We start from the raw sequence: 144,179 nt of genomic DNA, 5'->3' as shown, positions 1-144,179 counted from the left end.
GTTTCTACCCTGCCATCTGACTGTGCCTCTGACTAGCACCCTTAACAGTAGAGAGGAGATGAAGGCTCAAGTTCTATGTGCCATCACGTTGAGACTTGATACCATCTCAAAGGAAAAGGGTGTGGGGGTCACGGACCTCCCTTTGCGTGCTCCTCTTCTCAACAGCAAGGAGACCTCACCCAGAAGCCACTCAGCAGGCTCCCCCTCATCTGATGGGGCAGATTTATACAGCATGTTCACTTTGAAGCCAGTCATTTGGACTTTTTGGATACTGGTAAATGACTCATTGAAGACTCTGATGCTGGGAGGGATTGGGGGCAGGAGGAGAAGGGGATGACAGAGGATGAGATGGCTGGATGGCATCACTGACTCGATGGACGTGTCTGAGTGAACTCTGGGAGTTGGTGATGGGCAGGGAGGCCTGGCGTGCTGCAATTCATGGGGTTGCAAAGAGTCGGACGTGACTGAGTGAATGAACTGAACTGAAATGTCATTAGGACTTAACTCAAAGTCATGTAAGAAGCAGGGAAAAAAAAAGTAGACCTTCATGAAATGAAAAAGGAAGAGGTGATTGAGAAGGCAAGATCTGCAACATGTGGAATAATTCCTTCTTGTAAGTGTGAATATCTTTAAGAGCGTCTTTATTTGACCATTTATCGCATATTCTCCCTTATTCCCAGCTCTCTTCCCCCCCACCCCCCCCGCCTTTTTTTTCGGTTGATTTGTCTTTGCAGCTGTATTCCCACTCACCGAGAGTCTGCAGTTAATACCCCAACATCTTGAATTAGGGGAAGGAAGCTACAGCTTTAATGAGCATTTCTAGCTTTGATAGTTAACCTAGAGTCACTTCAGGCTCCCCGATGCATTCTCTTCTCAGTGCATGCTGTTTATCATGTTAAATCTGAGATGAACTCGTCAGGGAATATTCCTGATTTGAGAACGCAGAGCCCGAAGAAAAAAGATCTGCTAGGGCGCCGTACTTACTGAAACCATCCCTCAAAAGGTTGCTGTCAGGCCATTTGCTGCCCTTTCCTGTCCAGCTAGAATCTCACTCAAAAACAAGTGCTTGACATTTTTCAAAAATGTTTGATTTCAAGCGATCACGTCCAACTTATTTCTCTCCTCCTGGCTAGTCTTAAGATGAAAGAAATTGCTGGGTGTTTTAAAAGCAGACTAGAGAGTCCGTGTCAGAGGATAAGGGCACCATTCACTAAATATTTACTTCTCCAGCATCTTTAGAGAAAAACAAGTAGCTACTGTATAAGTTAAGAATCTGGTTGTGTTTTTTTTTTGGAAATAAAAGGAAACGAAGGAAACTTTTTGCAGATTATAGAATTGAATTTTAAAAGCTTAGGCTTATTTAATGCAGAAAAGCAGCAAATCTAGATGGCAGGGGTTCAGGATCATTTAAAAGGTATGGTCAGGGAAATACAAGTAGATTTAATTTATACATTTAAAACTTTAAAACTTTCATTTTATGCAAACCAATTCAGAGCTAGTGATGAGAAGACATAAATAACGTTTGAAAAAGTCTAAATATACTATGAATTGTATCTTAACATTCATATCTTGTAGAAGGTTGTCTTTTTTAAATGCGTCATTAAACTTCCCATCATCATTTATTTCCTCTCTGCTGTGGAATCATTCTTCCTTTGTCCGTACCCCCATCCCACTCCACTAACACACACAACACAGACACACATGTACAAACCCAGTTTCCTTCTGTGATACATCCCACTCCACTAACGCACACCACACAGGCGCACACACACAAACCCGCTTCCCTTCTGTGATACCCAGCTTCGTTAACGGTGTCATCATTCTCCTAAATTCCAAGTCTTGAAAATGTGTTTTTTATTTCTTCCTCTTTCAGTTCTCACAACCAATTACTGACAAGCCCTATTGATTCTGCTCCGAAATACTTCTTGCTTCCATTTCTTTCCTTTATTGCTTCCCTCCTTTCCACTACTGTTACACTCAGAATTTGGCCATAACCTCTCAGTGGGATTCCTTGCCTCTGGCTTGTTTCCGCCAGTCTACGTTTTACACTGTTACTGCCAGAACATTCTTTTCATTGGACAGCTTGAGCCACCCTGCACAGCCTACGACACTGAGATACCTGAAGACCTGCTGCAAGTGTCCCTCTTGCCTGAAGAATTTTAGCCACACCCCACAGGATAACATCCATACTCTAGTCACCAACTACATTATAAACTCATCTCCTTTTATAGTGTTTTACTCGCAAACCCCTAGACACTCGTTTTACCCTCTTTGCTTTGTTCGCCTTCCATTAACACAGTTCCCGTGATCTCTCAGGTCAAGATGCCTCCATATTTCAAGGCCTTCTTCCATGGTGTCTTCCCCTGTGACTTCCTGCCCCTCTTCAATAACCTCTCTAGATTCTGCCCATCAAAGAGCTTTATCAGCATTCTGTTACAGTTCTTATCATAGTCTATTCTGAGTTGTAATAGGTTCCATGCCTGTCTTTCTAATCAGTCAGTTAACATCAACATAGGGCTTCAAAAACAGTTTTGGTTGTTGGATTCGATTGAATTTGGGAGCTGATGGTACATTCTATTAGCTTATTTAATGCAGATCCCAATCAAATATATTCTTTGGCTTTCAGGAACATCCAGGAATGAGAGCAAAGCCCAATGCCAGATTTCTCTTAAACCCCACTGTGATTTTAATATTCATTAATGATAAGAACATCCCTTATATGGTACTCTAATTTTTCTTTTCTCTTCTGTATGCTTTTTGTGCCATCTCAAACTGACTTTTTTACTGGAGTTCCTTCACCAGGATTTTATGATTTCTTTCTCCCTTTGCTTATTTGTACTCCCGTTTCTATGCTCCCGTTTCTTTCAGCTTTGAGGTTTGCTTTTCTGGTATCATTCTCCCTTCATCCAGTGACACAAACTCATCTTTCTTTGGAGGATGATGGAATGGGCATGGCAGAGTTCTGGTGAATCATATTCTAGCTCCACGCCCACGGGCCTGGGCCCAGTTTGATAGGCATGTGTTCAGTCAGACTCCAACTTAGTCCTACGACTTTGATGAGTGAAACTAAAAAGTTCTCTTCAAGGTGTCATTCCTAAAGCAATGAGACCTAAGCCTGGAGTTGGGCCTGAATCTCTCTAGCCCTCCAGCAAGAACCACCACAAAGGCAAGCAGACGCAAAATACAGAGGCTAAATGCTGAGGGCACCATTTTCACTAAGCTGATTGGAGCTGAATGTCCTTCCCACATAGCCAAGAGTCCCTATTATTCATATACAAAAGAGAGGTTTCCTTGCCAAAACTACCCCTTGTACCCCTTGGAGCATTTCTCTTGTACATTGATCTTAAAAAATGCCCCCTTCCCCACCTACCCACACGCAGCCAAGCCGTTTATGAAGATGTTTTTTTACAAAAGATTATAATGATACTTGTATGACTTGGCTTTTCTGAGGGCTGAGTGAATGTAAAATGCTTGAAAATGTGCTTGCATATTGTACCACGTTAATGTTCATTTTTGTCATCGCCATCAGCATGCTTTCCCTGTCACTCATTACAGTAATCGGGTCACACACTTAAAGACTTAAATCTACTGAAACTTCTATTTCCAGAAATGCCTATTTGTGAATTGACTTTTATTTGGTTGGGATATCACTTCTTGACAGGTTATACATTGCTCTTTGTATGAACGACTTTCTATGTTTCGCAGTGCATTCCATTTAAAAAATGTAATATAGATTGTGTTTATCAACTCTACTCTTGGGAGATGCATACCAAAGAACATAATACTTGTACTGTGAATTTCTCTATCCCTTTAAGGTGGCTGAAAAGACTGTTTATTTCATTTTGCAGATAAAAGAAAGAGAGCAAAAGAACATACTTCTCAGTGGAAACCTATTAATGGGGATGATGAAACATTGGTCTCTAGATTTCTAATCTAGGAAATGAGTGTCTCTTAAAACATGAGATTCAAAATTTTCAATATGACCCTCTTCTTAATTTAATGTTGTTTTGATTGGGAATTAAGTTCCCTGAGTTCTGAATTTTGCTCTGACATTAATTAACCGAATAATTCTGAGCAGACCGTAGAATCTCTACTGACCAGTTTCCTCCATTATAAAATGAGGAACTTCACATGCATGCCAACTTGAACATTCTCTAAATTCCTTTCAAGGAAAGATTTATCATGAACACACTTTAGAATCACTGTTATCTGCAAGACAGAAGAACTTCCGAGAGAGGCCCTGAAAATCCTTCCTTTAAGTATGCAGATAATATTGTTTGTAAGATTCGTTTGAAGAAATACAGAGAAATAGCATGCATAATGCAAAAAGGTTTAGATCAATTTAAAATGAGAGCTTAAAGGTCACAAGTTCAGTTCATTCTAGTAAAACAAAAACTAATTAAAGTGAGAACTAAGACTCAAATTGGGGAAAAGGTGGTGAACTGTACAATCACACTGCATAGCAATGGAGAACAGGGTTTGGTGGTTAGGACAGAGGTCACCGAAATTATCATCTTCTGCTGAAGGAAGATGAGGAGACAAACATTTACTTTTACCAGTAATAAATGCTAGTGCATCGATTAGGCGCCACATACTTGTCTAGAACTGAAAGGGCTCTGAGATGAAGCTTTTGCCCGAAACTCTCTGCTGAAGTGCAGTCAGGCTATATAACTTGGCAGACATTCTGAGTCAGAGCTCTTTTCCCAAAATTAGCTCTTGGACAAGCACACACACAAGATTTATTTCTTTTGGGTTTGTGTTAATTAAAAGCAGTCAAAGTGAAATCAATTCCCTCTCGAAGTGACAGGTTTGCTACCTATCAGAAGAGCTGCAACAACTAGCTTAGACCTAGCAGTTCAAAGCACTTATTCCCTAGTGGATTACCTGTATCTAGCAATTCAGTAGACAGGTTTATAGATACAGAGGGGTATATAAACGTTAAAAGATGTATCTTGTTATCGACCGTACTGTGTCCCCCTCAAAATTCATCTGTTGAATAGTATTCAGAGGGAAGGACTTTGGTGGGGTCATTAAGGTTAAGTGAGGTCACAGGATGGGGTTCTGATCTGAAAAACTGGTGTCCTTCTAAGAAGAGGAAGAGATATTAAGAGATATCTCTGTCCTCACACATACAGAGAGGATGCTGTGTGAGGACCCAGTGAGAAGACAGCTGTGTGGAAGCCAAGGAAGAGAGGTCTCCCCAGAAACCAGCCCTGAAGTCACCCCCATCCTAGACTTCTGGCCTCCAGAACGGTGAGAAAATAAGTGTTGCATAAGCCACTCAGTTTGTGGCAACTTGTTGTGGCCTGACTAGTACATAGACATCATCTGCCTAGACCTGCAGCCTATGAATCACCTACCTACCATCCATCTATCTACCCATCCATAACCTGTTTCTCTATCTGGTTACGTTTTCTTATACAGTTGAGATTTTTACCCAACCCACTTTATTTGTCACTTTATTATTTATTTGCCCCCAGTTTTTCCATATTTAATACTTCACAGTGAGGTATAACTATACACTGATTTTTAATTCTGAAGTGAGGAACACAAGGCCCCCAAAGAATATCCTGTAATTCAGTACGTTATCACTGTGTTGAGTGGGTCTCAAGCTAAGGGCTGATATTGGAATTGCCCAGGAAGATTTCTTTAAGCCTTTAAAACTAGACACACTTTCTCTGGGGGTTTTATCAGAAGCTTCAGAAGAGAAACAGTATAAGAGTTGTTTGAGACAGTTCATCTGCCTAAGCCTGTCTAGAATGTCCTTTCTCCTGCCTCCTCTAACTTTAGGAGGAGAATATCAGGCTGCGAGTGTTCTCAAATCCTAATCTTTGGGGGTTCAGTGTGTGTTATTTAAATATATGTTCCATCTCTCCAGTCAAAATTCTCGAGTTTAGGTGTATGGCTTTAATCATTCTAGTTCTAGCGCCCAGCCCAGTGGTATAGAAGGTAAGTGGGGGTCTCTTGGGTATGGAACAAGCTCAGGATGATGCCTCATCCTGACGTCACCTATTCTAGACACCCGACAGAATTATCCTGCATCAAGAGAATTTAACGTTGCCACGAGTGCTAAAACAGTGGCCCCAAACGTGCTTATTTCCTCACGTCACCTGAATTGTCACCTGCTGTCTGCTTTCACTCCTGCTCCACTGCAGTCTGTCCTTAACGTAGCAACAAGGACAGTCCTTTAAAAACATCTTCAGTGGCTCTCCGTTTTACTCACGGTAAAAGCCAAAGTCCTTACACTGCCCTATAAGTAGACTAAACCTACGTTCTAGTTTGCCTTGGATAGACCTCCTTTAAGCATGCTGGTTTGGTGTGATTTATTTTTTAAATTTACTTCACTGAAGTATAGTTGACTTGCAATGTGTTAATTTCTGCTGTACAGCAAAGTGATTCCAGTATACACACATGTATGTTTTTTCATACTCCGTTCCATTATGTTTTATCACAGGATATTGAATATAGCTCCCTGTGCTATACAATAAGACCTTGTTGTTTATCCTTTCTGTATATAATACTTTGCATTTACTAATCCCAAACTCCCAATGCAGCTCTCCCCCATGTCCCTCCCCTTTGGCAACCACAGGTCAGTTCTCTATGTCTGTGAGTCTTTTTTTGCTTTCTACATAAATTCATTCGTGTCCTATTTTAGATTCTGCATATAAGTGATATGATATGGTATTTGTCTTTCTCCTCCTGACTTACTGCACTTGGTATGATAATCTCTAATCCATCCATGTTGCTGAAAATAGCGTTATTTCATCCTTTTTTATGGCTGAGCAGTGTTCCACGGTGTATGCATGTTCTATGTCTTCATCCATTCATCTTTCTGTGTATATTTAGGTTGCTTCCTCGTTTTGGCTGCTATGAACACAGGGTGCATGTATTGTTTTCAATTATAGTTTTGCCTGGGTATATGCCCAGGAGTGAGACTGCTGGCTCATATGGTGGTTCCACTTTTAGTTTTCTGAGGAACCTCCATACTGTTTTAGGGCATGGCAACCCACTCCAGTACTCTTGCCTGGAGAATCCCATGGACAGAGGAGCCTGGCAGGCTACAGCCCATGGGGTCACCAAGAGAGTCGGACACAACTGAAGTGACTTAGCACGCACGACACACATGATTATCAAAGAAATGTGTCCTCTTTCACTCCAATCAGGGTCCCAGATTGTATGTTAGATTTCAGTCACCGCCTCTCTGATCTGGCCCCATGTAATCTCTTTGGCTTCCTTTCTTAGCTCCAGCTATACGGCCTCTGTATTGGTCCTCACATACACTGGGCTCTCCTAATTTAGGGATTCTTTTTTAACTCTTCCCACTACATGGAACACTGTTTCCCAGATATGCATACAGTTCACTCCCTCACCTTCTCCAAGTCTCCTCAGATCTCACCTTCCCTAAGAGGTCAGCTCTGACCATCTCCTTGTAGAATGAACAATTGAACATGAAATATTTTTCTCTGAATTCCTTTTATCTTACCTTAAATATCTTCTTCACTCTTAGTCCTAACAAATTACGTGGGTGTGATAAATTCTACATTTTCCCTAATATACAATCCTATTGTTTGTATTAGAATAAATGTATAGAAAATGAGTAATGGTAGAGAAAAATGTTCAGTGCACCACCTAAAATTATCACATGACCACTGTGTGTGCTGAGTCGCTTCAGTCGTGTCCAACTCTTTGCGACCCTATGGACTGTAGCCCACCAGGCTCCTCTGTCCGTGGGCTCCTCCAGGCAAAAATACTGGAGTGGGTTGCATGCCCTTCTCCAGGGAATCTTCCCAACTTAGGGACTGAACCTGTATCTCTTATGCCTTGTGTGTTGGCAAGCAGGTTCCTTACCCCTGATGCCACCAGGGAGGTTCTAGCAGTGTGCATGCTGAATTTGAGGGAACGATACGTGAAGGTTTCTTGAAAAGGGCAGCGCAGAATTCTGAGACCCAGGAGCTCCGTGGCTATGCTGAAATGTCCTATAGTCGCTCGGTCAATCTGGAGTAAGTTGATTATTTGTAGTTGAACACACCTCCCAGGATCTTGCTAGCTAGTGTATTATATCTTACTGGGCCCGAAGAGAGCACATTGCCGTATCTTAATAGATGTTGACATCCCACTTGTGAGTTTATTGAATCACCAGTCTTAGTTTTCCAAATTCAAGGGTTTCATTCCAACTACTAGGTAATTTGATTTCTTTCTTACTTGCTTGGCACAACCACTAAATCCCTTATCTGGCTTGTTTTTGCTGTTGAATCGGCCAATCAAGCTTAATTACATTCAGCTGTCTGACCCCTTCTAGATTTTTATGCTACAAGGTTCAAATTTAAGAATCTAATCTAGACTTTCCGAAATTAAAAATAGCAGATATGGGAAATAGAAACTATGGATATGAATATACTTGAAATAAAATAGAGGATGAATAACTCATGGCATTAAACAAATGGCAGGACATTGTAGGAAAGGAAACTAATGGAACTAATTTTCACTCATTTGAACCAATTCCAATTTGATCCTGAATAGAAACTGCCATTAGAAAGCTCAAATTATCTACAATTTCTCCCCTTAAATCATAGTAGTAAGTGTAGTTTGAGCAAGACATTTTGATTGCAACAATATATAGAGAAATTGCTGGAGATGGCAATGGCACCCCACTCCAGTACTCTTGCCTGGAAAATCCCATAGATGGAGGAGCCTGGTGGGCTGCAGTCCATGGGGTCACTAAGAGTCGGACACAACTGAGTGACTTCACTTTCCCTTTTCACTTTCATGCATTGGAGAAGGAAATGGCAACCCACTCCAGTGTTCTTGCCTGGAGAATCCCAGGGACGGCGGAGCCTGGCAGGCTGCCGTCTATGGGGTCGCACAGAGTTGGACACGACTGAAGCGACTTAGCAGCAGCAGCAGCAGCAGAGAGAAATTGCATTGTAAGACTAGGTCTGTCTGAATTTATTAGAATCACTTTAAAAAAAATTAAGTTCACTGTAGCTGTTTAAAGAAACAGACTCTATTAGATATGGCCGAAATCTCTAATATGTTTCTTTTAATTACTGGTATTTACAAGCAGTTTTTTTTTTTAAGCAATTATATCACTGCAATAACTGAATATAGTGCTGTTGTTGTTGTTTAGACTCTTGGTCGTGTCTGGCTCTTTGAGACCCCATGGCCTGCAGCACGCAAGGCTTCCCTGTCCTTCACCATTTCCTGACTCATGTCCATTGAGTCAGTGATGCCATCTAACCATCTCATCCTCTGTCGTCCCCGTCTCCTCTCGCCTTCAATCTTCCCCAGCATCAGGGTCTTTTCCAGTGAGTCAGTTCTTTGCATCAGGTGGCCAAAGTATTGGAGTTTCAGCTTCAGCATCAGTCCTTCCAATGAATATTCAGGATTGATTTCCTTTATTTTGACTGGTTGGATCTCCTTGCAGGCCAAGGGACTCTCAAGAGTCTTCTCCAACACCACAGTTCAAAAGCATCAATTCTTCGGTGCTCAGCTTTCTTTATAGTCCAACTCTCACATCCATGCATGACTGCTGGAAAAACTACAGCTTTGACTAGATGGACCTTTGTCAGCAAAGTAATGTCTCCGCTTTTAATATGCTGTATAGGTCGGTCATAAATTTTCTTTCAAGAAGTAAGCATCTTTTAATTTCATGGCTGCAGTCACCATCTGCAGTGATTTTGGAGCCCCCCAAAATAAAGTCTCTCACTGTTTCCATTATTTCCCCATCTATTTGCCATGAAGTGATGGGACTGGATGCCATGATCTTTATTTTTTGAGTGTTGAGTTTTCAGTAAAATTTTCACTTTCCTCCTTCAACTTCATCAAGAGGCTCCTTAGTTCTTCACTTTCTGCCATAAGGGTGGTGTCATCTGCATATCTGAGGTTATTGATAATTCTCCCAGCAATCTTGATTCCAGCTTGTGCTTCATCCAGCCTGGCATTTCTCATGATGTACTCTGCAAATAAGTTAAATAAGTAGGGTGAAAACATACAGCCTTGACGTATTCCTTTCCCTATTTGGACCCAGTCTGTTGTTCCATGTCCAGTTTTAACCGTTGCTTCCTGATCTGCATACAGATTTCACAGGAAGCAGTTAAGGTGGTCTGGTCTTCCCATCTCTTTAAGAATTTTCTACAGTTTGTTGCTATTCACACAGTCAAAGGCTTCGGCCTAGTTCATGAGGCAGAAGTGGATGTTTTTTCTGGAACTCTTTGGCTTTTTTGATGATCCAATGGATGTTGGCAGTTTGCTCCCTGGTTCCTCTGCCTTTTCTAAATCCAGCTTGAACATCTGGAAGTTCTCAGTTCACATACTGTTGGAGCTTAGCTTGGAGAATTTTGAGCATTACTTTGCTAGCATGTGAAATGAGTGCAGTTGTGTGGTAATTTGGACATTCTTTGGCATTGTTTTTGTTTGGGTTTGGAATAAAAACTGACCTTTTCCAGTCCTGTAGCCATTGCTGAGTTTTCCAAATTTGTTGGCATATTGAGTGCAGCACTTTCACAGAATCATCTTTTAGGATTTGAAATAGCTCAACTGGAATTCTATCACCTCCACTGGCATTGTTTGCAATGATACTTTCTAAGGCCCACTTGACTTCATATTCCATAATGTCTGGGTCTAGGTGAGTGATCACACCCTCATGATTATCTGGGTCATGAAGATCTTTTTTGCACAGTTCTTCTGTGGATCCTTGCCATTTCTTCGTAATATCTTCTGCTTCTTCTAGGTCCATACTACTTCTGTCCTTTATTGTGCTTATATTTGCCTGAAATGTTCCCTTGGTATCTCTAATTTTCTTGAAGTGATCTCTAGTCTTTCCCATTTTATTGTTTTCTTCTATTTCTTTGCATTCAATACTTAGGAAGGCTTTCTCATCTCTCCTTGCTATTCTTTGGAACTCTGCATTCAGATGGATATATCTTTCCTTTTCTTCTTTGCCTTTCACTGAAATGTTATAATATATAAAGAATCATACAAACCCCAGGCAGAATTCCATTATTTCCCATCACAAGTAATGTACTTTGTGCCAGAACAGAAAAACAAAGGGAAATTAGAGCTCTTTTGTCAATTATAAATGAACACATACCGTGTACAGATAATATGAAGCCCAGAGAAATGCAATCACAATAGCATAAAATGTATTAAGATATCTAGTCATACCTGGAGTCATTTTAACTACTTGTCTGTCCATCATCCCTTTTCGGAAGACCAGTTCCTCCTGCTTTTGTAGAATTCCTCTTCTTCTTCCCCCGATCCCATCCCCAATCCCAGTTCACCACGTGGTTTGAACGGAGGCTTCCTTTCTTCCCCTGGTGGCTCAGACAGTAAAGCATCTGCCTGCAATGAGGGAGACCTGGGTTCGATTCCTGGGTCAGGAAGATCCCCTGGAGAAGGAAATGGCAATCCACTCCAGCACTCTTGCTGGAAAAACCCATGGACGGAGGAGCCTGATAGGCCACAATCTATGGGGTCGCAAAGAGTTGGACATGACTGAGCGACTTCACTTTCACTTTCTTTCACTTTTCTTCACAACACTGTCTTACAGACTTTAGTAATGAGCTGGAGGTTAATACTTCAACTTGGAAAAGTTTCAGGCTAAGGTTAGGGTGAGAAAGAGTCAAGAATGGTGGAAAAGAGTGTATTCTTTTCGATGGTGAATCTGGGCTAATCTGAACTCAGAGCTTGCTGCCAATATTCAAGTCTCCTACAGCCATGGAAATATCATCCTGCCCTAGGAGAAATTAGCAGTGGCTGACAAAGAAAGATGCAGAGATCAGACAGCAAAGGAGTCCTGAAGACGTTTGTGAGTCCTTTGGTCCAGCCATTCCTGCTTTTTACTTTGTCATGAGTTAATAATTCCTCTATTTCTGCTCCAGTTAGTTCAAGTTTCTTCACTTGAAATTAAGAGCCATAAGACACACCCTGAACTTCTATCTAGAAACTGTATGAACGTGTGCAAATAAGTTCCCACAATGACTGATTAGTGAAAGTCAGATCTTTTCACTTACCTACAATTTCCATTAAGATTTTAGGCAATTGAGAAAAAGTGGCTTTAAAAATCTGTTACACAAAGATATCCAGTATAACATGTGTGAAAATGAAGTGCTTTTTTTTTTTTTTTACAAAAATAAAATTCGGAACTTTAGTCAATGACCTGTTTACCCAACGTCTAAAACACAAAATAATTTGGAAGATAACTATGTTCTTTGTAATGGAATCTAATCTCTCTCTCTTTCCTTGGAATTACTGGTAGAAAGTTTCCCCTTATTTCCTGTGCTGGTGCCTGAAAATATTCCTCTCAGTTTACATAAATAAAAGTCTCAAAAATAAGATCAGCAGCAGGTCTTGACCCCTGACTTGCAGATTTTTAAAATAGCTCTTTGAGTTCATGCCTTTTCTTGCATAAGAGAAAGATTGGCTATTTTAATCTGTGTGGCTCGTCGTAGGACCTAAAGTGCTCTGCTATGTACTATGATCTATGCACTGCGTACTTTCTCTGTTGTTCAGTCACCAAGTTGTGTCCGACTCTTTGTGACCCTATGGACCTCAGCACGCCAGGCTTCCCTGTCCTTCACCATGCTCCTAGAATTTGCCCAAGTTCATGTCCATTGAATCAGTGGTGCCATCCAACCATCTCATCCTCTGTTGCCTTCTTCTTCTGCCTTCAGTCTTTCCCAGCATCACGGTCTTTTCCAATGAGTCAGTTGTTCACATCAGATGGCCAGAATATTGGAACTTCAGCTTCAGCATCAGTCCTTCCAATGAATATTCAGGACTGATTTCCTTTAGGATGGACTGGTTGGGTCTCCTTGCTGTCCAAGGGACTCTCAAGAGTCTTCTCCAACACCGCAGTTCAAAAGCATCAATTCTTCAATGCTCTGCCTTATTTATAGCCCAACTCTCACATCCATACATGACTACTGGAAAAACCATAGCCTTGACTAGATGGACCTTTGTTGGCAAAGTGATGTCTGCTTTTTGGTTAGTTAAAAAATACTTGTTGAATGAATAAATGAATGATGGAAGATTGGCCAATGAAAGACAACTCATTTTCTCTAAAAAGAATTTAAATTATCTCATCTTACTTCCTCTAACTGCATTTATAATTCCTTCTTCACAAGGGACATTTTCTTTATAGTTTATGAATGGTACAAATAGATTACTTCTGTCTTCTGGGCTGCTTTCATCTTACTATAGACACAAACCAGAAAGAAAAGCAAGAAGAAAAAGAGGGAAAGAAGGAGAAAAAAAATAAAATTCATGCTGTATCCTGTGGGTTATTTACAGTCTCTTTGTAAGCTGAAAGGAGACACAGTGAGGTGGGATTGATGGATTTGCAAGAGCTGGTGCCAGATGTTGACCATAACAGGTGCATAATAAAAACATCCATTGAGATTTTCCCTCAGAATTCTAAATATATTTGAAAATGAGGGAAAACATCTACTTGATACTCCTTTCATTGAAAGATTGCTATAGCTTTTTGAACTGTGTCTTTTCTTTTTTTTTAATTGGAGGGATTACTTTTGTGACCTTGTAAGTGCTTCTTCTAAATGTTCTTCACAAGCAAAATTCTAGCCCATGTTTTGATATCATTTCCCTTACTAAATGGCTACATTGTTTCTTACGTTCCTACACATCTGGTTCAGAGCAGAGTCAGGAATGCTTAATAAAAATGGAACAATCTTATTTATTATAATTTCAAGATTGCAAAAATTGTGGTATACCCAGAGTATTCTTTTTCCTGTAACTTGGCCTGTAGTTACCATGGTTATGACAGCACTTGACACATCTCTCTGTGGTTAGGTTAAGGAAATGTATGAAAGCCAGAGAAAAGTAGTGTCTTATATTTGAATCAGTGGTAAACCATAACTGTCAATGATTCTTCCTAGATAGCATCTGACTTTCAAAGGGCTGAATGGCTTCTATCTTAACCTATTCAGTTTTGATGTCTCTGAGCAACACAGAATGAAAAGAAGTTAGCAGTAAGTCTGATGGCATATTTGCTCAGTTTGTCCAGTGGAATGAATGGATAAACAGAGATGTTTCTCACAGTGAGTCACTGGGCCCTCGATGGCAATACCGTAGCAAGTGCAGTATTTCGAGCTGGAACGGGAGAGAAGGGGCAAAGGAATTAACTGGAGGGAAGGAACTGTCTCCACCTAACAGAAGAAACCCAGATGCTTCTCTCTTCCTCAGTTCAGTTCAGTTCGGTTCATTCACTCAGTCGTGTCCGACTCTTTGCGACTCCGTGGACTGCAGCATGCCAGGCCTCCCTGTCCATCACCAACTCTCAGAGTTTACTCAAACTCATGTCCATTGAGTTGGTTGATGCCACCCAACCATCTCATTCTTTGTCGTCCCCTTCTCCTCTCACTTTCAATCTTTCCCAGCATCAGGGTCTTTTCCAATGAGTCAACTCTTCGCATGAGGTGGCCAAAGTATTGGAGTTTCAGCTTCAGCATCATCCCTTCCAGAGAATACCCAGGACTGATCTCCTTTAGGATGGACTGGCTGGATCTCCTTGCAGTCCAAGGGACTCTCAAGAGTCTTCTCCCACACCACAGTTCAAAAGCATCAATTCTTTGGTGCTCAGCTGGAAAAACTATAACCTTGACTAGATGGACCTTTGTTGGCAAAGTTAACATCTCTGCTTTCTAATATGCTGTCTAGGTTGGTCATAACTTTCCTGCCAAGAAATAAATGTCTTTTAATTACATGGCTGCAGTCACCATCTGCAGTGATTTTGGAGCCCCCCAAAATAAAGTCTGCCTAGACAATTAATATTCACATAATCCCCAAAGTCCAACACTATACTTCCATTTCTTATTTTTTTTAGCTTCAGCAGAATGTTACATATGACCAAGAAAGCCTTGTTTAAAATAAATTTTATCCCACATTTTGGAGAATAATAAATAAGTTTTAAGAGTTGTGGGAGGTGGATATAGTTTAATGTTTTGGGTCATTAGTTTTTACCCTGATGATAAACATGGAAACGTATGGGTCATTTCAAAATTAGTGAAGAGTCTGTAACGTTGGTAGCAAGTCTGTGAGCTATAGGGACAGCTTGAATTTGAGTCCTTAAGATATTTTTAATCTTTCCTTTCCCCATATTGTTTCTCTGGTGCAAAATCCTTATGTTGACCTCATTGGCCCCACAGCTAGGGACCCTTGGGCTAAAACCTAGGTTTGGGCTTTATGAGTTGTGAATCCTCTGACAAGGTATTCGGAAGCTGGGATGAGTGAATATGTGTGCTGTTGAGCATATTTATGAAAAGGTTTTCATAGCTTTAAGCAAATCATCAGAGATAGTAAAAAAGGTTAAAAACGAGCTACTAAAATTGATTTTCATTTTTTCCTGCCTTCAGCAGTAAATTTGTATACTTCCTTTTTTCTTTTGATATTTTCTAGTAACATTGATTTCAGGACAATGATCTTCATATTTGTCATTTACAGTAGAGGTGAGCATTAATGTGGTGCTTCTCAGGAATAGTTGCTCTTTTTTGTTTAATTTCTGATGGTGGGACTATAAATGTCATTGCCTGTTAAAGGACTATCAAACTTTAGGATGTGAAAAAGGTGGTACTTCGGGTGGAAAATTTTTCTAGATTGGTTGAAATCATACAGATACACTCCAGGAGACTATGAGTCAGTTCAGTCGCTCAGTCGTGTCTGACTCTTTGCGACCCCGTGGACTGGAGCATGCCAGGCCTCCCTGTCTGTCACCAACTCCTGGAGTTTACTCTAACTTATATCCATCGAGTCGGTGATGCCATCCAACCATCTCATCCTCTGTTGTCCCCTTCTCCTCTGCCTTCAATCTTTCCCAGCATCAGGGTCTTCTCCAATGAGTCAGTTCTTCACATCAGGTGGCCAAAGTATTGGAGCATCAGTCCTTCCAATGGACATTCAGGACTGATTTCCTTTAGGATGGACTGTTTGGATCTCCTTGCAGTCCAAGGGACTCTCAAGAGTCTTCTCCAACACCACAGGAGACTATAGAATTCATAAAATCAACACAGTTCTATTTTTCATGATGCTGAGAAAGCACCTTTTTGTTATGAAAAAGTGCTGTACTTGGCTTTGGCTTGTTTTGGCTTTAGTTCCTGGATCTACCGATCACTAGTCGTGAGACTGTGTATATTATATTTAATCTGAGTTTCTCTGTCATCATCTATAAAATGGAAGCTAACAATACTTCCGTTGCAGGGTTGTGAGGATTAGCAGTAATTTATGCATTCACCATTCAATATTTTTACCATTTGTTACCATTCAATATTTGGTCATTGCAACAGATGGAACTAGATTGGGAAGGGAATATAAAGACTACCACAGTGGTAGTGATAAGCTATAATAATGTTTTACATACATTGTTTTGTTTAAATCTCATGATAACACAATTATTGCTCCCGTTTCACAGAGGTAAAACGGAGACATAAGTGTCTCAGCAGTTTGCTAAAGGATATTCAGCTGGCAGTGGTGGAGCAGGTGAAGTCAATGAGCAGTCTCTAGAGCTCACCTTAACCTCCAGTCCAGACCACCTACTCTGGTTATGAGACACGGGTGTGGGGGGTATACATTTGAGAATCGTGAGCTTTGATGTTATTTGGTTTTGTATTTTTGTGTTATTTAGAAATGAAAATCCATAGAATTTCATTAATGTGCTCAACATTATCTTATCCACAAGTTTTGCCCAGATATTAAAACAGGATTTTTCCCTTGATGTTTGTTTCTCAGTTTAGTGAACAAAAGACCAAACCACCAACGTATTTGAAGTCTATTATGCCCAGGCATTGTACTTAGCTTTTTAGCCTTAAAGAGCTCACAGTACAGATGAAGAAACACATGCAGAAACAGATCATTTAAATGTACATAAAGTAGGGAAAAAACATAAATGATTCTGGGTTGCTATGGAATATGAGAAAGAGGGGGCTTCCCAGAGGAGATGATCATAATAAGTCGTGATGAGTAGGTTAGAATCAGCCAGACAAGGAAAAGTGAAGAGTGGGAACCACACTCAGCAGAAGGGATGGCAAGAATGAAAGCCTGGGGACAGAAAACGGCATGGAACCTGCACGCTCAGTGGTGGGCAGAATGGCAACAATTGGGCTCTTCCAGACACAAACGGACACGGGTCAGAGCAGGCAGGCGGGACACAGGGCCTGAACTGTTATGCACTCTCGTAGAATGGTTTGGCTGGCTGGCTTTTCTACAGAGATGGGACCTACAGAAGAATTCAGAAGGAATGAAACACGGACGTCCCTGGTGGTCCAGTGGTTAAGACTTCATCTTCCAGTGCTGGGGGGTATGGTTGCTAAGATCCCACATGCCTCGAGGCCAAAAAAATATATATATATAAAACAGAAGCCATATTGTAAAAAAAAAAATCAGTAAAGACTTTAAAAATGGTCCAGATTTTAAAAAATCTTGAAAAGGAGTGAAATGGTCAGATCTGCTGGCTTCACTGTGGAGAATGGAGACGTGATGGAGACACGGTTTATTTCTTGAATTCCGCGTTATCAACCAGTATCCTCTGTGGGAGCTTTTCATTCCCTTGTTATTTTTTTCCCTTTCGTTTCCCTGCCTTTGCTTCTACAATCCAATGGGGAGCTCAGAATTTAATAACTAGGTATAGTAACTTGTGGCATCTTCTGCCCCTTGCTTTCTTTTCTCAGGCCTGCTGTGGGTTCAATCTGATCTATTCAAGCTTCTATTTGGTAGTGATGTCTGAGTGAGTCTCATTCTCTGACTAACCCTGGAGATCTGGGGTTTACCAGATATTCTCATGGCATTCTCTCAGAAGCAGAATAAGAATCCCCACATCCCATACCTGAAAATTGTCTGTGTTGTTTGCCATGGAGCCTCGAAAAATACTGAAGCCAAGAGCTTAGGAGAGGGATGTGAGAAGGTAAAAGAGAAAATCTGCCCTTCGTAAACAGAAAGCTTGTGTTCCCTAGTGAACAGAAAGTGAAGTTGGCCAGTTTATACATAAAGCTCCTCGTAAAGCTCACGAATGGCCTCTGAGTTGTCTTTCTCGGTTACACAAGGGCACACATGGAAACTCACCCACCTTGCACTATTCAATTCTGCACAGTGGAACAGTGATTCTCAAGGAGGTGGAAGGCTATAATCAAAACCAGCTCTGGGCCTTTTCCAAACAGAATTTTGTAAACACTCTCCCACTGCCCGCATCTCCTACACACGCATAACAATCCCTACTGAGTTACTGCCAAAGTGAATTACGACTGGGGATAGGAGTGTGTCACACCGCTCAGGTGCATCTGGGTGAGTAAAGAGTTGAGGACAACCAGAGATATCCTCAGAGGGTGTATGCCGTGGTTTGCAGGGAAACCTGCCAGAAACCAGGCGTGATTACACAAAGCTGGCAGCTGTGGTTCTCCTTGTTCCCACTGTCAACTGAGCTGTGCGTGTGCCTGTGCGCGTGTGTGTGATAAAGAAGTAGTGACTTACAGCGGATCAGAAATCAAAGCCTGTTCTCTTGCTAGTGTTCAGAAGACAAAGACTATGTCTTAGTTACGTTTCTAGCCCTGCTGCCTTGCCCAGTGCCGAACAGGGAACAATGGCCCAGCGAATGACTGCAAAATGAATGAGCAATGATCTTGAGAGGGGAGTGAGGAGGAAGGCAAAGGTTTTTATAAACTTCTAATTGTTCAAAACACTGCACTTTCCTACCTGAATGTTTGAATCGGGACTTTTATATGTTAAGAATTTGGCTTATTTGGTAATTATTGTTCTGCTACCTCACATTTAGAAGACCTAGCATTATGAATAAAACTAATTTGAGGTCTCTCAGCAACTGTTGATTTTCAAGACTTCTCTTCCCTACAACAAATAATACTCTTTAGGGGATACTTTCCCCCCTATGGTTTTTTAAAATTTGTCTTCATGAACTGAATAGCAATAATTTGACAGCGAAGACATTTAAATCATGCATTTCAGTGCAGTTCCCAGAGCTAGAGGAGGCTACTGTGGCTGAAGCAATGGCTTGAATCTCGACTGCCAGATGGCAGTTGAAATACAACGGGCTTACAGCCGTCAGCCACAGCTAGAGGTTTGCAGGAAAGGGTAAGCGTTTCAGTAATTTAAATGGGAAGATGGGGCTGGGTACTTGAAATTCTTGCATTGTTCCTAGCGGCTTATAAAGGCTAAGGGAAAACTCTATCCACACAAATTCTGTTTAGTATAGTGTTTGAAATGGAGCTGTGTAAATGTATTGCTTGCATCCTGGGTACTATTGCTATTTTCATATGTGCTGTGTTTGGCTTTTAAACACATGCCTCTGAAATCAGAACCAGCATTATATTTCTCCATCTATGATGCTTACATGATTTTGTTCAAATCATTCTTAAAAAACACAAGATCGGTGAGAAATGGTTTCCCACATCCCAAAAGATTTTGTGTATGAGTTTTCAAAATTTTCTCTAATGACTGATTTGACTTTTCTTCTTGTGCTGTATGCTACAACTGGTTCAGGGCAAAAGTATTTTGAGTTTCTTGCTCCGTGTCAGAATAGCCCTGAAATAATCTAATACTTGATAGAATGAAGCTGTTCTCCATGTTTCCACAACTTCTGTTAGAGAATGCATCTGGATCCATTCAACCATGTTCAGTGTTTTTAACATGCCAAATGAGAGCTTGAGAAGAGCCCCTTGAGAACGGAGAGATGACATTTGCCGAGCTCTGCTAATATCAACTCAGGAAGAAGAATATATCTGGCAACACATTTATCCTGATAAACATGATGATAGGAAAATTTTTGTTTAAGCAGTGGCAGAATGTATTTACTGCTACATCTATGTACGGGCTGTCAGCTCGCATAAAACAGGCCATAACAGAAGACAGTTGCAGGGAGTAGGTTATGTAATGAGATCAAGCCAATGGTCTGGCATCCAACTGTAATTCTACTAACAGTGAGGGCAGTCTGCTTATCCGTCCATCAGGGATATATATATATATATATATATGGTCACTGTTCATGAAATTGCATTGTTACCCCCCTCAGCTGTTCAATGAGCCACTAGAAAGTAGAATAAAATGTATAAAAAATGGGAGGAAAAGGAGAAGGGGCTCAGGCTATAGAATTGTTGGCTGCATAACTCAAGATTTTTATGCAGGTCAATTTCCTAAATAGAAAAAGACCACAGAGTCTTGGGCTATTCAGAAATAAATACGCTGCTCTAAGTTTATGATGCTCACAAAACCCTATAGTATCGTAACTCTCGTCTCAGAAATATAGGACACTAGTCTTTAGAACAGCCTGAAAATATCATTCAAATGAGGGAGCTATCAAAAACTACTGAAGCAGAGATTCCACAAGTGTAAGGTTGTAGATTTTCAATCGCTTTCGTTTCACAATTTGACATTATTAAGGCTAATATATAGGTGCCTACCAGCATAGCTACCATTAGGAATCTATCAGCATTTCCATTATAAACCCCATTTTTCAGGGGTTAATAACTTAGTCATAAAAATTCACTGCAGGCAGAAATCAAGTCTTGAAGGAAAATCTCTTTCTTGAATCCCAACAGGAGAATTTGCTCATGTTTCTGATGCAAAGGTATCGGAGACCAGAAAAGGGACACTGTGTATAAACTTCCATTTCCGAAAACTTAGCATCAGTCCTGGAGCTGTCGGATGTGGTGATATGTGCTGGTACTTTGATTGTTGGCTTGCTCTTTCTTCTCTCCTCAGCCTCTCTTCTACTTACTCCCTTTTCTTTTTTGTATCTCGGTCCTAAGTGGAAGTTGATCCTTCTAAAATGATTATGTTGTCGCCACGCGTTCTGGGAAACAAACTCTCAGAAGGACAGTGCAGACAGTGGAGAGCAGTTTATCACACCGGCGGGCCCAAGGCAGAGTCTCCTCTTAGCCAAGGACCCCGACCAGCATTTATGAAAATCTTTCATACCCCATGTGTACGTGTCTGAACCCGCCACTCCAAATTCCCTGAGACTTACATAAACCAAGGAAAATACAGTCCCAATAAGCCCATCATTCACGTGCTATGTGCTCATGTGCTCAAACAGTCAAACGATTAGCCAACAATCAATAAACCCAATGTTACACTCGATAGATACAGAATAATGTATGGCCTGTCTGGAGGAAGGGGTGACTAGTGTATGGTTTCTCTTAGGCGATGAGTAACCTAGATACGATCTTCAAGGTTCCCCTGTCTGGAGGGGTCTTACCCTTCTGTTGTTGTTTTCATAGGCACTAAACACAGAGTTCAGAGTCCATTGGAAAGGTGGTGAACAGGCCTAAGATAGAATCCAGGCCCTATGAATTCCTTCTTCAATTAACATGTAGATTTTTCTCAGTGGAGAAAGAACAAGGAAGTCAGAGTTTATATAGATTTATCAGAAAATAAGCTCCAAACCACTTTTCTTTCTGGTTCCCTATAATCTTTTTAGCACTGGAATGTTCTTCATGGAAACACTGTAACGTTACCTCAAGCAGGAAAAGCTGTAAGGTCTTACTTTGCGGCTAGGTGAGAAAATTGATCTGTTATCTCAAAACCTTTTTGACTACCCAGCAAAATATTTATCAAATCTTTCTACATTCGGGCTTCGCAGGTGGCACAGTGGTAAAGAATCTGCCTGCCAATGCAGGAGACACTGGGGGTTTTGATCCCTGTATCGGGAAGATCCCCTGGAGGAAGAAATGGCAACCCACTCCAGTATTCTTGCCTGGAGAATCCCACGGACAGAGGAACCTGGCTCCACATTTAACAAATGCATGGTAACTACAAAAGGGTGTCATATTAATATAGTGAAACTAGTAAGAAATTAAACAATTCAGTATTTTCGTATTGCCTGATATCTTTTAGATCTAGCTTAATTTCTTTTAGGGTCTAACTCTGGGCATATTCTGATAGCAAAAGGCTAGACTACTTTTAGACCAAATTATTTTTCTGCAGTTATGCACAACTAAAAGTCATTCTTCTCTTTTCCTGGGAGAAAAATAGTCAATAGTCGTTGTAGACCACCAAACTATTCAAAATGTTGTAGAACTGCTTTCCATGAAGGCTTAAAGTCAATGAATAGAGAGGAAAATCTCTCAGATTTAACTGTAAGAAGTCAGGGCAGGATAACTCCAACCTTCTGTGCTATTTTAGTGATTTTGGTGGAGGCGCTAAGAAATTGCTGGCATATATTGATTTCTAGAAGGATAAACATTCTCATTTCCAACCCAAAGGTTTCCATTGGTGTGCACAAAATTTTGACTTGTGTGTTCCTACTGTCTCCTCTTTCTAGGGCTTAGCCCTGACTTATAAGAGGGTTTTTTTTTTTTTTTTTCATATCTGATGCTTTTGTGCCTCACCTAGACACTTCCTGGTTAACCCAGCAAGGCTCCCTTGAGTTTCAGACACTGAGGGATCGCGTGTGCCTTGCTGCCCCCTACTGGTGACCAGGGACTGTTGGAATTGGGCCTTCAAGAAGACAAATCTTAAGATCTTTGGAGTTAATGCCAATATTTGAGAGGTACTTCCTATGGAATTGTTTCATAAAGTTTTTAAAAAATTATATAAACATCATGGAGTGATTTTATTTATAATTAGTGGCTTTGTTTTTTAATGTTTAACTTGGTTTTCTTCATAAATTTATAAGGAATTTCTTCAAGTCATGATCTTTTTCTGAAACTGTCACGGCAAAGCCAAGTTTTCTACCAGAATTGCACAAAGGTTTTCTTTCTTGCACAAAGGTTTTCTTTCTTGTACATCGAAACCAAGAAATTGATTTCTCATGGCTTTGAATGCAGTTCTTTCTTGAAATTGAAAGCATACCTTTTGGATTTGCATATTGCTTTCTCAAAACGGGTTTCTCTTTTGTCTTGTTTTCATGATGTATCAAGTCTATTGGGGAGGCCAGAAAAAGATACCACAGACTGGGTGGTTTAAACACAGAAATTTATTTTCATCGTTCTGGAGGCTGGAAGTCTTGGTCAGGGTCCGACAGGGTCGATTTCTGATGAGACTTCTCTTCCCAGCTTGACGTCCTTAACTGGCAGAAGGAGAGCGTTCTGGTACTTTCCTCTTCTAACGTGGGCACTGTCGGCTTGTGACTTCATCCTGTGGCCTCAGCTAACTGCTCTCACGTCACAGGCCCTTTCTCCAAATACAGTTACACAGGGGGTTAGGGCTTCAGGTAAGAATTTAGAGATGGGGGACACAGACAACAAAATGCTGATATGTGAATTTTAATTATCCAAGTTTGTAAGTTAGTCAATCAAATTATTACTATTTTTTAAAAATCACATACCATGGGCTGAGAATACGTGGGAATGGGGTTGGTATTAAAATAATAAAGCATGATCTTCACTATGGGGAAGTGATAGCACAGCTAAGAAAAAAGAATTAATATCAGACAATAAAAGTGCAAAGTACTAAATTATCATGCTGTCTTTAATTACAAAAGAAGTTGTAAGTGTGAGCCGAAAAACCAGGGACAGCTTCTAAGAAGAAACTGTATTTAGCCTCCTACTGAAGGATGACTTCAGTTCAGTTCAGTTCATTCACTCAGCCGTATCCGATTCTTTGTGACCCCATGGACCGCAGCACGCCAGGCCTCCTTGTCCATCACCAACTCCCGGAGTTCACTCAAACTCACGTCGGTGATGCCATCCAACTGTTTCATCCTCTCTCATCCCCTTCTCCTCCCGCCTTCAATCTTTCCCAGCATGAAGGATGACTCAGTTCAGTTCAGTTCAGTTCAGTTGCTCAGTCGTGTCCAACTCTTTGCGACCCCATGAATGGGTTTTATTAAACTTCAGTGGAAGGGTGAAGGGAAGAGTATTTTAACACAAGGATGGCACTGGCTTCAGAATGTATACAAAATAGGCAACACCGTTTAAGGAGCCTGGCCTGTAAGAGAGGACATTTAAAGGCCTTCTGCAATAAAATGTAACTGTTTAATATTCCCTGAGTATTCATAGAGTGCTAGTTTGGAATATATCAGTACATGACATGGTTTTTGTTCTTTGAAAGTTTGCAATCAGAGACCATAAATACTCAAGCCTGACAGCTCAGTGCTTTCAGAATTTGCTTAAGTCACCTGATTTATTTTTTAACCAGGCTACTGCTCTTGATGAAAGCAATGGGTTATGTATCTTGGGCTGAAGCATGCCACAGTCACTGATGTGAGGCTTACAACAAAACAAAACTCTTCCTTCCTTTGCTTCTTTGTTTATTTGACTGCCTGGTGAGCCCAGCACAATTTCAGAGTATCCAGTAGAGACACTGAACACTGCAGAGGGCGAAGGGTTGGAAACGCTGATTGATTTGAAAACCTTGCTGTCTAATACTTTCTCTGGCCTCTCTGTGCATTTGACTCAATAGTCCTCCAAGTATAGGGAAAACAAGCCTGAAAACACCAGTTCTTAACACTAAATTATGAATGTTAAACACGCACACAGCTCTCTACCTACCAGCAACACCCATGGGCAGAGTCTATCATGCTGTGGACACTGACATATTTCTAACTCTACCATCTCTGATCATACACATACCCTGGGTTGATCAGGAAAAACAGAAAATATCGCCATGATCAAAATAAGTCTATAATTTAAACTGGATTTTCTATCACCATCAGCCAAAACTTTTTTTTTTTTTTTAAGTTGCGCTGTAAATCAAGTCTCTTTTTGCAGGATCTAGTATGAAGGAAAAATTGTGTGGTTGAAACTTGTCTTCAAATTTACCTCTAACTTCAAAATCGTTTTCCTTCCTCTGTGGACCCTGTTCCCAGCCCAGGTTCCCGCATTTCCCTTGTGTTCTCACTTATGCTCTCCCCCATTAATTGCAGGAAACTATCTGCTATCAGTCACATGAAACCTGGTATGAATTTAAGTCATGATGTTGTTATCTCTCTTCGGGGGATTTATAATTTTGGATTCATCTGTAGTTCTGGAATAAATGCCTTTGTCTCCTGCAAAAGAAGATTTAGGCATGAGCATAGTTAAAAGAAGTATTTTTGGAGTTGAGGACTTTCTGTTACTGTTGAAATCACAAAATGAGCTAGTAGTCAACTGTATTGAGAAGATGGGTATCGAAATTGTAAAAGTATCTCGAAGTTAGGGACTTATGTAAAATGAAAGGTCAGAATTACAATTAGGGGACATACCACTGAAGTATTTTGGAAATGAGAAAAGGAAACTAACATTTATTGGGTATTGTATGCCAGGAAATGTGCCGGGCATCCTCACACTTCTTTAGCGCATTTACAGCTGCCAGCAGTTCTGTAAACTCTTCACCTCATTTTACCATCAAAGAAACAAAGTTCTGGAGGTTAAGTAAGTTTCACACATATCCTGCCGCTAGCAAAAAAATGGAGCCATGTCTCTCTGGCTTCAAAGTCCATTATCTTGGTGTAGGAAAGAGAAAAGTTGTCAAAGTACATGACATTTAAACATGTGATTTATTTTGCTCTGTTAAAAATTTGCTTTGAACACTTTGAATTAAACTTCTCTAATCACAGGATGGTATGTACTTTGCACATCCCATCTTGCTAGTTTTTAGTATGCAGAGCCAAGATGAATTGCCTTAAAATTTTTTTCAATTTATTTCTGCAATCAGAAACTGTCAATATAAGAGGATAGTGGAACTACAGTGCAGGAATTACAAGGTTGTCCAAGAACCGCCTCATATAGAGTTGACAGGTGTTACTGTCTAACAAATCTTCAGATATGAATATTTCTGTACTAATTGAAAGTAAACCAGCCAAAGTTAACCTGCACAATCATATAGGTGGAATAATCATATATCATGAACCCAAAATTGAGACACATCAGCAGACTGAATATTTAAAGTTCTGGCTATTACATTATAGCTAGAATATATGGTTAGTTTAATAAGGGTTAGGTGGAGAAGGAGATGGCAGCCCATTCCAGTACTCTTGCCTGGGGCATTCCATGGACAGAGGAGCCTGGCAGGCTACAGTCCATGGGGTCGCAGAGAGTTGGACACGACTGCGTGACTTACGCTTACTAAGGGTTAGGAGGCTAATTGTGCATTTTTCTTCAATCAAATTTTCAACCGTAGGTTCATTTGAGAATGTGTTTTAATGCTTTACTGAATGAATCTACCCACTTAAAAAGGTTTTTTTTGAGAAATAAAGAAAAAAGTGGTAAATAGAAACTATTACTAAAGTCATGTTTACGAAGCAAGGTGAGGTTTAAGAGGTTGCATTGAATCAGTGTGAATAATAACAATAAATGTTCCTAACTTAAAAATGTGAGATTTTTTAGGTATATGCTTTGGAGTGCATTATTAATTGGAAATATTAATCTACCAAAGCAACAATAAGTATATTTTAACTCTGTCTAATATGAAGAATATATCGGCTCTTTGCTTTTCCTGTTTTCCCTGCAGTTACATGTCCTTGAGTAATCCTCCCTGCTTGTAACTGTCATGACCAGAGATTAAATAGGAAAGCGAAAGAGTATATGAATTACTCAGGGCTTCCCCTGTCTGTGCATGTGTTAGTGGAGAGAAAAGAAGTTGAAAAAGGTACATAATGTGGTACTTTGATTTTCTAAGGGTTCATTTATAGAAGATTTATATTCCCAATTTGGCATAAATAAAATTGAGGCTCTGACAATGAAATTTAAAAAACTGATCCATGGTACAATAAAAGTTGGTTTCATAAAAATGTATTTCATTTTAAAAAGTAGACTTTGTCTGATTTGAAAGTGCCCAGGTCACTTTAAAGAGAATCTTTAGTGGTCTATGGAAAGTAATGTTTATAACAGCTTGAAACTCAAAGGAAAGGGAACTCGGGTAGAAGCACGTTCAATAATTTCCAAGGTAACACAAATGCGTACTGTGTATGCTTCTTTCATCTCATTTCTTACTGCCACCGACTTTCAAGGAAGAAAATAATATATTCTGCATGGGAAAAAAGCGCAGAGAAGGCAGTGCAAGAAAGACGCACTTTAAGAACTAATTGAAGGGCTGGTGTGCTCAGTCACTCAGTTGTGTCTGACTCTTGTGACCCCTTGGACTGTCGCCCACCAGGCTCCTCTGTCCATGGGATTCTCCAAGCAAGAACACTGGAGTGGGCTGCCACTTCCTTCTCCAGAAGTGCTCACGAGGCAAGTTAGTTTTTTTTGCCAATAACTCGTGTACAGGTAGGTTGAAAGGATTTTCAACCGTCCTCTGAAGACTCCCCCTCCCCAAACTGGGATACATTTACTGAGAAAACCAGGATTGTTCTGGCATTTTAAAAACATTACATTTTATGTGAGTAATTTTTTGCTTAGTAGAGTCGAGAAAAATCAGGATTCATTAGGCACTAGGTAGTCACTTTAAAAGTGGTTGTGAGGAGGACGCTTTGATAGTTTCCATGGCCAGTAGAAGGTAAATAGGTTGAAATGGGGAGGAAGCAGTCTGTGTGCCGAGTCAGCTCTAAACTCTCCTGAGCTGCGGTACAGATGGTGAGGATTGGATGGCTGAGAGACTGACAGAGAGAGATTTTTCACCAGGACCAAAAGAGATAGGGACAGGGCTGACTTGGAAAGCTGCTGTGGCAAAGTCAGGGATAAGAAGCCAGATCCCTGGGGTGGGTATCTGATCATGAAGCAGAGAACAGCGTGTCACTAGGAATCTGATCAGGACTGAATAACTTCTGGTGCTTTACTTACAAAGTGCCTCTTGCAGCCCTGGATCGTGGTACTCTTGAGTGAACCACTGAGAAATCTCAGTACAAAATACAAAATATATTTTTCAAAGGAAGAAGAAAATGAGAACAATCTTTGCCCAGGATATAGGTAAAAATGGTCTATAGCTTTTTGCTTGTCTACTGGTAAAATTATTTTCCATACTTTTAAAATTTTTGCTCATTTTCCCTTTTCAAGTTGAACTTGATGCCTTAATTTTAGTAAATGTAATTTACCTCCTGTTTATATGTAAAGCAGGGAGCTGATGATTTGGAGACGGGGCTTTGAAGAAAGAAAAGAAATGACAAATCCTTATTCTTAAAACCATATACTGGGAGGAGAACAGTTTGTACAGAATAATGTGAAGGAAGTAAGGAAAGAATGGGGACTGGGAAAACTGGACAGTTACATGTTAAAAAAAATGAAATTAGAACACCCCCTAACACCATATACAAAAATAAACTTGATGTAATGATCAAAGACCTAATTAAGCCTGGACACTAAAATTCTTAGAGGAAAAACATAGGCAGAACACTCTTTTTATGTTAATTATAGCAATATCTTTTTGGATCCACTTTCTAGTGAATGAAATAATAAATGAATGAAGATAAATGAAATAAAAAAAAAAACAAAGGAGACCTAACTAAACATAAAATCTTCTGCGCAACAAAGGAAACCATAAACAAAATAAAAAGACAACCCACAGAATGGGACAAATGAAGCTACCAACAAGGGCTTAATCTCCAAAATATACATACAGCTTATGCAACTCTGTGTCAAAAAAAGCCAAACAACCCACTAAAAAAACGGGCAGAAGACCTAAATAGACATTTCACCAAAGAAGACATACAGATGGCCAAAAAGTACATGAAAATATGCTCAACATCATTAATTATTAGAGAAATGAAAATCAAAACTACAACGAAGTATCACCTCATCCTGGTCAGAATAGCCATCATCAAAAATCTCCAAACGATAAATGCTGGAGAGGGTGTGGATAAAAGGTGGTTCTCCTACACTGTTGGGGGGAATGTAAATTGGTGCAACCACCATGGAGAATAGTACGGAGGTTTCAGATATAACTACCACCTGGGCCAGCAATTCCACTCCTGGGCATGTATCTCGAGAAAGCCATAATCTGAAAGGATGCCTGCACCCAAGTGTCGACTGAAGCATTGTTTGCAATATCTGAGACACAGAAGCAACCTAAATTTCCATCGACAGAGGAATGGATAAGGAAGATGTGGTCCATATATATATACAGTGGAATGTTACTCAGCCATGAAACATGTTTGCAGAAACATGAGTGGACCTAAATTTTATCATACTAGGTGAAGTAAACCAGACAGAGAAAGACAAACATTGTATAATATCAGTTATACGTGGAATCTAAAAAGCAGTGCAAATGGACTTATTTGCAAAACATAAATAGAGTCACGGATGTAGAAAACAAGCTTTTAGGTTCCAGCTGGAGAAGGGCGGGAGGATAAACTTTTAGATTGGGATTGACATGTACACACTGCTATATATAAAATAGGCGACTAATAAGGGCCTACTGTATATAGCTCAGGGAACTCTACTCAATGTTCTGCAATGTGCTATATGGGAAAAGATTCCATGAAGAGTGGGTACATGTGTGTGTATACCTGGTTCACTTTGCTGTACAGCAGAAACTAACACCACATTGTAAATAAACTATCCTCCAATAGAAATTTTTAAAAAGAAAGAAATGGGGAAAGAAGGGAGAGTGTTCATGAAGACACACTGCAGAGCAGCTCTCTTTTGGGGTCTAAGCAGCAGCACGGGCTAGTGGAACTGGCACACCTCCTTTGAATTCTGTCCCAGGGGTCAGTGTTGAAGAAATATGTCTGGATCTGGGGGTGGAAAGAGCAGGACAGACGGCCAATCCGTGAAGCCCTCTGGGATTCAGTGAATGCTTCATAACATGTTTACCTGCTGGCTCATGAGCTGGCAATGGCAAGAAGATTTCAGGCTTCACTTCCAACGAGATAAAGCATGGTTCTGTTCAAAGTGGATATTCCCAAGGCCACTGGCTGAAGGTCTTTTCATTTTAGGGAAAGCAAAATATAAAGTAGAGGAGACATTTTGCCCTGTGTTATACGCTCCCTCTGGGCGTTGACAGTGTGCCCAGCCTTCAGCAGGGAGAATCAAGTTTTTCTTTTTTTCTCCTGCAGTCCTTGATTAATGAGCAGGACCATTCATCCCATTCACAACCATGTTAGTGACTTTCTCAAGGGCTCTCAACTGGAGAAGTCAGCAGATGGCTGGGAAATACCCACCTGCTGTTTACAGTCAGTCTGAGGCTTGTTAAGCTGATTCTTCCAGGAATCTCATGTGGAAAAGAGTAGCTTCCATGCTACTTTATGCACATTTTCAAAAACGCCTTTTTGCTCTTGGTTCAACTATCAAACGGTTGAATGGCTTAAGTGAAATATTTTGCAGGTCTCTCTGAGATAAAAGGGATTGGACACTTATGTGAAGACAGAAAAATTGCATGTCAGGTTTTGTAGTGACAGCATGGACATGAGACTTAGTTTATCTGCTAAAACCTGGAAGTTAATCCATCTATCAGTCATTCTTTGAATTAAGAATTGGGTAGTGGAGAAAGCACTTAAATTCTTTTCTTGGACATATCATTTCTTTATCACCAGCGTGATTCTGGGTTTTCCAATGAATTATAGTTTCCTTTAATCTACAAAATGGACATTATAAATAGCAAGCCAGCTCACTTCCCTGGGTGTTACAAGGACCTAAAAAGAATGCATAAATGAAAGAATTTGCAGTTTAAATATGATACAGCTGTGAAGACTTCCTGCCAATAAGTATGTGCAGATCACCTGTGATGTTACTGATACAGCTCTAGGTTTTTAGAAGATACAGAAGAGGTAAGAGGTGTGTCTCCTGTGCTCCGCATCTACACGCTTCAGATAATGGAGAGCAGCATGAGGTGGAACCTAAGTCAAGATGTGAGGGGGCTGATGGAAAAGAATTACCACCCGAGCTTAGAGAAGTTTGAGGTGAGCAAGGGTTAACATCCAGACTGACAGCATTATGAAAGAGGTAGGCCCTCAGTTGCACTTCGGAACAGGGAAGTGGGTGAGAGGGCTCATTTTACAAGAAGCAGAAAAGGACTTAAAATTCTAAGTGCAACCTTTTCCAAAAAATGTCCTTTGCCTACTCTGCTCACTGTTAAGCTCCTTATTTATAACTTAACCCTTTCTAAGCCCTAGGAATTATTTTCTAACCCTTCCTAATGGAGCTGGACCATTCTGTTCCCTAGTGGTTCCTATCCTCAAAGGATACAGGTTTGTATCATTGAAAGTATCTCATTGTGTCAAAACATTAATGCGAATGCAATTTTAAAGATGAGACAGACCTAGGTTCTACACTCAGGTTTACAGCTAGCTGGCTCTCTGACTTAGGGCAAATCATTTCCCCTTTACCAGTTGAGCAGATCTTTCATCCGCAACCTGGAAGTGATACTAACAGCATTCTGAGCAGTGAGTCCTGCGTGTAGGGAACACTGCAGAAGTGATGTCCGCTATTGATTTTGTGGATCTGTGTTGCCCTTCTTGGATGATGGGGAGCTCTCATGATGTGTTTTTTTTTTTTTTTTTTTTTTTTTAGATTCTAGCACCTAGTCTGGGGCCAGAGTCCCTGGCAAATATTTGAACCAATATGAGCATTCAAGATGAAGAAGGTGTTTTACGACACGGCAGCAGTGGAGACTCAGAAATGGAGATAATCTGTGTGGAAGGTAGTAGAAGTGGCAGTGGGAGGGAAGAGGTTACAAAAACAGCTCCTCTGATCTGATGAGAGGAAAGACTTACACAGGAGCATAAGCTGTGCTGGGTGGGTTGATGCAACACAGTAGAGAAGGACCAGGAATCTGGGTTTGATGTGGGTAATAAGGAATTATAGTTTATTGAGGAGTGATAAAAAATGTCAGGCTAATAGATTAAGACTTCATGATCCAATAAGCAAATTATTTTTAAATTTATTTTTTAATTGGAGGAACATTCCTTTACGATGTTGTGTTGGTTTCTGCCACCCAGCAACACAAATCAGCCTTAGTTACACATATATCACTTTCTCTTGGGTCTCCCTGTGCTCCCCCCCCCCCCCCCCCCCCCGCCCCCACCACATTGCACCCTTTCCTAGGTTATCACAGAGGACCAAATAAAAGATATATCACTATGACCATTTATGACTATACTTTGTTGCCTTCTTAGTCTATTGTAAGAGAAACAAGTCAATATTCTTTGTCCTTTCTGAGTTCTTAAAGCAAAAAGAATGTTTCATACTTATTACAGCTGTGTGGCGAGGCTCCTTCAGATCTGTGAAAATGCTCCTTTCTGAAGACATTGAAGGATGTCTTAAGGATAATGATTTATGACTCTAAAACACCCATCAATCTTTGAGGAATGAACAAACCAGTAATAGAGCCATATGTTGCCGTAGTTCTTTGCATGGAAATTCTATGAAAGTCAGTAGGAGTTCGGTGGAATGATGAAGGGAAGCATATGGCCCTCGATCTGAACTAAATTAATAGCAGTATGAAAACACAGTTAAATAGTGATAATCTCCCTTGTTATCCAGCTTTGTTCCTTTTCCAGACAACCTCATGGTGTATAGTTAACCGCCGAAAGATACTCGTTAAATGAGGAGAGCCGACCTGCGAGCAGGAACCAGGTGGCATTATCTTTTGAAACAAGCCGAAGAGGCAGTGGTTTGGGGTCCCCTTGCTCAGGACTGCCGTGGAGTCATTTAGCGATCAAAAAAGAGCAGAAACCCGGCGATGCTTTAGGCACTCCGTCAAGCTCGGTCCCACACTGTTGCCATAGTCACCCATCTCCTAGCAACGATGAATAGCATTTTCAGGTCTCTAAAAGTGACAGAGCACGCAAGTGAAAAAAATAAATGTAATCCCAGTAGGCTAGTAATCTAAAAGGTTATCTTATGGCTAGAGTTCACTGCGAAGATCTATATGAACCTTTGGTTTCATGAGCCGCTCTTCTGTGATGGGATTTGATAGGAAAATGCCTTGGCTCAAATTGAGGCAGCACAAAAGCTTGCTATTAAATATAAAGACTACAGATGTCATTACAAAGGACATGATAAAGGGAAGCCTATTTTAAAAGGTGGGAAACACTATTATCAGTGTGAATAACCTGGCAGTCATCATCTAGGACTCTGGGTAGAAGGGGCTGGGGTGGGGAAAAAACCTGGCCTTCTGTCTGGGAAGAAGGAATATTCCATGCTAACATATTCAGGCTCAAACGATCTATTAGCAGCCTTTGCAATGAGCAATGAGTCTCAATTGAGGTCACTAAACAGAAGCAGTAAGGAAGCTGAAATAAAGATAGAAGGAAAAGGCTACAAGCATCCTGCTTGTCCTTGAGGCAAAGTGAAAAACACACTATGTGATTCTACTTAGAGAATATTTAGCTGTTTATTTCTAAATGTTTGTACCATATTTCAAATAATCTTTATTTAAATAGCCTACCAAGAGAAGCCCATTGAGACACCAGTCTTGTTTTTCTTCAATGTTATAGCCTTGAGTCCAAATAGACCTTGTGATTACACCGACCCTTGTGCGTAAAATGAGAATGCAGAAGAGCTCAGACAGCCACAGAGATGTTAGTAGCAAAGAAATCGATGCCGATTTTCATCTTTAAGTGCCATTTTGTGTATTATTTGCATCATCTATATCCCCTGACCCATTTCTCCGTTAGGAAGAATACATGTCTTTCCTGATTTTGTATCAGCACCTATGCGTTTGGTAAATGCCAACGAAAGATGCACACGGTGGGAAGTAGATTCAGGGATGTCACTGAGAGATGTCACTTGAGGGGAAATGGAGCCCTGAAACACTGTTGTCTCCAAGATGAAATAAATAATCCCCACACCTAGGCAGGCCACTGTAATGTGTTTACACATTACATGCAGAGCCCAGTTTAGCTGTGCTAACTGTTTGGTGAAGAGAAAATCCTCCTGAAATTAAATAATTAAAGAAGATAGGTGAGTGCTGATTTTGTGAAATAAACAGAGATTGAGGGAAGAAGAAAAACCAGCAGGACTCAGCATGAAACAGATTAATTCATGTTGGAGATTTACTCTCCTGAAGAAATTAAATTGCCCACTTCCTAATCAGTACAGTTCTTGGCACGCCATTTCTTTCTCTTTCTGTCTAAATTTGTTTCATGTTAGAGCTCCTTCATTTTTCTTCCTACTATTTTTAAAATTACAGTTTGAAGCTCCAGTTCTCTGCATGGTTCTGTGAAGTTTGACACTCATTTAGTTTCTTTACTATTTATTTGTTCAGGAAAAGAAGATTTTTCCCCAATCATCTCATTGTTTATTTCGTTTACCTCTGCTCCAGAGGAGATAGGGAGGCGTCATAGTTACTTCGTCTCTTCTGCATTATACTGATTTAGTGAGTCAAGGGATAAAAATGTTTTCATTATGCTAGTTTGGAGTCACTCAAGGAAAACTATGTCTCAGGGTCCATTCACAATATATGGCAGCTCAATGTAAATACAGATTACTGGGTTCTTTCTCTATTCTTCTCCTCCTGGAGCAAAAGGACAAAAAAAAAAAAAAAAAAAAAAAAAAAAAGAGCACAAACTGTTGTTCTTCCAGTTAATTCTGCACACAGAGAAAGATGTCAACACACATTAAAGCTGAAACCACATTTGAGAAGACACGCAGAACTTTGCAAATGCCATTGCTGTTTGTAGAGCTTTGAGCTGGAGGGGATATCATATGTTTTTCAATCTGTTTTTAACTCTTCTGCTGTCTTAAAATAAACCATGTAATTCTTGTTCTTGGCCTTAGAATGTGAGTTGTGCCATCAGACTATTTTGATCCATTTGCTAAAATGTTTCAGGGACGAATGACTCTTGGTTCCTGTAAAAACTGTTGTCGTGGCACTTTACCTAATGGAAGTCACTGTGTCTTCTGGAAGGCCAACGTGTAGGGAAGGACAGTTATGCACAGAAGCCCTGGATGACAGCTGATGCTTGTAAGACTGTGTCCGAATCCTATCTCCCTTACGGGCACAGTTGGCTGGTGGGAAAATTCCACTGGCACCACCTGCATAGCAACTTTGATTTCAAACGGTGAGACCAGATTTCTAAAAGTAAGGTGCTGGAATATGGCCATACCTTAGAGTTGAAGCCAATATTACACTTAGCTCTCTAACTTACGTATGTGGAAGTAGCTTTTGTGATGACTAACATGTCCAAGCAGTCTTGTTCTGCCTGATATATCTGGAGGTGACTGATTTATGTAAAGGCTTGTCTATGGTACTGATACCTTTGGAGCATTAATTATAGCTTACAACCATCAGAAGATGAAACGGCTGCTGTGAATATCTAAACAGCTGGGTTATTGGAAGATATTCAAAATACTCAAGGCAAGAAAGACACTTATTTTTGGCACTTAGTGGAAATTGAGCCTGTTGTGGCCACTGTGATTTGAATGTGTTTTAATATTGGAAAAGATCATTCCCTTGGCACGGGGTGGCTGGTGGGAGGTATCCCCTGAGGGGTGAGTGAGGAGTGGTGATTTAGGAAATGTCCATCAGAAAGGACTTGGTCAGCTACTGGTCTTTGGAATGCCAGATCCTTCTGTTTTGAAAATGGAGCTTGAAATAAGATCAAATAGAGGACAAGCTTCAGAAGAAGAGATAGCTGTACGTATGTCTGCTGAGACAATGTGTTTGGTATCTCTGACCCACGGACTCTAATGAAGCCACCCTTGATACCGGCTAGAACAAAAGGTGAAGGATGGAGTGCGCCTCAGTGCTTAATTCAGTTAGAATTAAGTTAGTAGCTATAACAAGTAAACTCCTAAATCGTGTTTAACAATGGAAACCTGGTTCTCCTTCTCATAATGGTCCATTGCAGATGGTTCAGGTAGGCGAGATTCTTTCCTCCACATAATGATTCTGAAACACAGGCGCCTTTCATCTCGTAGCTCTTCCATCAGCAGGGAACTCAGACTTTTCTGATTCAGCCAGTGAAAGGAGAGTTTTGAAAGGATTAAGCAGAAAGTGCACCTACTGCTTATGTTCCTTGGTTCCAGAGTCATACTCACCACTTTTCTTCATATGCCGTTAGAGGCTGTAGTCACACGACCTCATCAAGATGCAAAAAGGAATGGGAAGTATTGCCCAGTGACGAACCAACACTACGCAGAGGGAAGCTTAAATCTTGGTGGACAGCCAACTGGCAAATGTGTCTGAGAATAGTCGGAAAGGGAAGGGCTTTGGGTCTCAAATGGGAACGTGCTTTATTACAAATGTGTGAAGGGCAAGGACAAGGACAATACATGCAAGTGTGTCGTGTGGCAGATAGAATACATTCAAGTTTTATCCTAGAAGAGATATAAGGACTCAAATTCTAAAAGAGACTAAGATTCCATAAAAATGTTTATCCAATGCAAAGTTTCATAAACCAAATAGCTATATCAGACAGGACCAGAAAGGTTCTAGGGCTGCGGGTAGGGGGAAGGTATCAATGTACGAGACAGCAATTCGTGATCTTTGGTGGGATAATCTAAAAAGGGAAAGGTGTTTCGTTTTGAATGGTGTCTGGCTTCAAGTACTCGATGCAGTTTCCCTCATATTTCTGCTAAATATTATTAGAGACTAGAAGAAGGTATAGGGGCTTCCCTGGTGGCTCAGACTGCAAAAAATCCACCTGCAATGCGGGAGACCTGGGTTCCATCCCTGGGTTGGGAAGATCCCCTGGAGGAGGGCATGGCAACCCGCTCCAGTATTCTTGCCTGGAGAATCCATCCCCATGGACAGAGGAGCCTGGTGGGCTGCAGTCCATGGGGTTGCAAAGAGCTGGACATGATTGAGGGACTACACACACACGGCACAGAAGGTATAGCTTGCTACTGAAAGCTAAGATTGCCAGAAAACTTAATGTCCAAATCCCAGACAGGCTGTTACCGAGTAGGAAGAAGGTAAAGCTGTACCGAGGAAAAATAGTTAAGTTACACATTTATTCTGGCCTCTACCCACAAGAAAGTTGTTCAGGTACCCCTGTAAGGTGTGAATTCTGCTTTTTGAGGTGTTGTGAATGCTTGTCCCTGCTTCATCTTTTCATTCAGAAAGAGAGAAAGGAACTAAGAGTGAACATTGGAACCTGGTTGATTAAAAAAAAGAAAGTGGAGCATAAGAAGAAAGAGCTTTGGCAGCAATCCACACTGGATGCTGGTATTTTTACAAAATTTTTTAAATCAGGAAACCAGGCAGGAGAGATGGTGGAAAATTCCACTTTGATGTGGGAAAGATGCATTATAGAGAGGCCTGTAAGGCACAAGAAATGAGCTAAACATGTGTGTGTCCAAATGCTCTCCTACTGCAGATCTGAGAAGGGACTGCAGCCAGTATTCCTGGCCTCCTTGTAGGTAGACAGTTGCCCTGATTAAATGCCCATTTGTTAAAATATGAGAAGGAGGATTGTAAGGAAAGAGACGTTTACTATAGAATTACTGGGCCACGAGTGAGTGTGTGAAGTCTCTCAGTCGTGTCTGACTCTTGTGACACCATGGACTGTAGCCCACCAGGCTTCTCTGTCCATGGGATTCTCCAGGCCAAGAATACTGGAGTGGGTTGCCATTTCCTTCTCCAGGGGATCTTCCCGACCCAAGGATTGAACCCGGATCTCCGACACTGGAGGCAGACGCTTTACCGTTTGAGCCTCCCGGAAGTCCAAAACACTGGGCTGTGGGCTAAGCCAACGTGTACACATTCAATTTTAGTAAATATTACCTGGCCATGAATGAGATTCCAGCTGCTCTATATTCTTGTCAACTGTTGGCATTTTCTGAATTTTTGATTTTAGCCATTCTGTACAATGGGTAGTAGTGTTTCATTGCAGTTTGGATTTGCTTGCCCCTGATAGCTAATGAAATAGAGCATGCCTGATGAGTTAATAGGGTCATCTCTAAGACACCAGGGAACCAGCTAAGGGAATATCTCATTCAGTGGAAGTTAAATATTTATCAACTGGTAAGACACAGAACTGGTTAATCAGAATGATCGCTGGCTTGGAGTAATGAAGCAAGGTCGTGTAAGCCCTGTCTGTGCCGGGCACTAACCTAGTCTGTGCCATGCACTGACCTTGCCAGGTTTGAGCGGTCCTGGAGGAGGCCTGGGTTGGTTGGGGACTTAGGAGGAGGAACTCCACTCAGGTTCACAGAACAGCAGCTATCTGCAGCCCAGGAAGATCATTCCATATAAATGAACTGCACGTCCAAAATGGTTCAGTCTAGTGTCAGAATATCAGCCATGTCTCAACCTAAGGGAACAGAGAATCAGATTCACAAGACTAATGAAATGGAACGTGAAGAGAAAAGTAATTTTGAGTATAGTGGTAATTATTTCAGTGTGTCTGAGTACAAGGTGGGGAGGTTTGAAGTGAAGACTGGTAGATCTTAAAACTGGAAAAATTATAATTTTTTTTTACTAAAAACTCTTTAAGATGTTGAGGAAGAGGAATTGTAACTTCTATACAACAGACTGGTTCCAAATAAGAAAGGAGTACGTCAAGGCTATATATTGTCACCCTGCTTATTTAACTTCTATGCAGAGTACATCATGAGAAATGCCGGGCTGGAAGAAACACAAGCTGGAATCAAGATTAACGGGAGAAATATCAATAACCAGAGATATGCAGATGACACCACCCTTATGGCAGAAAGTGAAGAGGAGCTAAAAAGCCTCTTGATGAAAGTGAAAGAGGAGAGTGAAAACGTTGGCTTAAAGCTCAACATTCAGAAGATGAAGATCATGGCATCCGGTCCCATCACTTCATGGCAAATAGATGGGAAACAGTAGAAACAGGTCAGACTTTATTTTTTTGGGCTCCAAAATCACTGCAGATGGTGACTGCAGCCATGAAATTAAAAGACGCTTACTCCTTGGAAGAAAAGTTATGACCAACCTAGATAGCATATTCAAAAGCAGAGACATTACTTTGCCGACTAAGGTCCGTCTAGTCAAGGCTATGGTTTTTCCAGTAGTCATCTATGGATGTGAGAGTTGGACTGTGAAGACGGCTGAGCACCAAAGAATTGATGCTTTTGAACTGTGGTGTTGGAGAAGACTCTTGAGAGTCCCTTGGACTGCAAGGAGATCCAACCAGTCCATTCTGAAGGAGATCAACCCTGGGATTTCTTTGGAAAGAAAGATGCTAAAGCTGAAGCTCCAGTACTTTGGCCACCTCATGTGAAGAGTTGACTCATTGGAAGAGACTTTGATGCTGGGAGGGATTGGGGGCAGGAGGAGAAGGGGACAACCCAGGATGAGATGGCTGGATGGCATCACAGACTCAATGGATGTGAGTCTGAGTGAACTCCGGGAGTTGGTGATGGACAGGGAGGCCTGGCGTGCTGCGATTCATGGGGTCACAAAGAGTCGGACATGACTGAGCAACTGAACTGAACTGATACACCTTTTATGGAAGGCATAGCTGGAAGGAGATAATTTACCCCCAATTTAGTTTTGACATCTTGGATCCATGACTTTGTACTCCAACAGGAGATGCTGGTGCTCAGTGAATAGTGGTAACAGAACAGAAAAAAATTCACATATACTCTGTTACAGCTCAACAGAACGGTTCTGGAGCACACATGAGGAACTCCTCATGAATTTCAGGGCTAATTCACTTCAGTTCAGTCATTCAGTCGTGTCTGACTCTTTGCTCCCCCATGAATCGCAGCATGCCAGGTCTCCCTGTCCATCACCAGCTCCCAGAGTCCACCCAAACCCATGTCTATTGAGTCGGTGATGCCATCCAACCATCTCATCTTCTGTTGTCCCCTTCTCCTCCTGCCCTCAATCTTTCCCAGCATCAGGGTCTTTTCCAATGAGCCAGCTCTTCGCGTCAGGTGGCCGAAGTATTGGAGTTTCAGCTTCAACATCAGTCCTTCCAACGAACACCCAGGACTGATCTCCTTTAAGATGGACTGGTTGGATCTCCTTGCAGTCCAAGGGACTCTCAAGAGTCTTCTCCCACACCACAGTTCAAAAGCATCAGCTCTTCAGCGCTAAGCTTTCTTTATAGTCCAACTCTCACATCCATACATGACCACTGGAAAAACCATAGCCTTGACTAGACGGACCTTTGTTGACAAAGTAATGTCTCTGCTTTTTAATATGCTGTCTAGGTTGGTCGTAGCTTTCCTTCCAAGGAGTAAGCGTCTTTTAATTTCATGGCTGCAGTCACCATCTGCAGTGATTTTGGGGCCCCAAAAATAAAGTTAGCCACTGTTTCCTCATCTATTTCCCATGAAGTGATGGGACCAGATGCCATGATCTTAGTTTTCTGAATGTTGAGCTTTAAGCCAACTTTTTCACTCTCTTTCACTTTCATCAAAAGGCTCTTTAGTTCCTCTTCACTTTCTGCCGTAAGGGTGGTGTCATCTGTATATCTGAGATTATTGATATTTTTCCTGGCAATCTTGATTTCAGCTTGTGCTTCATCCAGCCTGGCATTTCTCATGATGTACTCTGCATATAAGTTAAATAAGCAGGGTGACAATATACAGCCTTGACGTACTCCTTTTCCTATTTGGAACCAGTCTGTTTTTCCACGTCCAGTCCTAACTGTTGCCTCCTGACCTGCATATGGATTTCTCAAGAGGCAGGTCAGGTGGTCTAGTATTCCCTTCTCTTTCAGAATTTTCCACAGTTTATTGTGATCCACACAGTCAAAGGCTTTGTTGAAGTCAGTAAAGCAGAAATAGATGTTTTTCTGGAACTCTCTTGCTTTTTTGATGATCCAGAGGATGTTGGCAATTTGATCTATGTTCCTCTCCTAATTTAATGAGAAGGCTGGAGGACTTTCACAAGCAGGTCAAGAAAAGAATTAGGTCTAACCTTTATTTATTTATTTTAAAATTGTGGTTAAAAGTAACATAAAACTTACCATTTTAACCGTTTTAAGTGTACATTTTAGTGACATTAGGTGCATTCACATTGTTGTGTAGCCATCACCACAGTCTATCCCAAGAAATTTTTTCTCTTCCCAAATTAAACCCTGTGCTAGGTAAAGACTAGTTCCCCTCTCCCCCTTCCCTTTAGCCCTTACCAATCACCATTCTCCTTTCAGTTTCTGTGAGTTTGACAACTCTAGGTATCTCATCAAAATGGAATCCTGCCGTATTTATCGTTTTGTGCCTTGCTTATTTCACATAAGGTCTTTAAGTTTTGTTCATGTTGTAGCAGGTGTCAGAATTTCATTTCTTTTTAAGGCTGAATAAAATCCCATTGTGTGTATATACCACATTTGTTTACCCATCCATTCATTAATGGACATCTGGGTTGTTTCCAGCTTTTGCCTATTGTAAATAAATCAGCTATGAACATTGATTTACAAATACCTGTTTGAGTTAGGGCTACTGTTTGATAACTTAGCAATAGAGCGCTGAGACAGTGGCCTCTGTAAGTGGATGCAGGCCCTTCTTGGGACCTTGTCATCACTTTCTCTCCACATCTATAATACAATAAAAATTGCTAGCTTTTCTAAGTGGTTACTATCTATTTTGTTTGATACTGGTTTAAGTATGTTACCTGTATTATGCCATTTAAAGCTCAAACAAATCCACAAAGCAGGTAAAATATTTAAATTTACATATGTTACATATTTAGATAATCTTATGTTTTCACAGGGAGGGTTTTGCCCATGGTCCCATGCTGTTAATAGTATGTGCTTGAGTGTGCTGACCTTTACTTTGGGTTTAGAGGTGTTGTAGATCTAAGGTAGACTTCAAGCCCAAGTCACATGCTCTGTATCCCAGTATCATTAGTGTTGTTCCCTCAACAGCAGTCCTCAATAATAAGATAAAATTTTGTCTTCCACTCTATCAGTTTTCTCTTTTGAATAGTATCTTTAGGGCCAGGATTGGAGATCCATGAATCTACTGGTCAAACATCATCAAATACTGTTTCTCCTGTGAAAAGTATCTTGAGGAACCCAGGGCAGGGGTTGGATAGCTGTGAACCTACTGGTCAAATATCATCAAATATTGTCAAAAACTTTATCATAATCCTCAGGAGATTGCTTGACTCCATAGGTTCCTGCCAATGGGAGGCAACTGTGGAAAATAAGCACAGATTCCAAACTTCTCACCCACAACCCCTGGAACCAGATGTGCTTCAGAATTGAAAAAACATTTTCTTTTCATGTTGAAAATAAGTTCTGTAAAATCCCCAGACTGTGGGAATTATGCATCATATAAAATTCAAATTTTCATGTTTCCAACAACAAAATATATGAATATTCATACTAAATGAGATAAATTAAGGTTATAAATAGCTTATGTCATTTCCAGCTGGGTTTTGTTGCCAATAAATTTTGATGCCAAATAATAAATGTATCTTTAGGTTTTCAGAGCTTTTAGAATTGTGTCATTAAAATAAAGGCTTATGGGACTGTAACCTGAAACAAGCGTGGCCTGAGCCTGTCTTCCCAAAAGTCACACGTGCTCCACCCAGCAGGCCAGCTAAACCAGGACCTGTGGAGTTGGTGTCATTCCGTGGCAGATTCAGATTTCCTGGGCTCTGAAACTTAATTTGATTGGACCACATATAAGGAAAAGAATATAGAATTTCAAATAGAAAATTAGATATGAAAATGAATGTTTATTTAAAATGATAAATCATAACAATTTACAGTAAAAAGCAGATAATGAATATCATAAGTATTTCCCTCTGATTTATGATTTTGGTTTCTACTGGGATACCTTCTCCTTGATACATTTGAATTTTGGAATGCTCAGTAATTCTGAAAAAAGAGCAAAAGGAATCTGAAATGAAGGGATACAAAGAGCAAGTTAAATGTACTCTAGAATTACTGCTATGTTTAATGGGCTGCATCATTGTGTAATCAAATTATTCTTACATAATACACATTGAATAAATACATGTGGATGCTTGGTCATAGAAATACTTTTTCTTCAGGGCATTTTCTTGCCTTGGTAGCATTTTCTGTATGTCATTTCATCTGGAACCTCTGGTCTTCATCAAGACAGTGCATTTCATATACTATGATGTGACCTAGAGTCGGACACGACTGAGTGACTGAACTGAACTGAACTGAATGGAATTAATCAAGCATGTGCCTTTACATACAGCTATATTTGTTTTTTATATTACTGCTTCCAGTTTGTGCCCTATAAACTTAGACATTCTGAGAACTTCTTTTTTGGACCGTAAAATATCCACTTTTAATTGTAGATGCTGTATTGTTGTTTACATTTGCGACAGGAGCAAACCAGTTTTGAACATCATTGATGAAAATTGGTTCCCATTATTACAATTATTATTATTATCACAATTCTGCTAGTCTGATGATTAGAAGAATTTCTGTCTGTAGATTTTCAAACCTCACTTATCCACTACTAACATACATAAATCACAATAAAAACTTTGGCCCTGTACCTTCCTACAGATAAACCATCATTTAGCCATTCCTAGAAGACATTCCTGCATCAGTGTGACTGTATATCCTGATGCAAATCACAAACCGATGTATATACAGAAGTCACTGCAAGCCATACTAAACCCATATTAAATGACTTTGCACCTCAAATTTCCTTTAGCCGAATCTCAAAAAGCTCATGGCTACTCCAGTATTGCCAAACACATAGGACAGTGTAATGAAGAAGAAGTTGGAGCAGAAAGGGATAATGGTATTAATTGGCTGCAGTTAAAATAACTTATTTTGCAAATTTTCAAAAGCACCGAGTCATAAAACTGCCTCATCAAAGCCTCTCGAGGCCAAGAAAGTGCCCACAAAATGAAGGGTTCTGAAGGTTAAGCTTCACTGTTATTTAGTTGATCAGTCATGTCCAACTCTTTTGTGACCTCGTGGACTGTAGGTTCCTCTGTCCACAGGATTTTCTGGGCAAGGTTACTGGAGTGGGTTGCCGTTTCCTCCTGCAGAGGATCTTTCGACCCAGGTATCAAACCCATGTCTCCCCATTTCCTGCATGGCAGGCAGATTCTTTACCGGGGAAGCCCCTAAGCTTCGTTAGCGTCACAAAAACCTTTCTGTCCTTCACTGCTGTCTCTCATTTAAACTGTAGGCCCCTGCTGGAGTCTGAAGTCCAGGTTTGCAGTTCGTATCTGAACATCCCAGTTTTCTCAGGTAATGAGAAATGTGGAGTTGGAGTTGAATAAATTCTTTACAGTTATTCAGAGCTAAAACAGGTTAAAAGAGCCCACCCAAAGCGTACTGCCAGACCCTACACAAAGCTCTTCGTTGGGAAGCAATAGGGGATACTGGGAAAACTATGACATTAAGCGAATGTTGATAGAGGCTGAATCCTGCATGCTACTTTACTATTTATCTACCTTTGGACCTCAGTTTCTCATTTGTAAAGAATGCTACTGACCTCATAGGGTTGTTGTGAATGCATGTTAAGTGTTCAGGATTGTTGTTGGCAGGTATCAGGCATTCAGTAAGTGCTAATGAACTGAGCGACTAAGCACAGCACCGCACAAGTGCTAATGAAATGTAAGTAGAAGGAAAGGGTCCAGGACAAGTCCTGGGACTCTTGGTAGTCCCTTGGACTGCAAGGAGATCCAACCAGTCCATCCTGAAGGAAATCAGTCCTGAATATCCATTGGAAGGACTGATGCGGAAGCTGAAGCTCCAATACTTTGGCCACTTGATGCAAAGAATTGACTCCTTTGAAAAGACCCTGATGCTGAAATTCTTTGTTGTCTCTAAAGCAATCTTTTTTTTTTCCCCCTCCATGCATACCCCCTCCTCAGCAATTCTGCCGTATTAGTTGTTAAGATCAGAATGACTCCATTTGGAATATTGCTGAATATCTTGCAATCTGTCTAAATTCATGACTTGATTTTCTGGCAAAATGTGAGGGCAGCCTGGCTATAACATCTGTTACGCCTTTAATGGCCAGGACTGATTCAACTAATTTTAGTTTGGTCGACTTTTCCTAAATTTATCCGGTTTAGAATTACTTCAAGGTATGGGTTGTTTCATTGATGATGAAAATGAAATTAGTTTTTCCTACATAATGGCTTTTTAGAGGCAGACCTTTGAGTGGAGAAGAATATAAAAAACATGAACCCAGATGTGGAAAATTTCTTTGTTATTTTTTTAAATTGACCATAATCCCTTCTCTTGATTGCCTTGGTAAGTTGGGTAATATTGTAAGATTCTTCACCTGCAGAAGGTGCCAGTCAATTCCATGTAGTTGTCAGCTCCCAGGCAAAGCTCCCTGCCAGGCACAACAGAGTTCCACTTACCCTCAATGCAGCAGGCCTGTGGTACCCAATTTTGGCACTGTAATAACTGATGGAGAGTTGTCAGCAAATGTCTGGCATGTAGAAGTGAGGTACATAGGTACAGAGTCTGGGCTTGAGACAGGAGGGGTGATTTCCTCATACCTCACTGGGAATCTTTCAAGTGAATTTTACAGCATGTTCATTGATAATTTACACATCCATTTATTCACTAAATAAATGTCTCATGTGCTTTCTGTGTGTTAGTATATAAACAAGTATTATGCATGAACACTCACCCTTTAGTGACTTCATTCTGAATTGAGAACCCATGTTTCCTATAACTGTTCAATATTAAAATTTATAATCCCTCTCCAAAACACTCATGGATTTAAATCTGGAATTAAGTTTGAAGGATTACCCTTCCGTTCTCTCTTAGTCTTGATTTTCTTCTTCTAGCTAATATGGTTGGTCATGAATCTCAAGTCTATATTCTCAAACTTAAAATAAGCTGGAGATGAATCAGTGTGTATGCAGAGAGGTCTTCAAAAATTATGAGGATGGCAGGTAAGGGAGAAAAGTCAAATGAAGATGCTTGTATTTAACACAGTTGAAAAGACTGGGAAATCATTAGGGAAGATTCCTGTCCTCAGATTTCTAGGTAAGTCAGAATGTGCCTTGGTTATGGGTAAGGTAATTGCTCTACATGATCAGAGCTTTGCCCTGTGCATTGTAGCATTTAGAGCTATGAATTGCTTCAGTAAGCCTAAGTAGTAAAGAAAATCATTATAGGGAAACAAACTTTTGGCAACTGAAATCAAGTGATCACATTGGTTTGAGGAATGGATAATCAAGAAAAGAGGAATTAAATTGGTTTTGGACTTATACTTGCTGTCTGAGAAACATTCCCCAATTATGAATTTTTTTTCTAATCCCTTCCACATCCCCTTGCTTCTTCATGAATTCTGGTTTCACTGTCTGCCTGAAAGAGGTAGCCCATGGTGCGTATATAACTATAATGTGATGTATTATTAACAGCTTTCAGTTAGAGATCTGTCTTACTATATGTCTTTTTAGGGGCTTAGAAATATTAAGTCACCAGACAATTGCTACAGAGTTTATCCAATGTGTTAAGATGCAGATCTTTGAGATTTTGGCAAATTTACCATAACCACTGAAGGTCTCCAGACTCACGTGTGAATGAATTACGTTGAGTAAGAGAGAAAGCCTAACGTAAGATGCTATCAGGGATCTGGCATTCAAGTGAAATTGAGCTAAAATAAGAATAGGAGATGGAGGAGATTGTGGTAAACCAAATCAGTGCATTTCAAACTATCTTTTTGAATTAAAAGACATATGATCAGTTTGTTTAATTGTTATAAAAGTTCCTAAAAGCTGAGGCTCAGTTTCTATTGTTACTTGTTGCAGACAATTAACAGTTTATGGACTGACATCAGTTTACAGATAAAACTTAGAGCAGGCTAAGGATATTAAATTTCAGAAAATTTAAAAATATGTACAAACCAGGTAAAATCTACCTTCAGGCAAAATCTGATCTGAAGCCTTCAGCTGTGACCTCTAAATTAGATACTAAAGAACTTTTAATGTCTTATATTTCATAGTTTTGTCAGTTTTTCCTATATTGTGTAAGTGTGGTCTAAGTCACTTAATGTTTAATTTCCCTTATAAGCTGTATTCAGCATTTCTTACAATTCCAGACTAATCTTGTATTTTTAAAAAAATAATTCATTTAACTTCTCATGTAAAATTTTCCATCTTATAAAATCTGAAAGTACAGTGACATGATTTTCTGACTTGTTGGCATTTATTTATTTTGCCATTCACATGTGAATACTTCTTCAGGAAATCTCTTCAGATAGAACCTTCTTAACTCACTAAATTTAATATGGTGACTAGAACTGTACCTTTACTTTGATTTTAGGTCATCATTTTGAACATACTCTAGTTGAGTCCTATAGGGCTGATATGTGGGATTGGTGGTCTTTCCAGAAAATGGCCTCAGAGTTTTCTTTTATGTCAGCTAACAACTTGGGATTTTTGCCTTGGAACCAGTGAAAAGCCATTGCAAGATTTTAAGCAAGACCATGAGAAAATAAAATTTATATCTTAGAAATGGTCACTATGGCAGCCATCTGGAGTTTGGGATTTTAGGGCTTGAGATAGGAGACAACATATTGTAAAATAAAACATTAAGATACTCTGAAATTCACAGTGTATACATGTATACAGTGTATATGGTCCAAGAATAGCAGATAAAAGAAATGAAAAATTCCAATTACAAAATATGAAGCCATTAGTAATGATACAGTTACATTTACTATGTTCAACTTCAGAAATCAAGTTGGAAAGTTTACTTGTCTGACTTTGAAGTGTGAAGAGATGGAGACATTTACATGGAACGTTAAACACTTTTTAAATAAAGCACATGATGAATTGGGAGTGGCATTAGAATTTGGAGTTGGCTGCAGTAAAGTAGGCAGAATATTATGAAGAGGGGACCACAGTGACGGCAGAGGGGATGGAGAGAGGAGAATGTACTTGAGAGTTCAAGAACCATTCAAGAGGAGGAATCCAGCTGGATTCATTTCTCAACTGTATGAGAGAATTGAAGGACAGAGAAATGTCTAGAATGCCTCCTGGCTTGGGCAGCTAGGTATCCAATATTACTCATTAGGAAGATAAGGAGTAGAAAATGAGAAACAGAGATGGGGCAGGGATGGGGAAGTGAAAGTCGCTCAGTTGTGTCTGACTCTTTGCGACCCCATGGACTATACAGTCCATGGAATTTTCCAGGCCAGAATACTGGACTGGGTAGCCTTTCCCTTCTCCAGGGGCTCTTCCCAACCCAGGGATCAAACCCAGGTTTCCCTCATTGCAGGCGGATTCCTCACCAGCTGAGCCACCGGGGAAGTTCAGGGGTAGAGAAGATGAAGTTCAGTTGAGTATTTGTTGAGCTGGAGGTGACTGTTGATGTTCAGATCCAGAACTCAGGGAAGAAAGTTGAACTGGAAGGTAATTTCAGGAGTCATTAGCTTCCAGGTGACTGCTGCAGCCATCAATTTAGATGAGATCACTTATCTTATGAGAAAAGGTGGCATGAGAAAAGCAGAAGGCCAGGAATGCAACACGGAGAAACGTAAACAGCAATCTTGTTCAAAAATGCTGTTAGGACAGTAGAAAGTGAAAGAAAGTGAAGTCGCTAGTCATGTCCGACTCTTTGCTACCCCAGGGACTGTAGCCCACCAGGCTCCTCTGTCCATGGGATTCTCCAGGTAAGAATACTGGAGTGGGTTGCCATTTCCTTTTCCAGGGGATCTTCCCAACCCAGGGATCAAAGCCAGGTCTCCCACATTGCAGGCAGACACTTTAACCTCTGAGCCACCAGGGAAGCTATTATCTAGGGCAGTAGAGATAGAGGTATTGGAGCCTAGCTTTGCCCTTACTGGTTTGGGTGAGTTATCCTCTCAAGCTTGGTTTCTTATCTATAAAATGAGGGTATATAATGTTTCCACTGAGGGTTGTTAAAACAGTTATCAGGATAATTAGAAATAATATAATGTTCCTAGGCTAGTGCCAGGATATGTAGCTTTCATTAACATCTTCTTCTTCTCTATGGTCACTTCTAACCAAGCTTGTCAGAACTAGGTGAGCAGACCAATAGCTTCTGAGTGAAGACAAAGATACTGATGAAAAGAAACTCAGCATTTGGGGTTCCAACATCAGCACATCCTTTTGGACACTCAGAAAACCATTTTTGCTAGTTATTATTTTTTAACTACTTTAGGATCATTAAAATTGCTGGAAATATTCTAACACTTTCATCTACACTGTCTACATAGGTATCATAAAAACAGAGCATCAAATATTAGGCAAAAAAGACCAAAAATTACTGCAGATTGTCATAGGATAAGTATCAAAGATAATGGGAAAGCCGTTCAGAAGCTTTCTGAAGAGAATCAGGGCCCTGTTCTTGGGCATGACCTTTGTGGACCTTGTGAGTTTACCGCTGAGCACGTAAGTCACAACTCAACTTTGTGGTCGACAGCCTTCTCCCCCGCTACCCTCACCCTTTATACAGTCTGTGACTTCGTGAACCTGTCACATTGTGTCTCTCAGAAGAGAAAATTAGGCAAAATGTACAGTTTCTTCTATCATATTAAGACAAAGGCTGGTGGATATACTATTATGTAACTCACTGAAATGAAAAACTCTAGGACAAATTACCAGGCTTATCAATCAAAAGAAATATATCCAGCTTGATGTACAGAATTTTAAAAGTTTCCCTATAAGATATCAGCTTTGCCCTAAAGTCTGATAAAGTCATTTTTTGAAAAATAAACCAGCCGCCGTGGTACCCTGACAGTTTGAGGCGAGCAGTTATTTGTGCAAGGTCAGCACGTTCTGAGGATACATGGGCATTTCCTCAGAGGGCAAGCCATTCAATCTCATTTGCAAGAGGGACGAAGGCTTATGAATGTTTTAGCACCTTAGTGATCTGACTTGAGTGCGTTAAATCATACAAGCTTGCTCTTAACTAAGGAATATCTAAAGAACTTGTTGATGATTCAGGGATAGACTACAAAGTTTCCCTTATTTTCTAACCAACTTTGTAACTTATCCCTGAATCCTCAGTCAGAAAATAAGAACTTCAGAAAGATTAATTGAACTGGGATTATTCTGCTTGAAACTTGAGAAGCTAGTGAAAAATTTAGTAGCTGTCTATTCCTATCTCCGCTGCTTTTACAGGTTAAAAGAATGACAGATGCTTATATGAAAAACTCAGGTGATAAATGTATATGCAGAGAGGGAAGGATCCCTGTCATTCTCCAGCAATAAACAGGAATATAGATTCCTTCACACTTTCCCCCCATGCACGCATCAATATATTAATACTACTCTTAATTAATAGTGATATTCAAGTCCAAAGCTTCTCAGATTGGTGGGAGCTGAGAAGAAGGGAGAGAGAGAAAGGAGAGCTGGAGACAAGTGAAATAATTGATGAACATTTCTCTCTATAAACAAAGAAACACTGGGTTGCAGTGAGGAAAAAAAGTTGTGTCCCTAAGAATATGGAGAATGTAGGTCCCTTCTCTGTTTTCTCCATTCTCATGCTTCAGGGTGAAGGGGAAGGGCAGAGTTCACACCAGTGGGCAGGTCCCAAGCTACATATTGATTCCTGTGGCTGTCTAACTCCATCCACATTTTCAAATCCATCTCTACTGCTATCTGCCAGGGGATAGAAACCCCCACATATTCATTTTGGGCAAAAAGATGTACTTTAAAGTCAGATGGTGGAAAGATTAAATGCAGTTGGTACAAACCTCTTTTTGTCTTTTTCCTACCTGGAACACAGCATGCTATGAAACTGTGATAGCTATCTTGATATTAGGAGGTAGCAAGCTTGATGGAGACCAATACACTCTAAATTGAGGACCTAAAGATAGGAAAAACCTGTATCCCTGACAGCAGCTTTGAGCAGCAGTAACAATGCGGAGCAGTTCCAATCACATAACTCTGGATTTTATTTTATTTTTTCTGGTTGTGGAAAAATACCCTCAGTTTGTTTAAGCCATTGTCAATCAGGACATTTGTTACTGGTAGCTGAAAACATTCCTAACAGATATAATGTCGAATCCATTTCTATTATCTGCCTAGACAATACTGGTGGATAGAATCCAATCGTCAATATCTTTAGGGATTGAAATCAAGTTTATTGTAGGCCAAAGAGACATATAAAATGAAATCTATAGTTCCAGATTAGAGACCTGTTAGAGAATATGTCTGTTTTTGGGTATCCTTATATCTCGGGACACATATCAGAGACCAACTGTCTTAGGGCTATCTAAGAATACATATCAGAGATGCATGGGCTAGTGTTTGCATACGAAACCAGAACTGCATCAGCTCTGGAGTCAGAAAGTGTGACGTACCAACAATTATTATTTCTAATGAAAGTACCCATCTAATGAACCTGAAATGAAAGCATTTTTGACTTTAGTTCTTATTATGGGTAATTATAGTATAGTCGGAGAAGGCGATGGCACCCCACTCCAGTACTCTTGCCTGGAAAATCCCATGGATGGAGGAGCCTGGTAGGCTGCAGTCCATGGGGTCGTGAAGAGTCGGACAGGACCGAGCGACTTCCCTTTCACTTTTCACTTTCATGCATTGGAGAAGGAAATGGCAACCCACTCCAGTGTTCTTGCCTGGAGAATCCCAGGGATGGGGGAGCCTGGTGGGCTGCCGTCTATGGGGTTGCACAGAGTCGGACACGACTGAAGTGGCTTAGCATAGTATAGTAGTTAAAAAAGCAAACCAGAGGTTAAATTGCTTAGGTTTTTACTCCATGACTTCTCAGCTATGAGTCCTTGAGTGAACCAGCCTTTTGGTGCCCCTGTGTCCTTACAGGCAAATTGAGCAGAATAATATTATCACTCCACAGGGTTTCCACAAGGACTCAATGAAGTGGGTATATACACAAAAAATTCGTTAGAAAATGCCTGATCCTCTGTAAGTAGTGAGTCTACAAGAAGGCTGTTATTGCTTGGCATGATGCTTGTCATAGGAAAAATGCCTGATAATGTGTGTGATTCCTTAACTCATTCTTCCCCACATTTTCCATGTAGTATGTTTGGAGGCCATAAATACAAAAAAATTAAAACTCATGCTAACAGCGTTTTACTACAGTGCTCTCCTCTTGCTTTTTTTTTTTTTGCATTAAGCTCAATTTATACTTTTATAGATTATTGCCCCTGCCTTGACTTCATATAATCTGTTTGCTCAGGGATTCCCTAATGGCTCAGATGGTAAAGAGTCTGCTTGCAATGCAGGAGACCTGGGTTCAGCCCCTGGGTTGGGAAGATCCCCTGGAGAAGGACTTGGCAACCCACTCCAGTATTCTCACTTGGAAAATCCCATGGACGGAGGAGAATGGTGGGCTACAGTCCATAGTGTTGCAAAGAGTCGGACACGACTGAGCAACTTCACTTTCACAAAACAGTTTAGTGGGTACTCTGCATGACATTCTGCTTAGGACAGTTCAGCCTGAACTGATTCTAGTATTGTCTCCTTGCCCTAGGGCTTAGCCACTGGTATTCTGTGGGCGGCCAATAAATAGGACAGTTATAGGACTTATTGTCTAAAGTGGGAGATTCCTGATAGAGAACAGGAGTGCTTAGAATAAAAAAAAAAAAAAAACTAGGACAACAGGAATGAACATATAAAATATAAAGTGAAATCTTGAGTTCCACAGACTATAGATTTAAAAATCTATAAATATATAATAAAATGTACAGACTGTAAAGTCTGTATGGTCCCTAAATGACTCCTTCTGTTCAGGTACAGTCATTTCAGGGAGTCTGCCCACTGCATCCTGACAGGCCTTTTCATTAGCTTCCAGTTTCTAAATGACAGAGTCATCTTGGCGGAGTTTAGGGAGCCTCAGAACAGGGGACGATGTCGGAGGACAAAGAAGCTGCACTTCCTAATAACTGCGTCACAGGGAATGTCCTTCTTGGGAAAGGGCATAACACACTGGTTAAAAATCCATATACTATAACATTTTTCCAGTGGTCATGTATGGATGTGAGAGTTGGACTATAAAGAAAGCTGAGCGCCAAAGAATTGATGCTTTTTAATTGTGGTGTCGGAGAAGACTCTTGAGAGACCCTTGGACTGCAAGGAGATCAAACAAGTCCATCCTAAAGGAAATCAGTCCTGAATATTCATTGGAAGGGCTGATGCTAAAGCTGCATCTCTAATACTTTGGCCACCTGATTTGAAAAGACCTTAATGCTGGGAAAGATTGAGAGCAGGAGGAGAAGGGGAAGACAGAGGATGAGATGGCTGGATGGCATCACCGACTCAATGGACATGGGTTTGGGTGGACCTCAGGAGCTGGTGATGGACAGGGAGGCCTGGAGGGCTGCAGTTCTTGGGGTCACAAAGAGTCAGACACGTCTGAGCGACTACTGAACTGAACTGATGGATAGCAATGTAAAGACTCCCTCAAATGACCAAATTAGAATGATTATTTCTTCTCCCATATCAAATCAGTTCTATTATATACTTTCATAAACTTTCTTAAAAGTAGGTTTATGGTCCTGTCAATCCTATAAATGGAAAGAAGTGGGTTTTTTCTCCTTCCTCCTTATAGAAGATTACATTCCTGACATTTTAATGTGGTCTTTGTGTTGGAATTTGTTGCTCGGAAGGCAAAAATAAACATTAAACTATATGGTTCGTTTTTACCACTGAAATAATGAGTAAACAGGGATAAAAAGCAGATTGTGTGGTTCTTCCCTGTTTAAAGTGTTCAGTGTGTGGTGTGTGTGTGTTAGTTGCTCAGTTGTGTCCAACTGTGACCCCATGGACTGTAGCCAGCCAGGCTCCTGTGTCCATGAGATTCTCCAGGCAAGAGTACTGGAGTGGGTTGCATTTTCTTCTCCAGGGGGATCTTCCCAACTCAGGGATCGAACCCAGGTCTCCTACACTGCAGGCAGATTCTTTACCCTCTGCTCCAACAGGGAAGCCCATTTAGAGTATTCAGCATAGCCTCATAAATGAACATGTGGTCTGGGCTTCCCTCACCTCTTGTCTTGTTTTTTTTTTTTTACCTTGCATCCATTGATATCAAACTGAAGACTGACTTACAATGGGCAGGAGAACTCTCTGAATGTGCAGCCTCACAGAGTGATGAAACCACAGTACCTGATAGCATTTAACAAAATGTTTAATGTGGAGAATAATTTTAAAATGTGAAAAAGTTTTACCTTCTTAATCTCTAGTTACTAAGGTAAGGTAGTATCTAGAAAACCCCTAGTTAAAAGTACCTTTTGCAAATCACTTACAGTATTCCCCAAATACTCAGTGTATAATTTCTTCCAGACCTCTACCTAATGACTCAGTTGCTATTAATTTATTTAGTTAGGTTTCTAGGATTAAATCCCTATCATTAGTTCTATTCCATTTAAAATTTGCTCAAAAATTTATATGATAAGGTGTTGAATTTTTGAAAACATTTTTTCTCTATTGAGGTGACTATGCAGTTTTTCTTCTTTAATCTGTGGCTATGTTCAGTTGCGATACTAGGGTTTCTAACTCCAACCATCCTTGCATTTCTTGAAAGAATCATAGTCTCAAGTATTTTTTTGAAGTAAGTTTTGCTAATATTCCTATATCCAGGTTTATAAAAGAGGTTGTCCCATAACTTTTGCTTATTGTGATGTCCTTATCTGATTTTTAAAAAATTAATCACTCATTCTTCCCTAGGCATTTGAAATGGTTTAGTATCATACATACCCCTTTCAAATGGCATTTGAAAGAGACCTGCAACTTTTACCTTCTAACTATATAACCTTTCAGAAACTGTCTTACACTTAGAATTCAAAATGTTATATGGAGTGATTGTAATTTGTGATTATATTGCTATTAATTAGCAAGGAAGAATAAAAAGGACCCTCAAATCTAAAAGAACTAAAAAAAAAAAAAAAACGGTCTCTGGTTCTCATTCTGACAGTTATTTAAATGAACTGTTTTTCCAGTGGTCATGTATGGATGTGAGAGTCGGACTGTAAAGAAAGCTGAGTGCAGAAAAATTGATGCTTTTGAACTGTGGTGTTGGAGAAGACTCTTGAGAGTCCCTTGGGCTGCAAGGAGATCCAACCAGTCCATTCTAAAGGAAATCAGTCCTGAATATACATTGGAAGGACTGAAGCTGAAGCTGAAACGCCAACACTTTGGCCACCTGATGCAAAGAGCTGACTCATTGGAAAAGACCCTGATGCTGAGAAAGATTGAGGGCAGGAGGAGAAGGGGATGACAGAAGATAAGATGGTTGGATGGCATCACCGACTCAATGGACATGGGTTTGGGTAAACTCCAGGAGTTTGATGGACAGGAAGGCCTGGTGTGCTGCAGTTCATGGGGTCACAAAGAGTCAGACACAACTGAGGGACTGAACTGAACTGTGTGGTCTTAGATGTAACAGGAGAATTTTATGTTGAGTTACACATTTTAAAAATTGATTCTGATCTTAGTGTAGGTGATGGACTGACAAGGAAGAGAGGAAAACAGATTAGGAGGCTGTGGCAATAGTCTCAGCAGCAATAAGATGCAGAACTAAGACCACAGAAATGGAGACGAAGAGAGGGGGCAGATTTAGATCTTTTGGCCACAGCTGGTCTCCATAGTCTTCCCCTTACTTCTACTGGAATTTAGACAGGCATAGATCCAAGTGGAGGTTTTGTCAGTTAGCAATTGTTACATTTTATGCTGTATATAATTCTCTAAACATTGCTTTATTCATGTTACATATATATATATGTGTGTGTGTGTGTGTGTGTCCATCTCATTTAAATCATCATGAAATTAAATGGGAAATTCTAGATAAAGTTCTTACTATAACACCTGAAACATATGAATAGCATCTACTCAATAATCCGGAGAAGGCAATGGCACCCCACTCCACTATTCTTGCCTGGAAAATCCCATGGATGGAGGAGCTTGGTGGGCTGCAGTCCATGGGGTCGCGAAGAGTCAGACATGACTGAGTGGCTTCACTTTCACTTTTCACTTTCATGCATTGGAGAAGGAAATGGCAACCCACTCCAGTGTTCTTGCCTGGAGAATCCCAGGGATGGGGAAGCCTGGTGGGCTGCCGTCTCAGGGGTCACACAGAGTCTGACGGGACTGAAGCGACTTAACAGTAAATAAAGGTAGTTGTTTGTAACTATGGTAAGCTATTTGGACCTGAGATGTGCTTCAGTCACAGCGGAGTGAAAAGGGAATGGAGGGGAGAGGCAGGAAATTTGGATTCTAATCCAACTCTGTAACCACATAGGGATTTATTTGGGGGGAAAGTTGAGCTTCAGTTTTATAATTTGTAAAATGAAGGGTTTGTATGCCGTATATGGGTCTCAGCCGCAAGTAGTGCAGACACAGTAAGTCATAGTAGCTGTCTGGGTGGGAACCGTACTTTTCAAAGAAGTCAGCCAGCAGCCACTCTTCCTCCGTCTCTGTCATCTGCCGTCTCTTCCAGCTCTTCCTCTTGCTGGCCACCAGTCTTGAGCTGCTGATCATAACCTTGAACTGTTTCAGTTAATCATGTTTCTCTCCTGCACATGCCTGAACTCTTCAGATGTTCTTCAGTTTGTCTAGACTAGTGAGCTAGTGTGTATCTGAAACTCCTTCACTGCTCTTAGAAAGAAGTCACGTTGATGACACCGTGGAGGATCGTCTTGGTCCTGGGGGGGCAGACCAAAATGATAACACCCTGGAGGACCATGCTGATAGTCTGGTAACTCCTGGACCTTAGCTGCTCAGGGCTCTGTTTCCTGATTTCCTTGTTTTTTTTTTTTTTCAATTCCAAACAATGGTGTTGGTTCCTTGGTTTCTTGCCACCTCTTCCTTGTTCTTTTGGTATTCCTCAACCACAATAATGATTGAATTTTTTAACATGAAACGGTCAATTATTTTAGGAAAGTTAATTCCTAAGGCCTTGCCAAACATGAGAGTTTTATTCTAAAATTATTCAGGAAAAGCATCTTCTAGAGTTAAAATAAAGATAGCTTGATGTTTAGCTGAGAATTGATCTTTTTCTTCTTCATAAACAGAAAATAGAATGCTTCTTCAAAAGCAGAAATCAAGTGGTGTTTGTCCTTATAGATGTCTCTGAGATTTGAAGAGCTAAATTAAGGAGGCTGCAATTATTCTCAGAGTAGGAATAAGTAGTTATTAAAAATGCACATCTGATAGGCAAATGGTTCTTAAAAATTTTAAACCTTCACTTTTGCAAAGATAAGAGAAGGTTAAGAGAAAGGTTTGATTGACCTTCCGAGTGCTAACCGACATCCTTTATCCTTCTTTTGGGGAGAGTTGGTAATATGCACAAGCTGTTTAAAAATTAGGTCTGAGAGCCAGGCGTGAGATGAACACATTGCAGCTGAGTTATGCGTGTCAGCTCCATCGCTTCTTATCTTAGCTGAACACCTCACTAAACCTGCTGGTGGAGCTGAGCCACTTCATCAGCAGACTCTTCCTCTCATGAGTCATCCCAGCCAGGGGCAAGCTGCTCACCCTCGGAAGGGCGAGAGAGGCCCCGGAGGCAAGTGTGCTGTGTGCTCCCCATTTGAGGAATGGCATGTGAGGGTCAGCTGTGGAAATTAGCAGCTTTGGGGTGAGCTGGGTCAAGAGCCCACGATATACACTCAAATGCTCTCTCAGACAAGGGCAAAACATGCTGGAAGTGTGCAGAACAGGGAGCAGGGTGAGCTTGGGCACCATGATCAACAAAACATATCATTGGATATTTTTGGCAGGAGACTGTTAGACTTCCCAGACCCCTCAGCACTTAGCCAATTGATATCCATTTATGATACCGATGGTAATTTTAGTGGAATGACATGACAAGTTAGGCAGACTAGCAATTCATTTCTCTTTGGACTGCTACAAAGCCCTACATGGTTATAATTTTCTCTTCGCATTTACCATGACCCGGGGTTGAGCAGTCTTCTCATTCTCGTTTTCTTCAGTATCAAACGTTAACACTCTGGTGATGGAAAGAGAACAGTTCCTAAGAATTACAAAGTTAAGAGATTTCCGCTGCTGGACACAGGATGAGTAGGAACAAATATATGAATAGTACTAAGGTCTGTTAAGCAGAGAAATTATAGATAGTCTTTTTACTGTTCCTTTATTTAGGGAAAAATTAGCTTCTTATAATCATTCAATTTAATACTAATATGCAATAGTATATTGAATATGATCTAATGTGTATGTTTTATTATTTTTTTTCACTTAAAAAAGTATATCTGTCTCCACAGTAGACCATAAGCTCCTGGAGAATAAGAGAAAAATTATATTTTATTCATCACAGAGTCTAGCAATAAACAGATAATCAAAAACGTCAATTGAATAAGAGAATGAAATACTACCAGATCCCTTTATAATACACTAACAAAAGTACTTACTGCATGTTAGGCTGTAAAAACCTCATTTCACTTGTTTCTAACTGCGCTGTAAAATCTAGGTACTTTCACGTTTTCTAATTTAGGGAATAAAGGAGGAGAAGCTTAGCACGTTAAGTAACGTGCCTAGTGGCACAGTTGGTAAGAGCTGCAGCCAGAATTTCAAAGTAGGTCTTCCTAACGTCATAGAGTGAGATTTCCAGTTAAAATGAACATACTGTGAGCAAGCGTTTGCGCTTTATTCATCAAGAGAGGAAGACTCGGTAGTACTACTTTTTGTACAATTTGAAGGCAATATTAAATTTGGAATAATGACCCTTGGGACGAACTTGGTACTTTTAAAATCCTATGGCTCTTAGACCATAGGGTGAAAATTTTTACTTACTTAGCTAAAGTTATTGTTCTATATAAAACAGGTTTGGAGATAGACAACCAGGAGCTACTGTAGAGCACAGGGAATAATATTCAATATCTTGTAATATCCGGTAATGCTGCTGCTGCTGCTAAGCCGCTTCAGTCGTGTCCGACTCCTAGCGGCCCCATGGACTGCAGCCTACCAGGCTCCCCCGTCCCTGGGATTTTCCAGGCAAGAGTACTGAAGTGAGGTGCTATTGCCTTCTCCGAATATCTGGCAATGAAAGAGTCTAAAAACACTATATATGTATATATAGCTGAATCACTTTGCTGCAGAGCTGAAACTAAAAATATTGTAAATTAACTATACTTCAATAAAAATTATTTTAAAAGAGATTTTTTAAAAAAGGTCTGGACAGAAGAATCTGCTGATTCTAAGTATGTACCTAGGAGAATGAACTCAGAGCTCTCTGACCTTTTCAAAATGGTATAGGAATGCTCTCTGCTAGCTAGACCACAGGATGAGTCATGCGGGGGGAATAAAATTACCCAGGGTATTTTATTAGTGGAAAATTTGTCATCCTGCTTTTAATTGAAAGATTAAAAGGGAGGAACAGGAATACTTCAGATTTGAATTCCTGTGTGATTTAGGCTTCCAGGCTTCAGAGATTTCTCCCAGGCAAAAAAGGATGGCAAGACTTGGTCAAGGGACGCTACCTTTGCTTGAATTTTCCCCTAAAGCATACTGTGAGACAAGGATTCAAGTGCATGTGGTTTAGTCAAGGGCATCCCAGTAAACAGCAGTAGGCCAGTGGGTAAGTTAGACAGGGAAGTTTAGGAAACCAACCAAGAGTTTAGCATGGAGCAGGATACTACTGTGGTTAACTGGCCCTGTTCCCTCTGAGAAGTTACAGGATGCCCTGTGGAGGGTGCAATCCAAGTTATTCCATCCGAGGGGCAAGGAAACCGAGGTGTACTGTCTACCAATCTCCCTTTCATCATTGACTGATGGCCACATCTGAGATACTGGTACTTTCTGCTTGCCTGGGGTGCTCCAAGCTTCTCTTCTGATCAGAAGTCACGGTTGTTTTTAGTGATCAGCTTTGGGTGTGTAGAAGTGAATACACGGGAGGCTGCTGCTGCTGCTAAGCAGCTTCGGTCGTGTCCGACTCTGTGCAACCCCACAGACAGCAGCCCACCAGGCTCCCCCATCCCTGGGATTCTCCAGGCAAGAACACTGGAGTGGGTTGCCATTTCCTTCTCCAGAATATGAGGGATATATGGAGCTATATACCTCAGCAACAGCTACAGGTATGAAGGGAAAAGTAATAATGTCCAGCCACATCTTTAGCACTTTACATTCGCAAAGGAATCAGAAGCAATACCTGATCTTAGTTTCTATTTTCACAACCGTCTTAGGAGATCAAGGCAGGTGCTACTATCTTTATTTTACAGAAGAGGAAATAGAGGCACAGAGAGGTAAAGAAGGCTGTCCACTCACAGATCCACTCACTTATATATCCATTTACCACTTATGGCTAAAAGAAGAGGGTGAGATTATCTAAGAGGATGACCTTTTTTTTTTTTTAATCTCATGGAGACTATGTACCACCTAAAGGGACTGTTTAAATTATTAGGTTTTATTAAGGTTTGAACTGCTGGTTATTTAGTTTATTCTTTTCCTATTTAGCAGAGGAGTGAGGATGAGGAATCAAAAGGAAGACCACATTATTGAAAGACAAAATGAAAGCATTATTATTTGCTCTTCACTTTCAAAATATTCTGTGACATAAGACTTTCTACTCTGATATATTCATGTTCTTTAACATATCAACCCTCTTAACCCTTACTAATGGGGAGATCAAATTGACCTTTACCAGATCCTCATCCTCCTACCTCTGTTATGTTTCTAAGAGCCCTTTGTCCTATCTTCCTTGCTATCACCCCAGTCCAGGTTCATTTCTTAAAAATCTTACTTGGACTAACTCTTCTAATGTGTATTTGGTTCCTACCTTCACTTTCCAGTCCATCTACAGACTTGCTGCTGTGTGAATTTTACTGAGAACACCTTACATCTTGCTATTTCCTGCTCCAGAATCTTCTTGCCTAACGAACAAAATCAGTGTACATCAAACTAGGGTTTGAAACTATGTTTTAAGACAGAGCCTCAGTCTACCAATAGATCCCTCCAGGATCTCTGAAACCGCATGTATGTTCCCCTGTTGCATCTTTGTACTGTCTTTACTTTCTGGAAGTTCCTTCATTTTCATCCGTATAGGCCCCTGTACTCTGCATATTCAATCTTTAGAAACAAATGCCTCACATCTTTCAGAAAATTTTTCCTGATATGTTCAGGGAAAAACTTTGACTACTTAGTCTCAGCAAGTTTGCACGGTCAATATCAGGGTATCTGTCTTCTTCCCCCATTCAGTTCAGTCAGTTCAGTCTCTCAGTCATGTCTGACTCTTTGCGACCCCAGGGACTGCAGCACACCAGGCCTCCCTGTTCATCACCAACTCCCGGAGTCCACCCAAACTCATGTCCATTGAGTCGGCGATGCCATCTAACCATCTTGTCCTCTGTCGTCCCCTTCTCCTCCTGCCCTCAATCTTTCCCAGAAACCAAGTCTTTTCAGATGAGTTGGCTCTTCGCATCAGGTGGCCATAGTATTGGAACTTCCCCCATTAGGTTGTACCCTTGACAGTGCCTTGCTCATGACAGATGTTCAAAAGATATTGATGTTTTAAAATTTTTATTTATTTATTTATGTTTGGCTGTGCAGGGTCCTCGCTGCTGCTCAGGCTTTTCTTTAGTTTTGGAAAGCGGCAGTGGCTATTTTCTTGTTGAGGTGTGGTCTTCTCATTGCAGTGGTTTCTCTTGTTGCAGAAAACAGGCTTTAGGTATGCAGGCTTCCATAGCTGCAGCACGTAGGTTCAGTAGTTGTGGCTCCAGGTGCTATAGCACAGGCTCAGCAGTTGTGGCACACCAGCTTGGTTAGTCGCTCTGAGTCATGCGGAATCTTCCTGGATTATGGATTGAACATGTGTTTTCTGCATTGGTGAGCAGATTCTTGACCACTGAGCCACCAGGGAAGCCCAGTGTTGATTTTCTGTAATGATAAAAGGGAGGCAATATATCTGTTCAACTATTACACCTGATTAGTAATGTCGAACATCTTTGTGTTATTTGCTATACATGGACACTGAATGATATTTAAGTATAAGTTAAATACAGATAATTTCTTATGCCATGTCTATAAATGTTGTTGCTGATAAGTTAAAGAGGAATGTGTGAAAAGTCATTGCAAGATTTAACAGTTGGAGTGGATGCCAAGGCCTATAAATACCTAAAGAGGACTCTTAAAAACTGAAGGATGCTTTTAATGGCACACATTGTTCCTTGTAGATTATATAAATGGATGGTTTAAATACATACTTAGAATCTTGTTTGTAGTTCTCTACTTACTGGATCATAGCAGAGTCTTTATTTCAAACCACTTGAAACAAATGAAAACTTATATAACATGAAGTATTTTAATATTTGTAACCTGAGATAGTTTTTAATGGAAAAGATTTTTTCCTTTGAATCACCATGGGTAGTATTTATTCTGATGATGAACATGTTTTCAACAGAATTAATAGCCTGTAATTTCAGACAGGTTAAACAATATTGGGTTTCACATATTAAAATACTTTTTTTTTCCATCTCTTTGAAATTTATTTGAAATGTAGACATTTTCATTGATGTTTGTTTTCAAAGTCTACATTCCAAGGACACTGCACATTTGGATCCAAATAGTGTTTTCTTTCTTTTCAATTCTTGTCTTTGTGCAAGAGGAAAGTTTGGATGGCCAATACAATGAAATTTTTAGGCATTTCTTTGAACTATAAAAAAAAATATGGCCAATGAACTGAAAAAATATTCCTTAGACTCTTCATGTCTCTTGTTGACTTAGAATTCTTATAGTTAGGAAAATCTTCAGTATGCGGGACCTACTCAGAAAGAGAGAAATAATACTTTCATATCTATAACCCTCCGCATCTCCTGTACCTTCTTAGAACAAGATTTGAAAACATGAAGTATGATTAAATAATCTAATTTTAAATTATAAAAAGGACACACAAAAAAGGAAATCTCTGTGTTTCAAATGGAATTAACTCTTGGCATCAGGGACACCCCAAAGAGAATAATTTTTAACCAGTTGTGGCTCAGCTGGTGAAGAATTTGCCTGCAATGCGGGAGATCTGGCTTTGATCCCTGGGTTGGGAAGATCCCTTGGAGAAGGGAAAGGCTACCCACTCCAGTATTCTGGCCTGGAGAATTCCGCGGACTGTATAGTTCATGGGTCGCAAAGAATTGGACATGACTGAGTGACTTTCACTTCAAGATGAGCCAGCTCAGGAGTAGTTTACACTTTAGTAGACTAAGGAGCAAGAAAATGGCTGATTCACACACAAAGAGTGTGTCTATATAAATATTTTTAAAGACAGATTGGGAAAAACTGGGCTATCAGGGTGCATTTAACCATAACCCAGCAATCAGTTCCCTTGCCCTTTGCGCTCCAGTGGAGGGAGACACAGGGAGGATTGCTACTTCCCGAGACCTCTATCTTCCTCTCCTCTTCCGTACACCTTGATTGACAGCCCCTCACATCTTGTTTGCCTCCAATTGGTTTATACACACAAGGTGACTGTTTTGGGGGCTATATGGTGAGTATGATTGTTTGGTACACTTGATGAGCTTTGATCTCATAAAAACTGTATTGAAATGACATAAAACACAATTGTTTTCAAATCCAGCAATCTTACAGCCAATTAAAAAACTCTTTAAAGAAAACACGATGCATTTTATGAGGCTAAAAATTCAGTGATTCGTTTGAGTGCACGTCCTTCTTCTGTTGCTTTTTGGTTTCTATCGTATGAGAGTGGCCCACCAGCCAAATACCCATTTGCAAAGCAAGTATCATAGACTGATACCCTATGGTGTTTTTATTACATGGTTAGATTAGATATCTTTCCTTTCCCTAGTGAAGCATTTTGATAATTAGTTGCTTGCTTCTAAAATTTAGATTTTAATTCCCTCTTTAAAGCTAGCTGGGAAGAAATTTAGTTAAAATGATAAATGTGATATCTCACATACACTAATTAAGTTGTCTTAAAGAAAAGATGGTTGCATGTGTATCTGTTTAACATGTTTCATCAAAACTGTTGTGGTGGTATGTAATTTTAATGTAGAATAGCCCTCTTTGCCAGAAATTGAGCCTGCTGCTGTATCTTTAAATTTTCAGTGTCTGTTGCCATAGCAACAAGAATTGACTCTGGTACCCACTGTGTTAAACATAAATTAATTTAAAGACATAGCACTTGAAACAGTTAAGTCAATTTTAAGTCCATATCTCGCTAGGCCTCAGATTTCTGTGCTGCTTTATATTTAAAATGTCATTAAAATGTGTTCCTTTAATGTTAATTATACTTATTTGTGAGATTCAGGGACTTAAATGTGATTTAAGAAAAATGTTGGAAAACTAGTTCTGGAATTGTTTGTGAGATGTAAGCTTCTAATAATGTATAGTATTTCCTTTTTTCAAACAGTAGGATGTTACTTCTTCTCCTGCCCAAACACCCTGATATTAGCTGAATAGCTAGGCTTGATGTTACCTAAATAAATCCTCCTTTTTGCATGCTTTAGTTGATGCCTTGGGCTCTGTACTTTGATAATCTTCTGAGAAAAAGAAACCTGGCTATCTTTTGGCACTTTTATGCCTAATCAGTCCCTATTACCTTAAGGAAACAGATTTTCTCATTAAATAATTCTAGCCAGCTTTAAAATATTTTTCTGGCATAAACTTTGGGGCACTTGGTTTTCCAGACAGACAGAGTTAAAAGACCAAAGAATTAATATATATAGCTATTTTGATGAGATTCAAACTTGTCCTGCTTTCTCTTTTTTGACCTAGGCAATTTTTATAGCTAAACCTACTGTATTTGTTCAGTGAATGTTTTTTATACTGTGTTATTGTAAAAGCAATTATATGGAAGTAGACTACACATTGTGATAGATGTGAAAGCTTATGGAAGAGAGAAGCTGGGCTGTTTTTTCACAATAATATAATATAAATATTTTTATTATAGAAAAAGATTTCCAAAATTTTCTAATAGTTCTATTTTGTCCAGTAAATGATATTATACCTCAGGAAAGACTGTTTTCCATGGTGCTATTTAGATTTATGTCATGCTCCAATCATGGGTAATATTATGGCTACTATGTAGAAAATAAAATACACTTTTAAAAGATCTCCTCTTTCCAGAAAAAAAGTGTGATTTTCTTTGAAATGGTTTTATTTCTTCTGAATCATCTAATGCCAGCTTGGACTCATTTGAACCGTAACCCTTCACATTTGGATTTAAAATGAGAGACTAGCTTGTGGGATTTCAGGAGCACTGCCTTCATATTTCTTCTGAAATTAGAAAGAACCCTGTGTATTAAATATTTAGTAAAGCTCAGCTGCTACATCAGCCCAAGGTCTATATGCATGAGTTGTTTTCTACCTGGCTATACTGATGTAGACTAGAACAAGACATTTAAGGAAAGACAGGAATCTGTTCCAGCCCTTGTGTGATTCATCGATGCCCACCAGACAGTGTCATTAATAAACCAGCAGAGACAACACATCTGAAATTCACTGCTCCTGAGGGAATTTGTTCTGTGTGTGAGAGAGAGAGAGATATATATATATGTATAATCAAAATGGGGAAGTTTAAAAACTTTCTTGTTTGAATTAAATCCCACCTGTCTCTGGATGAGTATACCATCAATCATTCTGTTAAAACTTTTTTGCTGATTACCATAAGTAGATTTGGAAATTTATCACTAGAGTCAACTGAGAACATGCTTTCCAAAGAAAAGTGAGAATTCTTTAAACCATAAGCACCTATTTGGGGGTTAAAAACAATCATAATTTAGTGTGATAATTTGACCCATAATTCAAAGCTTGATGTGAATGGAATCTGATGCAGTTTCTAATAATCCAGAAGAGGTAATAGTTAATGACAGAGAAAAGAGTACACCAAGAGTATACTGGAATTTGACATTGTTTTCTCTGAATGATTCTTACTTTCATCCTGAGAACCTTAAACTTGTTATGGTGACTCAGATTCAGAGAGTCGGGGAAAGTAGGAGTTTGGCTTCCATAAAGCATTATCCTGATGCTTGTGACTAGAGCGGCACTCTTCACTACTCTGAGAATTTCATGCTAAGGAATTTCATCTGAAATGCAAGGGGCCTCAAGACACATATGACTAGCAAAGTTATCCTGAAGTGGATTTCTGGCTTATAGCTCTGTTGATATTGCACAGTTGCAAATAAAGTACGCTATTGAGTGACAAAAGTATTGCTGTACTTCTCCCTTCTTCTTTGTCCTAGTCAGCTTCGCCAGTCCAGATGTCTAGGGAGAGACCAGAGTTTGCTGGAAAAGGAATCCAAAGACAGAATAAATAGCTTCTGTCTTGTAAAATAAGATGATAAAGCAAACACAAGAGTCAGACCATTGTTTTAAGACAGGATTTCCTAATTTTGTTTATCCCTTTCCTGCTCTCAATAGCTTAAGTATTAAAGTTGTAGAACTCTGCATATGACATTCTTCTGTAGACTAGAGATGGTGCTTAATGACACAGAAGGATATAAAGTACAGGAAGTAATAATACCTTTTTCTGGCCTGGGAATTTTTTAGAGGTTGCCAAGAAAGTAAGAAGGATTTCCTCTCTCTGAGCTAAAATCCAGAGGGTTAAAAGGCATAGAGTACCAGTAGGTTTGGGAGTGGAGAGGATAGGGTAGGTTGGGGGACAAGGGGAAAGTGTCATCTTGCTTCCCATGTGGGACTCTGAAGAGTGGTTACTCCTGGTTGTACCTGTAGCATCTTGGAGGCTAGGCTATATCAGCGAGACTGTTCTTTCTGTTCAGTGGTTAGAAAGGAGACTGTGAAGCTCCAGATTCCAATGTGACTAGAGTCAACAGCTCTGTCATAGCAGGAGAAGCCAGCGTTGAACCCAGCGCCCAAGAGGCTGGAAGAAGAACGTGGGAGATACTTGAGAGACAGTAGGACCGGGAGCTGAGGAGGCTCTGTCAGCCTCCGTCCTGCTCACTGCAGACCTGAATTCCACTAAACATGCGCTTTGGTGTCGGAAGGGGCAGCTGCATTCTGATGGACAGGAACATCATCGCAGAGGTCAGAGGACCCTCTGCCTGAGGACCCCTCTCTGCAGAGGGTCAGCCAACTGCTTTCAGCATAAAACTAGTTATCACCTTGAGGAAAGAACCTTTGTGGAAAGGAGCATTCCCCCCCCCCCCCCCAAAAGATCGAGAACTACTATCTATAGAAACTAGATTTTCAGATAGGACTGAGTTTAAAACTGAACTGAAATCTACATGTCTATCTATCTAGTTGTTTTTTTTCTCCCTCACATTTCTCTCTCTAGAATTTCAATCACTATGTTTTCCAAGTTCACAGAGGATTTGTTCATTATGTTTTCAATTATGCTTCAGTTTGGGTGATTTATTTTGAGTGTCTTCAAGTTCATTAATCCTTTCTTCAGTTATATCCAATTTACTATAAATTTTATCCATTGAAGTTTTTATTTTAGATTTTTCCCCCCACTTCAAAAATGTTTTATTTAGATAGTTTCCACATCTGCTCTGAATTTCCTCATCTCTTTACCTATTATATTAAATTTTTGTTAGAGATTCTCTAATATATTTATTATTACTATTTTTGAAGTTGTCTATCAATTCTAACATCTATTTTATCTTGTCTAGTAATGTTGTTTTCCTCTTGACTATGGGTCATGTTTTAAAATTTGTTTATATATCTATTCGTATTGATTGCAGACTGCATACTGCATTGATACACTATAGAGACTATAGATTCAATTGTCTTCTTCTGAAGGGTGTAATTTTTCTCCCATCAGGCAGTTAAATTGCTAGCAGATTATTTAGTCCTGGCTTGCAGTTGTTAATCCTAAAATGGGGTCCTTCTGGTGCTTTAATGGAAAGCATCATGTATTTATCAAGCCACTCTAACTTACCCAGCAGAACTCTAATTCCAAAATCCGATTGCCTTGTAGTATTCATTCATTGAAATCTCTCCTAGCTGTTGCCCTCCTCCAATACCCTACATAGCTGCAGTTTAGGAGTCAGTTAAGGATTTGAGTGGAGGGTTATATGTGTATTTGAGGGTTTTCTCTTCTATAGCTTTTTCCTTTTCAGAATTTCTCCCTCTCAGTTTCTAGGAAGCCTCTAATTTTCTCCTTTGACTCTTCAAGCTAGTAACGTTTTATGTGCATTCCATTCACCCCAGGCTGTAGACGGGGAAGTGCCAAAAGTGAAAAAATAAGTGTGACTCTACCAGTTATGTGGTTTCCTTCTTTCGAAGTTTGGGTCTCCTTCCATCACTCCTCCGTGCTTTCAAACAGCAGTTCTTTTCCTCAAGGTTTCTGGTTATTACAAGCAGGAGAGTTCAGTTCAGTTCAGTTGCTCAGTCATGTCTGACTCTTTATGACCCCATGAATTGCAGCATGCCCAGCCTCCCTGTCCATCACCAGCTCCCGGAGTTCACCCAAACTCATGTCCATCAAGTTGATGATGCCATCCAGCCATCTCATCCTCTGTCGTCCCCTTCTCCTCCTGCCCCCAATCTTTCCCAGCATCAGGGTCTTTTCCAATGAGTCAACTCTTTGCATCAGGTGGCCAAAGTATTGGAGTTTCAGCCTCAGCATCAGTCCTTCCAATGAACATCCAGGACTGATCTCCTTTAGGACGGACTGGTTGGATCTCCTTGCAGTCCAAGGGACTCTCAAGAGTCTTCTCCAACACCACAGTTCAAAAGCACCAATTCTTTAGCGCTCAGCTTTCTTTATAGTCCAACTCTCACATCCATACATGACCACAGGAAAAACCATAGCCTTGACTAGATGGACCTTAGTTGGCAAAGTAATGTCTCTGCTTTTGAATATGCTATCTAGGTTGGTCATAACTTTTCTTCCCGGGAGTAAGCATTTTTTAATTTCATGGCTGTAATCACCATCTGCAGTGATTTTGGAGCCCCCCAGAAATAAAGTCTGACACTGTTTCCATTGTTTCCCCGTCTATTTCCCATGAAGTGATGGGACCAGATGCCATGATCTTAGTTTTCTGAATGTTGAGCTTTAAGCCAACTTTTTCACTCTCCTCTTTCACTTTCATCAGGAGGCTTTTTAGTTCCTCTTCACTTTCTGCCATAAGGGTGGTGCCATCTGCATATCTGAGGTTATTGATATTTCTCCCAGCAATCTTGAGTCCAGCTTGTGCTTCGTCCAGCCCAGCGTTTCTCATGATGTACTCTGCATATAAGTTAAATAAGCAGTGTGACATATACAGCCTTGATGTACTCCTTTCCCCATTTGGAACCAGTCTGTTGTTCCATGTCCAGTTCTAACTGTTGTAATATAAATTACTTTGCCATTATTGAACCGAAGAATTCCTACAGAGGAAATGAGCTGCAGTATACAGGCCAAGGAGGAATGACAGGAGGTAAGGTTGGAAGTATAAACAAATAACCACATAGGGCTTGGAAAGCCTTGGCAAGAAGAATGAAGCTTATTCTAGGCATTATATAAGCATTAGAGAATTTTAAGGAATTGTTCAATCTTATTTTTAGATACAATTATAGATCTACATGAAAATACAGTAGATAATAGTATTAGTAATTCTATGTGAAAACACATGGTAAATAATATTGGATAGGGTTTATTCATTATAAAACAGATGTTTGGGTCAGTAAAGGTGACATACCATAAAGCTTCATAGTGGGAAATAATAATTATGACTTTGCTCATCAAGCAAGGATGCTCACTAGTTGACTTAAAAATTAAAAGAGGGATGGTTAAAAACAGATTCTTTTTTATAATGGAGATACAATACCCCATTCATTCATTTTTTCACACTTCCTAGCTACTATTCTAGATTCTAAGGAAACAACAGTGAATAAATACATTCTTTGGAGAAACATATGTCTATTCAGGTTTGATGTTTCATCTCTGACACACCTTAAATGAAGTCAGAGACTTATTTTATCAATGAGACCTGATAATCGAAGTTTTAAAAAATTCCCCTTACCAGTAATAAAAGTCTAGCCTTAAATTACAGAAAAATATGTATAGTGGAAAGAACGCTTCAAACCATGGATAAAGTATGACAATAAATATTCCTTTTACACTAAGTTCTGATTTAACTAAATTAGTTACCTCTTTTGGAACAAAAGATTATTTCTGACAGCTTGGACTATTGCACATTTCTTACAGGAAAATGATGAGTTAGGGTTGTAGTATGTGTTAATGTTTTAGTTTCACCAAGAAGACTGTAAAAAATGATTTAAATTAAGGAAAAGACTTGTCATCAGTTTCAGAGTAAAAACCATGTGCTTCCTGAGGAAAATCTCTGAAGGTTGTGTGGGTGTGTGTGTGTGTGTGTGTGTGTGTGTGTGTGTGTGTGTGTGTGAGTGTGTGTGTGAGTGCGGGCAGCTCAAAAGCCAGCAGTCAAGTAATAAAACTGAAAGGAATATTTATAGATCCACTGCCTGCAGATTTGTTTCCTAGATTTGTCAGGGAGCACTACTTAACTTTATTATTTCAGGGCTTTTGGCTTGACTTTGAGTAAACAGTGCATATCCATGTGGGAGCGATGAGGAGGAACTGTGGCATCTGGTATGACTTTAAAAATAACTTCCTACTTATATAACTGAGATTTCACCAAAGATCAATGAGATTTTTTCAAATCTGAGACCTAAGGTTGTATACCATTAAATAGTTCCTTGGGAAGCTGTTGATTCAGGTAGCATTGCTATTTTGAAAGAAAAACATTCCTACTCAAGCAGCAGATGTTAACAGACCACGGCCGTAGAGTCATAACTCCAGGTTACCGAGATGCGAGTTGATGTTCTCAGCTTCATTTACAATCATTAAGAGCCTTTTACTTTTAATTACTTCTTTATTGATCTCATACTGCACATTTCTTCTACTCTGTACAAAACGTCAACAACTTTGGTGGAATGGGCAGGACAGCATTCACAGTTCCCTATCAAGCTGGCTTTTTTAGCTACAACATAGAATGGTGCCTATCAGTTCATTCTTTCTGGATAACCGTGTTATTCATGATGTTGTATGCTTCTGAGACAAAAGCCATTTTATTCCTTTAGCAGCTAAGCTCTGTGCTGCTTTTGAAGTATAATATTGTAGAACTGTCTTTAACTTTCCAGCTCTGGGGAGATGTAGAACGTTGAAATCAGAACTTATTTGTGCCCCATCTAAAAAAATTATTCATCCATTTTTGAAAAACTTTCTTTGGAGGAGGGCTTTCTTCCACAAGAAATGTATCTGCAAGTGGAAAGCTCTTCCCAAAGAGTTCTGAGCTTTGACGAGTCATGATAAATGTTTCACGATCTCTGATAAGTAACAATTTTCTGAAGATTAGATTATAAAGCCCAGTGTAAAATAATGAATCTTAATTCTAGATCCTTAAGCAATATCTTTAGGGTAGATGGATTAAAAAGTGGGTACCCATTCTCATTCCTTGACAAATTGCACCCAGGTGGCTCAGACGGTAAAGAATCTGCCTGTAATGCAGAAGACCCGGGTTCAATCCCTGAGTTGGAAAGATCCCCTGGAGAAGGAAATGGCAACCCACTCCAGTATTCTTGCCTGGAGAATTCCATGGGCAGAGAAGCCTGGTAGGCTATAGTCCATGGAGTTGCAAAGAGTTGGACATGACTGAGCAACTAACACTTTTACTTTTCTATGACATCCCCCACTTTGGGCTTCCCTGGTGGCTCAGATGGTAAAGAATCTGCCTGTAACGCAGAAGACCCGGGTTTGATCCCTTGGTTGGGAAGATCCCCTGGAGGGGAGCATGGCAACCCACTCTAGTATTCTTGCCTGGAGAATTTCCGTGGACAGAGAGGCCTGGTGGGCTACAGTCAGTGGGGTCGCAAAGAGTCAGACATGACTGAGCGACTAAAAACTAAAAAAGTAAAAGTCCCTGTTTTCAATTCTCTATCACGGGCATATGAAGCTGCTGCTCTCATGAAATGAATTGGAGGTTCAGAGGAAACTGAATTAACGATGAATATTTTAAAAGAAAGGTTTGTAGAGGTCTTCTTGTGCAAATAATCGAAGAGAAATGAAAAGAGAGAGTGCACATGTTTTGCAGGCTCTGGCAGGCCTACCACATATTTATAGCCGGTCATTCCATCATCAGGCCACTAGCAATTGAGTTAGCTGTTATGGTTGTTTTTAATAATTCCTGTCACTTTTGAGTTCTAGAAAAACTAATTTGTGTATCCTAATTGGCCATCTTTGCCTTATTTCTTTGAATTATGCAAATTTTAGTCATTTCTATACCCCAAATAACCAAATTACTGTGCTAATAAAAACAGATTACATATACTTAGGCCACAGACTCTACTATCATGTGCTACAAGAAACACTGTTGGTTTCCTAAATAATATTAAATGTTAATAAAGAATTTTTTTAATGCATAAGGAAATGGGCACTGAAAAATGTTAGAGAAACGTGCAAGAATGGAAAAGAATGGGGCAAGGAATCAAAGAAACCGTTCAATAAAGAATGGAGAGGAGGAAGTTTAGAAAACTTCTACTTCTTTTAGTTGAACGTATATAAATATATATTTAACACTTCAATAAACATCAAATAATACTGGGTTGCTGGCAGATTATTTGCTAAGTTGTGCCTAACTCATTGCAACCCCATGGATTGTATCCTGCTAGACTTCTATGTCCATGGGATTTGCCAAGCAAGAATATTGGAATAAGTTGTCATTTCCTTCTACAAGGGATCTTCCCAACCCAGGGATTGAACCTGTGTCTCCTGCCTTACAGGTGGTCTCCTGCACAACAGGCAGATTCTTTACCAAATGAACCACCAGGCAAGCCCAATAATAGGTTATGTTTTGGTTATTTATTGTACCCCTAATGTGTGCACAGATTACTGCTGAAGGAACTCAGATACAGTTAAAACCAAGACCTACCTTGTAATATTCAAGCTGGTGCCCAAATGTACCAGTTCTTTAGGTAAATTGTCTGTTCAAAATATTGTTTGATTTGGCAGATTTTTTCCAAGTTCTCTTAGAACCTTTATAACAACTAAATGGTGGGATAGTTCTTTTAGCCATCTATGAAGCTGACTATGAGGTTATTGTAACTGAAATTAACTACTAGGAAATGGCTTGCAATAATAATTTGGCCACGTGATGCAGAACGTCAGCTCATTAGAAAAGACCCTGATTCTGGGAAAGATTGAAGGCAGGAGGAGAAAGGGAAGACAGAGGACAAGATGGTTGGATGGTATCCCTTATTCAGTGAACATGAGTTTGAGAAGCTCTGGGATATGGTGAAGGACAGGGAAGCCTAGCGTGCTGCAGTCCACAGGGTCACAAAGAGTCAGACATGACTGAGTGACTGAACAACGAAACCTCGTCATTAAGCTGCATGTAACAACTGAAATTCTCTATGCTGACCCAATCCTAATATTTGGCTTTTTCTTTAATGAGTGGTTTGTCTTCTTGCTTTATCTTTCTCATTGATTTTCTAATGCCTGCTCTCAAAACAGCCCTCCCAGCATTCCAAATCAATACTCTGTATTCCTGTTGTGTGCAAGGCCTCCTGTGTTTTGCTGACTACATTGCTTCCACTTTGTGCCTATATGGAGACAAAAATTTGAGACACGGTGTATTCTTTTTTCATCTTATTGTTTTTGTATTTTCTCTTTCTGTTGAAAATTTGCCATCCTATCTGATAAAATGCAATACAATTTACAAAGTCAAACCAAACCCAGCATATTCACATATGGTAATTCCTGTCTGAATATTTCTTCTATCTTTCAATTAGTGACAGGGCATTCTGGCTGAGCTAGTGCTGAGACTCATCAACACTATTTGTGTGCAGTTTGACAAACCCTATTTCTCCAGGTCCAAACCCTATCTCTCCAGAAGTACTTTTTTAAAATTTTGTTTTCTTTCTTTGTGCTCTGTGGTCGCAAAGCCTCTTTAGCTGTCATAGAATCCTTAGGGGATGTGATTAGCCTCTTGAGAGAAATGTTCCTTTGTGTGAAGAAATGATCTGTCAGGATGGGCTAGACCAGCAGCGTCCTAGTAGTGTTCCGACCATCACATCAAGAATTTTAGCAGCAACCATATGCATTGACAAGAAGAGAAAAGGGGATGAGTGTAAAAGAACTGCATTGCTAGGTCTCCAGCCCATCTGCTCTTTAGCTAAAAAGAAACTAGATGAAGAACCCCACAAATGCTTTAAATTTGTGATTCTCAGACTTCAGCAAGCATGAGAATGAAAACTTTTAAACCAGCATTCTGAGATTCCGATTCGGTAAATTCAGACTGTGGCCAGAGATCTTGAAATTTAGCAGTTCACCTTGAAATTTAGTTCATCTGACACTGCATGTATATGGGTCACAATTTGAGCAGTTCTGCTCGAAAGCACAGACTGTTAGATTTTAGTGTGCGTCAGAATCAGTTAGGGTTTGTTAAAACACAGACTGCTGGGATCTGCCCCCAAGGGTTCTGACTCAGAAGTCTGGATGGAGGCCCAAGAATTCACATTCCAGACAAGTTCCCAGGTAATATTGATGCCACTGGTTCTGGGAGCACACTGTGAGAACCACTACTGTAAAGGATGGAGGTAAATGAGGGTCACTGGCACTGTGTGGTGAGTCTAGGGAGTCAGCAGCAGTTTGGGTCATGACCAATTTGGAGACAGATTGAGAGGTGCTCTAAGTGGCAGCTGGGACATTAAGTTTCTAGCAGTCCACAGGATTCTTGGAGACATTTTGGAAACATGTTCCATTTTGTTCAAACCAAATTTTATTTGAATTTCAAAGAACAAGTATTGACCTAAAACAAATAGACTGCCAGTTATTTCTCTAGCCAAAAATATGGCTTTGTTTTGAGATTAGCAGAAATTTGCCATTTGGTGCCTGCAACTATCGTGGCATGCTGCAGTCCATGGGGTTCGAGTCGGACACGACTGAGAGACTGAACTGAACTGAACTATGGTAAGCCACAAGCAATTCCCCTGTACAGCAAGAGAAGGAAGAACTCTTTCATAGAGAGGGAAAAGGAAGTTGGGAGGGCTATAGTAAGCACAGAATCCCTGGCTTTTCATTGGCTGAGTCGTTGCCAGGAAAACGAAATCTTTCTTCTTCCTGCTGAGCTATCCTCACAAGGAATGAGAGCTCCCCCTTCTGTTCTCCCAACTAACCAAAGTTTCTGTTTCTTAATTTTTTCTTCATGGTAACTTCCTTCGCTTGACACTTGGTTTGTAAAATTTAGAACAAAGAAAATGCAGTGTTCCAGGCATGACTCTGATTATTAAGATAATTTCCTTCTTGGGGACTCATTAAAAAAAGTGAGACACTGGGTTTGCCAGTCTGTGTGACTAAATGAGTGGGATGAGGGACAAGCTTACCTTACTCAGTCCATATGAGTAAAGCAAAAAAGAAGCAAGGCTTTCAGCTGTGATACTTTAATAAGAGTAGTTAAGCTTAAAACAGCGCCCCCCTCCGCCAAAACCCATTTTCTTTATTTTTGAAGTGGAATACTAAGCTTTTTTCACCAAAATGTCAGGGGTGAAGTGTTTATAGCATTTTAGGAGAGTCATTCTCAAAATAGTTCAAAGTAAATCTCTTAGTAGTAATCTGCGTGTGTTTGTGTTAAGTCGCTTCAGTCATGTCTGACTCTTTGTGATCCCATGGACTGTAGCCTGCCAGGCTCTTCTGTCCATGGGATTCTCCAGGCAAGAATACTGGAGTGGGTTGCCATGCCCTCCTCCAGGGAATCTTCCCAACCCAGGGATTGAACCTGCATCTTTTTGTTTGTTTGTTTCTTCTTATTATTTTTTAATTAATTTATTTTTATTGAAGGATAATTGCTTTACAGAATTTTGTTGTTTTCTGTCAAACCTCAATACAAATCAGCCATAGGGATACATGTATCCCCTCCCTTTTGAACCTCCCTCTCATCTCCCTCCCCACCCCTCTAGGTTGATACAGAGCCATGTGTGAGTTTCCTGAGCCAGACAGCAAATTCCCATTGGCTATCTACTTTACATATGGTAATGTACGTTTCCATGTTACTCTTTCCATATGTCCCACCCTCCCCAGAACCTGCATCTTCAAGGTCTCCTGCATTGGCAAGGCTTGTTCCTTACCACTAGCACCACTTGGGAAGCCCAGTAGTCATTTATTCTTATGCATTTCAGTTCAGTCTTGGAAATCAGTATCTCTAAGGGAACCCTGTATCTGAATGTTCAGTTGGAATTAAACCTCTTTCTGTGACGGGGAAATTCTCAACAGGAGACTAGGAGTCAGCCCATCATGGGGGTGCTTGATGAGAATCACATGATAGGAAAATTCCACACATCCTCCTGACAGCCTGATGGGGCTTCTTAGGTGTGGGTTTCCCTCCCCAACTCTCTTCCCTCCCACACTGAGAATTCTAGTCAGCCTTATGGAGGAGAATATGTGAGGTTCCTTGGGGATGCTGAGGCAGAAAAAAAAGGTAATTAAATATTGCGTTTGAGCCTGGTGCTTTGAGATTATGCTCACAGTTTCCATCCACCGAGATTTTTCATCAAGCCAGACTCTGTCCTTAGGCAATGTTCTACCATATGTAAATAGATAGTTTCTCTTGCTGGAAACTTGAGGAGACAGATAAATGGTTGAGCAGAAAATATTCCTTCCTGCTGGAAGTAGCTCAAAGTGAAAATATGCCTATCAACTGTGGGTGAGTTGGACTATCTTCTTACAGATGAAAAATGCACATATACTTATCAATATCTTACAGAGAAAGACACAATTACAGTTTGACCCCCATCTGTAAAAATCTTTCTGCATACAGGGGCAGGCAGGACAATTGCAGCTTATGGTTTTTTTTTAAATTTGAAGCCAGTGATTAAGATTTTCCCCCAGGGGTTTCCTTGCTGCCTCAGTGGTAAGGAATCTGCCTGCCAATGCAGGAGATGCAAGGATCTTCTTGATCCAGGAAGATCCCACATGCTACGGAGCAGCTGAGCCCATGAAAGGCACAGCTATTGAACCTGTGCTCGAGAGCCTGGGAGCTTCAGGTACTGAGCTGGAGAGCTGCAGCTGCTGAAGCCAGGATGCCCTAAAGCCCAAGCTGTATAACGAGAGACGTCGCCGCGATGAGAAGGCCAGGCACCGCGACCAGAGGGCAGCCCCTGTGCGCCACAGCCAGAGAAGAGTCCGCACGGCAGTGAAGACCCAGCACAGCCAGAATAAACAAGCAAAAGTGGAAATGTCAAAGAAAGATTCTTCCCCCAATTTAGGCCAGTTCCTGCCAGCTCAAGATTTGGAATTTGGGAGCTAATATTCTGCTTCTCAAAAGTGCCCAGGTAATAATTGCTTGAATCAAGGACATCACTCTTAAAGTGATGACAATCCTGCCTTTTGGTTTATTACCTTTTTGGAAGGTAGTGAATTTTAAAACCACCGCATTGAACTTTTCAAAGATCCAAGATGAAGAAGATAAATTTAAATAAATACCAAGAATTAAATCAATAAATACCTCATAAAAAGAGGATACAGCAGTATTGAATACGACCGATATGGTTTGCATTTGAAATGCAGTTCACCTAAGGCTCAGACGGTAAAGCGTCTGCCTACAATGCGGGAGACCCAGGTTTGATCCCTGGGTTGGGAAGATCCTCTGGAGAAGGAAATGGCAACCCACTCCAGTACTCTTGCCTGGAAAATCCCATGGACCGAGGAGCCCAGTGGGCTGCAGTCCATGGGGTCACAAAGAGTCGGACACGACTGAGTGACTTCACTCACTTTAGTTCAACAGCCATTTATTGAATGTATATTGTATTCCAGGTTCTGATGACACAGATGAATAAAGTACTATTTCTGTTTTCAGTTAGTCCCAGTTAAAGGCTGGTGGGGAACTGATATAAATAAATAATACATACAGAAACGGAGGTAGACTGTGGCAGTGGGCAGATAGACAGGACTGGAGTACACTCTGGGTCTTGCTTTAATTTTGTGGCTTTAGGTAAGCTACTTTACTCTTTTAAATAACCTTTGCTATTTGTTTTGGTCAGTTTTCATTCCAATTCCAAAGAAAGGCAATGCAAAAGAGTGCTCAAACTACCAAACAATTGCACTCATCTCACATGCTAGTAAAGTAATGCTCAAAATTCTCCAAGCCAGGCTTCAGCAATACGTGAACCATGAACTCCCTGATGTTCAAGCCGGTTTTAGAAAAGGCAGAGGAACCAGAGATCAAATTGCCAGCATCCTCTGGATCATGGAAAAAGCAAGAGAGTTCCAGAGAAACATCTATTTCTGCTTTATTGACTATGCCAAAGCCTTTGACTGTGTGGATCACAAGAAACTGTGGAAAATTCTGAAAGAGATGGGAATACCAGACCACCTATCCTGCCTCTTGAGAAATCTGTATACAGGTCAGGAAGCAACAGTTAGAACTGGACATGGAACAACAGATTGGTTCCAAATAGGAAAAGGAGTACATCAAGGCTGTATATTGTCACCCTGCTTATTTAACTTCTATGCAGAGTACATCATGAGAAACGCTGGACTGGAAGAAGCACAAGCTGGAATTAAGATTGCCGGGAGAAATACCAATAACCTCAGATATGCAGATGACACCACCCTTATGGCAGAAAGTGAAGAGGAGCTAAAAAGCCTCTTGATGAAAGTGAAAGAGGAGAGTGAAAAAGTTGGCTTAAAGCTCAACATTCAGAAAACGAAGATCATGGCATCTGGTCCCATCACTTCATGGGAAATAGATGGGGAAACAATGGAAACAGTGTCAGACTTTTTTTTTTGGGCTCCAAAATCACTGCAGATGGTGACTGCAGCCATGAAATTAAAAGACGCTTACTCCTTGGAAGAAAAGTTATGACCAACCTAGATAGCATATTCAAAAGCAGAGACATTACTTTGCCAACTAAGGTCCGTCTAGTCAAGGCTGTGGTTTTTCCTGTGGTCATGTATGGAGGTGAGAGTTGGACTGTGAAGAAGCTGAGCGCCGAAGAATTGATGCTTTTGAACTGTGGTGTTGGAGAAGACTCTTGAGAGTCCCTTGGACTGCAAGGGGATCCAACCAGTCCATTCTGAAGGAGGTCAACCCTTGGATTTATTTGGAAGGAATGATGCTAAAGCTGAAGCTCCAGTACTTTGGCCACCTCATGTGAAGAGTTGACTCATTGGATGACTCTGATGCTGGGAGAGATTGAGGACAGGAGGAGAATGGGACGACCGAGGATGAGATGGCTGGATGGCATCACGGACTCGATGGACGTGAGTCTGAGTGAACTCTGGGAGATGGTGATGGACAGGGAGGCCTGGCGTGCTGTGATTCATGGGGTCGCAAAGAGTTGGACACGACTGAGCGACTGAACTGAACTGAATTCGTTTTATCACCTCTGGAGCAAATAGCCATGCAAAAAAAAAAAAAAAAAAGGAAGATAATAGTAATAAAAACTGTGTATAAGGTACAGAGGTGCTATAGCAGAGAGAATGATTTTGGTGAGCTGATCAGGGAAGGCTTCAAAGAGGAGGTTGTACCTCCAAAGTGTTTAGATACATGAATAGGAAATTTCCAGGTAGACAACACTTGTGAAAGGACTCCAGGCAGAGGAAATAGCACTTTCGACTAAGGAAATAGCGTAGGAGGTGGAAACTGTGAAAAATAGTAACAGTTTAACATTTCTGTTGCATTTATTGTTTGTGAAAAGTAATTTGAGATGGGGCAGGAAAGGAGGCAGGGGCCAGTTCCTCATCTCAGTCTGTGCTCTGATAAAATGTTTGACTTGATCCTTTAGTTCCGAAGTGCAAGATGAATGTTTTTGTAATGAGTTTTCTGTTTCAGTTTTGCATTATTTTTATTGATATCATCTAAGGGATATTCCACTTAAAATCCCAGGGTTTTTTTCTGACTTCTCTTGGAAATTTGCCACAGTGAGTCTGAATCTGCTCATGGCATCAATTGGTTGAAACAGAGGCCACCCCTCAGGGGAGCCTGTGATTTCTTGCTGTTGATGAGCAATAAGGGAACTTGGAGGTTTTAAGTAGGTTGGTTATAGGGCAGGATATATTTAGGACTCTCTTTGTGTCTTCCTATTGCATTTGAGAGAGAGGAGGCCAGGAATCAAGGAGAGGTGATTGGACGTGACACCTTCCAAAGCCAGGTTAACGGATGAGGGATCTTCAATGTATTCATGTTGGTAAGAAGAGAGAAACTTTAAAAAACAAAACAAAACAAAATAAGGTTAAACATTATTCTAGGAGAGAGGATATGAATGCCATACATAGAACCCATGAGTATTATTGGCTGGAGAATAATACTTGTGGGATAAGATCTCTCTCTCTCTCTTTTAAAGTTACCTTTTAATAAAAACAGAAAAAATAAAAATTAAGCTACAATACAAAATGACGATCACTCCCAATGTCCTTTCTCACCTCTTCTCAGAAGTGGAAATTCCCCCCATCCCCTTAGTCAGCAGTAGCAGTGAATAGAGATTGAAGGGCTATGGCTGATTCACAGCTCAGAGAGAGCAACACTCAGCACACAATGGAAGACCATAGTGATTTCGAAGACCCAAGAGGACGCCAGTAATGTGGCAATTGCTGGGGTAAGATTCCCTATACAAGAAGGGAGGAGAAAGATGAAGTAAAAACTCCAAGAACGGGGGAGGCAAGACGAGGGTAACCTGAGGAGAGGAAAAGAAGTGGTCTGTGCAGAGACACCCTGCCATTGAGGGGAATACCCATGCGGAGACAAGCATGGAGAAAGCCAGGAAGGGACCTTCAAGAATGGGGACTAGGGAGCTTTCCTGATGGCTCGGGGGGTAAAGATTCCACCTGTCAATGCAGGACACATGGGTTAGATTCCTGGTCCAGAAAGATCCCACGTGCCACAGAGCAGCTAAGCCTGTGTGCTACAAATACTGAAGCTTGCACACCCCAGAGCCTGTGTTATGCAACAAGAGAAACCTCGCGGCAATTAGAGAAAGCCTCTGCAGCAACAAAGATCCAAAAATAAATGAATAAAATTATGTTTAAAAAGGATGGGGATTAGGTAAAACAAACTTTTAAACAGTTTGAAGAAAGAGGAGGACCTGAGCTCAAGCTTGGCTGTGTGAATAGAAAGGGAGTGGCTTCATGATATCTCGTATCTCTGGGGCTTTGCATGTCCCTCTTACTTCACCTGGACTAGATCATCCTCATTCCCTTATCCATTCAAACTCAGTGCTAGCTCCACTGTGAAGATTTCCATAAGAATATTCAGATATTTATTCCCTATATATGTTCTACCTCGTAAATAACTTAATTTTAACCAGGAAATATTTCACTGAAGTATTGTCCACCTGCTTACCAGAATTTAACTTTCTTAAATCTAGGTCAGGATGTCTTTGAGAACAGTGATCACCTACATCAAGGTAACGTAATTAGTGGGACTGAGAACAAAGACTACCTGTATCAGCATGAGTTAGTGTTGTGTTCCAGGAAACATTTGCCCCCAAAAAGATAAGACTGTAAACTGATAAATAGTCTCGCTATTTGCCTCCAGTAGTTCCAGCAAATCGATTTATCTGAGGCAATAGTCTCCTCCTCCAGGCAAATAGCTCACTTATCAGGACCCTTATCTCATTATGATGACAATCATAAACTATTTCGTCATGACCACTGCTCAGTCCCAGTGACTTTCTGCTTTGAAAGCCCCTTTTGAAACCACTTGAGCCTAGACCCCCACCCCCTTCCGCAAACCCTTTGAATATCTTCTCTTCTGTGACACTGCTAAGACTGTAAAAGAGATGTCCTCCCTTACTATAGAAAGGGACACTCTCTACTGGTGATATTTGGGGGGTATTCAGCATCTTTCGGAGAAGGCAATGGCATCCCACTCCAGTGTTCTTGCCTGGAGAATCCCGGGGACGGGGGAGCGTGGTGGGCTGCCGTCTCTGGGGTCGCACAGAGTCGGACACGACTGAAGCAACTTAGCAGCAGCAGCAGCAGCAGCAGCAGCAACAGCAGCAGCAGCATCTTTAGTCTTAATCTAGCCTAGACTAGCACGTAGTAGTGCTTCAATTCCTGTTGAAAGAATAAGGAGGAAGGCAATAAATAAATAAAAATCTGTTGAAAAAAAAAAAGAAGAGAAAAATGGAAAAAATGTTAGTCACTCAGTCATGTCTGCATCTGTTTGCAACCCCATGGATTCTATGTAGCCCATCAGGCTCCTCTGTCCATGGAATTCACCAGGCAAGAATACTGGAGTGGGTAGTCATTCCCTTCCATGGTATCTTCTTGACTCAGGGATCAAACCCCAGTCTCCCTCATTGCAGGCAGAATCTGTATCATCTGAGCCACAAGGGAAGCCTGTTGAAAGAAGTACTTGTTAATAATAGAGAAAATCAATATACATGGCACAGTGATTGGATGTAGGCAGGTGGGGAAAGAGTCAGGGATGCTTCCAAAGTATTAAGTGTTAATCTGTGCCATCACTTAACATGGCAGAAGCATAAGAGCAGGTTTTCAGTGAGGAGATAGTGATTTCAACTCCAAACATGTCGAATTTGCAATTCTTGTGATACAGAAGTAGAGGTGTTTGGTTCTGTTGGGCTCAGTGATAGAAGGCCCCAGGCATAAGTTTTGTGAAGGAGGCTGTTTTTTTAATCACTGGTTCTCAAATGCTTCAGACCAGCAGCATCAGTACCACCTTGGAACTTGTCTGAAAAATGTAAATTTGGGGACTCAACAACAGACTCACCGAACTGAAAACTCTATGGGAAGAATTCAACTATCTGTGTTTTAACAAGCCTTCCAGGTGATCTGATGCACCAATAACATTTGAGAACTATTGTCTTAGAGATTAATCTCAGCCACCAGGGTCTAAGACAAGATTTTGCTCAAACTTCTAATGATGTACTTGCTAAGAAGTGCTAATCCTGTGTTCTTTGCATGAGCAGATCTTCTCTAATATGGTGGCCTGACAGGCTGCATAACAAAGCTAATTAAACATCTTACTTGCTACATCTGAATCTGGCTATACTGCTTTCTTCTTGTGTGCCTTAGGGAGACAGTTGCTTAAACCTTCTGAGTCTGTGTTCCTTATCTGTAAAATGGCAACACTAATAATATCTACCTAGTTGAGTTCTTTTCCCCTGGAGAAGGAAATGGCAGCCCATTCCAGTATTCTTGCCTGGGAAATCCTATGGACAGGGGAGCCTGGTGGAATACAGTCCCTGGGGTCACAGTCGGACACAACTTAATGACTAAGCAGCTGAGTTCTTATGATAATTATGTGAGCTAATGTATATAGAAAAAGTGTTTAAATCTGCAATGTTTATGGCTTTTAAAATCTTTACTTCTTGATAACTCATTTCCCTTTTATCTACTTAACTCAATGTTTTCTGTCTTTAGAAGTTTACCTCAAAGATCTCACCCGTTGAAAGCTTCTGCTGGTTCAGTTCAGTTCAGTCACTCAGTCGTGTCCGGCTCTTTGCAACCCCATGAACTGCAGCACTCCAGGTTCCCTGTCCATCACCAACTCCCGGAGTCCACCCAAACCCATGTCCATTGAGTTGATGATGCCATCCAACCATCTCATCCTCTGTCGTCCCCTTCTCCTCCTGCCCTCAGTCTTTCCCAGCATCAGGGTCTTTTCCAATGAGTCATCTCTTCACATCAAGTGGCCAAAGTATTGGAGTTTCAGCCTCAACATCAGTCTTTCCAATGAACACCCAGGACTGATCTTCTTTGGGATGGACTGGTTGGATCTCCTTGTAGTCCAAGGGACTCTCGAGAGTCTTCTCCAACGCCATAGTTCAAAAGCATCAATTTTTCGGTGCTCAGCTTTCTTTATAGTCCAACTCTCACATCCATACATGACCACTGGAAAAACAATAGCCTTGACTAGAAAGAGCTTTGTTGGCAAAGTAATGTCTCTGCTTTCTAATATGCTGTCTAGGTTGGTCATAACTTTCCTTCCAAGGAGTAAGCATTTTTTAATTTCATGGCTGCAATCACCATCTGCAGTGATTTGGGAGCTCAAAAAAATAAAGTCAGCCGCTGTTTCCTCTGTTTCCTCATCTATCTGCCATGAAGTGATGGGACCGGATGCCATGATCTTAGTTTTCTGAATGTTGAGCTTTAAGCCAACTTTTTCACTCCCCTCTTTCACTTTCATCAAGAGGCTCTTTAATTTTTCATTTTCTGCCATAAGGGTGGTGTCATCTGCATATCTGAGGTTATTGATATTTCTCCCCAAAATCTTGATTCCAGCTTATGCTTCATCCTGCCCAGCGTTTCTCATGATGTACTCTGCATAGAAGTTAAATAAGCAGGGTGACAATATACAGCCTTGACGTACTCCTTTTCCTATTTGGAACCAGTCTGTTGTTCCATGTCCAGTCTTAACTGTTGCTTCCTGACCTGCATATAGGTTTCTCAAGAGGCAGGTCAGGTGATCTGATATGCCCATCTCTTTCAGAATTTTCTACAGTTTATTGTGATCCACACAGTCAAAGGCTTTGGCATAGTCAATAAAGCAGAAATAGATATTTTTCTGGAACTCTCTTGCTTTTTCCATGATCCAGTGGATGTCGGCAATTTGATCTCTGGTTCCTCTGCCTTTTCTAAAACCAGCTTGAACATCTGGAGGTTCACGGTTCACGTATTGCTGAAGCCTGGTTTGGAGAATTTTGAGCATTACTTTACTAGTGTGTGAGATGAGTGCAATTGTGTGGTAGCTTGAACATTCTTTGGCAATGCTTTTCTTTGGGATTGGAATGAAAACTGACCTTTTCTAGTCCTGTGGCTACTGCTGAGTTTTCCAAATGTGCTGGCATATTGAGTGCAGCACTTTCACAGAGTCATCTTCAGGATTTTAAATAGCTCAACTGGAATGCCATCACCTCCACTAGCTTTGTTCATAGTAATGCTTCCTACAGCCCACTTGACTTTGCCCATTGAAAGCGTCTGCTGATTAACCAAAGCTATTAATTACCTTATACTACTTGGCCCATGGGAGGTATTCAACAAACTAGTAGTTGAGTGAATGTACGGTCTGGTCCTAATTTCCTTATTTCTTCTCTGAGTTTTACAGCTTCTATTATCAGTAGTTTTGCTTTTGCACCAACTTACGCATGATCATGTTTACTATTTGCTCACTGGTTGTAGCATAAGCTCTTTGAGAAAAAGTTCTGTGCCTTACTTACCTTGTCCACCTACACAGCACCTGGCACAGTGTTGAGAGCATAAATGGAATTGAGCCACAGTCTATGAAAAATAAAGAACTGAATTTATTTTGGTCTCACATCTATTTACTCTACTAAATTTTTGCCATTTCCTATCCTCCAATCTGTCCATCATGATTTCAAAATCTTAAACCTCTACCATCCCTTTCTCCCAAGAGTCACAAGAAGGAAAGAACAGGGATTGTTTATCTATTTCTGCTGTCATCCAGAAAGAGTACTCTTATTATTTTGAGCTTCCCTGTCAATCTCATAAATTTAGCCTAATGTTCCTAAAGTAATTTCTTGAGTCAAAGCTAGGATATTACGAATGGCTTGTAACTCTTAGCCCAGAATAATGGAGTGTGTCATCTTTCTCTCTCTAGAAATACACTTTTAAGGCTAAGATATGATGTTACTTATTCTTTATGTAGCCTTATTTTTACCAGCAGCTTCCTTCAGCTTTCCTTTAACTTTTTAATTAGCTCACTGCTTTGTGTAGCCCTGTGTAGAAATTCTGCTGGCGTGGAAAAGGAAATGCCCCTTTTTATATAGTTATGAAACTCCTTTAAACATGCAGAAAATTGATATTATTTATATATGAAAGAAGGCACACTTTGGAGGCAAATAAATCTGAGATCAAATGTTAGTTCTGTTACTCATTTGCCATGTGGTTTTGAGTAAGCTACTCAACATGCCTGAGTCTATTAACTGATCTATTAAACAGGGACATAAATATTTACCTTATGGCATTATGTGAGAAGATTAAATAAGCTATATATTGTACTCAGATGTGGGAGGTATTTAATTAATGGTGGATATTATTTCAAAACAAAGGAAAAGAGCAAAATACTATAAATTTCAGAAAGGCAGAAGCTCCTTTAGAGTCTATAATGTATAGACTCGCAATATCCCTGATATAGTGGACATTAGTTTTATTCTGAAGTTCTATTTAAATTCTAATCAAGAATGACCTCATCAAATCTCAAATCACTTTACCTTTGACAATTGCTCGTCAAGGAAGATCTTCCAATTAATCAGGTAACTGAAGGGCCTCTTTCCCTACATGTATAAGTGAGCCTTCCACTCTTTACCCTGCAAATTGTTCATGGCTCACCTGTGATGTGGTTGACAGGGAATTCTCCTAACCTTAGGCAAAGGCTGACTACAGCTAACTGATTATTCACTAAGTCCATTTCCCCCCGTGGGAAACTTTCAGCGTCCTTCCTTTAAGGTCTGTTGGGAATCCTTATTCTCCCCAGGGGCTCTTCCAATTTTATCATAGGGCTCTTCCAATTTTATCATAAGACTCTAATGGAGACAGTGAGAAACTGGAAATCCAGTGACCCTTTTTTTAAGAGGAAAACAGGAAACCCTTTCTAGACAAGCCAAGTCCAGTGGTCGTGGGTGGCTGAGAGATTTCTGCAGAGCTGTTTGGAGATGCGGACATAGTGGGATACAAACATGTCGCATGGTTTCTAAGGAGCCACATCTATTTTTTTTTTCCTTGCAAAGTACCTGGAATAAAATTCCTAATTAAAATTCTCAATCTAGTTGTAAGTACCACTCACATGCTCATTAGAATAGCTACTATCACTCCTTCCCTCTTCATCATCTCCTGCAGGGATCAGAGCCATATCAGGACCCAGCACAAGGGAAACGGTCTTCTTAAATAACCTGGGGCTCCGAAGTGGAGGCAGAGAAAAGGTAGGGTTGCTTTACAGAAGCTGATTTCAAAGAAGGACTCATGTCCAGCCCGAGGGCAGACTTTGGTATAGGTCTTCACATTTCTTCTTCATATTGCTTCAATTTTACTAATAAACTTCCTATATTTTAAAAGTTAATTCTCTTCAAGGAGTCTGGAAACTCAAGCCATTCACACATTGGCATGAATCACTTACTTGAATTCAATAAGTTATTATTGTCTAGCTGTCTGCATTATGAAACCTGCTATAGGTGAATGATAGATTGAACACAATGGTAAACTGTTGACACCTATAATTAATGGGCATACCGATTAAATTATAGCCAAATATATTTTGTGCTGTTGTAAGTTTTGTTCTCAATTCCTCTTTCTCCTGTCGAGAAAAGTGAAGGAGTATTTTTCTTTTTCAAATAAACATGGTTCTCAGTCCTTTCACTTGTGACTATAAAGAAGTATGTGTGGAGTCAGGAATAGTCAGACTGTTTTCACTGTCTGAATTTGTTTTTCATTTATGAAAGTACGCTTCTAGCATTCGGTTTTTTGAGTTATTTCCATCTTCTTTCCCTGTCATGGTGTCCATCTTCTGCCTCATCATTCCTTTTACTGTCTTGAAAAGCTGGCTTGCCTTTCCTTCTACTTCCTCTCCCTTGCTCACTTTTCAAATCTTTTAATCTAAATTTTGTCCCCAGTATTTCACTAAAGAACTTTTAGAGCAAAAATGTATCCTCCTCTTAGTCACATGGAAGTTCTGTCTCTGTTCTCATTCACTCAATTTTACTACCGAATTGAATAATCTTCTCCGAGCTTCAATTTAGCAGTTTTTGGGCTTCCCTGGTGGCTCAGATGGTAAAGAACCCGCCCACAGTGCAGGAGACCTGGGTTCGACCCCTGAGTTGGGAAGATCCCCTGGAGGAGGGCATGGCAAGCCACTCCAGTATTCTTGCCTGGAGAATCCCATGGACAGAGGAGCCTGGCAGGCTACAGGCCATGTGGTCCCAAAGAGTTGGATAGGACTGAGTGGCTAAGCGTGCATGCATCATCCCATCTCTCGGAACATTCATTTTGCTCACTTCTCTTCTAGTGTCCATAGTTCAAAAGTAGGAATAACTTCAAGATTCTTTCACACCTTAAACCAGTGGTACTCAGTCGTAGCTGCACATTTTAAACGCTAATGGCACCTGGATCTCTCTCCCTGAAGTTCTGATTCAGTAGTTCTGGGAGGTAGCCTACATACTGGGAGCTGATATCAATAGTTCCCCCGGCATTTCTAACACTCTGCCAGGATTGAGAACCATTTTAAACTATAACAGACTTCAGAGGCGACTCTTAATCATCTTGAGGCTCAAACAAAACTGACTCAAGCTTTCATCCCATGGGAAGGCCCAGGACTTCTTTAACATAACTGTGAACGCTGAGGGCTGACTGTCTCATGGCCTTCTGGTTCCAAGTTCCTAACCTCTGAAGCGCTTGGTATCATTTGCATGCCACCTTCTAAATCAAATGATCCTCTTGCCTCTGGCTCTACACAAGTCATGAAGCAGAATTCAGCCTCCTTTCTTTGCTTTCTCCATAATCCACACACTGAAGACAGTTTTATGGTGGCATATTTACTGAAGGTATAAGTTAGTAGAAGGGTTTGGAAACAATGTTAGGGTTTTACATTAAATAGACATGGGCAATTTCTATGTGGACTCCAATCTCCAGCTATATTTACAAGCGTTCCCTTGCTGGCAAAATATTTCTCACACTTAATTGTTCTCATCAGTTTGGTTCAGTTCAGTCGCTCAGTCGTGCCAGACTCTTTGCAACCCCAAGAACTGCAGCACGCCAGGCCTCCCTGTCCATCACCAACTCCCAGAGTTTACCCAAACTCATGTCCATTGAGTCGGTGATGCCATTCAGCCATCTCATCCTCTGTCATCCCCTTCTCCTTTTGCCTTCAATCTTTCCCAGAATCAGGGTCTTTTACAGTGAGTCAGCTCTTCACGTCAGATGGCCAAAGTATTGGAGTTTCAGCCTCAACATCAGTCCTTCTAATGAACATCCAAGAGGACTGATCTCCTTTAGGGTGGACTGGTTAGATCTGTTTGCAGTCCAAGAGACTCTCAAGAGTCTTCTCCAACACCACAGTTCAAAAGCATCAATTCTTCAGCGCTCAGCTTTCTTTATAGTCCAACTCTCACATCGATACATGACCACTGGAAAAACCATAGCCTTGACTAGATGGACCTTTGTTGACAAAGTAATGTCTCTGCTTTCTAATATGCTATTTAGGTTGATCATAACTTTCCTTCCAAGGAGTAAGTGTCTTTAATTTCATGTAGCAGATAACTGAAGTTTATTTTTTGGGGCTCCAAAATCACTGCAGATGGTGACTGCAGCCATGAAATTAAAAGACGCTTACTCTTTGGAAGGAAAGTTATGACCAACTTAGACAGCATATTAAAAAGCAGAGATATTACTTTGCCAACAAAGGTCCGTCTAGTCAAGGCTATGGTTTTTCCAGTGGTCATATATGGATGTGAGAGTTGGACTGTGAAGAAAGCTGAGCGCCGAAGAATTGATGCTTTTGAACTGTGGTGTTGGAGAAGACTCTTGAGAGTCCCTTGGACTGCAAACAGATCTAACCAGTCCATCCTAAAGAAGATCAGTCCTGGGTGTTCATTGGAAGGACTGATGTTGAGGCTGAAACTCCAATACTTTGGCCACCTGATGTGAAGAGCTGAGTCATTGGAAAAGACCCTGATGCTGGGAAAGATTGAAGGCAGGAGGAGAAGGGGAAGATAGAGGATGAGATGGCTGGATGGCATCACCGACTCAATGGACATGAGTTTGGGTAAACTCTGGGAGTTGGTGATGGACAGGGAGGCCTGGCATGCTGCGGTTCATGAGGTCTCAAAGAGTTGGACACAACTGAGCAACTGAAATGAACTGAAACTCTCTGCACTTGGCGTTGCTTTTAAAAGCCATGGAACATTGCATATATTTTGACTCAGCATTAATAATTTAGAAAGTTCTGTTAAGAATATAATTATACAAATGAGCAACTATGTTTGCAAAAGGATGTTCATCATGGTATTATGTGTAACAGGGAAAAATTGGAAATAACCTTAATGTCCAAATACATGATGTTAGTTCAAATATATATGCAATTATGTGATAGAATGGCATGTGATATTAAAAGAGAAAAAGAAATGAACCTGAAAATATATGGTGTTTGTAGCACAGATCCCCTAGCCTGGACTTGTGGTGTGGGTACTAAGTCACTTCAGTTGTTGTGACCCCTTGGTCTGTAGCCCACCAGGCTCCTCTGTCCATGGTGATTCTCTAGGCAGGAATACTGGAGTGGGCTGCCATGCCCTTCTCCGGGGGTCAAACCCATGTCCCTTATGTCTCCTGCATTGGTAGGCGGGGTTTTTTGTTTTTTGTTTTTTTTAACCACTAGCACCACGTGGGAAGCCCCTGGAATTGTAGAGACATTGCTAAATGGACCAAAGCCATTCTTCTCACTGAGAACATGGTCTCAGAACCCTCTCAATATCAAGCTCCAAGAAGCCATTATCAGGGCCAGAAATAAAAGGAAGTGGGAAATTTATGAGCCATACATATTGTAGAGTAATAGCTAATGACATAGAAAAATACTCATTGTCTACTGTTAAGGGGAAAAAATAATAGTCTACCAAGGAGTATACACTGATGATTATATTTTCTTTAAGGCATATTCTTGCTTATATATGTATAGATAAAAATGTTGAATGTTAAAAGTAATTATTTTCAGGTGATGGGATTCTGTGTAATTTTTGTCTTTTTACTTGTATTTTCCATAATGAAGTAAGAAACAGTAAGAGAGTTTTACTCATTTTTCAAGCCCCAGCCTCTAAGAATCCTTCCTCGTATCAATTTCTCCCTTGACTCCCTTCGGTTTCTGAGCCTCTTTCATCACACTTACCGGAGTCTGACCTTTGCTAGAGTAATCTGTGCATGTGGGTCCTTCTCCTCAACTAGATTGGAGGCTCTGGAGTGTATTACTCAGCGAAAGTGGATTGCTCTCAGTAGGTGCGAGGACACATTTTGTTGAATTGAATTGGATGAACCTTTGGAACACATTTTCATCTAAGTCAGAGAGCAGTAATTCCTTCCACCCTATGCTCAAGTACAGAATCAGTAATTGGAAACTCTGATTCCAAGGGTCTGTGGCACTTGAAAGGAAAGAAATTAAGTGTCAGATTTGGTGAACTTAAATCCCTTTGTAGAGCTGTTCCCATACAATATTTTCATCTTGTGCAAAAAAAGGCAGATACTTTATTTTTACTGTGTGGAAGTTGGCAGGATGAATTATTTAAGCAACAGTTTTTCAGTTTTTTTTTTTTTTCTTTTTCATCTGTAGCTGAAGAAGAGATCACCTTTTCAAAGGTTCTTGCAGACACACAGAGGTAGACTGCTTTCACCTCTGAGTCCTGAGGGCTGTGATGTGCTATTAGTAAGAAAGTTTGAACTGGAATAATTTCTCCACAGGGATGAATACTCAGTAATGTGATAAAGCATTTCCCTACTCTGATACCTCATCTGCATCTTCAGAACTGATTTTTAGTAAAAGGCATATGAAAGAGGAAGTAATCTAAGCTCAGAACCAGAAGTGGAGTGGGAGAGAGAAACTTTTGGTACCTACTTAACAGAACAAAGAACTTGAGAAGCTAACCTGGGCCTGAGAAAAGGCAGAGGAACTGAAGAATAGAAGTCCAGGAGAATTAAACTGAATCATAATGTCACAGTGACAACAAATCATAGTGCTAGAGTCCATCTTGTTCACTGGTGTGCTTTGCCACTGGTCATTGCCAAGCCTTTCAGGAAAAGAAAAAGTGTCCTCTTTGTAATAATCCTCAAAGAAGGAATGTATATAGCCTTTCTTGGTAAACTATCCCCGAGTTGAGCAGCACACACTCTAAACAGGGAAAGTGAAAAGTGAAAGTTGCTCAGTCTTGTCTGACTCTGCAACCCCATGGGCTATACAGTCCATGGAATTCTCCAGGCCAGAATACTGGAGTGGGTACTTTCCCTTCTCCAGGGGATCTTCCCAAACCAGGGATTGAACCCTGGTCTCCCGCATTGCAGGCAGATTCTTTACCAGTTGAGCCACAAGGAAAGCCCAAGAATTCTGCAGAGGGTAGCCTTTCCCTTCTCCAGGGGATCTTCCTAACCCAGGGATTGAAGCCAGGTCTCCCGCATTGCAGGAGGATTCTTTACCAGCTGAGCCACCAGGGAAGCCCCTAAACAAGGAAGGGGCTTACATAAATATATATATATATAACTGACAGTGGATGGAAAGACTATACCCTTCTGTTCTATGCTTGATAGACATGGGACTAGTGATCCTGGTTCTCAGTGTTATCAACCTTCATGTACATGACCACTGATAGCAGCACCACAGTTATAATTATTAGAGAGATACCAACAGATTTAGATGTGCCCAAAATTTACTGCAGTCAATCCAGTCAATCCAGTTCCTTGCAGGTAGTTAAAGTAGTCATTTGAGAGGCAGAATCATTACGTCTATGGCCATAGGTAACTTTATGTAGGTCATGGAGCTGCAACCAAGCAACAACATAGTAGCAGAATTTCCCACTTTTTTCTTCTCCCTGTTAAGGAGCCTGGCTCATTTTTCTTCAGAAGTCTTTATTTTTAGATCTTTAGTCATAACCTGAGACATGAAGCTTTCAGAGGTGGATAGGAGGGCTAAAATCATCTGCTAATCTCATGATTTTCAAGGGAGAAAACTGGAGGGCTGGAGAGTTTCACTTAATAAAAGAGCAAGCAGAGAAGACAAGGTTCCCGAGCCTCGACCTCGGACTTTTAGCACCACATGTTTGTATTGCTCTGCTTCTTCGGCTCTGCCAGCGGTTTCCAATTAGAGATACATGTTCACCAGTGCCATGCCAAGTGTGCTTCATGGCCCTTTGTTGATCCAGGAATGTTTCTAACTAGCTCGTAATGAGACAAGTAAAGACATCCAAAGTAAGCATTTAGGAACTTGTACACACAATTGGGCAGAACAGTTTATGTCTATTGAATGTAACAATAAACAACTTGGACTTGTTTTTGTCTGGTTTCATAATTTAGTTTACCTTCTATGTTATTTTTAGAGTATTGTATGAAAGCATCATTCTTCAACGGATTACAAATAAAAATCAGTCTGTCACCACAGATGGGTTGAGAAGCACCGGTCTAAGTAGGTCACTGGGTTTTTATAACAAATAGCAGGACATGCATGAACAGGATGCTTATAAGCTTCTAAAAGTAATCAAAAGAAATAGGCCTAGTATTTATGCTATGGTAGGATCTGGATGCTTTGAGTAGTTTATGGGAAATAAGACAGGAAAAGCTGAAGAACCCTGAGCCATGTATGGTTTGGTTTCATTATTGTTCAGCCGCTCAGCCGTGTCCGGCTCTGTGTGACCCATGGACTGCAGCATGCCAGGCCTCCCTGTCCGTCACCATCTCCCAGAGCTTGCTCAGACCCGTGTCCGTTGCATGTTTTCATGGCACTGTTCTAATTACTCTTCAGTTTTTAATGTTCTTTTAGAAATGTGACTTTTTGCAAAGGTCAAAAGAATCTTTAAAAAATTTATAGCAGATAGGACAATTATTATGTACTGTGACTCTAATACATTTTCTACTGTATTTTAAAAATTATTTTTTATTGAAGGATAGTTGATTTACTATGTTTAGTTTCTGCTGTACAGCAAAGTGAGTCAGTTGGACATATGCATAGATTCACTCTGTTTTAGACTTTTCACGTATTGGTTATTACAGAGTGTGGAGTAGAGTTCTCTGTGCTATACAGGAAGTCCTTGTTGATTATCTATTTTCAATATAGTAGTGTGTATATGTCAATTTCAAGCTCTCAGTTTATCTACCCCCCCCCCCACTCCCCTTCCCCTTTGGTAACCATAAGTTTGTTTTCTACATCTGTGACTATTTCTTTTCTGTAAGGTCATTTGTACCCTTTTAAAAAGATTCCACATAAAAGTGGTGTCATATAATGTTCGTCTTTGTCTAATTTACTTCACTCAGTATGACGATCTAGATGATCCACCGTATCTTTAATATAAAATCAAGTCTGCTCTCTTTCCCCTTAATTTGAATTTTCTTCCTGAGCATGTTAATACCTTTTCCAACTTACTTAGCTAAGTCTATTCTAATCACCCGTCCAATTTCATCCTGACTGTAAAAATTCTAATTCAGTCTTCCGGGTTTTCTTTCACCTCTAGATTTGCTAAGTGTAATTGTCTCTATTATCCAAGTCAAAGAAAAATGCAAGGATACCTGAACGTAGTATCAGTCACAGTGAAATATTTCTGGATGGCTCCTCCGAGGTTGATAACGACCTACAGGTAATTGCTCCCTCGGATACTCTTAACCGTGTATTAACCCATATAATGCAATAAAGGCAGACTCCCAGCAACCTCAACCACCTGACATGGCTTAAACCTAAAAGCACACAAAACAAAACCAAACCCCTCTGTGAGCACAAAGGACAGCCATCATAAAAGCTGCACATGGTTCTAAATACCAGGGTGGAGGGCGGGGCTGCACCAGGTCAGAGGGTAAAGACTTCATGTTGTGAGTACTCAGGCTGGGCCTGACGCCATTCTTCTTGCCTGAATAGCCTGAGGGCACACCGACCCTCAAACACCACTTCCTCCATCACGTCCATTCGGAGACCTTCCCTCTCCCTCATGGACAAAGACTTGTATGCATTTCTATGGCTTGGGCCTAACTCTGTTGTACATTTTTGATTATGCATCTGCCCGCTAGTCAAATATAGTTTCCTTTGCTGTGCAAAAGCTTTTAAGTTTAATCAGGTCCCACTTTCTTACTTTTGTGTTTATTTGCAAATTATTCTTGTATCTGAATACAAGGGGAGGACAGAGGATGAGATGGCTGGATGGCATCACTGACTCAGTGAACATGGGTTTGGGTGAACTCTGGGAGTTGGTGATGGACAGGGAGGCCTGGCGTGCTGCGGTCCATGGGGTCACAAAGGGTCGGACATGACTGAGTGCCTGAACATTTATGAAGAACATCATGCAGAATATTATGCAAGTTTGTAAGAGATTAGAATCTGTAGCTCTGCCTTAAAATACTAGGCCTGTTTACCTTAACATAGATTAGATCATTATTTATAATTTAAAAAACCAAGTAGGTTTAATATCCATTGTGTTATCAGTAAGGATCTTGCAAATCATTTTGGCTTTGATTTCCTCTCATTATTTGTTTCAGCCAAGCTAACACGTTTTTTTGCTCTAATTATCCAATCTTTCCTTTAAAAAATAGATTCACCTTTCTTGTCTTCTGAAATCTGTTCAATCTTGTTCAGATACTCAGCAACAGCCAGTTGACCCATAAGGACCCTGATAATTTCATAAACAACTTGTTATGAAAATAATCAGGCACTTCAGACTTGAACCCATTTAATTTACTCCCAGGAATCCTTCTACTGTGGCTTAATTTTTTGCCCTTCTATCTTGGGTGAAATCTGTTCTGTATATAATTACAGTGTATTTTACTACTTGATTTTTTTTTTAGTATTTCCTTTAATCAAATCTTCATTGCACTATCAGGGAAAAGTAATGTACCCCTTTGTCATCCCTATGGTGAGATATGACTCATCCTTAGCCAGAGTCATGTTTCCGCCTGAGATAGCAAACCCTTGTCTTTCTTATTCTTCAGGTGACTGGCACTGACTGAGAGTGGAAACGTCCTTTCTCTTTTGTATATTACAGCTTTCCTGATACTTCTTTAAAAACAAAACAGGAAAAAAAAATACCCGGAAAAAAAAAACACCAGAAACCCCTTAATATGTTGAAAAAATAGGTATTGGTAACTCACTGGTAAATCAATGTATAAGTGAGTGATTGATGTGAATTTTTGAATTGTATTTTCATTTAAATTACTTTCTGTAATATTTGAAGCTATTTACTTAGCTTGGTAATGCTGCTATCCAAGAAGAAGCAACATATACAAATAAATTCAGTGTATTTAAGTGGAAGCAACACGTTCAATTTTGCCAAATATTTGAGTATTAATGTTGCAATTAGGCTTTTTTATTTCCAGTGGAGTTAAGCAATGAGAATTATGTTGTTAACATACTATCAAATCAAGAATCACAGTCTAGAGACAGAATGTCTTATTCCTTTGGAGGCCTCAGTTTTTTCCTCTTAAGGCCTTCTGTTGATTAGATGATGCTCACCCAAGATATGGAAAATATTCTGCTTTACTCAAAATTTACTGATTTAAATGTTAATATCTAAAAACCAACATCTAGATTGGTGTTTGACCAAACATCCAAGTTGATACATAAAATTAACCATCTCAAGCGGTCATGTTTTTTTAACTTGCTCTTATTTCAAAATTCACCACAAATTTAAAACCAGTACTCAAAATAATTAAAGTAAGAATAACTTTCTAGAATAGATGCAAGAAAATTTTGTAAGATCCCATATAAGAAGAGAGGGCAAACTGAGGCCATTTTCTCCCAGTCTACCCAGTTTAGGTACAAGTGTTTCCTAAGGTGGAGGTGCAGTTTGAAATAAAGAAGGGAGGTGACTATAATGATGACTGTGTCATTTCTGAGCTCAACATGAACATGAGCTGAATAACAAAAGTTATTGTCATTTCCCCAAAGGAGAAATAAGCATCCATGTAGGAATTTCTTGTCTTCCATATTAAGTTGTGAACTGCACACGGACAGGGAGTATGTATTACTTTTCCTCTGTACCTCATAGGTCTCAGCATATTGTTGGATACTTTAAGTGGAAAAGTGGATCTCTGAAAAAGGTAGCCCACAGACTCAGTAAAGCCAACAAAGACTGAGTAAAGCCAAAATGAATCGAGGGCAGAGTAAGCTGTAGGTAATTGAGTGACTGTAGGGCTGATTGAGTGGCGATGGAATAAGAGAAAAGAGGCTGTTGTTCAAAAAAAGTCAGTGAACTCGATACTTTGATCATGGAGTATTGCCTTTTGACAATCTGATTCCCCTTAAAGTGCAAATGTCCCGAGGTAGATGGATATCACTGATGTGAGGCAGAGCAAGAATATGAGGTTCAGGTGGCCCATAATTCATGCATACATCATATGCTACTTGGGATGAAAGCAGAGAATATGGGTTGCAGGAAAAAATGGGAGCCAAGTACCATGTCATTTAGAAAGGTGGGAGAAGTTCAAGAAAGTTATACATGAAAGCAGCATTGTCAGTATTAACGTGATTGACAGATGTTTATAAAGGTGATAGAAAAAAAAAGCAGCACTTTTGGAAGGCATTAAGGCTTTCAAGACTAAGAACCTCAGAGAAGATGTTCGTTTCTGAGTGTTAAATGACACCCAGAGTGGAAAATTATGTCAGTTCAAGCACTGTTTTGGAAGAAGCAGGGAGAAAGTAAAATGTCTGTGAACTGACTTGGATGAGTTTTCAAGGGAGCAAAAAGTCTGGATTAAGACTAGTTGCTTTGGAGAACAGCATTTCAGAAACTGTGGATTGGGAATAACAAAGGTCATATATTAAAGACACAATCATCTTCCCTAGAAGCACTGGGGATTTTAATGTTTTCTGAACCTTGTTACACACACAGCCCCTCTCCTTCCCCAAGCATACACACATACTCATCAGCAATACCTCAACTTCTATTAAAAAGTTAAAATCATGAACAGCAGCAGAATGTATCCCTGTTTATTTGCTAATGTCAAAGGGTATTGGTTTCAAACAATACTTGCATGTAGAATATTTTAAAAATTTAAAACTTTGTTTCAAAGAATGTTGAGTAAAGATTGAGTAAAGCCAAAATGGATCCAGGGCAGGGTAAACTGTAGGTAATTGAGTGACTGTAGGGCTAATGAGGGGGAGATCTTAAAAGAATTTAAATCAGAGTTCCAAAGAATGTTGTTTGTAATGCAAAAACATGTACAAAGAAGTACATAGTGTTTAGAATCAAATTTCCTGTACTGTGGATTAAAAATGTCATCAATGATGGATAAGACTTGGAAAATAAGATGCAGAGTAAAGTGAAAGGAAGGTAGAACAATTAGTAATCTCCATCATCTATGGTAGATGGACCCAGAATACTGCCGGCTTGCTATTTGCACATGAATGATGGATAGTGATTTACGGTGCTGAACTGCATCCAAATGATAACTTACCTACCTAGATATTCTGCTTCCAATACTCTTCTTCTTTAAAAATGATTTCATCTTATGTATTTATTTTATTTTTGGTTATGCTGGACCTCCACAACTGCTCGGGCTTTTTGCCTAGTTGCAGCAAGCAGGGGCTCCTCTCCAGCTGCACGACTTCTCATTGCAGTGGCTTCTTATGTTGTGGAACGTATGCGCTAGGGTGTGAGGGTTTCAGAAGCTGAGCCTCCTGGGCTCTACAGCACAGGCTCAATAGCATGGGCTTAGTTGCTCTGTGGCATGTTGGATCTTCCAGGACCAGACACAGGGATCGAACCTGTGTCTCTTGCCTTGGCGGGTAGATTCTTTGCCACCGAGCCACCAGGGATTCTTCTGACTCAAGAAATTTACTAATATGAATACAAGCACCAGATCTGAGTTCATTAACGTTAAAATAGACACATCTGCCTTTCACCATATGACTCAATCCCAAGGCAAATGCAGGGAGAAACCTGGCCTCAGTTCAGAGAAGAGCTGATAAAGGAGAGCTAAGCACTGATCTCCAAGGCTTCTCACTTCTTTGATAGACTTCTGGCCCTTACCGCTTACTCTCTCATCTTTCATGCTGTATGAGGGTTTTTTTTTTTTTTTTTCCTAAGGAGCAGATACAGAGAAACATTTCCATGTACCCAGCTATGCCAACTGCTCCATCACATTTGGTGTGCCATTAACTTTGGGAATCCACCCACTCATTACTGTACAAAGAACAATCAGCTTAGTTCTTCCCTTCTCCTTCTGCAGACTGTAGCAACATGTCCTCTGTAGGGAGCAGCATGAAAGCTGTCTGTCTCATCCTGTGGGAGGAGCCTAACCCTCCCTTGCTACATGAACCTGACAAGGGCCTGCTTCAGCAGCTGCACAGCTTTGACCCATGGGCTGCAGAACTGGACTGAATAACTGAGTACCTTGTGAGAGTTCTCTGGGAGATGGATGTCTCTTCCAAGACAGCGTGTGCTCCTCAAAAAATGTATAAAGGAAAAACTCTGGGTTTGAAATGAAAAGACATGACTTTGAATCTAATCCCACAACTTGCTAGCTGTATAAAATTAGGCCAGTTGCCTTTCTAAGTCTCCTTATAAAATAAGAATAATAAGGTTTACCCTCCGGCTGCTCTGGAGAAATAATGAGATGATACGTGAGCAATAACCTGGCAATGATCCTGGTCCAAAAAAGGCTGCTCAATAAATGCTAAACCTGCCATGTTCTTAGTGAGTCACTGATAGAAGCCATCCATTGTGTTCAATGCCTTCCAGATACCTTCCTATTTAATAGTCCTCGCCATCTGGTAAGGGAGCCGTTGTTCAATACCAGGACTCCGATGAGGAAATGAAAGCTGAGAGAATCAGATAACTTGCCTAAGTCACCCATAGTAAATATGAATCCTGGAATTTGAGCTCATTTGACAGCACACTCTTTCCTGTAGCTGGCATCAGCTCTGAATATGAAGTATAAAGTTAAAGAGACCTAAAAAAGCATAGACTGGAGTCCTACTTGGCTCCTGTCCTCATATCCAGACTAGTTAACCCTTCTCTTACTTGACTTTTCTACCTGATAGTTCCCCAGGAGTCATTAGAATATAAGCTTGGGTATCTTAGGTATCTCTTTTATTCTTTGTTGCTGGTGTTATTATTAGTAATGTATCAAGCACAGTGCCTGGAATACAGTGACACTTCAATAAAGGGTTTTTACTTATTGATGATTTCATTTGCAGATGGTGGGAGTTGCATGGAGGGAGAAGGGTCCACAACTGCTCAGCAGACGAAGAACGAGGCATGGGATCAAACACAGCTCTCAGAATTAGTGAGAACTTACAAGAGAGTTCTGGACAGCTGCTAGGTCATTCCAAAGGTTCCTTACCCTAGACACTAGCCTGGAAACTGGCCCAGATCACAAGGAGGTCTTGAGATGATTTGGATTTCTTTGAAATTCCTTGTGAAACAGGCACTGATTGCAAGACACCAGTGACTCTTCAGGTTTCCATGGTACCAGTCGGTCTTAGGCCAATAATGCCTTGTATGAGCCATGCAGATACACTTGGAATTGCAGCTATTTCGAATAAAATAGAAGTAATAGATAAGATGATTTACGAAGAATGTTGTTTCTCTTGGAATCCCACTACAGGAGGGGATCTGTAGTATTTGAAAAATAAATCATAATAACATTTCAAAATACTCAGAGAAATCCTCATGGAAACTGGTGGTAACAGCATCAAGGGATTTTTAAGAGAAGAGGGCTCTTCTCTTGAACACTGATTCTGAAAATTTTTATCTTTTCTCCCCTTGTGGCATCTTATGATCTCTGTCCAATAAAGGCAAAAAGCATATAGAGAATAATTTGGTGGCTGTTCTTATGAACTGAAGATATACCTAATAAGTAGGGCTGGGAGAAGGAGAAAGTAGGGCTGGAGAGAAAAGCTGGAAGCAGCCACTAGATTAACGGGGGCTTCCTGGTGGCTAAGATGGTAAAGCATCTGCCTGCAGTGCAGGAGATCTGGATTCAATCCCTGGGTCAGGAAGATCCCCTGGAGGAGGGCGTGGCAACCCACTCCCATATTCTTGCCCAGAGAATCCCATGGACAGAAGAGTCTGGCGGGCTACAGTCCATGGGGTCTCACAGAGTCAGACATGACTGAAGTGACTTAGCATGCACAGTTGGCTCAGTAGGTAAAAATCTGCCTGCAATGCAAAAGGCACTGGCAGATGCAGGTTCGATTCCTGATCTGGGAAGATCCATTGGAGGAGGAATTGGCAACCCACTCCAGTATTCTTGCCTGGAGAATCCCATGGACAAAGGAGCCTGGTGGGCTACAGTCCATAGGATTGCAAAGAGTTGGACATGACTGAAGCAACTGAGCACGAATATTTTAGATAATGGAAAAGAAGGAGATGGATAAAGAAATCTTCCCAGAAATTAAAAAAAAAAAGGATTTTCAGATCTGATTCACTATATTCTGGTAGGCCCCTAACATTCATAGTTCTTACTTTCGAGGTAGTATTCTAGTATAAGTATGGAACACAAATTTTTAAGCTAATTTCTTCTAGAGGGGTCACATTTTAAAACTTCTTTTATAAAAAGTTTGCTTCCCAAGATGGCATATTCTTATCAGGTTGCAATTTCTCAGTAAACCAGTTTGAAAAATTAGAACCTCTCTTTAGAATAACATGTTAGCAAATGCTTTTAAGTGCTAGAATTTCTTAGAAAAAGGGGTATTTTAAGTCTGTTTAATATTCATAAGACTCAGGATTCTAGGAAGAAGGTAGCACAGTTTCAGTGGGACAAAAAAAGAAAGCACAATATTCTCTAATTTTATAATCAGACACCTTGCCTCCTGGTTTGGATTCTGGAAAAAGTCATCTCATTTTCAATACATATTTTAAAAACTATCTGATATAGAGCAAATTATTCTCTTTTTTGGTATGTTTTGTTTTTAAAATTATTTTTTAATTGAAGGATAATTACTTTACATAATTTTGCTGTTTTCTGTCAAACCTCAACATGAACCAGCCATAGGTATACATATATCCCCTCCCTTTGGAACCTCCCTCCCCTCTCCCTCCCCAGCCCACCCCTCTAGATTGATATAGAGCCCCTGTTTTAGTTTCTTGAGACATACAACAAATTCCCATTGGCTATCTATTTTAATATGGTAATGTAAGTTTCCATGTTACTCTCTCCATACGTTTCACCCTCTCCTCCTCTCCCACCATTTCCATAAACCTGTTATCTATGTCTGTTTCTACATTACTGCTCTGCAAATAAATTCTTCAGTACCATCTTTCTAGATTCTGTATATGTTTGTTCATATATGTTATTTACCTTTCTCTTTCTGACTTACTTCACTCTGTATAATAGGCTCTAGGTTCATCCACCTCAATAGAACCGACTCAAAGGCATTCCTTTTTACGGCTGAGTAATATTCCATTGCATATATGTACCACAATTTCTTTATCCATTCATCTGTCAATGGAGATCTAGGTTGCTTCCATGTTCTAGCTGTTGTAAATAGTGCTGCAATGAACATTGCAACAATTTTGGTTTCCTTAGGGTATATGCCTAGGAGTAGGATTGCTGGGTCATATGGAGGATTTATTCCTAGCTTTTTAAGGAATCTTCATACCGTCTTCCATAGTGGCTGTATCAATTGACATTTCTTCCAACGGTGCAAGAGGGTTCCCTTTTCTCCACACCCTCTCCAGCATTTACTATTTGTAGACTTTTTGATGTTGGCCATTCTGACCAGTGAGAGGTGATGTCTCACTGTGGTTTTGATTTGCATTTCTCTAATAATGAGCAATACTGAGCGTCTTTTCATGTGTTTGTTAGCCATCTGTATGTCTTCTTTGGAGAAATATCTGTTTAGGTCTTTCCCCCACTTTTTGATTGGATTATTTATTGTTTCTGGCATTGAGTTGTATGAGCTGCTTGTATATTTTGGAAATTAATCCTTTGTCAGTTGTTTCATTTGCTGTTATTTTCTCCCATTCTGAGGGTTGTATTTTCACCTTGCTTATAGTTTCCTTTGCTGTGCAAAAGCTTTTAAGTTTAATCAGGTCCCACTTGCTTACTTTTGTTTTTATTTGCAAATTATTCTTGTATCTGAATTTCCATAACATATATTTTCAAGCTCCTCTGCCTTCCTTCCCCACCAGTTCAAGCGATTCTACACATTTGTGATTTTTAATGTTTTTGTTCCATTACTTTAAAAAACATACTGTGTATTTACATATGTTGTAGTTGTAACCATGAATGAAAATTTATTGTATCAGGAGAGATTTTTCCTGCCTAGAGTCCCCCAAACTCAAACCAAAACTAAACCATGGGTGTGTCCACTGCGTTCTTGATGTCACGGTTAGATAGAAGTAAGGAGGATAAAGGAGATAATGAAGGAAGCTCTTTGAGCTCCGAGGTAGACAGCTGCTCCTTGCAGTCAAGACATATTATTTTTAATTACCTTTACTCATTTTCAAGGCCTCTGAGCTCTTTAGGGCCTGATTCTCCTCTCTTAGTGCCCCCCAGTGTGTCCCCTAAACGTATTTAATCTTCAGCTGATTTCAAAAGAAACAACATCTTGTAGAGATGGATGGGGCTGGAACAGAGGGAAAGCATAACCCATTTCTCTGATGATTCTTTTAAGGTTACTCACTCATATATTAAACTATTTTGAATACGTTGCTACGGGTACTATGTCAGTGAGCTTTCCATGTGGTGCAGTGGTAAAAGAATCCACTGCCAGTGCAAGAGAGGTAAGAGAGGCAGGTTCAATCCCTGGGTCAGGTGGCCCACTCTGGTACTCTTGCCTGGAGAGTCCCATGGACAGAGGAGCCTAGCAGGCTGCAGTTCACAGGGTCACAATGAGTCAGACATAACTGAGCACACACACACAGTATGTTATGTTAGTAAGTTTTTTTGTTTGTTTGTTTGTTTGTTTTTTACTTAAAAAAATTAAATAATGCCATCTGGTGGTGAAAACAAATCCATTAATATCCGGATGATATTTCTAGAATTTTAAAATTTCCTTTTTGTATTGTAGTAGCCTTATTGCTCCAATAATTTTTAATGAGTTGACTGAAATCTTTGGGAAGTAACATGAAGATTTGACACTTCGGATAGCAGTAAATAGTTTGGAATTTGTTTAGCCAGACACAAATGTATAGTGATAAAACTCCCAACTCAGAAATTCTTTCCACCCATAAAGAGTGGCGAGAAATTGTGTAAAGCTGCGAAGCTGGTTCTCATCTTAACTAGAGTAGTAATTTCCTGGTATCTGGTCTTATCATTGCCTCTCTGGTCACACATTTTAAAAAATGAGATCCACCTATGAAATTCTGGGCTGCTCTTGTGGGTGATGGGCCAACTGCCTGAAGAGATATTATGTTTCAACCAATTTCCTCTAAATATTGCTCATTCCTGCAATCTAGTTATATCTGAAACCTAGTGGGGTAGACTTGCTGGAAGGTGTTTTTGTTTTATTTTCTTTGCATGAGAGCCTGTATGAACCCAATGGGGATATACGGGTGAACCTATAGGTCAATGTAAGTGAAAAACTATATTTTACTCATCTTTTCTATCCTTTAAGGACCAAAGTGCATCCTAAGAGAGAACTTATCAAAATAGGAAGTGCCTCCAGGTAATAAAGTTGATTCTTCTGTCTTTTGATTTCACTGAAAATTGGCTTTTTCTGGGAGGATGGGGAGCAGGTCTGGCACAAAGACAGTGTTCAATAAATGTTTGCTGAATTAAATCCAAATGAAGAATCCTTCTTCCCTTGCAGGCCTCATAGGAGGAGACTTCACCCAAAATGAAATTTCTAATTAGTGCATTCTAAAGAAGATCAGTCCTGGGGGTTCTTTGGAAGGACTGATGCTAAAGCTGAAGCTCCAGTACTTTGGCCACCTCACGCGAAGAGTTGACTCATTGGAAAAGACTCTGATGCTGGGAGGGATTGGGGTCAGGAGAACAAGGGGATGACTGAGGATGAGATGGCTGGATGGCATCACCGAGTCGAGGGACGTGAGTCTGAGTGAACTCTGTGAGATGGTGATGGACAGGGAGGCCTGGCGTGCTGCGATTCATGAAGTCACAAAGAGTCGGACACGACTGAGCGACTGAACTGAACTGAACTGAAATCTGCCACATCACTTCCCTGCTTAAAAATCCTTCAATGGCTTCATAATCCAGATCAAGCTCCTTACAGAGTCATTTGCAACCTGGTCCCTGTGCCCATTTTTTTTTTTTTTTAACTGTTGGCCGCACCTTGTGGCATTCCTGACCAGGAATTGAACCTGTAACCTCTGCATTGGGAGGCAGAGTCTGAACCACTGGACCACCTGGGAAGTCTGTCCCTCCGTGCACTTTTCTTGGCTTATCTCCTCTCACTCCCTCACTTCACTTCTCTGTCCTAAAACAACTATATATCCATGTGCAGGCAAGCGCATGTACACACATGCACACACACACACACACATTGAATAGATCCACTCATACGCGACTTCTTGCCTTTCCCCAAGGCCTCTACATTCTGCCAAAACTTTCCTCACCGAAGCACCCTTTTTCACTTTACCTGGTGAGCTCTTAATGATTTAAAAGCATTTAGCTCTAACACTATCTCTGCTATGAACGTTTTCTTGACTTTTTCTTGTAGACAGTAGTGGTTTTTTAATTTGTGCTCAAAAAAACCTCATAACACACTCCAAAATAATGCAGTTACTCTGCTAAAATTGTTTCCATGGACATCTTTTTCACTATACTGTTTCTTAAGAGCAGTAACTGTATTCTATTTTTAAAATCATTATTTGCTATTTTGAATGGTAATGGACCCCATCAAACACTTATTAAATGTTTGTTAAAGGCATGCATGATAGGTGGTAAAAACCAAGCACTAATATACAATCTCTCTTATTTAATAGAAAAACCCACTGAAGAGCTCTCTAGCTCCCCAGGTTGGTGTGGTCATACCACTGAGGTCTTATCTATAAGATGTGACTGAACAAGATATGTGACACTTCCTTGCCATTTCCTCATTAGGACACTGCTTGCTCTTCATTTCTGCTGCTCACTAACTGAAAAACAGTGACAGTTGAGCAGTCTTGAACGAACTGGTCATCAGTTTCAGGCTCTACCTCATCTCATTTTCTAGGAAAATCTTGACATCTGGAGGGAGAGTTGAAGGAACACCAGACCAAGAGTCAGGGCATGATTCTTGCCCTCAGCACCAATTCAGATTTGTCTACTTAAAAAAAAAAAATTAAATAATTTAATTAAAAAAATTAATTCTAGAGACAGAATGCCTGTAATGCTTTATTACAGAATGCCATTCTGTAATGCCTTACAGAATGCCTCCAAATAAGACAAATGCCTTATTTGAAGACCTCAGTTTTTCCCTCTTAAGGCCTTCTGTTGATTAGATGAGCCTCACCCACATTATGGAAAACATTTTGCTTTACTCAAAATCTACTGATTTAAATGTCAACATCTAAAAAGCAACATCTAGACTGGTATTTGACCAAACATCTGGCCACCATAGCTTAGCCAAGTTGATACATAAAATTAACCATCACAAGTTTGTTTGTTTTTTTTTAATTGAGGGATAATTGCTTTATAGAATTTTGCTGTTTTATGTCAAACCTCAACAAGAATCAGCCATAGGGATACATCTATCCCCTCCTTTTGAACCTCCCTCCCATCTCCCTCCCCATCCCATCCCTCTAGGTTGATACAGAGCCCCTTGTGTGAGTTTCCTGAGCCATACTGCAAATTCCCGTTGGCTAATAGTTTACATATGGTAATATATGTTTCTAAGTTACTCAGATTTGTGTACTTTTCATTTAGAAAACCCAATATGCATCCTTCTTTCTGTCTCTGATATCTGCAATCACGTTTTCGAAAACTGAATGGTAACCCAAGATCCTATAAGACAGGAGTCCCTTCCTTGCAAATACCAGTGACCTCTGTCAGGACACATTCCCTTGATTCAGATCGTATGACTTAGTGCCTGGCCTGCTTGTTAGAAAGCCCCACTCTTTGGAGATTGTCCTCCAGTAAGAACCACTAGATGCCTCTAGTCCGTACGAAGCATCTTTTGCTCATCATGAGACTTTCATTATACCTATGGTCTGGTTTAGTCTCCTGTCCCAACTCAGCGCCTAACACTCTCAAATGAAAAGCCCTGTTTTAGTATTTCTTTGCTCACTGGAGTTAAAGGGCAGTTGTGATTATGTCATGAGATATGATGCTGTTGGTGAATTGCTTTAATTTGTCTCTGTCATGCATTTCTTGCCTTTTTCTTCAAATCATAAACCTCCCCCCCCCCCCCCCCCCACACACACACACACTTTTATTACCAGCTTCTCTTACTTTCAGTGAAGCTGGCAATCCAGTGTCTCTTTTCTCACTCCTTTGGCTTTCATAGGCGGGAGCATGTGAGCTGTGCTGGCCACAGAGTGGTCTCCTTTCACTGGTAACATCCACTGACCCAAGAATGGGGAAATGGCATAAGTGAGACCTCAATATCTTTTCAGGGACTGATGGTTGAATAGTTGCTAGAGCGGACAGTGTTTCCTCTCTCCTTCTGAGATTATGAGCTGTAAAGGCATTGCAATCTGGAGACGCTAATGGCCAATAATGGGGAATGGATACATCATGACATCTTTTGAACACTTAGGCTCATATTTTTTCCTGTTGCTTCCAATAAATTAGAGCTCGTTTTCTTTCATTTATAAGAAAATTTGTCTAGAACAAGGGTTTCAGACTATGATCCTACCATCTGTTTTATAAATGGTTTTCTTGGAACATAGGTACCCCCATTTGTTTACTTATTTCCTACGGTTTCTTTCTCACAGCAATAGCTGAGTCAAGTAGTTGTGGCAGATACTGTATGCCCCACGGAGCCTAAAATATTTACTACATGACCCTTCATAGCAAAAGTTTGCCAACTTTTATTGTTTTTAAAATAGACTTTTTTAAAGGAACTTTTTGAACAATTTAAAGCATTTTCAAATATAACTTTTTTTTTCTTTTCCCGTAAGCACTAAGTCTTTCCTGAAGTGGGCAGAATAAAAAACACATTATGGCTTGAAGGTGTGATTCAAAGTGCAGCCCCAAATAGAAGGCAATTTTTGTGCTGTTCGTTTGTGCTTGATATGCTTTGTTGATTTCTAAGTAAGATTTCTATCCATTTGCCTTGGGTATAATCAAGTTAGTATGCCTTAAGGATTTTATACATTATAACAAGGCAGGTACTAGAGGAGTAGTTTCTTTTTGAGGTGATATTGGCACTTTCTGAACCTTATAATTTGTAGAAGTTATTTATAACTTGTATAATGCATAGGTTTGCCTGGTATGGTAGCTACTAGTGACAGGTGACTATTGACACTTGGAATGAGCCAGTCTGGATCAAAATATGCTAATGGTGCAAAATATGTAACTGACTTTAGAGTTTAAAAATGACACAAAGGAATGTAAACTATTTCAGTGTATATGCTGAGTTGTTTTAGTCATGTCCGATTCTTTGCAACCCTATGGACTATAGCCCACCAGGTTCCTCTGTCCTTGAGATTCTCCAGGGAAGCATACTGGAGTGGGTTGCCATTTTCTCCTCCAGGGGATCTCCCCAGCCCAGGAATTGAACCTGTGTCCCTTGATTCTTCTACATTGACAGGGGGGTTCTTTACCACTAGCACCACTTGGGAAACCCAATGATAACTTTAATATTTATTAAATGTTGAAATGATAATATTTTGAATATATTGAATTAACAAAAAATATATTCTTGAAACTGCTTTTTACTTATTTCTTTCAAACTTCTAAAAAATGGATCCTAAAAAATTTACCTTTGTGGCTCACATTATATTTCTTTTTTTCTTTTTTCTTTTCCCAAATATTTTATCAAATTAAATTGCAAAGTTTAAAAAAGTAAACAACCCAATACCCAAAAGTTTATCTTGATGTCCCTACTTCCTGTCTCTACCCTCTCCTGAGTCAGTCACTCTAATTTCTTTTTGCTGCTTTGTCTCAGCCATCTAGGCTTTTTACTTTTAAAATTTATTTATTTTAATTGGAGGCTAATTACTTTACAATATTGTAGTGGCTTTTATTTTTATTTTTACTTTATTTTACTTTACAATACTGTATTGGTTTTGCCATACATTGACATGAATCCACCATGGGTGTACATGAGTTCCCAAACATAAACACCCCTCCTACCTCCCTCCCCATAACATCTCTCTGGGTCATCCCCATGCACCAGCCCCAAGCATCCTGTATCCTGCATCGGACATAGACTGGCGATTCATTTCTTACATGATAGTATACATGTTTCAATGCCATTCTCCCAAATCATCCCATCCTCTCCCTCTCCCTTACAGTCCAAAAGTCTGCTCCACACATCTGTGTCTCTTTTGCTGTCTCACATACAGGGTCATCATTACCATCTTCCTAAATTCCATATATATGTGTTAGTATACTGTATTGGTGTTTTTCTTTCTGGCTTACTTCACTCTGTATAATCGGCTCCAGTTTCATTCATCTCATTAGAACTGATTCAAATGTATACTTTTTGATGGCTGAGTAATACTCCATTGTGTATATGTACCACAGCTTTCTTATCCATTCATCTGCTGATGGACATCTAGGTTGTTTCCATGTCCTGGCTATTATAAACAGTGCTGCGATGAACATTGGGGTACATGTGTCTCTTTCTATTCTGGTTTCCTTGGTGTGTATGCCCAGCAGTGGGATTGCTGGGTCATAAGGCAGTTCTATTTGCAGTTTTTTAAGGAATCTCCACAATGTTCTCCATAGTGGCTGTTCTAGTTTACATTCTCACCAGCAGTGTAAGAGGGTTCCCTTTTCTCCACACCCTCTCCAGCATTTATTGCTTGCAGATTTTTGGATTGCAGCCATTCTGACTGGTGTGAAGTGGTACCTCATTGTGGTTTTGATTTGCATTTCTCTAATAATGAGTGATGTTGAGCATCTTTTCATGTGTTTGTTAGCTACCCGTATGTCTTCTTTGGAGAAATGTCTATTTAGCTCTTTGGCCCATTTTTTGATTGGGTCGTTTATTTTTCTGGAATTGAGCTGCATAAGTTGCTTGTATATTTTTGAGATTAGTTGTTTGTCAGTTGCCTCATTTTCTATTATTTTCTCCCATTCAGAAGGCTGTCTTTTCACCTTGCTTATATTTTCCTTTGTTGTGCAGAAGGTTTTAATTTTAATTAGATCCCAATTGTTTATTTTTGCTTTTATTTCCAGAATTCTGGGAGGTGGATCATAGAGGATCCTGCTGTGATTTATGTCAGAGAGTGTTTTGCCTATGTTCTCCTCTAGGAGTTTTATAGTTTCTGGTCTTAGATTTAGATCTTTAATCCATTTTGAGTTTATTTTTGTGTGTGGTGTTAGAAAGTGATCTAGTTTCATTCTTTTACAAGTGGTTGACCAGTTTTTCCAGCACCACTTGTTAAAGAGATTGTCTTTACTCCATTGTATATTCTTGCCTCCTTTGTCAAAGATAAGGTGTCCATATGTGTATGGATTTATCTCTGGGGTTTCTGTTTAGATGACATGATCCTCTACATAGAAAACCCTAAAGACTCCACCAGAAAATTACTAGAGCTAATCAATGAATATAGTAAAGTTGCAGGATATAAAATCAATACACAGAAATCCCTTGCATTCCTATACACTAATAATGAGAAAGTAGAAAAAGAAATTAAGGAAACAATTCCATTCACCATTGCAATGAAAAGAATGAAATACTTAGGAATATATCTACCTAAAAAACTAAAGACCTATATATAGAAAACTATAAAACACTGATGAAAGAAATCAAAGAGGACACTAATAGATGGAGAAATATACCATGTTCATGGATCAGAAGAATCAATATAGTGAAAATGAGTATACTACCCAAAGCAATCTACCAATTCAATGCAATCCCTATCAAGCTTCCAGCAGTATTTTTCACAGAACTAGAACAAATAATTTCAAGATTTGTGTGGAAATACAAAAAACCTCAAATAGCCAAAGCAATCTTAAGAAAGAAAATGGAATTGGAGGAATCAACTTGCCTGACTTCAGGCTCCACTACAAAGCCACAGTCATCAAGACAGTATGGTACTATAGTGGTTTTTGCCATACATTGACATGTGCATCTAGGCTTTTTAAAAGCATTATACTCGGTCTCAGACAACTGAAGGCTTCCAAACACCACGAGGCAGGGACTGAGCTTGAAGTGAAGGATTAAATTTGCTTCTTCAAGGTAGAGGTCAGCCAAGCTCAGAGTGGAATTTATTGTTTCCAACTTAATGGCTCGCATAGCTTTTTTTTTTACAACAACAATGGCATCTTCAGTGGTGTAATCCCTCAGACTTTCATGATATTCTCTATTGTTTTTGTTTTTCATAGCATTGACCATTTTTTCCATAGAATACTGTATGTAATGAGCTTTAAAGTCCTAATGATCCTCTGTTATAGAGGCTGAATTAGAGACATTGTGTTTAAGGCAACAGATTACTGGAGAGCCCTTGATGTTGGATTCATGGAGTTCCAGGTGGCCGGTGACATTGCCCAATAGCAAAGTGAAAGTAAAAAGTGAAAGCAAAGTCCCTCAGTCGTGTCTGACTCTTTGCGACCCCATGGACTGTAGCCCACCAGGCTCCTCCATGGGATTCTCCAGGCAAGAATACTGGAGTGGGTTGCCATTTCCTCCTCCAGGGGATCTTCCGACCCAGGGATTGAACCCAGGTCTCCTGCATTGCAGGAAGATGCTTTTAACCTCTGAGCCAAAAGAACTGTAAAAAGTAGTCTCTTACTGGCAAAGTATTTTCTGACTTCAGGGACAAAACATCGATGGAACCAAACTGGAAAAAAGGGTTCTTGTTGTCCAGTCCTTCTTGTTGGACCGCTGAAAGACTAGTGGCTGGGGTTTATCTTTTCCCTTCAAGACTTGGGGTCTAGTTAACATTACAGTCAAGAACTGTTCTGATCATAAACCTGCGTGCATTTGCACAAAACAGTGGAGCCAGTCTATCCTGTCCAGACTTAAATCTTGTGCTCACTTCTTTTTTCTACTAGTAAATGTTTTTTTGTGACATTTTTTCCCAAAGTAGGGCATTTTAGTCTGCATTAAATACATGTTCGTGCATGTATTTATTCTCCTCAATTATTTTCTTAATGACATGGGAACTTGTCTGCTGACTCTTGGTCAGCTGAAGCTGCTTCTTCTGTTATCTCCACATTTTTAAAGCTAAACATCTTTCTAAAATTATCAAACCATTCTCTGTTGGCATTAAATTATCCAGCTGTAGATCCTTAACCTTTCTTTTGCTTTAAGTTGTCATATAGTGACTTTGAGCCCCTTTTTTGGGGGAGGGGTGGCAAGAATACTGGAGTGGGTTGCCATTCCCTTCTCCAGGAGATCTTCCCAACCCAGGGATTGAACCTGGGTTTCCTGCACTGTAGGCAGACACTTTGGCTCAGAGCATAAAGCGTCTGCCTGCAATGCAGGAGACCTGGGCTTGATCCCTGGGTTCAGGAAGATCCCCTGGAGAAGGAAATGGCAACACAATCCAGTATTCTTGCCTGGAAAATCCCATGGACAGAGAATCCTGGTAGACTGCGGTCCATGGGATTGCAAAGAGTTGGACATGACTGAGTGACTTCGCTTTCACTATAGTGACTTTGCTTTTTCTTGAATCACATCAGTGTCTGCCTGTATGCCTTTATCATAGCAATCTGCACCTGCCTAAAAGTTGCACAAGATAAAGAAGGTATTTCATAAAAAGTGCTGTATTTTTGTGTCTGCTGGTGTAGCTGCAGTGACAGCATCACAAACATTCTCTCTCTCTCTCTTTTGTTTTAAACAATGATCCTTACTGGATTTATTTATCTTGAAATGGCAGACAACTATAACTGCAAACCCCAATCTGTGTTACACATCAAGCAATTCAACGTTTTCTTGTAATATCATGACTCTTGTCTGCTTCTTAGGAGCACTTCCATCATCACTAGTGGGACTTCATAGGGGTCCCATGGTGTTATTCAGTGTTTACAGTATGGCAGTAAGCATAATAAAAAATAGGAGGGAACTGCAAGAGATGACTTTTTACTGCAGCATGCAATTTACTGAAGAGATGAATGGCCCATGTGATGGTTAGCATCACCTGGCATTTTAAGCCGAGACTAGCAACATTTGGGCTCTCTGCAATTGCAGCAGGCGGTGGCTATGAAATTATTACATTAGTGCAATGTGTACTGTAATTGGTTTTGTGCAGTTATGATTTAATACTGTATCTTAAGTTTGTTTTTATTTCTCTTGACTGAAAGTGGCACCATAGTGTTTTAAATAAGTTTTGATAAATTTTAACATTTTGTAATAGATTTGTGTATGCTTTATATAGTAAAGATAAAATAGACTAGTACTTATGGATATTTTAGGCATTCATGATATATCTAAATTTTCTTAATTTTTCAACATTTCTAGGCTATGTAGTTCATCTGAGAGCTTTTTAAATTGTCATAAAAAAATCTCCACAAAAGATTCCAATGTGTTTATTGTAAAAAAAAAATCTGTGTATAAACAGACCCATGAAGTTCAAACTTATGTTGTCCAAAAGTCAGCTATAATTTGTATATGTTGTTGATAAAATGTGAGTCCATGAAAAAAACCATTACATATGTAGAATTAATCATTACATACTAATAGATTATTTTTCTTCAAACTCAATTTTTAAAAAATCTATGCAGAGGGCATACAGGAGCATGAAGAATGTTGGTTAGATTCTTTTTTAAAAAAATATTATATTTTTTTCAAGTAAGTCTGAATATATACAAATGTCTGAAAATTGTAAGTATGATTGAAATTAACTTTCTATTTTATCTATTTCCAAAAACTTTGCTCTCTGAAATTTCTTATGTTGAAAAAGATAGACTTTTCCTTCTTATTCATTTGATGTGTTGTCATACTAAATTTGTACCAGTAAAATGGGAATGATGGTTGAAATGGAAGTTGTTCAAAGATTCCAACCAAATGGATCTCTTCTAGATTTGATTTTTTTTTGTTGATTTCTATTTTTAATTTAAATGTATCAATAATGCTTGAAATCAACAGTAATGCACCTGCCCTTTTCCTTCTAAATGAAAGCAGCAGTCTAGAAAGCATAATGAGTTCAGTACACATTTTGTATATTCCATTTACACTTGCGTGGATTTAGCATATATTTTGTCAGTGTGTCATTTCTGATAAAGAAAGGTAGCTGTTAGGATATAAAGCATGGCCTCAAGCTCATATCCTTCAGCTCACCATCTCAATGTGAAAGCAGTATTTTTAGCTTCCATTGATCCTCTGTGGCTGCAAAAGTTGTTTTCTTATTAGAGATGAACAGAAATCTAACAGTCATTAGACAGTTTTCCAGTCCCTTCTGTGCACCATGACCTTTTGGTGAATAGATAACATAGATCATGCAGTGTATTTTACTTAAGAGTTTTAAAATAGACTCATAATACAGTCTATATACTTCAGACTTTAGTAGGTCCCTTGCTAAACAAAGGCTAAATGTTTTGTTCTACATTTGCTATTTCAAAGAACAGCATAGGTATTATGCAAAATTTTTGACTATTTTTATTTTAGCTTATGACAATTTAAAATTTGAAATTCCTAGTCAGTGATCACAGAGAATATATTGAAAAGTTTTAATAATAAATTATTTAGATTTGTTTTAGATCACAAAATACATATCTAGACAGGGATAAGGAATTACAGCAAAACTAGATTTTGCAAAGGTGTTACACTGCAAACATCTTTTTTAAATTAAGTTTTAAAGAGTTTAGATGTTCTCATTGCGGGATATTGAGTAAAAGGATAACACACGGATCTCTCTGTGTTTTTCATATAATTGCCTGTGAACTTAAAATTACCTCGAAATTAAAATTTTAATTAAACTCAGCATTGAGAGAATCCAATAAGATTAAATGCAACATCAACAAAGAAAAATCAATAGTTTACCTTTCCAGAAATAACTAATTAGAAAATAAAAAGTGTAATACCTCATTCTTAATAGCATCAACAACAATAAATTGCTATGGAAGAAACCTAGTAAGTGATGTTTAATATTAAGAGATTAAGGAAAATATAAAATTTAGGTGAAAGTTTTAAAAGAAGATGAGTAAATAAGTATAAGATGATCATAAAGCCTGGAGGGCACTCTACTATAAATAAATCAATCCCCTTCAAATTGAGCTGTGAATCAAATGTGATTTCAGTTAAAAAACAACTCCCAAAGTAATAAACAGTTAGGACAAAATTACAAAATTTCTACATACCAAAAGTATTCTGAGAAAGAGTAGAATAAAATAGATCACATAGTGAAAAATATTTATATAAAAGACAATTTTGCATATATATGAGCACGTATATCTGTCTAGTCAAGGCTATGGTTTTTCAGTAGTCATGTATGGATGTGAGAGTTGGACTGTGAAGAAGGCTGAGTGCTGAAGAACTGATGCTTTTGAACTGTGGTGTTGGAGAAGACTCTTGAGAGTCCCTTGAACTGTAAGGAGATCCAACCAGTCCATTCTGAAGGAGATCAGCTCTGGGATTTCTTTGGAGGGAATGATGCTGAAGCTGAAACTCCAGTACTTTGGCCACCTCATGCAAAGAGTTGACTCATTGGAAAAGACTCTGATGCTGGGAAGATTGGGGACAGGAGGAGAAGGGGACGACAGAGGATCAGATGGCAGGATGGCATCACTGACTCGATTGACGTGAGTCTGAGTGAACTCCGGGAGTTGGTGATGGACAGAGAGGCCTGGCGTGCTGAGATTCACGGGGTCACAAAGAGTCAGACACGACTGAGCGACTGAACTGAACTGAACTGAGCACATATATTTATAAAATACTTTGACAGAGTATAAGTGTGCTTAGTTGTGTCCTGTTCTTTGCGACCCTGTGGACTGTAGCCCACTAGGCTCCTCTGTCCATGGAATTTTGAAGCATGAATAATGGAATGGGCTGCCATTTCCTACTCCAGGGCATCTCCCCAATCCAGGGATCGAACCTGTGTCTCTTGCATGAGTCTCTTGCATTGGCATCGGATTATTTACCATTGTACCACCTGAGGCCAAAATATTGATCATATCAATAAATATAAATAGATTTAAGAAATTGTCTCTAGGATATATTAAATGAAAGAAGCAAAATGAAGTAAAATATGCATTGTATGCTACCACTTATTATGCATAAACACATTTGCTTATGCTAAGGTAAAACAATGGAAGATAAACCATAAAATTACAAATTTTAATATGGATAAGGGTAGCATTAGGTAGAGACAACTGGGTAGAAGTTAGAATTCTTAAGCTGTACACAGTAGATTTGGAGAAAGAACAAAGCTAGTGGAGGTGATGGAATTCCAGTTGAGCTGTTTCAAATCCTGAAAGATGCTGCTGTGAAAGTGCTGCACTCAATATGCCAGCCAATTTGGAAAACTCAGCAGTGGCCACAGGACTGGAAAAGGTCAGTTTTCATTCCAATTCCAAAGAAAAGCAACGCCAAAGAATGCTCAAACTACCAAACAATTGCACTCATCTCACATGCTAGTAAAGTAATGCTCAAAATTCTCCAAGCCAGACTTCAGCAATGCATGAACCGTGAACTTCCAGATGTTCAAGCTGGTTTTAGGAAAGGCAGAGGAACCAGAGATCAAATTGCCAACATCTGCTGGATCATGGAAAAAGCAAGAGAGTTCCAGAGAAATATCTATTTCTGCTTTATTGACTATGCCTAAGCCTTTGACTGTGTGGATCACAATAAACTGTGGAAAATTCTGAAAGAGATGGGAATACCAGACCACCTGACCTGCCTCTTGAGAAACCTATATGCAGGTCAGGAAGCAACAGTTAGAACTGGACATGGAACAACAGACTGGTTCCAAAAAGGAAAAGGAGTATGTCAAGGCTGTATATTGTCACCCTGCTTATTTAACTTCTATGCAGAGTACATCATGTGAAATGCTGGGCTGGAAGAAGCACAAGCTGGAATCAAGATTGCTGGGAGAAATATCAATAACCTCAGATATGCAGATGACACCACCATTATGGCAGACAGTGAAGAGGAACTAAAAAGCCTCTTGATGAAAGTGAAAGAAGAGAGTGAAAAAGTTGGCTTAAAGCTCAACATTCAGAAAATGAAGATCATGGCATCCGGTCCCATCACTTCATGGGAAGTAGATGGGGAAACACTGGAAACAGTGTCAGACTTTATTTTTTTGGGCTCCAAAATCACTGCAGATGGTGACTGCAGCCATGAAATTAAAATGCACATACTCCTTGGAAGGAAAGTTATGACCAACCTAGTTAGTATATTCAAAAGCAGAGACATTACTTTGCCAACAAAGGTCTGTCTAGTCAAGGCTATGGTTTTTCTTGTGGTCATGTATGGATGTGAGAGTTGGACTGTGAAGAAATCTGAGTGCCGAAGAATTGATGCTTTTGAACTGTGGTGTTGGAGAAGACTCTTGAGAGTCCCTTGAACTGCAAGGAGATCCAACCAGTCCATTCTGAAGGAGATCAGTCTTGGGTGTTCTTTGGAAGGAATGATGCTAAAGCTGAAACTCCAGTACTTTGGCCACCTCGTACAAAGAGTTGACTCATTGGAAAAGACTCTGATGCTGGGAGGGATTGGAGGTAGGAAGAGAAGAGGACGACCCAGGATGAGATGGTTGGATGGCATCACTGACTCAATGGACGTGAGTCTGAATGAACTCCGGGAGTTGGTGATGGACAGGGAGGCCTGGCGTGCTGCGATTCATGGGGTCGCAAAGAGTCGAACACGACTGAGAGAGTGAACTGAACTATAAGAAGATGATTATTAGTATGGCTAAATTCCCTAAAAATTTTGAAATACTTTTGGGAAAAGTAATCTAGAAGAATATAGATCCAGATTTCCCTAATTTATTAACCAAACTAATAAACACCTTGGGCATCTCTCAGAATTTCTGAGAGATTTGGGGTATGTCCATTCTTTGAATCTCCTGGTATCTTAATAATGAATAGCTACCAATACCGAGGAATAGCATTGTGATATGCTTTACAGGTTTATCACACACAAAAAAATCTGATTAAATGCAGACTTTTACCACAAATACAAACTTCTGCCTCTACATATAAAAACTTCCTTGGTGATATATGGCCATGGGCTAAATCTGGATCTTGGGGTTGTTTGTGAAGTCCTATGGAGATCCTTAGCTTTCGCTTCCCCCAGGAAGCGTAGGACCCACATTTAGTGTCTGTTCTGTGGTTTAACTTTAGAATATGTTCATAGGCAAGGGGCCCAGTCTGTCTTGCATTCAGCTGTGATAGCAATGAATTTGGAACAAAATACTTATGCTGGAAAGAAGTTGAATCATATCATCTCTTCTACCCAAAAACTGTGAGTGCGTCTGTGCTAAGTCACTTCAGCCATGTCCAACTCTTTGTGACCCCATGGACTGTAGCCCGCCAGGCTCCTCCATCCATGGGATTCTCTAGGCAAGAATACTGGACTGGGTTGCCATTCCCTTCTCCAGGGGATCTTCCCCACCCAGGGATAGAACCCGAGTCTCTTCCGTCCCCTGCATTCTCAGGCAGGTTCTTTACCACTAGCACCACTTGGGAAGCCCCCCAAAATGATGTAGAAATTTTCTTCTGCAGAAGCCCTTGATTCTGCTCCTCTGGAGAACTCGCACCCTAGGTGTGAGCTCTCATCTCAGTTTGTCCCTCTGTCTTCACTATTTGAGTTCTGCTGTCTAACCTAGGCTTCCTTAAACTGTGTGCAGGGACAGATAACTGGTCCTTCACATACAGCAGTTTCCGAAAATCCTCAGGAAGATCTAGCTCTTGAGTATACCTGAGTCTGAAGGAAGGGCCGTGGGAACTTATCATTTCTCTTCTGGTTTCCATCTAAATGACTATTGAGAAAAATATTTGAAGCCATTCCAAGTAGCAAATAATATATTTTAAAATCTGTTTTCTCATAATAGTTATTTTATAAATAAAATTATATTAACATTATTATTAATAATAGGATAAGAACATTTTGACAATATTATTTAACTGATGTTTTAAGAAATAAATTAAAATTTCTTCAGCATAGGGCATTAATGCTGCCAGTTTTCAATTTTGTTTTTTGCGGATTCATGCCATTTATGACCAATCTAGTTTGGAAAGCAAATTAATCATCGTATTTGAGGAGTTGACATTAACAACAGCATTTAGAATAAAAGTAATTTGAGCCTGGAAATTAGAGCATTTAATATTTTATAAAGGGTTTTCAGCAGCCATGATCACCACTGTGTGTGTGTTCAATCACATCCTGAATCTTTGCGACCCCTTAGACTGTCACAGGCTAGCTGTCCACGGACTTTTTTAAGCAAGAAAAATGGAATGGGTTGCCATTCCCTCCTTCAGCGGATATTACTGACCCAGGGATCGAAGCCGTGTCTCCTGCTTTGGCAGGCAGATTCTTTACCACTGAGCTGCCTGGAAGCCCCTTAACTCCACTGAAAAATTTCCACTGTGTTTACAGCGGTCTTAGAAACACACAAGCAACAAACCACAAAAAAGAACCTCATTAGCTCAAAGTCCCTTTGGCCAATCATTTCCTGAGGGGATAGTAGAGTTTCTAAGGACACCATAGAAGCTTTGTTATAAACAATATTAAGTACTGATTTAGAGGTGTTCTGCAGATAAGAGGTTAAGCTAGTTAGAATACTTGAGATTTGTTTTATATAAATGTTTAATTGATTGTATACAATCGATGATCAACGACACATTTATTTCTAGTCTAGGATAAGTTTTAGGGTGTGAACTATGTAATATCAAAACATAGAAAAAGATTTGTTTCTTCTATTTTCAATTTGCCAGAGTTTTAACACAGAGGAAAGTATAGCTGTGCTTGTTTTAGAATGCTTATGCCAAGACAAAATTTAAGTCCTTGCCCCAATGAAGGCAATAGAACTCATATATGGCATTTTAATCTCCTACAAAGAAAGTGTTTAGATATTTTTAGTTGTTCCTTTTTTGTTAACTAGTTCTTTTTTGATAACAAGGAGTTATATACAATTAAAACAATTTTTTCAATGAATAAAGTTAAGGCTAAATGTTTGGACACATTCATAATAATTTTCCTAGAATAAATTTTAAAAGCAAAATTATGCATATTTTAACCAATGAATACAAATGAATAAAGCATGTTCCCTAAGACTTGAGTCATTTTATGTTTCCTCTGGATTGTATGCGATAACTATTTTCTCGGATACGGAGTGTATATTTTTTGAAAGTCTTTATTTTTATCTAGACAATATATAAAAGTAAAAGTGATAGCACTTTGAAATAGATGAGATGTTTTCCCATTATTAATAATGCATTGCACTTTGAGATGTGTTCTAAAGTATGCAATTCACTCATAGGGTGTGCTAATAACTATAAAGAATTTAAATGAAGCTAAAGGGGAGAAAAAAATCACACATTTTAAATAGGTTTTCGTTATATTGTATCCACATTCAAAGAGATAATAGTACCCTTTACTTTGTTTTATGTATACATGAGTATCTTTTAAGGGATTAAATAAGCTCTGCTAAATATTATAAACATGATATATTGAAAAAAAAAACAGATTTGCTGTTTACTTCAGAGCTATGAAAATTAAGAAATTTCATCAGCAGTTATTATCCGGTTCCATAAGAGGGGAATAAGCCAAATATGAGACTATAAATACCGGATTGTGCTAATGGGAAGGGAAGAGCAAAATTAGTGTATTAATTCTCATATGTGCAGCTCTCTTCTAGACCGCATTCTAGTTTTTGTTGTGGTTTACTGTCATAGTATGTACTTGCCTTTAATTATTCAGAGCTCAATGTTGGTAAACTAGAAAATCTTTCTTATGTCCTTAATTTGACATAAATCAGTACTTACCCCACTTTCTATTTCTTATTTCATTGAAATAAGTGTGGGAGTTGTGTGATGTGATATGAAACAGTAAAAAGAACCCAGCAGTTTAGAATCAGAAAGACTTGAGTTTAAAATTTGAACCTGGCATTTATTAACTATGTAAATTTGGTTAGTGTCTGGAGTGGGTTGCCATTTCCTTCTCAGGAGGCTCCAGTATTTTTGCCTGGAGAATCCCATGGACATGGGGTCGCAAAGAGTCGGACACGACTGAGCAACTTCACTTCCACTTTTCAGACTGCTTAGAGGTACCCCGTAGGTCCTTGATTCTCTGCTTATTTCTACTATTTTCCTCTCCTTCATACTCATTAATACTTTCTGTTACTACATCTTTTCATTTACTTATTACTGTATCTAAACTGCTCTTAATCCTTTTCCATTAATTTTTGCTTTAGTCATCAAGCTTTTACCTCTAGAACTCCGTATGGCTCTTTCTACAGATTTTCCATTCATCTCATTATATTGATGCTTTTCTTCAAACACTTGAAGATGATTACAGCAACTGTTTTAACATCTTTGCCTTCAAATTTTATCATCTCTGTTGCTTGTGTAACTGTTTCTGTTGACTGATTTTTCTCTTCGATGTGGATCACATTTCCCTGCTGCTTGGAATACCTCACAAATTTTTGCTGGATGCGGAAAAGTTTGAATGTTTCATTATTGAATGTACAGATTTTGTTGTCTTTTTTAAAAGAAAGCTGGGTTATTTTTTTATAGGTGGGTAATTTAGTTCAGTTTAGCTTGATCCATTCAGGACTTCTTTTTAAGTTTTGTTTAGATGGATACGGAGCTTCCCCAGTGGCTCAGTGGTAAAGAATCTGCCTGCAATGCAGGAGACACAGGAGATGTGGCTTTGATCCCTGGGTGAAGAAGATTCCCTGGAGGAGGACATGGCAACTCATTTTAGCATTCTTGCCTGGAGAATCCCATGGGTAAAGGACACTGGCTGGTTACAGTCAATACGATTGTGAAGAGTTGGACATGACTGAAGCAACTGACCACAGGCACACACATAAATGGATATCGGGTTTTCTTTGTTCTAGAATAATTTAGTCCCACCACTAGGGTATTGTCCTTCTGGATCATTACTAAATAGCTCAAGGATCTACACTCTAGGTAACTGAAACTCAAACATCTCCAAGTTTTGAGTGAGCTTTGGATGATTTAACTCATGCTTCTGCAGCTTCTATTTTTCAGCCTTTGCAGATTTCGTGGGTTTTCAGTAGCTCTTTCTTCTCTGGAACTCTGCCCTGTAACTTCCAGCTGCCTCAGTCACTAAACTCTGATTTTTGGTATCTTGAATTAGCAAACTGATTACCTTGCTTGGTATTCCCCTTTATACTCCAATGTTCCGAATGTCCCTCTGAAAAGAAGCTGGTCAATTATAGGACTTAAATCTATTGTATTATTTTTCTCAGAGATCACATTTTGATGTTGCCTATAGTCCAATGTCTGAAAATCCCTTAATATGTATTTGTCTAGTTTTCTAGTTGTTCATTGTAGGAAAGTAATTAAGTTATTGTTACTCTATCATGGCCACAAGTGGACATCTTAAGGTGAAGAAAAATGAATGAATGAGAGATCTTTGCTCTCGTTGTTGTTGTTCAGTTGCTTGGTTGTGGCTGACTCTTTGTGACCCCATGGGCTGCAACACACCAGACGTCCGTGCCCTTTACTGTCTCCTGGAGTTTGTTCAAACTCATGTCCATTGAGTCGATGATGCCATCCAACCATCTCATCTTCTGTTATCCCCTTTTCCTCCTGCCCTCAATCGTTCCCAGCATCAGGGTCTTTTCCAATGAGTCAGCTCTTTGCATCAGGTGGCCAAAGTATTGGAGTTTCAGCTTTAGCATCAGTATCCTTTCAATGAATATTCAGGATTGATTTCCCTTAAGATTGACTAGTTTGATCTCCTTGCAGTCCAAGTGACTCTCAAGAGTCTTCTCCAGCACAATTGGAAAACATTGATTCTTCAGTGCTCAGCCTTCTTTAAGGTCCAGCTCTCACATCCATGCATGACTACTGGAAAAACCATAGCTTTGACTATATGGAACTTTGTTAGCAAAGTGATGTCTTTGCTTTTTAATATGCTGTCTAGGTTTGTCATAGCTTTTCTTCCAAAGAGCAGACATCTTTTAATTTCATGGCTGCAGTCACTGTCCACAGTGATTTTGAAGACCAAGAAAATAGTCTCACTGTTTTCATTCCTCCCCCTTCATTTGCCATGAAGTGATGGGGCTGGATGCCATGATCTTAGTTTTTTGAATGTTCAGTTTTACTCAGTTTTATAGCTTTTTCACTCTCCTCTTTCACTTTCATCAAGAGGGTCTTTAGTTCCTCTCCACTTTCTGCCATTAAAGTGGTATCATCTATGTGCACATCTGAGGTAATTGATATTTCTCCTGGAAAACTTGATTCCAGCTTGTGATTCATCCAGTCCACCATTTCGTGTGATGTGCTCTGCATATAAGTTAAATAAGCAGAGTGACAATATACAGCCTTGATGGATTCCTTTCCCAATTTTGAACCAGTCCATTGTTTCATGTCTGGTTCTGCTGCTTCTTGACCTGCATACAGGTTTCTCAGGAGGTAGGTAAGATGGTCTGGTATTCTCATCTCTTTAAGAACCTTCCACAGTTTGTTCTAACCCACACAGTCAAAGGCTCTAACATAGTCAATGAAACAGAAATAGATGCTTTTCTGGAAATCACTTGCTTCTTCTATGGTCCAGCGTATGTTGGCAATTTGATCTCTGGTTCTTCTGCCTTTTCTAAATCCAGCTTGTACATCTGGAAGTTTTTGGTTCACGTACTGTTGAAACCTAGCTTGAAAGATTTTGAGTATTAACTTGCTAGCATGTGAAATGGAGCTCACATTCTATTGACAGGAAATGGAAAAGGAAAAACACATAAGCAAGCAGAGGAACAAATAAAATTAAAGTAAGAATAAGAATCATAACATAAAATAGAGTAGGATTTCAAAGTGATTTCTCTAGAAGGTAAATACTGGTTGAAGAAGTGAAAATTAAGATGAAATGTGAATGACAAGAGGTTAAGCATGTGAAGTTAAGTGCAGGAAAAGCTAGTGCAAAGGCCCTAAGCAAAGTGTGTTCTATAACAACCATCTTTCTCCCCAAGCAAAAGGAGGAAGAGAAAGTAAAAATTTAGCATGACTGGGTGGAGCACTGTAGGATATTTGGTGAGAGCAGGGACAAGATCATATGAGGCTTTGAAATCTATCACTGAAAATCCTTTGGAGAGTTGGACAGTTGGGCAGTTTAGAAAACACTCTATTTTTTTTAATATGTTAGTGTGGAGCTTTGACTTTTCCATATGTGATTTATGGATATCATTGTCTTCCTATGGCTGCACTGTCTTGGGTTATTAATCTACAACTGATTTTGGATGTCTGGAAACTCTGTGACCCAATGAACACAGTTATATGTCTTTCCCAGTCACTTCTTGGCTCATTTGCACCTGCCGAAAGATGGTATGCATTGGACAGCCATGCACCTTGCTGATAGTTACTATCCTAATCATCTTTCCCACTGGATTAAAAGATTTGTGATAAGTGATTCAAAGTTCTTTAGCCTATAATCAAAGCCTATACTACTCTTGTAGTATAATGAGTGCATACCCGGCTAGTTTCTATGCATATTACAAAGGCACATTTACAATTCTAAGCTTCTAAGGGATGGGGCAGGTTAGCTCTAACTACCCTAAATATTGCTGCTGTAATGGCAAGCATGAAGATGCTTATTACACTGTTGTTGCTGATGAAAAGCAGAAATGGTCAGAATCCCAACAAGTGTAACACCAGCTGTGAGTGATTCTATGTTAAGAAAGTGTTTTTTTTTTCCCCCAGAACAACTATGAATGGAGAAAATGGAACATATTTTTGTGTCCATCTGTTTGTGGCACAGTTTAGAAAAATATTTTAAAGTGATTTGAGGACTAATTTTTGGGACTCCTCCACAGTTTCAAGTATTTCATAATTTGGCAGCCATTTAGAACAGTTTGGATGCAATTGGCTTAAATAGCTCATTTATATTGGTTCCAGAATATTCAAATACCATTCCAAAGGGCAACATTCTATTCCTGCATGCACACTTCATAACCTCTGTTGTTAATGCAAAGAATCAAATGCCTACACACCGACAGACCCATATGAGCTATTTGCATTATCATCCTCTGGAGTCTGTGGTAATTTTTCTTCCTTTTGGGTGACAATTTTCAGCTTATCAAGAGATAACTTTGTATTGATGATGTGAACAATTAAAGCGATAAGTGAAATTTGAATATTTGAAGGGAATGTCAGCTTCTAGATAAACCATTAGCTAGGCTTTCATAAAATCTCTGGTCCATGAATATCATGCAAGATTGGACAGAAATCCTAAAAATCGAATCTCTCATCTTCAGCTGCCAAAGGTAAATATTGCCTTAAGAAAATGTTTTTAAAGTTTTATAAGGGCAATAATGTTTCTAAGAGAATTTCAGTCTCCTCTTAAGTATTTCAGCACAAGTGTAAAGTTCATAGTCTGGCTCTGTTTCAAGATTTCTCGTTTGTAAAACTTTATTCTTCTTTATTCTTTACACAGAAAGAACAAAAGTGCTTTCAAAAGATCTATCTGTGAAGGATCCAAAAATATATTTGAGAGGATTTTTATTTAGTGATTACCACTCACAGCTGTGATTTGGCAACTGTTTCTCGTTTCCAAATATTTCATCACCTTTTTCTGGTTATGCAAAGTAAGTTAGAAAGAGATCATATTTGTGAAATTTGCTGTCTTCTTTAGTGTTAAGAGGGACTTCATGTGAGAATAACTGGGTGAGGCTCTAGATACAGATTTATCCAAGAAACTAAAAGTAGTCAAAGAATATTTGTTGAATTCCCATCACAAGTTAGGCATGATGAACAAGACAATATTCCTGCCTTCAAGTAGTTTTATTATGTATTGAGAAATTGAAGCCTGTAAAAGGAAAATCCAGTACAGTCAAGCGTGTGTGTATCTGTGTGTGGTGCGGTCAGAGGCAAGGCTTTCTGAGGGAAGCGTTTCTAAGCCGAGATCTGAATCATACCTGGGTGTTGCCTAACAGATGAGTGGGAAGCTGAAGGGAAGCGTGTCTCAGTAAAGAGGGCAGTGCGTGCGACAGTCTGGGGTGGAGAGAACGCGGTCCCTTCTGAGAATCGAGAGTAGTTCAGAGCAGTTCAAAGGTAGTGGTTCAAAATACAGGATCAGTTGTATATTGTGAAGACTGGTGTTTTAGTCAGCTCAGCCTGCGACAACAAAATAGGATAGACTGTGTAGCTTCAACAGCAACATTTGTTTCTCACAGTTCTGGAGGCTGGAAGTCAATGTGTTCACCCTAATAACCTCATTTAAATCTAAGAGCTTTCTAAAGGCCCTACCTCCTACAATACCACATTAGTGGTTAGAGTCTATGAATTTTGGGAAGGGACACAAAAATATCGAGGATATCAAAGCATTAAATCATTGTTATATTATTATTTGTTATTAATTTGTCAATTGTATATAGGACCTTATTGCTAAGTGCTCAATAAAAATCTTTGAGTGGAATAAGAAATCTGTAAAACAATCTGTTCCCAGTTGTTCTCCCCAGAAACTTTGGAACTAGAATTTTAGATGTTCTTATTTTTGTTGTTGTTGTTCTTCTTAAAGTCATTTCCTGGGGCTTCCCCAGTGGCTCAGAGGTAAGGAATCTGCCTGCAATGCAGGAATCTCAGGAGATGTGAGTTGGATCAAAGATCCCCTGGAGGAGGGCATGGCAACCCCTCCAGCCTTCTTGCCTGGAGACTCCCATGGACAGAGGAGTCTGGCAGGCTACAGTCTGTAGGGTCTCAAAGAGTCAGACATGACTGAAGTGACTGAGCACACAAGCAAAGTAATTTCTTAGTATTTTCTCTGGTTTAGTGAGTAAGGAATAATATTCAAGTTTTGAATGGAAAAGAATATGCAAACTCTGGAGAGGAATGTTTTCCTGAACCAGTGCTCTGCATAATAGGTGTAAGTGAGAGTCAGGAACAAACCACCTTGATCAAATATAGACAATCATACCCAGCTCTCCTTTCCTTCTTCCCTTTAACCTCAATTTTCTTCAATAGTAAGAAAAGGTACATTGAAATGTAACTAGGCAGGAAAACATAGTTTAGATCTGCTTATGTGGAAAATAACAAGGTTAGAGATTTTATCAGTCAAACAGGAGACAGTAACCACACGATTATTTGAACTGAGAAGTTTTAATATATGAATTATTAACTATAACACAAGATTGATTATTAAGATTTGAGAGAATGCTACAGAATATCCAATGAGTCCATCCTAAAGGAAATCAGTCCTGGTTGTTCATTGGAATGTCTGATGTTGAAGCTGAAACTCCAATACTTTCACCATCCCTGGGTTGGGAAGATTTATAGGAACCCTAAAAGATAAGCAGTATTATTAGCCCTCTTTTGCTAAAGGAGAAACTGAGGCACCAAGAAGTTAGGTAAACTGCCCAAGAACACGTGGTTACTAAGTAGCACAACTTAATATTAGAATAGTGGCAGTAGGAGTTCTATGATTCGTGTTTTTATTAACACCATAGGCTTCACCGACATTTACAGAACTTCCTCCGTCTTGTTTACAAGAGTGGACTGAATTGAATATTGGATATTTAACCACCCCCTTTTGAAAAATACTCACTATATGCCAGGAGCAGGGCCAAGTGCATTGTCTGACTGTAGGAGGCACGATTCACATGGAATTCTCTACGGATGCCACCCTTGGAGTTTTGTGACATCGTTACCCTGAGAGGCACCTTCTAATAACTCATGGAGAAAATTAAGATTGGTAATTTGCCCAAGATTGTATACAGTATTTGTAAGCAGTAGGATTGGAAACTGAACATTATCTACCTGACATCCAAAGTGATACCCTTAACCGCTATACTTAACTTCCTCCATAGCAAAGAGAAAAATTTGTCTTTTAGGTTGTCGATGACGTTGAAGAAAAAAACAGTAGCACCATCTTTGCTGAGTTTCCCTTACAATGACCACATGGATTTTCTGAAGCTGTTTTCCTATCCACTACTCCCTCTGAACTTGCTTTATCTACTCCATTCTTATGCTTCAATCATAAGAAAAGATATCGGAAGGACTCATCTGGGTAATACAGATGTTCAGTTTAAAATATGGATTCTGGTTCATTCAGACAATTGGCTTTTCAGGCCGCACTTCTCAGATAGTGTGAGAGATGTAATGACAAACTTCACTTAGAATTTAAAGCAATTTATATAGATATTTCCCCCTGATCTGGTTCAGCTCTGATAGCCTCTGCCCTGGTTGGGGTTAACTCTTCTTCGGGTTACATGTGGATGACTCATAATTCTAGAAATCGATGGAAATTTGTTAAGTGCCTGAGCAGCCTTTTGAACTCCCCCTTCAACCTTTGAAGGGATTACTCTTCTGGGGGGAAATGAGCAGATGGTGCCTAAAGCAGCTGGTCAAATTTCTCTAGCAGTGCTATTGCTTGAATCTGTCATGGGCTGGAGCATCTGTCAGGAGGAAGAATTACGCTTCTGTGCTTCTCTCCTCAGACGATTAATCACATCTCTCCTCCATTTCTCACTGCTCAGTGTGCTGTCTTTTTTTTTTAAAACCTAGTGCTGGAAGATTTCAGGGACTCTCTGACATAATTCAAAAAAAGATACTACAACAATAACATTGAGAGTCCTGTGAGACAGAGAGAGACTGTGCTAGAAGAGAGGCTGACGGTTGTTCCGTTATTTCTGACAAGATTATTTAGAGCTAGGCACTTCATCTCAAGGGTATTATGACCTATGATGACATCTTAGTAAAGGGGAAAAAAAAGAAACCCTCATATGCTATGAAAACTTCGCAACATCATTCTCCTCCATCATTCTGACTCATTTCCAGTCTACATCCAGATGTATACACAGTGAAGGAAAGCCACCATTCACTCTTTGCTCTGTGTTGTTATTACTACACGAGGGGCCTGTGTCAGAGGTCAGGTGCCCCAATACAACAGTATTCGTGATATTGTCTACGTCAATTAAGACAGTGATGTTAAATGCCCATGACTATGCCTTGACCACGATAACTGGGGAAAGGACACAAGACGTGCTTGACGTTGGAACAGTCACGGCCTGAACAGCGAAACCGTTGGCCATGGATGTAGACATAGTCTGTTCAAGTCAGATATTGCAGGGCTCTCCAAGGATAGAATGAATAACTCCACTCCGCACGTTGAAAATCAGGCTATGTTTTGTATCCTAGGCGTCCAGCATTTCTTGTGCTTTCCAGATACTATCTCAATGGCCCCAAGCTCTTTAGCCAAAGTCATAAATTTTAAATGTTTCTGCACAGCACTGGAGCGGTCTGGCTGAGGCTGTAAATGGGTTAAGCTAAGCCGACAGGCTGTTCCCGTACATTTGAATTAGAAACTCAAGAGCTGTCCCTGGGAATAGGGCAAGGCAGATGATACAGTTTAATTTTTCTTTTTCTCTTCGACAAATCCTGTGTTTATTGTTGTCACTGTTATTGTTTTGTTTGTCTATATTTTTAGAAGGATTTTATATTCTTGAACTCATCCTGGAATAGAGAGCATATGTATGACAAAAGGAAATAACATAAACTGGCCAGGGAAAGTGTGGAAAGAAAATCAAAATAGAGTTGATGTTGCTAAGAGAACTCTTTAAAATGGAGTCAGGAGGCCGCTGAGTAGGTGTGACTTATGAAATCTGATCCTTTGACTACTTAATGTCCTAATGGAGACATCCAGAAAATCTGCCAGAAACTCAAGATACTTATTGGAACCTTACCCTAAAACAACCTGTGACAACTATCCCTTGAGAAATGTTTCCTTTTTATGTCAGAGTACAGCTTTGTGGCTTTTGCCTTTGTAAGTCCCTGACTCTTTCTCTTCCCTGGAACATGCTTTTTGTCTTACCCTAATGTGTATCTCCTGAACTTCAGTTCTTAAGACTACAAATAAACTGCTTTATTTGCAACTCTGCATTATTTTGGTTGACAGTATCTAATATAGCATGCTATGTTAGAAAGCAAAAGGACTTGTTTCCTATTCCTCTGTTCCTTGGAGGCTTTACCAAAATGATATATAACTATATCCTCTTCTCCATAAACAATGGAGGCTCTAGATTTCTGTACAAAAAGGGCTTAGGGGCACAAACTAGGTGGAATTACTGGGAGGAGGAGGCTAGAGATTTTGCCTTGAAGTTCTACTAGCTCAGTGTGGTTTACTTATATTTTGTATTACAGACAAATGCAGCAAAAATTACGAGTCTTTTATTATGTGTGAGATTAAGGAAATGTCCATTGTTTATATCAAGTAATATTATTAATATAATGATTATAACCATTGTTTTATCTGGAATGACTTTCAGGGATGGTAGATCTAGGAGAGCGAAAGTTTCCCGAGGTCCCCCTCTTTGTTTCTAATTCTTTTCATGAGATCACCCATATCGTTCTCACTCCCATCCCAAAGTCGTCACCTCTACCCCGTGCTTCCACGGCACTTAATACACTTTTCTGTTGTAGCTCTTATCCCTTAGGGTTGTAATTATTAGTTTATACCTTCCACTAGAATATTTTCTCTTCAAGGGCAGGAGCCTTATCCTATTCAGTTTTACATTCATGGCACACACGTGTGTGTGTGTGTGTGTGTGTGTGTGTGCGCATGTCTGTGTGCGCGCACGTGTGCTAAGTCGCTTCAGTCACGTCTACCTCTTTGGGACCCTAGGGATCATGGCCCTTCAGGCTCCTCTGTCCTGTGAACCTCGAGAATATTGGAGAATACCGGAGTGGGTTACCATGCCCTCCTCCAGGGGATCTTCCCGACCCAGGGATGGAACCTGGGTCTCCTGCATTGGCAGGCGGGTTCTGTACCACTAGCGCCACCTGGGAAGACTCAGGCACATTGACTATGCTCCATGTCAATATTGATTGAATCAGATATAGAAAATGAATGAAAGTTTGGATCAGTCTCTGGGATGACAGTGTCCAGAGCTCTGCTTACCCCTTGCTCATTGAAGCCGATAAAACTTAAAAAAAAAAGAAAGAAAAACCAACCATTCAGAGCTTCTGGAAATGGTCCTAAGGACAAATAGCAAATGAAACATCTACTTAAGATCTATCAACATTCAGTAAAAAAAAGGTGAGAGTTTGTGATATTTGAACCAAGACTGCTTCCTCTTTTCGTCTCTCATCAAGATGAAGAGTCTACTCCAGACTCCTGAGCCCAAGAAGTAGGACCAATTCTTATCCCAGCTTCTAATTCAAGGGCTTTTTTCCCTGGAGGAGAAACTTATCCTGCCTCTGGTGACCTGTTGCTGAGGCTAAACTCCAGGTGGTTGCTAATGAGAGGTGGAACTCATTTTCCACCCAGCTCCTGCTTACGAAATGGAGGTTCTACGTTGAGTACAAAACATTGAAAATACTGGGATCCTGATCATCCTTGCCCTAGCTCATCAAGCAGTGGTTCCATGCAAGGAGAGGTGAGCTGAGAGCTCCTTGACTCCTGCCCACCCACCGGCTCCATACCGAGGTGGGGTATGGAGCTTCTACAGTGGGGTAGTCATGCCGAGAGATGCTTGCCTCCCTGGTCAAGCTTCAAGGTGGTAACAGGGACTGTTATACCCCCAGCTCCAGAGCCCTGGCTAAGAGAGCTTGCCTGGGAGAGAATCAGGCCACAAAACATACAGCTTTTAATTGTCTTTCCAAGGGAATTGACTTCATTTGCAACAGCATAAAGAAGTTCAAGCCTAAAAGCACTGTAAAGAGATTTTCAGTTCAGTTCAATTCAGCTGCTCAGTCGTGTCTGACTCTTTGAGACCCCATGGACTGCAGCACGCCAGGGCTCCCTGTCTGTCACCAACTCCCAGAGCTTGATCAAACTCATGTCCATTGAGTCGGTGATGCCATCCAAAGATCCAAAGAGATCTTGGATCCAAAGAGATCTTGGTGAAAGGCAATTGGGAGGTGATTCTTGGATTTAATGACAGTATAGCCTAGACTATTGGCTGACAAGTTTGTAGGAGAGAACTAGAGAATAAAATGGCTGGGAGAAGGCTTCCAGGGTTAGAATAAATATCAAACACTGATCAGAGAATTTGTTTCTTCAAAGGAGGCAACGTTTAACTGGATTAGTTTGTAGAACAACAGAGCAATCAGCTGGCAATTAATGGAATTTAACAGCTGGTTGTGGTCAGTGAAAGACAGGAAGAGAGCCATACACATACTGTCATCCCAGAGAGACTGTGGGCATACCTGAAGTGGTGCCTTCCTGCAAAACAACCACAAAATTTTAACATTGAATCTGTGTGTGTGTGAGTGGGTGGGTGGGTCGGGGGCGATGGTCTGTATGCATGGGGAATAGACCATATTAAAATAATCTAGCCAGTTACAGAACAAATTTAAAAATGACAATAAGAAGCCCTGAAATAGAGGCAATCAGTACCCAGAGTTTCTACACTATATAACGTAAAATTTTCAATTTCTTAAAAAACTTTACAAGGCGTGCAAAGAAACCAGATAAGAGCAAATAAAAAACAAGCAACAAAAACTCTGAGACTGACCAGATATGATTTCATATCTACTTTTTAGTGCCCAAATGTTCATTTGCTCTTATTATCATTTTTACCTCTCTACTGATAGTTTCTGTTTGATGAGCATTGCCATCATGCCTTCCTTTACTTCTTTAATTATGCTTTCTGTTGGCTCTGTGACCATATTTCTAATGACTCCTTTGAAGCCTTTTATGTGAAATCTGATATCTTTCATGCTGTAGGCATTCTTCTCAAAATACAGAGCCAAGAAGAAAAAGCACCCTGATTAGATGACCAGAAGAACTCATAAACTTGCTAGTACTCTGCTACTTTATAGCTATGAACCCACTTTATAATCCAGTTTTATTCTTCTATGGATCTGAAGACTATAATTCTATTATAATCCTCAGGGCCAAATTCATTCAAAAATATTTTCATATGTTGTCACATTGTTGAAGCTTTTCTGCCAACCTCTTTTCTTGGCCACCTTATAGGCTACAAAATTCTGACTTTTCTTACTACATGAATTAAATATGAGATTTCACTGAATATATTTTTAAAAGTGTCAACAAAGCATGATTTTTTTTTAAAGATTTACTGGATGTCTTCCCACTTGGAAACCCAAGTCCAGTTACTCCAAATGAAATGTAGATGGGAATTTCTAACAAAACATATTTAAAAATGAGATTTACTCTACTTATAAGTATTAGGCTATAGTAGTAAAACTGGAACTAACTATATTTATTATATAACTTTGACTTCATCAAAGTTGAAGATACTTTGAAATGACATAGAGAAATATATAACCTATATATGTTTGTGTATGTGAATAGAAACTTCCCTGGTGGCTCAGAGGGTAAAGTGTCTTCATATATCTCAGAATGCTATTCTGTCTATCTAAAATACTTATTTGGTTTCTCATCTTTAGGAGTTAAGACTATTTTCACATATATATGAAAGAGAGTATTCAATTAAAAAAGAACAACATGTGGTGATTCTTGATTTGTATAGCTCACCAAGATATTCTGTGGAGTTCAGTTCAGTTCAGTCACTCAGTCGTGTCCAACTCTTTGTGACCCCAAGATGATCTGTTATATCCCAGTTTATTTTGGACTTTTTATTATAAAACAAACATCATCACTATCACATTAGTGTGTTTGACCCTCTTAAACAAATACATATTTATCAGAAAGTGTCAATAAATATCCTTAAAATATGGTAGGACAGAGAAAAAAAGTTAAGATTTTTATGTTAAGAGAGACTTTTACAAAACCTGACAGAATTCTGCAACATGTTTCCAATCATAATTGCTTTCTCATAGGCAATTTTTATGCAGAGTACATCATGAGAAACACTGGGCTAGATGAAGCACAAGCTGGAATCAAGATTGCTGGGAGAAACATCAATAACCTCAGATATGCAGATGACACCACTGTTATGGCATAAAGCGAAGAAGAACTAAAGAGGCTCTTGACGAAAGTGAAAAAGGAGAGTGAAAAAGTTGGCTTAAAGCTCAACATTCAGAAAACGAAGATCATGGCATCTGGTCCCATCACTTCATGGGAAATGGAGAAGCAGTGCAAACAGTGTCAGACTTTATTTTTGGGGGCTCCAAAATCATTGCAGGTGGTGATTTCAGCCATGAAATTAAAAGATGCTTACTCCTTGGAAGAAAAGTTATGACCAATTTAGACAGCATATTAAAAAACAGAGACATTATTTTGCCAACAAAAGTCTGTCTAGTCAAGGCTATGGTTTTTCCAGTGGTCATGTATGGATGTGAGAGTTGGACTGTGAAGAACTGAGTCCTGAAGAATTGATGCTTTTGAACTGTGGTTTTGGAGAAGACTCTTAAGAGTCCCTTGGACTGCAAGGAGATCCAACCAGTCCATCCTAAAGGAAATCAGTCCTGAATATTCATTGGAAGGGCTGATGCTGAAATTGAGACTCCAATTGTTTGGCCATCTGATGCGAAGAGCTGACTCACTGGAAAAGACCCTGATGCTGGGAAAGATTGAGGGCAAGAGGAGGAGGGGATGACAGAGGATGAGATAGTTGGATGACATCATCGACTCGATGGACTTGAGTTTGAGTAAACTCCAGGATTTGGTGATGGACAAGGAGGCCTGGCTTGCTGCAGTCCATGGGGTCACATGAGTGAGCGACTGAACTAAACTGAGGCAATTTTTTGGTATGTCTCATTAATTGAATATTAAATACTCAATATTAAGTAAACAAATCTCAATAATAAATGGACAAAAGCTTTGAATAGTACAAAGGTGTATATTCAAAGACTTTTTACAAATGTCCATAGTCATGAAACCACTACTACAAACAAGATATAGAATAATTTAATCTCTTCTAAAGGTTTACCAATGCCCCTTTGCATTTAGTCTCTTCTTTCCACTCCCGTTCCTGACATCTACTAATCCAATTTCGTTTCTGGAGTTTTTCCATTTCAAGAATGTCATATGAATGGAATCAGATAGGGTTATCAGAACTTTGGTCTTGTCCAAAACATCTAGGACCAAATGTCCTGCAAGGGAGTGGCCAAGTCCTAATAAGACTTTGGAACAACTGGAACTTTCGTTGCCAGAGGGAATGTGAATGGTATAGCTACTCTGGAAAATTGTTTTGCAGTTTCTTATCAGACATGACTTAGCAACTAAACAACTACATAAAATTATAAACGTGCACTATTTCAATCACGTCTCCTACAGCTAGTTTAGCAAATGGCTCCACCTAGTGGAAATAAGTGCTTATTAAATCTAACTTTACATTTGATTTAGAATTGCAGCGTATCAGTTTTATCCTGTTTTTTATTTAGACATTCTTATTTTATTTTGGATCATTTCTATGTGGTAGTTGAGGAGCTCAAGGTAAAAATCCCCAAAGGTAATCCAGTATATAAGATAAAATATTTCTACATATTTTCTTTTCTTTTTTAAAAAATATTCCACATATGCATTTTTCATTATGGTAAAATATAAAATCCACCATGTTAGCCATTTTAAGCGTACAGTTCAGTGGCATTAAATATGTTCATAATGATGTGCAACCATCATCACTTTCAGAGCTTTTCATCATCGATTGAAACCTGTGCCCATCAAACGTTAACTCCATACCCCCTCCTTCCCTCAGACTCTGGTTACCTCTGTTCAATTTTCTGCCTCTGTGAATGTGAACAATAATATTTTTCCGGCTTTACTGAGAGGCAACTGACATTTAATATTGTGTAAGTTTAGGGTGATAATGTGTTGATTTGATACATTTATATATTGCAAAATGATCATCTCTATAGCACTGGTACCATACCTGTAATGTCACATAGTTACCATGTTTTTGGTGCTACATACGGTTTTCTTAGTAGAGGAAAGATCTGGGGGGAAAGTGCTGTATAACTTGGGGTAAATCCTAGACATGGTAATAGAAATCTTGTTTTCTCAAAGGTAAAACGGTCAGTTGGAATAAAGGCTGAGAAAGCAAGAAGATCTTAGGCTTTAATATAAAAAACAATTGTTTGGCTCTGCTGGGTCTTTATTGCTTTGTCTAGTTTCGGAGACTGAGGGCTACTCTTCCTTGCAGTAGGTGGTGTGATGCTTCTCGTTTTGGTGGCTTCTCTTTTGAAGCACAGGCTCTAGGCACACAGGGCTTCAGCAGCTGTAGCAGACAGGCTACATGCGGAATCCTCCTGGACCAGGAATTGAACCTGTGTCCCCTACACTGGCAGGCGGATTCTTATTCACTCTGCCACCAGTGAAATCCAGCCTTAGGCTCTTAAATTAAAAAAAAAAAATCTACTTTGTATATTAGTAGTGATATTAGTACATAAAGTGAATATATGGAGAGATAATTATATGATTCTCTGATTTTGCTACATCATTCATTTATTAATTTATCCTTCAACTTTTAATTCAGCATTTAACATGTACCAGACACAATACTAGGCTCAGCAAATGCAAAGGGTAACATAAGGCTTGGTTCCTATCTTCTAGGATTCACACATATTCTGGGACTAACAGTAACAGTACATAAAAACTTAAAAAATTAAATAAAATGCATGAAGGATAAAACACTTGTAGATAAAACATTCTACAAACAGTGGTGTAACTGTAGATACACTGTATCTCAAAAATTAATTTTCTAATAAAATTTTATAAATAAATATGTAAATAAACATGAAATTTGTGTTTGATCTAAAATGTATAATTACAAGAAAGCCTATGTTAATTTTTAAAAAGGGTAAAGTTTTTCTTTGCAGTATTACTAGATTCTCAAATTACTTTGAGAAACCATTCTTTTCAGTTAATTTAGTAGAACCACTTTTAATACAACATTTACTATAGCAAACAAAGCACTAAGCACTTTTTATATAACAAATTAAATGCAATTTGAGGGTAAAAGCTTCCCACATAGCTCAGTCAGTAAAACATTTGTCTGCAATGTGGGAAACCTGGGTTCAATTCCTGGTTCGGGAAGTTACCCTGGAGAAGGAAATGGCAACCCACCTCAGTATTCTTGCCTGGAGAATCCCATGGACAGAGGAACCTGGCAGGCTAGAGTCCATGGGATCGCAAGAGTTGGACATGACTTAGTGCTATCTTTCTTTTCTTTGAGGGTAAAAACATCATGTTTTTAAAAAGTTTTTTAAAAACTCTTTAAGTTATTTTAAGCTAATAATGTTAAGAACTAGAAATATCAATTATTTCAATGTACTTCTTTGACTCTTTTTAATGAAGCACTCTTCCATCCAAAGAAAAGAGAATGTTTTCTTAAATGGCCAGATATGCTCAATTACACACGTTAAGAAACATTTGGGTAGAGGAAAATATCAGGAGTTTGTTGATTAGGTATCAGGCCATTGTTTTTTGTCTATGTTTGTGTTGTAAAAAGTACATTTTACAAGGTATCCATCTTTGAAAAAGGAATACATTTATTATTCTACATTCTATACCATAAGATTTTAAGAAACATATTCAATAGATTTCATAAATTGGATAAAATACTTTCCGAAAGGAACAGGATGCAAAATTTCCTCGTATAAAGACTGAGTGTGAGAGAGAAAATCATTAACATAAATCTTTGGAATAGTTTTCTTGAGTCTGGGCATGCTCTTATCGGCGGTCAGCTGCTCTCTTGTTTTTCTAGGATTTGCTGCAGCTAGGAGCTCTTTTTATGCTCAGTTCAGAATGGCCATCCTGCATGGTTGAAAAGCTTCATGTTCTTCATGTCTCCTAGCAGCTTGGGGGGAGAAGGAAATGGCACCCCACTCCAGTGTTCTTGCCTAGAGAATCCAATGGATAGAGCAGCCTGATGGGCTGCTGTTCATGGGGTTGCACAGAGTCGGACACGACTGAAGCGACTCAGCAGCAGCAGCAGCAGCAGCTTGGGTCCCTGGAGAGCGGTGCTGGCCAAGATCATGATGTCATTCCCACTGTGGCCAAGAGTTGTCAAGAGCTAAATGGTTCCTCATCTTGTTTAAAAATACATTGTGCAAAACTACTGACTATACTGCCCAGATTTAATCTGACATAACTATATCAAATATCTAGAGCATATTAACATTTTGACTTGTTTATTAATTTATAGCCTGCTTCTTTTCTATGCAATGTCAATTGATGTAATAAACCACTCAGTACCATTTTGTTTCAGCTCTTAAAATAGGTGAATACAAAGATGCAATTTCAGGCTTTTTGGGGAATGATTTCTATGCCTTATTAAAGAGGAAACTCTATGTACATCAAGCATGGTTAGTTATGAATTGCAGGAAATTTTAACCATAAGCCTTTACCCTATCATATATTAATAATCTGTGTCCTTACTGTGGTAACAGTTCTGTATAAAAACAATAAATAGTTTCTCATAGGCTACAGCCTTATACTTCCTGTGACTACAGTGGTGATCTCTGTTCTCAGGAACTACAGTTTAATCAGGACTGTATCCTGCTCCAACTTTTCTAATGGAAAAGTTTTTCTAATGTAACTTAATGAATATATGTTTTCCAAATTTCTCCCCTCAAAGGAAGTCAATGTACGTTTTGTTACAACATGCTTTCAACATTCTGGTGATGAAAGAGGCAAAACTAGATTTTCACAGTCTACAAATGGGGAACCTGATGGATGTTGAAGTTAAGTGGTTCACCAGTCATCACCCAGGGGGTGCAGGTCTGACTCTCTTACCTGCATTTCCTTTTTATTCACTCAAACCATGTTCTTCACACGTGATAGATCCGCAGCAATCTCTTGTTTTTATTTCTTAGCCCCAGAGTTTCTGATTACTTAAATTGTACAAGTCAGTGTGCAAAAAGGATGATGCTGTTGAAGAGAATGAGTTTTCTGCACCTGTTTTATACTGCAGTGTTTTGGAAATAAACAGCATTTTCCTAAAGCTGTATGTTTAAATTTGTCTTGCTAAATATGACTTTTATTTGTGTCTGCTTGGTCATCAAAATCATTATCTGCTTTTTCCTGCCAGTGATGGAGGAAAAACAACATCCTAAATGGGTTGAGTAGGATAATTTTTATCTGAAGAGAAGTTCTTAATTGCAAAGATTTGTGCAGTAGTGACAGGAACAGAAAAAGAAGCTCATGAAAAGTTGATAAACTCCTTGCTGTTGAAACGAGTAACTCAAATTCTGATTGGCGGCTGCCAGAGAGACTGGAGTTTCTTCTGTGTTGATAGAGAATGGTTCAGCTGGCAAGACCCAGTTATGGTTCTCCAGAACAGGGCACCAGTTTCCAAGAACAGAATCAGAGGAGGCCTGCGTCCCTGCTCAGTCTCTGCGACCCCGTGGACCGTAGCCCTCCGTGGACCGTAGCCCTCCAGGCTCTCTCCATGGGGCTTTCCTGGTAGGAATACTGGAGTGGGTTGCCATTTCTTATTCCAGGGGATCTTCCTCACCCAGGGATCAAACCCGTGTCTCCTATGTCTCCTGCATTGCAGGCGGATTCTTTTACAGCTGAGCCACTGGGAAAGTTCCCAGAATTGAAGGATAAAAGAATCTAAATCTATATCAAGATAAGGATAAAGTCAGCCTTCTGGCCCTTCATGACTGATGCTTTTTTCTCAAGGAAGGAGAGTACTGAAAATTAATACCAAACTGTAAATTATACCACTACAATTCAAGTGTATTAAAGCATTGTGTAGTGAAATTTGTGATATTAAGGGGTTTTTTGGTTATAAAAATCAGTCCTTTGTTGATGTTTCCAAACATCACACATGAATGTGCCAGAAAATTTGGCTTAGTCTAAACCAAGTAGACTAGGCATTAAGGCACTTTCCTAAGCACCAGCTTGCAGTAATCTCATCATAAAAGAAATCATTTCATGAACAGTTCCTTTTCAACTTAACACAGAGGTGGTCATTTTATAGGGGCTCTTGTCCTAGTTACTGAAAGTGCTCTTTATTAATTTTTCTCTCATTTAAAAACTTTGATTATAATGGACAACTGAGTGATTACTATGATTACCATTTTAAAGCTATTTAAATACTGTAAATGTGATATTGGGACTAATTTTTGCCTTTTATATTCCAAAACTTAAGACACTTGATTTTTCTTTCCCAGCTCTTATTCAAAATGGATCTTGGTTCTGACCAGGTACTGTTCGGTAAAACATGAACTCTTTGTGCCAAAACTCAGCAAATATGTGTGGGGCACCAACTTATTTAAGTTATTGTCCTAAGAGCAGGGGTGAAGTGCTAAGATTATTAAGCCATTTGAATAAATTTCTCCAGGTACGGGCACTTCTGATGTGATTATTTTTAACTACAGTGGTCAATCCGTTCAAATAGTTGGTGAGTTCAGCCTTCCGATTAGGAAATCTCTGTCTTTGAAAAAATGAATTATTTGGCTGACTCACTTGACAGCTTACTTTTAGGAAAGTGACTAAATTGGGCCTTATGTGTAAGTACAACCTCAATTGTCAGATCTCATTCTCAACTGAATCAGGTGCACAGAGGCCTTGAAAGTTTTCTCTTTTCCTTTATGTTCTCTTGATCAGCTGTTGCCTTTCATTCCTACATGGACTGGGGATTTTAGTTCTGAAATGGCTTAGCAGCTATTGTCTAAGTTTACAGACCATGCACCCGTGCAGAGAACTCAGGTTCTAGGAGGTGAATCCCATACTTAAGATACAGTGACAGGCGCGTGCTCCAACTCCCTCTTTCCCGCTGGAACCACGGACGGTGCAGAGGGAAACAAGGAAAAGAAGGTTCCTGCAGGCCAGAAACCCTTAAGGAAAAGTGAGAGTTTCACTGAGGTTAAGATCAAGTGCCTGAGAATGAAGTTTGCCCAAAAGATGCTCCCGAAAGGCAAGGAGGAAGCTTATCAATGAAAAAGCTAAGCAGATATATAGAACTGAAATTCGAATGGCTAGGATGGCATGAAGAGCCAGCAACGTCTGTGTAGCTGTGGAGCCCAAATTGGCATTTGCCATCAGGATCAGAGCTACCAACCATGTGAGCCTGAAGGTTCGAAAGGTGCTACAGCTCCTTTGCCTCCATCGGAACTTCAGTCGCACCTTTGTGAAGCTCAACAAGGCATCAGTAGTGGAGTCTTACACTGCACCAGTTCAGTTCAGTGGCTCAGTTGTGTCCGACTCTTTGTGACCCCATGGACCGCAGCACACCAGTCTTCCCCATCCATCACCCACTCCCAGAGCTCACTCAAACTCATGTCCATTGAGTCAGTGACGCCATCCAACCATCTCATCCTCTGTCGTCCCCTTCTCCTCCTGCCTTCAATCTTTCCCAGCATCAGGGTCTTTTCCAATGAGTCAGCTCTTCGCATCAGGTGGCCAAAGTATTGGAGTTTCAGCTTCAGCATCAGTTCCTCCAATGAACACCCAGGGCTGATCTCCTTCAGAATGGGCTGGTTGGATCTCCTTGCAGTCCAGGGGACTCTCAACAGTCGTCTCCAACACCACAGTTCAAAACCATCAATTCTTCAGTGCTCAGCTTTCTTTATAGTTCAACTGTCACATCCATACATGACTACTGGAAAACACAAAGCTTTGACTAGATGGGCCTTTGTTGGCAAAGTAATGTCTCTGCTTTTTAATGTGCTGTCTAGGTTGGTCATAGCTTTTCTTCCAAGGAGCAAGCGTCTTTTAATTTCATGGCTGCAGTCACCATCTGCAGTGATTTTGGAGCCCAAGAAAATAAAAGTCTCTCATTGTTTCCATTGTTTTCCCATCTATTTGCCATGAAGTATTTGCCATATATTGCATGGGGATACCCAAATCTGAAGTCAGTAAATGAATTGATCTACAAGTGTGGTTATGGCAAAATCAACAAGAAGTGAATTGCCCTGACAGATAACGCCTTGTTTGCTTGATCTCTTGGGAAATAATGGCATTATTTGCATGGAGGATCTGATTCATGAGATCTATACCATTGGAAAATGTTTCAAAGAAGCAAACAACTTTCTGTGGACCTTTAAATTGTCTTATCCATGAAATGGAATGATGAAAAAGACCACCCATTTTGTAGAAAGTGAAGATGCTGGCAACAGGGAAGACCAGATCAGCAGGCTTATTAGAAGGATGAACCAAGGTACCTACCATGATTATATTTGTAATCTGGTCAGTTAAAAAATGATTGAAACAAATTAAAAAAATACAGTGATCAACAGAAGATATGAAATTTATGTTATAATTTCAGAAACATCTGGGTGAAATTCCACAAAGTACATTTCAATTAAGGGAAATTAAAAATATATACTTGTGGCTTTATTTTTGCTTTCTCATGTGAGCAGGAATTTCTTTTTATTCCTAGTTCATGATCCATGATACATATTTTTGCTTTAGCTCTTCTTTTTATCCCAGTAAGTCAGGCCACATTGAACCTGTCATTAAATTCATAAAGTTTAGTCTGTGTACATCATTGTTATTTCTTATAGTTCTCCTTAGCTCCTGTGCTACAGACTTTTGCTTTGCAAAAAACAGAACAAGAGAGCAAAACATAAATAAAGGTCCTGAAGGAGATCAGCCCTGGGATTTCTTTGGAAGGAATGATGCTAAAGCTGAAACTCCAGTACTTTGGCTACCTCATGCGAAGAGTTGACTCATTGGAAAAGACTTTGATGCTGGGAGGGATTGGGGGCAGGAGGAGAAGGGGACGACCGAGGATGAGATGGCTGGATGGCATCACTGACTCGATGGACGTGAGTCTGAGTGAACTCCGGGAGTTGGTGATGGACAGGGAGGCCTGGCGTGCTGCGATTCATGGGGTCGCAAAGAGTCGGACACGACTGAGTGACTGAACTGAACTCGACTGAAATCAAAATTTACTCCCTGGAGGAAGAATTTGCAGCATAATAAAACTGATGAAATGCAAGAGGACTTGGTAAAATCTTATATAATGCTCTTCTAGGCCTCAGTGAGGAAGAGTAACCATTCCATAAACTCACTTTGCTTCCATCAGTCTCCTTACGGCAGGTTAAAGAGGAAATCTGCTATAAGGCACGATATTATGTGGTTAAGGCATAGTAAGTAGGCTATCTTAAGTATCACAGTGGCCACTCAGTAAACTCTCTTAATGAGCTTGTTTTGAAATAGAGACGGTGCGGCCCCTGTTGGCCCATTGTTTTCCTGGCCCAGGAGATATATGCTGGCAGACCCAGGGCAGTTCACCAGGAGATTTGCCCAGTCCTTTGTCCTTTCTTCTGGGAGATAATTCTCACCACATCTCTGCACAGCACTTACCAAGGCAGTGTGTAAGGCATCCAACCACAATCAGGTCGGGAGGCTCCACTGTGTCATTCTGCTTGCAAACATTTGTTCCTCCCAGGGAGTCCAAGAGGGGCAGCAAACCTGAAACCCTCTGTGGATCCTTCCTCAGATCCTGCTTTCATGCCTGTGTTCTCAGTCGTGTCTGACTCGTTATGACCCACAGACTGTCACCCACCCACGGGATTCTCTCAGCAAGAATACTGGAGTGGGTCGCCATTTCGTTTCCTCCTCCAGGGGATCTTCCCAACCCAGGAAGCAAACTCTTGTCTCCTCTGTCTCCTGCATAGGCAGGTGAATTCTTTACCACTGCGTCACCTGGGGGTTGGACTTTAGGGAGTTTAAATCCTTCCCTACCAATGGCCAATACTCAATAATTTCCTGTCCCCTTTTTTTCCTTAGTGTGATGTAGTTCTAGCAAAGTTGGTTTAAGGATTCCATAGTGATGAGAAGACCAAGTTAAAGCACTGTATATTATACCTGAAAAGATCTAAGTGGAGGAAATGAAGTTTTTAAGAATCTAGTATTTGTCCCACATCATGAAGCTTTAGGTAGAAAACTGTGGATAAAACTTACTGTTGAAGACATTGTAGCAGAGGCTTCAGTATAACAAAAGCAAAAGTAAGATAGCAACTGGTTATTTTAAAATTTTTGTCTTATATTGGAGTATAGTTGATTTACGGGGTTATGTTGGTGTCACGTATATAGCAAACTGATTCAGTTATACCTATACGTGTATCCATTCTTTTTCAAATTCTTTTCCCATTTAGGTTATTGCAGAATATGGAGTAGAGTTCCCTGTGCTACACAGTAGGTTCTTGTTCTCTATTTTATTTTATTTTTTTTTAGGTTCTTGTTCTCTATTTTAAATACAGTAGTGTGTATATGTCAGTTCCAAGCTCCCAATTTATTCTTCCCCCTTACTCTGCCCCCCCTTTCCCCGTAGTGACCATAAATAGGAAAAGGAGTAAGTTAAGGCTGTATATTGTCACCATGCTTATTTAACTTCTATGCAGAGTACATCATGAGAAACGCTGGGCTGGAGGAAGCACAAGCTGGAATCAAGATTTTGGGGAGAAATATTAATAACCTCCTGGCCACCTGATGCGAAGGACTGAGTCATTTGAAAAGACTCTGATGCTGGGAAAGTTTGAGGGCAGGAGGAGAAGGGGACGACAGAGGATGAGATGGTTGGATGGCATCACTGACTCAATGGACATGGGTTTGAGTGAACTCTGGGAGTTAGTGATGGACAGGGAGGCCTGGCGTGTTGTGGTTCATGGGGTCGCAAAGAGTTGGACACGACTGAGTGACTGAACTGAACTGAACTGAACCATAAATTTTTTTTCTAAGTCTGGTTTCTGTTTTGCACATCAGTTCATTTATATCATTTTTTAAAGATTCTGTGTATAAGCGATGTCATACAGTATTTGTCTTTGTCTGACGTAATTCACTTAGCATAATAATCTCTAGTTGCCTCTATGTTGCTGCAAATGGCATTATTTCATTCTTTTAGCATCTGAGTAGTATTCCATGGGTACCACATCTTCTTAATCCATTCATCTGTCAGTAGACATTTAGGTTGCTTCTGTAGCAACACAGCGAACATTGGGGTGCACGTATTCTTTCAAACCACGGTTTTCTCTGGGTATGTACCCAGGAGTGGGATTGTGAATCATAGGCTAGCTTAATTTTCAGTTTTCTAAGGAACTGCCATACTGTTTTCCATAGTGACTGCACCAGTTTACATTCCCATTGGCCGAGTAGGGAGGGGTCCTCTTCTCCACACGTTTTCCAGTTTTTGCTCTCTGTAGGCGTTTTAATGAT

At 39.9% G+C, this 144,179-nt stretch overlaps 1 pseudogene; it reads left to right on the top strand.

Annotated features, from left to right (window-relative positions):
• The first annotated feature begins 139,201 nt into the window (after positions 1-139,201).
• The window catches only part of LOC128051079 (60S ribosomal protein L7-like), a 16,724-nt pseudogene continuing 11,746 nt past the window's right edge, over positions 139,202-144,179 (top strand).

The sequence above is a fragment of the Budorcas taxicolor genome, chromosome 7 (genome assembly GCF_023091745.1).
Source record: "Budorcas taxicolor isolate Tak-1 chromosome 7, Takin1.1, whole genome shotgun sequence".
Lineage (NCBI taxonomy): Eukaryota > Metazoa > Chordata > Mammalia > Artiodactyla > Bovidae > Budorcas > Budorcas taxicolor.
The sequence above is the reverse complement of the archived record's forward strand: the minus strand, read 5'-3'. Positions and strand labels throughout refer to the sequence as shown.